The sequence below is a fragment of the Epinephelus fuscoguttatus genome, linkage group LG17, assembly GCF_011397635.1.
Source record: "Epinephelus fuscoguttatus linkage group LG17, E.fuscoguttatus.final_Chr_v1".
Taxonomy (NCBI): Eukaryota; Metazoa; Chordata; class Actinopteri; order Perciformes; family Serranidae; genus Epinephelus; species Epinephelus fuscoguttatus.
In genome coordinates, this window is record NC_064768.1 from 34,150,558 (window position 1) to 34,279,631 (window position 129,074).

Genomic DNA, 129,074 nt, shown 5'->3' on the forward strand with positions numbered 1-129,074 from the left:
CATACTGCAGAAGTCCCTCAGGTCAGCTGATCTGGGGCTCCTGGCTGTCCCACACTCCAGAGTTAAGCTCAGGGGAGATCATGTCTTTGCTGTGTCTGCCCCCAAACTGTGGAACTGCATCCCCCTCCCAATCAGATCTGCCCGGAGACTAGAAAACTTTTTTGGCATACGCACCTGGCGAGCAACTCCACTGGAATAACTAGGTGCCATCTTGGCATCCAGTATCTAGTTATAAAAATCTATGCTCCCACCCCCAAACCAGGACATTCTAATCCAGTGTGTGTCCCAGCTTGTTGCAATATGGTTAGTAACGCCATTACCAGACCAGAAATAGAGGATCCTCCAATAACCTACAGGGGTCCGTTTCACAAAGCAGGTTCAACAAACTCTGAGTCTAATACTGAACTCTGAGTTGATCTACTCTGAGATAGGAAACTCTGCGTTTCCGGTTCCAGAACAGCTGATTTGAATCAGTTTAATCAACTCGGAGTAGTTTCACCTGGAGTTAAGCGCGTGCACCACAACTATAAAAAGCCAGCATCAATGGAGCCCCTGTTCGACGAGTCACCATGGCAACGGGGAAGAGTAGGGCTGCGTTTTTTCACCCCACTAGAATTAGAAATCTTAATGCACTCATACGGCGAGTTTGCACACGTTTTCAAAAAGAAGTGCAACACCGCTGCAGCTGCAAAAGAGAGGGAGACGGCGTGGGAGAACATTGCTGCTCGGGTCAGTGATTAAGTTTAAATGTAGTCCTTTACAATCACAATAATATTACAGGGGAAAACTGCTTGAATGGTAGCCTATTAATTATTTCATTTAGGTGCAATCCCGCGGAGGAGAAACACACTTGGCAGCAGTTTAGGATGAAATATAAAAACATTGTTCAAACAGGTAAGACCTCGGCATAATCTCATGGGGGTACCTCATTTTGATCATGTTTTACATTGTAAAGTAAATATTGAGTGGCTGTTTGACTGTGCAGTTGTTTTATCACCAACATAATGCTGTTTTCACACACATAAATGTCTTCTCATCTATATCATGTTCTGTTAAATAATTAAGCCTATTTAAACTAACACAGACTTCTACTCAGCCAACAGAAAGAAGGCAGATGCCTGTAAAACGAGCACACTTTTCTGACCGCCCTGCATACAGTTGCCTTACTCAAGTGCTCAGTATCTCCGACATTGTACAAAAAACTTCCATTTGCAAAGAAACTCAGCGCAACACACAATATCTGCTGGGATGTGAGAGCATGACTACGATTGGTAATGTTGCAAATGTAAGGACGGATTAGGTTGTGTATGTAGATGATGGACTGTGACGTGAAACGGTACTGCTCAAAAAGATAATTGTGTGGAAATACTAAAACATCTATGAGCGGTCTGATAACCGTCTCCTGACCAATATTTAATTCTCTGCGCAGTAATGCTGCACCTTCATCCACGGGATCGTTATCAAAAGGTTAGGTCAATAGAGTCTGTTACTATGGTAACTGACCGAGAGCTTAAGTTACCTCTCTCTCTGAAACAGGCTAGAGTTACCCCTCTTTCTCTGGTTTGAGTTACCTCCCTTTTTGAAACGGAAAACTCAGAGTTTCCCTCATTTCAGGGTTAACAGACTCTGAGTTTTCACTAAACCTGCTTTGTGAAACGGACCCCAGGTCTGGTGTTTGGAGCCACTTTGGTTTGGCTGTGAGGTTGTTGAGAGAGTGGTGGATTAAAAAAAACAAATGGTGCACAAGAACAAGCCCTTGCACGGCTACAGACTCTCCATAGGAGCTAATCCAGCAGCACAGTGACATACACGACCCCCGAAGGAAGCACAAGCTGCTGCGCGGTTGCACAGCACAAACCAAGGAACGACAGCCGCTGCATGATTATAGTCTCAATTTTAGCAGCTCATAGCAGGTAACGTCAGCTCTAAGCACACACCCACAGCAGTGAGCAGTAATTTCCAGTGGGCCAGGTAGGCGATTGGGCCAAAAACACTGTAAGGTACGTTAGTGACGGCTGTTTAGCTTGTGTTTATGTGACTGTGGCATCTAGCAGAGATGTTTACTCGTGTATTTATTAGACTGAAAGATGTAAGAGAGCTTGTGGGACGTAGCAGACTCACTGACACACAGTAGGCCAAAAAACACCCACTGTGCTTTTATCTCAGTAGTGCCGCAGTTTGCAGCTGTGGAGGGGTTATGTTAAGGGTAGCTCCTAGACCTGATTCCTCCTTTACTTGTAAACAAAAACAAAAGTCCAAGTTATGTCACATTTTATGCATTTAAAATTCTAAAAATCAAGGACGTTTCTCTGGCATTTCTACTTTTCTGCTCTATCGAAAATGTACCGAACTGTGACACACGCTATGCTCAGTTGTTGCACCATGAGCACCAAATATATCTGTGTTGAAAACCTTTAAAAACTTACATTAAATAGACTACAAAAGCCCACACACTGAAGGTCCTCTGATGCATCCTTTAGACAGAAGAATACTGATTAATGGAAATGAGTTTGCTTATTATACACAGCCTAATCTGAAGGGTAATCATTTAAGCAGCTTCAATATGCTAATTATACCCTTAAAGCTACAGTCAGGAAATCTGTGTTGAGGGGAAGCTCTTATTAGTATTAACTCAGTACTTGGTGGGACTTCAGCAGGGGTCGTCAACTGTCACCTACTGATTAGTACTCCTTCAGGCAGAGGGCGGCGTCATCAGTGAAATTGCCTGCTCAGGTGATCAGTTGGAATGAAAACCAGCAGAGTGATGGCTCTTCACAGCCCTTTGAATACAATCAGCATGAAAGGGAACCTGTTTGTGCTTCATGCATTCATCAAAACACCAAGTGCACATTTCATCCAAGAGGCATTTGAGAGTGATTAAAATCCAGTTGCCATTTCTCAGGATGGTTTGCCCAAACCACTTTCACCCTAAACACATACACTCAGTGTTGGCGCTACAAAAGTGCCGGGTGCCTCCGATGAACTCCTCAGGGTCTGTTTGTGTTTCCAGAATCTAAATCATTTCAGTCAGCAGAGGGCTCAACTGCAAAATCAGATTTTTAGAAAATGTTTGATTCCATTTTTACTGTGTCAGTTTTATTCATATGTGTAAGCTGCTTACTGGCTCCCTCTGGACTGAAGGAGGACCGACCATGATATGTGTTACTGAAACCGTTATGGTTTGACATTATGCAGCTTTATTTCCCCCTATGGCACATTACAATGCTGCATTACACTGCTGTGGTACTTTAATGCTTCACTTGTGCTCTGTTATGTCACACAGTGTTGCAGAATATGTTTGTTGCTGCTAAAGGAACCTCTCCTTTGGTGCAGAGTGCTGTGTTGTTTCAGCTTCCTCTCTCCAGAGGAACCTTAAAGCCTCAGTCACAAGGCAGATATTGAATCAACAATATTTAGACATCTGTTTGCCCCTCAGTGAGTTTAGCGTATTTTTTGTTTGTTTCATGTGTGGTCCTTGCGGATTGAAAGCCCAGCAAAGCTTTGCTAATTAGTCTAGATTGCCAGGCATGCAATGGCATTCCTCTAATTACGCCACAGTTAGCATCACGCTTGTTGGAGCAGAGCTCAGCTCCTTCCTGCAGCTCCCCTGGTGTTTCAAAGTGGGGACAGGGGGACCCATCAACGACACTAAAATGCAGGCGGTTAATACACACAGAGGCTCGTGGGTAAAGACTGTTAGAAAAGAAAGGTAGTCAACAAAATATAAGCATAAAATTGAAGGCTGCATTGTAAAAAGCTTGGCTGGAATGACGCAGATGGAATGAATTGTTTTGTGCACTTCTGTGAAATGCATTCAATTTGTGCTTTGGGGCAACAAATTGTTCCTCGTCTAATAACAGAGCTGATAAGTTGTCATTGGAGATCCATTTTGTTTGGAAGCAGCACAGCCCTTATGGAAAGAGCGTATAAACACTCAGGCTTTCAGTGCTCCAGTCCACACTGCACCACTTCATTTCTGGCTTTCCCTTGCTATATCCCCTCTCTCTGACCCCCATTGCTTTCCTCTTTGTCCATGTAGCCTCCACTCCTTTTGCTAGCACAATCATTTTTCTCGAGGGCTTTTACTGCAAAGTGCCTGATGCAGGATGGAGGTACGTCTCAAGCAGCCAGATGAAAGCTGAGGCAAATGGAAGCCTCTCGGGAGACGCCATGCATGACAGGAGATATGGTTTCAGACTGGCTGCAGAGAAAATAAAAAGCTTCCAGCACTGCCAGGTCTGATTCTGAGCCTGGGGGTAATTTCATTTTTTATTAGAAGCAGAGGATATTTTTATTGATTGGCTTAATTCCCCCAATCATTTGAGTTTAATGTGTAATGTCCTATGTAACCGTGAGCAGAATTATAAAGATAATGAATCAAAGTCAATGACTGAGATAAAATTCTGTCATCCAAGGAGAGACCCTCCATATTCATGACACGTGGGCTCACTTACACTCTGTCACCACAGTTCAGTTAACTGATACAACGTTATATCTCATTTTTAATGACATTTAAAAAAGCTAGCATATCGTGAGGATCTAAGACTCAGGTTGCTTTACTGTTGGCCGTGTCAGTTGGTGGGTTACTTTGATCCCAACACTTACGACATTCCCATCAATTATCAAACAGGTAAACATTATACCTGCCTATCACTAGCAGATTGACAACACATTCTCACTCTGACGTCGTTACATATCAACATTTGGTCATGGACTTTCCACGTCCAGATACAACATGCAAGGTACCCTGGGTGCGTTGGTTGTTGACATTCTTGGACCCTGTGTCAAGTTCTGCCTGTCACGTGCACTGTCTTATTTCAAAATACACTTCTGTTTGCACATGAAATTTACAGTTTACATACAGTCTCTTTCAAAATAAATGCGCTACATCAGTACAATACTGCACGTGGTTGGGTTTAGGAAAAAAGAACAGGGTTTGGCTTTATAATCCTGTGGGATGCAAACACTGTTCTCTCAGGTGACAGTCAGTGTTTGTTAGACCTATCCGCTACCCCTCCCACCCTACTTGGACTTTCCCCACCTTAACTTTTGTTCTTGTCCCGCCACGTTTGCCCCCCAGTGGCGACCGGCCAGGTATCATGCCGATGTTAAAGGACGGCTTTTTCCGTCATCTCTGCTTTTTGAGAGGGGCCTCAGAAAGCCTCCACCATGTTTTTTTTATACAAGGTTCACTCTCTCAACCAATTTATCTAGCCGATTTTCATGTAGGTATGGCATTTAAACATGAAAAAAAGCAAATAAAAACCAACCTTTTCATTCTAGGTTTTTCGAGGGCAACCTTGGATTGTGCCCTGGGTAATCAGTCCCACTTTCCCCCACTATGACACCAATGCCCAGCAGTACATAAAATACTTTGCTCCACTTTAACTAGCTACAATATTAAAAAATGCTGCTGAGATGACACAACAATAAAATACAACAATATGACACTGACAGTTTACATTTACTTTTAAGTACATGGTGCTGATAATACTTTTGTATTCTAATTTTTTGGCCACTTGGGGGCGGGAGAAACATGTTGTGATCATGGATGTACAATGTGGATACAGCACTGGTGGCAGGCTTCGTTCATTCCTATAAAAGTTGCTCAGTGGCGCATGAAGTCAAAATGGTTCAATGGCTGCATATGAAATTACCTGGACTGACACTGCATCCGCATTGTGCAGCTCACTGAGCAGAAGAACTCAGACAAACTCCGGTTTAGCACTCCGCCATTCTCGGAACCCATCAGCTGTATTCGGCATCTGACTTCCGGCAGTCGGCGATACAGCCTCTGGGGGCAGACCCCCGATTTTTTGGCATTCCGGTTTGATTTGGGTGGAGGAGGCGAATTTCCATTTCCGACTTCCGTTTATATACAATATAAGTAAATATGCTGAACCATTGCGATGGATTCAGAGTTTGCAGTGACGCCAATTATTTTCCGCCTCGTTAGTTCACCGCACGATCTCCAGGGTTTGCCTACAGACTCTACATTCACTGAATGTAGAGTCTGTATATAGAGACTAGCACTCCGCTAAATTGAATGGGAATAAAATAATTCAATCCAGCCGTTTTTCTAGACTTTTGAGACCTTATTACAAAAACAAAGCAACATAATCTGAATACTTCTGGGCAACTTCAAAATCAAACATCAAAAATATTGCACCTTATAATAAAAGATAACAGATGCAGCCACAAAAATTTGTTAAAAAAATATATTTTTTTTCTTTTTAAATATCTTAACACTTTTTTTATTGCAAATAAAATGCATCTTGACTCAACAGCCTTTTTTTTTCTTGCCAGTTCCTCCACAAAGTCGAGCACTTGTCTAACCCATATAACAGATGTGCCTTTTAATGAGCCAATAGAGCACTGGTCATCATGAAAAAAGTTTCAGATGTAAGCTGGGCTGATTGTAGTTACTTGTTTTAATCTGGTTACATAATCATGATTAATTAGTAATTACATGTGATCCATTCGTACCCAACCCTGTAGGATTTAGTGACATGTCGCTGTGAGGTTGCAAATAGAAACCAACTAAAACTTTCCCCTGTGTGCCAAGCATGAAGAAGAGCAACAGAGGCTGATATGAAAAACGCAAATAGCTCTATCTAGAGCCAGTGTTTGGTTTGTCCATTCTGGGCTACTGTAGAAACAACATGGCGGACTCCATGAAAGAGGACCACCTACATATGTAGATATAAACGGCTTATTCTAAGGCAGATGTATTAGCACCTGTGGCTCTGGAGCCACATGGAGCCCTCAAGCCCCTCTCCAGCAGTTCTCTGTGGCTTGAAAAAAAACTATATGGAAATTAATAAGGCTTTTTTTAATGTTTTAATTCCATTTATCACTGTTGAATGCCTTAAGAAAGTCTACATTCTTCAACTTTAAACGTGTGTAGCCTATAAACTGGAAAAATGTTTAAAATTTTGTCTTGACTTAATGGGCTGTGATGCCATCATTATAAGACTCAAGTACGCTTTGCGGCTCCAAACAGATTTTTTTTCATTATTGTTTTTGGTCAAAAACGGCTCTTGTGGTAGTAAAGGCTGCTGACTGACCCCTGGTCTCAGGGGATGTCTCACTTTTGGAGCCAGCCTCAGGTTGCAATGCAAGGAGCTGCAGTTTTTGGCACACCTGCACTGGTTTCATTTTTCAGCCCCAAAGGTTGCCGCTTGGTGGATCGCAGTGAGATTTGGTTCACACATTAATGTCCCCGTCAAGATGATGTTGTCTCTCTTGTAAATATGCCAAAGTTCTTATGAAGCCGTATGAATTCATAAATAAGAAACATCGCTTTTGACAGTGAATATGATTTACATCCTGAATTTTACATCAGGGGGCTAAGTCAGCCTTACAACTCTATAAATTATTTTTGCAGAAACATCACGGCAATGTGACACAAAATAAAAGCTGAATAACTCCACTTCCATCTGCATCGGTGAAACACAATTTGTTACCCAGCAAGAAAAACACAATCAGAGAGTGCTAGTGTTCTCAGAAAGCATCAATGTATAATTAGCTATGAATTCCAAATGTTGACAGCCTCGGTGTTTATTGGTGAGTTATGATGTTCCTCCAGAAAAAGAAACAGAGAGCTGAACTCGACTTCATCTCGGATATGAGCGCTGAATATTTATGACGGCACTGGGGCAATGAAAGTTTTATGTCCTTCTGGGAACTAATCGATGCATTGAGTGTTGGTGGCAGGTAGCTACATTTAGATAACAAACCTCCATTAGACGCAAGTCATAATCTAACCACAGTACAACACCACACTGAAGCTTCACTCTCAAACAGTCAAGAATATTTTGTTTATTCTGCAATGCAAGATGTGGGATTTTAAACATGGAGTTTAACGGTTATAATAATGAAATCACAGGTTATTGTAGCTAAACCAAATGCTTCACCCTGACCACATGCTGTCGCTGCTGGCGAAGCACAAATGAAGACGTTGCTGTAAAGACAGCAGCCTGGAGGAAAGGATTGTAAAAGAAGCTGGGAGCGGGGTCATCATGGTATCATTAGAGAACCCTGGGAGTCTCCAAACAGCTGCTCGTCAGGGGAGTGCTGGAGGGAAGCAGGTTGCTGATGCAAGAATGTAATTACATTTTTGTGAGTATAACAAAGCCTGCTGCCACTCTCTGTCACCACGGTGGTGAGTCCGTCCGTAATGCACAAGGATGCAGATGCTTCACGGCCTTAGATCAGTGAAATGTGTTCTGCCAGATGATGAGGCGCTTTGTTACGAGAGTAGATGAAGGAAGACAGGTGAACACCGAGAGTGAACATCAAACCACAGCAATTTAAAACATGTCTTCCCCAGCAGGGGTTCACTGTTGGCTTTGCAGTTCTCCTCCGCAGCTCCCTGGGATGAAATTTGCAGGAAGGGCAGGATGAAAGAACTGCATTAACAACTTCCTCTGTGATCAAACTACACAGATTTTACTGCAGTGAATAATGACCCAAAGTGATCTGCAGCGTAGGGCAGGTTATCCACTTTCACCAGTAACATTAGACCTGTCAATTAGCTCAATGTGGTGCTGAGATGTTTGACTTTTAAAGCAAGCCAAGGAGAAAAGAGCAGGAAGTGATCAATTCTGGAGGGTAACATGATAGCTGATGTTATTGCTTTGCGTATCTGAAAGGTCAAATTACTTCATTACCCAGAAATCAGCAAAGTGCACACTGCTCTAACCTAATTGTCCTCAATGACAGTAAACTGTGTAGGCGTCCCGCTTTCTCTGGACCTATTGTACGTATACACTACTTCCTGGAGAGTTTTCTGATGTCTGCACAGGTGGATTATGAGACCCTGGGCACAGATATGCAAACAGTCCCACCACCTCTCCTACATATGGAGCATGATACAGCTGCATCTTTTTCAAGGCCCAGTTTGTAGGATTTAGGTGTATAAATGTGCAGAAATGGATTATTAGATTCATAACTGTGTTCTCTTTAGTGTATAATCACCCAAGAATAAGAAACATTGTGTTTCCATTACCTTAGGCCAGGGGTCGGCAACCTTTACCATCAAAGGAACCATTTATGACCAATAATAATAAAATAATATGCAGTAAAATGTAGCTGAGCATTATAATGAAGGCAGCACGGCCCATTAGGCCCAATCAACATTACTTATAGGTCTATATGCTGACGATAACTGCTTTAACATTTCACTCTGCAGAGGCAACTACAGTGCAGCGCCATCGTGTTCAGGTGGAGCGACCCTGCGGATTGTCTTGTCAAGGTCAGGATGTGTGGACAGTTGAATCATTCCACAACCAGAAACTATGGAGTACATTAATTATAAATCTGCAGCCGGCAATGTAAGAAAATAAAAATGTCAAAAATAAAACTCAAACTGTATCACAGTGTACATTTCACTTCAGATGTACCATGTATTATTTCCATGTGACAAATAAATGATTGCTTGAAATGATAATTTATCAACAGGCTTAATGTCTTAACACAAGGTGCCTACTCTGCAGGGTGCTGTTCATGATTATCCAGTATCTATCCGTTACTAACGCACCTTTCAGTCTACCAGTCAGTTGCCCCAGCCTGCCAACATTATGTTAGCTGCTGCTAGCTGCTCTTAAGGGGGTCATCCCTATGTTTCCTGGGTTCTATGTTTCCCTGGTCCTAAGGTGCGGACACACCAAACCGACATCAAAGAACTAGCGGTGACGAAAGCCAATTGTTGCGTCGTCTACATCGCCTCACGTCGCCCTGTGTCAGTTGCATTTGAACACACTACACGGACTACATCCGACGGCTAAGTGGCACGTACGTTCTGCGCCTGTGTGAGAGAGTGGAGTAAGAGAGTGGTACATCCTGTCAGCCGAGGGGTTTCCTATCTGTGCAGCCGAACACCGCAGCACCTCCACAGACTTACATCCAGACGGTCCCGGTGTTTCCTCCGCAGGCTCCACTTCACTCAGCTGCCCGACAAACCCGCTGCTTCTTCCCACTTTAACCTGAATAACAAACCAGGGCTCGGTGCTCCAGTTGGATCCAAATGGAGAGCCGGGGCTAGCTCAGAGGCTAGCGGAGGCTAACTGGCTGTGCTTCCCTCCGGTCATGCTGTGGCTAACACTCTGCTAGCCTCACAGTTAGCTCCGGTTTGTTATTCAGGTTAAAGTGTACAGCCGACCGTCGGCTTGGTGCGTCAGGGCCTTTAGCTGCTGAATGAAATGCTATCGCTATGCAGCAACTCTTGTTTCCTGGTTTGGAGGGTGTGCGTAGTGCAGCCATAGACTGAATGTACTCCAGGGTTAGCTGCTGGGAGACTGTCACCACAGAGCAGCTCATTCTTCAGGTTGGGGGGTACATGTGCTGTGTGCTACTGATATTGTAAACGAGAGTCTGATGCTGGACATTGAATCCATAGTTAGAGTCACCAGGGAGAACAAAGACGAGCCACTGCTATTGAGGTTGGGCAGAATTTAGACTCAGAGTCACCAGGCCGTAGACATTAGTAGACGTGTGCCGCACATTTCAGTTGACAAAATGTTAAACCTTTTTGTCAGTTTATAGGCTACACAGTTTTACAATTGGAGAATTGCAAGTATTTCATCAGGCCATTAACAATGATGAATGAAAATGAAAAGGTTTAATAAAATATGTTTTTGCCACAGAGAGCCACTGGAGAGGAGCTAAAGAGCTACACGTGGCTTCAGAGCCACAGGTTTCCTACCCCTGCACTTTGTGAAGACATGTCAGAGTCGACCTGCTGACAGAAGGTCACCAAAGTGTGGCTGAAAACACAATGATGTGTACAGCTGCTCTTCCTCTCTGGCTGCATTTAGGCGACCGGCCAACACGTCAGCAGCTCTTAATTAGCTCCACTGTGCAAACGATGTGATTGTGTGATGAGAAGCTAACCAAATTAGAGGAGAAATCTTCTGACAACCGGATGATAAGGGTCAACAGATGTTAAGAGTTAATATAATTAAAGGATACAATGCCCTCATAGGCCCAGCCTGTGAAGGGCCGGATACACCTCATCAAACCTACAGGTTGTACCTGGCGTGGTTTGCTTTACGTCAGGCACACAGAGCCGCCAAGTCACTGATGACTCCACGTGGTCCGAGATAATGTCTATCATTCAAGCCGCAGCCTTCAAAATGAAGTAAAATGCTTCAAGCCTCACTGATGGAAATGACGGCAGTTTAAGAGGAAGGAAATGGATTAAATGGGGCCTTATGGATTTGCATTCTATCATCACTGACATTATTACTAATGATTACCGACAGCCGGGATCCGATATGTGCTGCTAGATGACATGATTTATCAAGCCGGCACCTCCACTCTCAATCACTGAAGTGTTCCTTTCTCTGAGTCAAGCTGCCGATAGCTTGTAAAGAGAGTGATATCTGACTTTATGGCATTAGAGTTCAAGGTGGAAGTCACTGTAATTAAAGGTCCAGTGGGTAGGATTTAGAGGGGTATACTGGCAGAAATGGAATATAATGTAGTATCATGCTTTCTTTAATGTATAATCAACAACAGCTAATAAGTGTCTGTATCTTAGAATGAGCTGTGTGTATCTACACCGTGAGCAGGACCTCATCTACGAAGATAGCCACATTACATCGCCGTGTTTCAAGAGTTTTGCGCCGGCTGCCACAATAAGAAGCCCCTCCTGCTTTATTCAGTGTTTTCACCAGTTACAATCACTGGGTCCATTTGTTTTGGAGAGGAAAAGACTTCTGCGGATAAGTTAAAAACCTTAAGTTATCAAAGAAAAAAAGCACACATTAGAGGGTGCCTGGCTAACGGCCCATTTCTGACATATGAAACAGCATCGGAGAAACACTGATTTGTGACTTTATTCAGTCTTTGACTTTAAGTCCATTTGTTTTGTAGAGGAAGCAACGTCTGCGGATAATTAGACTGACGAAAGTTAAACCAGAAGTTTCAGCTGGTTGCAATCTGCAATCCTCACAGCTAGATACGACTAAATCTCCCTAAATCTTACTGTTCCTTTGAGTTTACTGGATAAAATCTGAAATTAAAATTCAAAGTTCATACTTCACAGGATCAAATTTGATAATGTTTGTTTGATGTGATCAGAATCTCTTGAACAGTCACCTTATGGACCTTAAGGTGAAAGTGTTTTATCACCTGCTGCTCCCGATGTCACAAAAGGACTCTGAAACTCAACTTTAAGCTGTAAAAGTCCACAATTAAAAGTGACATTCAGACCTCCATCCTAAGCGTGTCATTGTCAAGTGTCAGAAGTGTCTGTAGGCACTAACACAACCTGCTTCTGACTGCTTGTAGTGCTTGTGTAAATAAGATACTGCACAGATTATATCTTCTTCAGAGCTTCGACTTCATAGCTACGTGTGTTTTTTACATTTCTAGCCTCACGTTCCCATTTGATTCAATCAGGAGAGAGAACGTCACAAATTTATCTTCTGTTTGAGTGGCAAGACTGAGACACACGCTACTGACCAAACAATAAGCAGCCTGACAATAGTCATCCATCAGTGATGGCTGTAAGAATGTAGAGCGATTTAACACTTAGTATAACACGTACATCATCGTATCGCCTGAGTTAGCTGTTGACTGCTCCAGTGGAGGCATGTAGCAGTCTAAGGTCTCTCCAGGTCTGCAGCTGTGAATAGGAGGAGCCTCCTGCTGCAGCTGTTGTGCTTTTTGTGTGTACTTATGCGTTTTTATTGAATTATTTTCATTGAACTTCTTGGATGGTTGTTACTACAGACGACACGGAGTTAACAGCATCCATTATTTCCTTCCAAGCCTTTGATTCACCTGTCCCTGTCGCACCTGAAGAAAATAAAATGTTTTTCTCAACCCCACTTCACCTGATAAATAACTTCAATCTCAGTCTCTGTTCCTTTGTTTGCACCACGTTGGCAGGTTGGCAGGATGCAGCTGTCCAGAGTAATTATCACCTCCCTATATGGTGGTCATGGGCAGGATGTATGCTAAGTGCTGACTAGCAGGAGCGAGCTGTGAATTTACGATTGATTCGCATTCATGAATATACACACATGCCTGCGATCAAATCTTCCCGCAGCGTTCATGAATCTGTCGTAGGTTTTTAGTACCAAGGATTTTTATGTGCAAATCTACTCATAGATTTACCGTATTTCATAAATGAGACCCAATGTCTGCATTTGCAGTGCATTTAAGAGGTAGAAAATGTTCTCCAGAGGACAAGCCGATACTTATAACCATATTTATAGAGGCAGGAGCACTTTGTGATAGATATTTCCTGTTTGACAGAATGAGCGACTCCACTCAGTTCTCAGAAAAGGAGCGACTTCCTCTTTACGGACTCCTACCTTTATAAATGTTGCCCAGTTCTGGCCCCTGGGCCGTATGTGTGACACTGATTTAGAAGTGAAGTATGACAGTGCTGCCTCAGAGGACTTGAAACAATCGATTCCTGCACATGTTTTTGCGGTGACCAGAAGACAGTGACTGATTCTTTGCCGCTATGCAGACTAATTAGTCAATTTGTAATTTGTCCAAAGGTTATGCGTGTGTGTGTGTGTGTGTGCGAGAGAGAGGGGGCGTAAGAGAGGAAGCTAAGATAGACTAGGTTGAAAGATATGACTGTAAAATAAATGGGATTTATCAGTTATACGATGTCGTGAAAAGTAGACAATAAATGTCATTTTTATAGCTCAGATTGTGGCTCAGTGTGGGCTGCATGAGTAATAGGTCTTCATACAGCCGTTGCATTTCAGGGTTAAAGATGTCACATTAAATTGTGTTTGTCTCTCTGGAGTTCCCTCACATTGCTTTTCATATTCCTCTAAAAAGTATAGGTGGCCTCAGGTAAAAGCATATCTATTGTTTACTTGTCACGAAATCTGATTAACAGTGTACTTTCTATGCCTGAGAACGCGCTATTAAAGAGTTAGGGTTAAAGAGACAAACACTACTGTATTACCCTTTCTCCATTGTCACTTTTGCCAACGCCAAGTAAAGCCATGCTGGCCAATTTTTGTTTCCATTATCAGTTTAGACAGGCCGGAGATTCACCTTCTCAGAAGTAGGTCCAAAAGCCAGGCCGCCCACCCTCAAGTGGGTAGCAGTGACGCCTCGCGGACCGCAGCCAACCCCCGACGACCCTGCTTCTACTCACCAAACAAGCATGTGTTGCAAGAATTGACTCACCTCTGTCTGCAGGAGACCAGAGAGAAAGGCGTTTTTAAAGGTCTGTGTGTTCAGATCTCAGGACGTCTGTAGCTTTTAACTGAATCTCTGTGGTTTGGAGTTTAGTTTCTCTCCTGCTTCCTGTATTTACTTTAGATATCTGCTTTATTTTACTGCTTCATGTTCGCTACCAGCTGTATTAGAAGTTGTGTGAAGTTGCTGCTCGAAAACTCAACATGTCTTTATTTTGCTGCTTCACAATAAAAGTTTATACGGGAGACTTTTATTGTGAAGAATCTATAGGAAATTAAATGTGTTACCACTGAATTAGCAGCTTTTCTTTAATAAAGACAAGTCTAATAATACGGCAGGGAGGAAAGTGAAAGCAAGAAACAGCCACAGTGAGATGCTGATGAAGAGCAGCTGACAACAGGCTCTTCCTGCACCTCTGCTCACCTCCAACAGGTGAACTTCTTTTACCTGCCCTGCTGTGGAAAAACACATGCAGCAAAAATAACAGGGGACTCCAGCCGTGGATCAGCCTGCTGCTTTTAAATGTCATCACTCAAGACAAGCTGTCATCAGTTTAAGGTAGCCCTGTTGTAATGGAAATGCAAATCCCTGCTGTTCGAGGCTGACGGCCCAAACCAAACCAAACCAAGCTGATCCAGCCCATGCCTGTCAAAAAGAGGTACATGTCAGCTGCACTCATCACACAGATCCACAGCTCTACAGCTCTATGAGGGACGAACTGACTCTCATAAAAGGGGGTTTGTTTTAGCCTGGAGCACATCATTGGATTTTGGCACAGAGATTGTGATGACTGGTCTGTGAATCAATCTGCACATTTTATAAAACACTGCCCTCATCTGGTCACTTTAAGGGGCCATATACTTATCATTCACTTAGAGTATTTATTTACCTGGTGGATGGAAGGATTACAAGGATGAAGACGAAGATGAAATGAAAATCACAGGTTGTTTTAATTTCTGAGTGGATTGTTCATTTATACAGTGTGCTTTGCAAAAAACCTTTTAAAGTTCTCTGTATCAAAAAAAAGTACCATCACTACTTTGAAATAACATTTGGGAAATACTTTACAATTAAAACATGTCAGCATTACTGTGGATGTACAATATAAAGTCAATCACATAATTGATCTATACAGTTGCAGCCAGCTATGGACGTGCATATATAAAGTACCATAAAACAGCCAGGAAAATAAAAATATGTACATTTTCCAGCTTTAATAATTCATTTATAAACATAGAATTAGAGGCTCTGAACTTTGTAAATTTTCTACACACCCGATTAAGGAACATAAGGTGCCTTATTAGAAAATAATCTAGTGATATGTGCTCCATGAGAGTCATTTAATAATCAGCAAAATACAGTAAAATGCACACTTTCAGATATTAGGTTGGAATCAATGCTCTGAGGGTCGACACACAGAGCTCCAACTTGATTCAAACAGAGTTACGACTGAGTTTTAGATTCGAAACACGTTGCTGTACGAAGTCTTTCACATTTAGTCCGACAGTGTGAGATCATGTGAGGAGTAAGGCCTGTGTGTGGCACCTCTGGGTACACATTTGCAGAACCTAACACGTACACATTAACAAGTTTAAACAGGTCAGTTGGGTGTTAATGGAAACTACAGTGATCTCTTTATGTGCATAGTCTGCAGGGAAGGGAGATAATAGAAAGTGAAGGCAGGTAAAGGCATGGGGAGAGTGGTTTCCCCTGAGGGAGACAGTGTGGTAACACTCCGACAGTGATCCTTTCAGTTCAATCTGACTGTTTCTGAACCCCCAGCAGAGGGGGAAGGGGGGGACTCTCACTCGTTCAGTGTTGGCACCAGGTACCTCCATCATGGACGCACCAACAAACTCCTCTGCAGTCTTAGAACTGCAGTATGTCTGACAGTCAGCCGTGGGTTGAGCTGATTTGTGGCTTCTTTCGCTTTGGTTCCAGTTATCAGCAACAGTAGTGTCCTCAGCTGAAGCAGGTTAGCAGGCAGTCAGTAAAAATGGACCAAATGGGCCACGTGTTCAGTCCGCAGAGAGGAGACAGACTCCTCAATACCCCGAGTCTAAGTGCTTTTCTGGTCAGCATGCACAACTAAGGCCGATGGAACCTGGCAGACAGAGAGGGAAAAGGTTCAGAGGTTATTCTGGATCATTCATCGCTGCAAATGTCTTCAGAAAATCTTCAAAAGAGAAAAAACAGAACTAATAAAGTATTGATGACTCTGTTGGATGAACCTAGAGAACAGTGGATGTGAATTATTGATGGGAGCTGTATACGAGCCTCACCGGGTATAGATCCTGCTTTTTTCGTGGACCTCCATCTCCGAGCTCTTGAATTCATTGAGCTCCTTGCGGATTGCAGCCTGAGAAAAGACGTGACAGACACAGCAGGAAAGGTTTCCATTAATAGCAAGGCACAAGAGAAGAAGGGAAGTTTGTGATCAAAGCTACTTGGGTTATTTTCGACTGAGCCTTAAAAACCCCTATGTTCTCACTTTTAGTACAAATTAAACACTTAAAATATGACACTTCCAACATACGTATAATTCCTATTCCTACATATTTTCCGAGCTTCACTGGACCAGATAATTTACTCTGTAAAACTCAGCTTAGCCATTAAACAGCGGCTGTATTGCATTCCTGGGATTCCTCCTCGATACTGAATCTGCTTGGAATGCAAATCCTCTCCGAGTGGACCACAGTAAAATACATTGCTGTTAGAAAACGTAGAGGGCTTAAGCTCTCTCTTGCTAAGCCATAAGATCCCTGTTAGCATAAAGAGAAGTGTGGAGTGTGCGTTTGTGTTGAGTCTCACCTTGTCAGCAGGAGTGAGCTTGGTCCACGGCTTATCTGCTCGCCGGTCGTAGTCGTGCGCGTGGGTGCTCTCGACATACTCATGGAAGCGCAGGATCTTCCGGGCCTGGAGCTCAGCCACTGTGGGTCTCTGGGACAGCTGGTGGCAGAGTGAGATCAGGTTAGATCTGTTTCAGGTATCAGGGAGGTCAGTTTCTACTTTATAATAATAACTGGCGAGCATATGATACAGTTACTTCATTGCATACTGACCTTTCTCGTGAGCCTCCGTTTGATCTCGCATCTCTCTAATCGTCGATCTGTTTCGTTCTTGGCTGCGGGGAGAAAAGACATTCCATGAGCGAGGGAAATACTGCAGCCAGTCAGGTAGATTTCACCCGAGCTGCCTTCGGCATGCCCCGGTAACGGGAATCTTTAATCACCGCCGTGCTCTGCACAAGGCGCTGCATTGTTTCAGTGTGGCTGCGAAGCCTCGTCTTGGCCAAGTCATTTGAGGATAGGCGAGACACAGTGTGGTGGAATGAATCCTGGATCAAAACGTGTTGACAGACTCTGAGACGCATTATGTTAATACTTAGTTTTAGAATCCAACTTGGCATCAAAATGATGCTGCGCTGATGTTTCAACACGGTCTGCTGATTTTTCACCACACTCAGTCTGCTGATGCACCTCTGCTCATAATGTTCATGTTGTTTTAACAATACATCAGAGAGGGGGATTCAGAGTGTACACCTGGAGCCAGATGCTTAAAAACACTGTGTGGATTCAGCATAGAACTCACTCAGTGGGTTGAGTTTTAAAGCCAGAGTGAAGATGCTGCTCTCATATGAAAGCAGAACACTTGAGGAGCCTGTCCTAACCCTAACCCTGTGGTGGAAAAGCAGCATGGTCATTTTCATTTCATTTCAAGGGTCCCTTGAATTGTAATCTTGAGATGTCTAAACGAAAATGACCTCTATGGGTGCCCACGAGTCTCTCCTTTACAGACATGCCTGTTTTATGCACGCCCCATGCTGTTTTTTGCATGCAGTACAAATGTGTTATTTTCATCTATTCTAAAAATGCAGTATCTGAATATTTCTGCAAACTGGGGTCCTTAAATAAGTCTTGGAGTTTCATAAATTGAGTATGACTGGAAAGCTGATTCAATGAACCCAACTGTCTTGATGTGTGATGACGTTAGCCCCCATGAAACTTGACCTGTAGTCACCTATAGGATAATCACAGCCTCAGGAAACTTTACAACCCAAAACTAGAGACCTGGAGCATTCAGAGGATGTTTGGCCTTCATGGTACACTGACAATTAGGGGTTTTACCGGCAGTAATTCCAGAACAGAAGTGCTCGCCATCCAATCACCGAAAAATTCAATTCTTGCAAAAATCTCTCAAAGTTTTTTTTTTTTTTTTTAAATTTTTCTGTGGTTTTCTTCAAGATACTGGTGTCTCAACATGGACTGTTGGAGGGATTTTTGACTATTTTAATTAACTCTCCAGTGGTCCAATGCTCAAATTTAGCACTAAATACAGTACAGCTATTAAAATAATAATTCTTGGCAGAGTCATATATGTACACATCAGTTATTCATTAACAAAAGCCTATCATCAACTGTGTCTACTTTAGATTATTATTATTTTTTAGGGAAAAGGCCAGTTTATCTTTGTTAATAATACGTTGGATTCATGTTCATTTGTATTTTCAGGTTTATTCTAATTTTTGAGAAAGAAAAAAGTAAAAAAAAAAAAAAAAAATTAGTCAATTATTTGGCAGCCCCCTTGCAGTAACTCTGACGAACCCCTAGGGGTCATGGACCCCCTGTTGAAGACCCAGTTTTTGAGTTTGAATAGGTGCCTAACCAAAACACAATGTTTATTACTTTTTTTTTTTTTTGGACCCGAAAAATTTGACAAAACGTGCTAATCAGCATCTAAAAAGAATCTTCTGGGCCCAGTTGGTCTGGACTGGATGAAATCTTGTAAATGGGTCGTTAAAAAGGAAAAAAGATTCTGAAATTGGAGTAAATTACGTCATTCAGTTTTGGTTTTGACCTGGATCACACCTTCTGTGTGTATTATCCAAAACATTTTGTTAAGATTGGGATGTTATTGAGCCAAATAATTGGGATAATCCTGATCAAAGCAGAAGACTGGACTCAGAGCAGATTTCAGGAACAAAATACGATTTATTTATATTTTGCACTTAATTTGTTTAACCGTTTTAGTGTAAGTAGATGAAGTAGACATTAGGCTACCTTTTCAGGCTTTCACTAAGATAACAGGATATCGGTGCCATAAATAATCCTCCGATAGCTTTCAGTATCAAACAAAAACTACATAATTTAACTTGACTTTATACTGATTACAATAACACAGTCAAAAGTGCTGTTTTCCTGCCGGCTATTCTACCTGATGTTCTTTGCAAATCTAGTAGCTTACATTTGTTGTTCCATTTAGAGCACTGGTTATGTGGATTTGGTAACCTTGATATGTTTGAATCTGGATCAGTGCGATCCAATCTAATGTTGCTTTGATAAAACGGCGCAAAGGTAGAATGGATTAGCTGATCCTAAGTACTTTCGACTGGGCCTGGGTTGCCTGCTTTCAGATGTTGATTGCCAATTCTTTGTGGCGTATATTGTTGACCTGCTATCTCCTCCAGACAAAAATGGGTCTACTGTAGAGAGGGGTGGAGTGGACGAGGTTGACTCCATGTTTGACATAGTCAGAAGCAGGAACTCTACCAGCTATTTGCGAATCAATTAGGGGTGCACCACAGTGACCTTTCAAACCGCTTCACGTAGTATAAAATGAAAAGGTCACAGATGCTGGGTGATGAAGCGAAATGAGGGAAATACCAAATGCATAACGAATGATACAGTTGCAATCAAAATTATTCAACCCCCACTGCATATTAGGCTTATTGGCAAAATGTACAATTTTTCAGCTGTTTGCAATAAACAAAGTAGACAAGAACAGTTGAAATAGTTTAATAAAACTAATATTACCATGGTTTTTATCCAAATTCAACACAAAATGCTACTTTTAACCACTACTGCAGTCTCAAAATTATTCAACCCCCTGTTTCAAGCACACCTGGTGCAACTAATCAAGGGCTTCATTAGTTCAGGTGTGCTTGAGACAGAACACATAAATACCTGGACTGGCTAGGGGTTTGTTGAGAGTGACGTTTGATTGCATGTTAGAAATATGGCTAAGTCAAAAAAATTGTCCAGAAAGTTCAGAGAAGAAATCATTGCCTTGCACAAACAAGGAAAAGGATACAAAACAATAGCAAAAGCTCTGAATGTTCCTAGAGATACAGTTGGCAGCATAGTTCGCAAGTTCAAAGTTAAAGGAACAGTGGCTACACTACCTGGACGTGGCAGAAAGAGGAAACTGTCAGCGGCTGCCAGCAGATTCCTGAGAAGGCAAGTGGTCAAAAACCCTCGAGTGACTGCAAAACACCTGCGGCAAGACTTGGTGGCAGCAGGCACTGAGGTTTCAATTTGCACAATAAGGCGCATACTAAACACTGAAGGGCTCCATGCCCGGACTCCAAGACGTACACCACTACTGACCCAAAAGCACAAGAAATGTCGGCTCCATTATGCTCAAAACCATATAAATAAGCCACAGAAGTTTTGGCATTGTGTTCTGTGGAGCGATGGAACAAAACTGGAACTTTTCGGGCCTATGGAACAGCGGTATGTCTGGAGGAAGAAGAATGAAGCATATGCTGAAAAGAACACACTGCCTACAGTGAAGCATGGTGGTGGCTCAGTGATGCTCTGGGGCTGCTTTGCTGCCTCTGGCACTGGAAACCTGCAGCGTGTGGAGGGCACGATGGATTCAGTCAAGTATCAGGAAATCTTAGGTGAAAACGTCATGCTGTCTGTGAGGAAGCTGAAACTTGGGCGTCACTGGACCTTCCAACAGGATAATGATCCCAAGCATACCTCAAAGTCCACCAAGGCTTGGTTTCAGAAGAAGAAATGGAAGATTCTAGAGTGGCCGTCACAGTCGCCTGACTTGAACCCCATAGAAAATCTCTGGTGGGATTTGAAGAAGGCGGTTGCAAAACGCACACCCAAGAATATTACTGAACTGGAGGCCATTGCCCATGAGGAATGGGCTAAGATTCCTCAAGAACGCTGTCTGAAGCTGGTGTCTGGCTATGCATCACGTTTGCAGCAGGTCATAACAGCGAAAGGTGCTCTACTAAGTACTGAAGATGCTTGTCATGAAGGGGTTGAATAATTTTGAGACTGCAGAAGTCATTAAAAGTAGCATTTTGTGTTGAATTTGGATCAAAACCCTTGTAATATTAGTTTCATTGAACTACTTAAACAGTTCTTGTGTAATCTGTTTATTGCAAACAGCTGAGAAATTGTATATTTTACCAGTAGGCCTAAAATGCACTGGGGGTTGAATAATTTTGATTGCAACTGTACAAGAGTCATTACAATGTACAACCATAATATAAACTGATTGATGTGCATACTGCATACAAACAGCCAAAAGAAGATTAGATGAATATTTGATTCAGTCTCTCAGTTTACTTTTCCATCTTCCACATTACCATATCACATGAAGAAAAACATGTGCAAGTGTATGCACGACATTCTGACTGGACATACTGCTTTATAAATACAAGTTTACGTGTGGAAGGTTGAACGGTTTATACATCTGGTCCTTGGAACACTATCATTCAAATCCAGGACAACATCTCAATAAAGCAAAATCACTGCCAGTATTGTATAAACTGCTTTGTGTTTAGTGACTTTCAATATGCCTGAGGCAGGAACAAAAAAAAACAAACAAACACATGAGCCAGGGGCTGAATGACTAATACCAACAACTGATTTTGGTGGAGATGAGCAAAATGAAGCATTTGCTTTCTGACCTTGTGGTGCAGAGGAACTGAATGCAAATAAACACACCTGAATGAAGAGTTAAGGGTGGAGGGGGCGATGGATGGAGGTAGTCTTACCTTGAAGGATGTTCCTCTGCTCCAGCTCGTCTGCTGTTGGCCTCTGACTCAGCCGCCTGAAGACACAAAACACTGTTGACTACTCATTTTTAAAAGCTGATATGGATCATTTAAAAGGAACATATTTTGTCTTGAGGAGGGAGTGTAGAGAGCCTGTCAAACTATACGAATTACACCATAAATAATATATGGAATCTGTCAAACTGCATCAGCTGCTATATCAGTGATGGATGAAGTTAACTTGACGCATCCAATTTTACGATAAGGATGTACGTCATCCTTGTGTTTATCAGTTAACTGAATTGATGTGAGTTCTCTACCGTGTCAGTGCAGTGCTGATCTTGTTCCTCACTGCCACCCACTGCTCCCTGTTGTGCCAGCTCATGTTGTCTTGGTTCTCCTGGGCCTCCCTGTCCTCTCTCTCCTGTCTCTCCAGCTTCAGGGCTAATGTGTCCTTCCTCTTCACACGACTCGCCAGTCCACCTGTTACACATACAACACACATTTTTATTCATTTATACATACATACTAGTGCATATTTTGTAATTTAAACACATCACAGCATCACAGTGTTCAGGGAAAAGTGAAAATTGTTCTGGACCTTCAGAAGACGCTCTTTGCCTCCTTTTAATTGGGTAACAGGCCCTCGTAAATCTGCCATTATTTCTAAGAGTGTCTTTAGTTATGAAGCTTTTTGGAAACCACTCTTAGGGGTTAGGGTAGATTTAGTGGCGTCTTGTGGTAAGGATTACAGATAGCAACCAGCTAAAACTACTTTAGTGTTTATTGTTCAGGAAGTTTTAACCATGGGCCGAATTATCCGCAGAGATCTCTTCCTCTAAAATGTAAAGAAAAAGGACCCAGTAATTCAGCTTTCTCTGATAACTTACAATCCAGACGTTTAGGAGGTTTTTACCAGGAGCCAAATGAACCCCAGAGATCTCTTCCGCTCGAAAACAAACGGACGTGGTAATTTACATCTGTACAATTTTTTCCAGCGCTGTTGTTGCGGAGGGGCTGCTAACTGTGGTGGTCGACACGGAAATGTGTAAACGCGAAAATGTGAATAGCCCCATCTAGAGCCAGTGTTTGGTTTGTCTGTTCTGGGCCACTGTAGAAACATGGTGGCGCAACATTCAACATAGATGAGGACCCCCTCCCTATGTAGATATAAAATGCTGATTCTAAGGTTACGAAAACACGATTCTCATTTTCAGGCGATGATACACTAAAGAAAACATACTTACTGTATTATATTCAATCTCCGCTGATATAGTTCCCTAAATCCTACACACTGGACCTTTAAAGAAGGTTGGGAAACTGATTTTACAATCCTCTTAGCCTTAAGATGCCTTTGGGAAAACTTGGCCCAAAAATTAACAACAAATGCCCAGTCAAATTCTTAAATTGCTATTTTCTGTCTGACCAGAAGTTTAAAATCCAAAGATACCTAATTTGTTGTTGAAATGACAAAAAAAGCCGGGACGATTTTCATATTTTCCAGGCTGAAACAAGGAGGTGTACAGTGGTCATGGTTATTTATATGACCTTTATCAACTGGTTTATTTGATCATTGTTACCTGATATTGATCTATGTGTCCTGTGTTGACATCTGTCTCAGACATTTAACTGCCTCAGTGAGTCTTTTGAGTGTTTGAATGTTGTATGGATGATATGAGGTGGGTATAGCTGCAAATGAATTTCCCTTTTGAGATGAATAAAGTTGTCTGAACTGAAAGATTAACCGGCTGACGAAACAGCTGCATTCAAACTTTTTTGAAGGTTACACTTTAAGCTCTACACACACTGATTTTTTTTTTTTTTTTTTTTTACATAATCTGCATGTAGGAAACAAAAAGGTCTTCAGGCACTCTCAAGTATAACCAGAAATAAAAGATACAGGATGTTCAACTACTTGAACCACTTCAAAACTTCTAGTATTTTTCATGCTCTGAAAAGTTAAGTGGAATTTTTATCAGGGCACTTGTACCAGCGTTTCTCCGACATGACCTTCATGTAGCAGTGTAAGAGAGACCAACTTACTTGGAGGGCCTTCCTCATCGTCGTCATCTTCGTCGTCGTCTCTGTACAGGATGGGGCCATCAGAGTCACACTCCCCCTCGCTGTCTCCTCTGTCCTCGGGAATCACACTCACACTGAGGTCTCCAACCATGCCCCTCCTGCTGCGGGGCTCCAGCTCCGGCTGGCGAGGAGCCCTCTGAGGATGAAGCTTCCGCAGCTCCTCCTCCATATCAAAGTCATCGTCTTCTGGCCTGTAAACAAGTACAGCTGTGAGAGAGCTGAAGGAGCTCAGACGCTCAGGTTTAGTTTTTCCTCTTATGTCTTAGTGTGAGAATAAGCTGCATTACTAAATGTTCTGATCTGGTACAGTATGCAGTAGAGTGCCACCGGGTGCAGTCACAGCCCGGTGACAGGATAAAGCACTACTGTTTGCTGAACAGATTAACCAGGCACAGCTGTACATGATTCTTTTTTGGCTGACTAAAGAGTGTTGCTCTCCTGCTGGCAGCCTTAACAGATGACCATCAGGTCAACAGACAAGGAAACAAAGTGTGGGTCTTTTTAATTAGGAATATGTCCTTAAAATTAGGCACAGCAAACCTGACTTTACAATAACAACAAAACTCTATGTCAAATGTTAGCTTTAAGGTCCGTGTCTTGCAAATTTCAGTCAAATAACTTATAAAACATTTAAACCCTGCCTGAGTTGATTTCAGTTGGCTATTGTGTATTAATAAAATAAAATTGCAATTTTCTAAAACATAAGGGGACGTCATCAACTATCTTTTGTCAAATCCACACAGTAAACCCAATAATAATTAGTATACTGTTATGGAAGGCAAAGAAAACAGCCATTGTTCACATTAAGAGTAAATAAAAAGTGAATTGTTGCCATTTGTGTTAGAAAAAAAGCAGATTAATTGATTACCACAATGATTGAAGATCAACTGATCAGTTGCCTAATTAAGTTTCAGGGAACACAAGTACACGTTTTTTTCTCATATCCTCAAATAAATAACTCTTTACTTCACAGTATATCAGGATAGTGAAACTGCATCTGTCAACATCTTTCTAGTTATTCAGTCCATGTGACTACAAGTGAAAAGCCATCGTTTACTCTCAGCAAAGCCTTGACACTGCTGATGGGTGTCGCTCGCCTGAAAATACACATTCTCAAGAGAAATACGGTCAAACAACACGTTCCTTTCATGACACACAGCTGCGGAAATTCATATTACTGGCATCTTTATATTTTGTTGCGTAATGTCATTTGGTCGTGTTATAGTAGTTTTCAATCCACACTGACTTCTACATTCAGTGTCTCTGTCCGCAGAAGCAGCTGTCTGCCTGCTGCGTAGCTGAGAGGACAGCGGCCTGCCAAACTGCCTTAACCAGGCTGACTGACAGTAGATATATTTTTTTTTTGGTCAGCTCCACTGGAAGAAACAAACAGCGTCTGTTTCTGCTGCTTCATTGATTTATTTCCCAGCCTGCTGTAGCAAGTGAGGAAGAATTTGCTGCTCACAGACAGACTGAAAGCTCATCAATCAGTTATCACTTACTAAGTTAAAAATACACGTACAGTGGGATATTTGTGGGATTTAAAACAGCTGTCTGTGCAAATTGCACGGCAATAAATGTGACAGAAATAGACTCAGAGCGTAAAAAACCCCACAGTGGTTTGTTAAAGCATAAATTGAAAATGATGCCACCAAATCACGCTGTATGAATATAACTAAATCAAATATAAACTTTCCAACAATGATTTCAGCTAAAGAAGACTCATCCTCCTACACACAATGTAATGTACATTATGTGGGACACTTACAGCCTGAGAGGTTCGATGGTGATGGGAAGAGAGTGCCGTGGGTTACCCCCCACCTCCGCGAGGAACTCTGGAGGAGACTCAAACAGCAGTGAGTGGGCCCTCTGGGAGCTGCCTGGGTTGGGCTGAGCTGGGCCGGGGCTGGCCAGAGCTCTCTGGATGAGGATGTGTAGGGGGATGGCAGGAGGCTGGCTGGGAGGCTCTGTGGTTGGGCTGGGAGGATCAGTTTGCACAGTGGGCACAGGACCAGAGGAGGAGGTGCTGGGTGGCTGCAGTGACTGAACCCTAGGAGGAGATGGAGGGATGTGTGACGGTGGTGAAGGCATAGGCTCAGTTGGGGACTGAGGAGCTGCTGCGTTTGTCTTGTCCTCGTTGTTATCTCCTTTAAGGACAGCAGGGGGCATCAGTGCAGGGGCTGAGGCTGGCTCAGTGGTGGGAGACTCTGGGACCTGACTGGGAGGAGAGGGGTCCACTGAATGGCGCTTGGTGACAGGGGTCATCCTTTTTGGTGGTGTTGGCGGCGAGCGCTTAGCGGGTGCTGGCACGATGATGACACCGCTGCCAGGCTGTGAAAGCTCAGCTGTCAAACAGACAACAACAGTAATCAATACTTGTCACACAGAGTGATGCTCACAAACATAAGGTGCAGTCAGAACATGATGCACATTCATCTGAAGCAGGGTGAAGTTAGTTCTATTATGAAAGAAGCAAGTATGTCAATCACAACTTTAACTGGGGAGAAAAGGAGGCGTTCCTGTTACTGCCGAGCTGGTTTCTGAGTCAGTGAAGGGTCACACACAATTATTATAACAAAACTGTATCAACATCTGTTATCAACATCCATTTGGATCCACAAAGCACACACGAGATGTTCATCCAGTGCTCCATGCCATGCCACGTCTTGGCAGCATTTAGAGATTGGTTAGTTGAGCTGACAACAGCTCTGCTGGCTGCAATACACATGCACAATTCAGCACTGGTGTTAAAACAGAGGGGAGGTGTTCCCTGTGCTATGATGGGGTGAATTGATGCAGTCTGCAGGCTCTGTTAGGATGGATTAACATCTGGCGCCCCGCAGGGTACCTGAGCAGGTCTGGCCAGCTCTGTGTCGCAGGTACACAGGTAAAGAAAGGTAGAGGCCAAGCTCACTCTGGCGTGTCCAGCTGGTCCAGTGACAGGGCTGCCTGACCTTAGAGGCCCTGTTCAATGAGGAAGCTGGCAAAAATGAGTGGAGATGTCAGGGAGAGGGGATGGTTTACATTCCAGAGTGGGAGAGAAATACAGTACAAGAGGGTTGTTTCGGATAATGTGTCAAGATTTGACACAGTCCAGAAGCAGAGTATACATCCAGCCCTATATGTCTCACAATCTCTGTGGAGAAACAACAGCTTCATCTCAGAAATACTTTTCTTGGTTATCCTGGTTGAATTAAAGTACTGCTGCAGTGTGATTTTTCCCATTGACACATAGTTTTGTTATGCTAACATTTCCACTCTTTCATTACGGTTATACAGATCTCTCTCAGGGAATGAATCACAACAGAACTCCATTTTTCCTTGTGTCAGCTTTCTCACCTCTATTAAAAGCTAAACAGATATATTACCCAATACAGCTCACTGCAGATATTTTTATCAGTGTATATGTCAGCCAATAATGAGTTTACAGAGTTTCTACACCAGAGAGGACTGACAAGTTCATTTTGCAACTTTAAAATGTACACAAACAACAAATGAGGGATCCCAGTGTTTCCCGTGGGATTTTATTTCAGCAGTGGTGCTGAAGTGCAAGAGTTTTATTTTGTGCGTCTGCTGACATGAGAAGAGCTTTAGACACATTTTTATACACTGTTCTAGATGTCAAATTACGTTAATAAAATGCTTTCCCTCTCTTACACATGGGTGCAGACGTAACATCTGACATCTAGTGTTTCAATCGATGTTGTCACTCTAGCATTGCTTGTAAAAACAATTGATAACTGTTATAAACAGAACACAGGTGCAAGTCACCAATGTAAAAAATGTATGCAAATAGTTCAAGAGGTTTTGGAGTAATGACGTCAAAGGACTCTCACGGTCTCCCCTGAGAAACCCTGAGTGTCCAGTTGCCGAGACCAACGACTCAAATCCTGGTGAAATGCAGACGAGGAATAGCTGGTAAACAAAGTGTCGGTCATGTGGGCACAATACAGGATAAAACAATATTAAATAAAACCACTGACAGAAAACAGCACTGTATCGCAGCCTCTACAGATGTATTCAGTGCGGTGTGTGTGTGGCAAGTGAGAAGAGAGACTGTGTGTCTGCAGGGTGCATGCTGTGTGAGCTCTTGTGTGGGCTCTTCTGCTCGACCTTTAGACTACTTAGAACAAATATCTGCCAATAATCAGCGAACAATCGATCAGAGCAGCCTTATCTGGGGGTGTTTGATTTCTAATCCTTGCTAGTCTTTAAAGATAATGAGGTAACCACACATGGTGGGATATTTATATAGCAGTGGCACTAATCAGCGCTAATTGCAAATAGGGGAAACACTTGATCCTTATCATGATTGTTACTATAAGCTGATATATCATTATGAGTCATAAATGTCAATATCATTAAGGCCATGAGGGTTGAGTGTGCACAGATGAACAAAGACTCACACTGAAACACACACCCGAGTCCATTACCAATGTAATCTCAGCCAGCAAGTAAGGCTAGCTACATTGTGCAGACTGTGAGTGTGACACTGTGAAATGAAATGCAGTAACACATGTATAGAAACCTCGCCTAACAAATGGAGGTGGAATGTGTCACTGCTGCAGACACTGTTTCAAAGAGACAGTACTGGGATGGGCTATAAACAAGAGCAGCTGTGGCATGCTGTGCCGAAGGATATGAGACGCTAAAAGCCAATCAGTTTTTTTCATTTTTTTTTTCATCTAGTCTCCAGGGAAGTGCTGGCACTGCAGAAACCGTGCAAAGACAAGCCACTGCGTGTCCTCTCTGCAGAGAGTGGTGGCTGTGCGCACAGAAACTGCACGCTAGCAACACACTGGAAAACACCTACACGGCAACGAGCCACGGCCTCACTTTGAGACTATGCTTAAATCGAGGTAATTACGGTCAATACTTAGGAAACTCCAAGACATACAGCTGTCAATAACTTTCTTTGACTCAAAGATAACACTTTTCTACAACTTAATAACAAGAAGTTAAAACATTCTAAACTTTGAAAGAATATCCTGTTCCACCACCTACAATGTCTTCCTCCCTTCTTCAATTCGCACTAAGCACAGATGATTAAGTCTATCAAAAATCACAACAGCCACACCATGACACACAAAAAGTAACGTGCATCTTTGAGATAGGTGTGGGCACAAAGCTTACACACCCAACATGCCATCTAAATCCCAACTTTAACTGGCACCTCACAGCTGTTTGAAAAAGCCAACAAGAATATTTCAGGCTGAAAGACACTGACCTCCTCGATCAGAAATGCACTGCTGTAATGCACTTGCAAAAGTCTGATCTGAAGTTTAAGTAAAAGTCAACTGTCGGAGATTTTCTGTGTGCCAGTTTTGAAATCTAAAATGAAAATCTAAATGAAGGGATAACATTTCAGCTACAAAATAACCTGATAATATAACATATAATATTCTAAAATGATCCATTATGCATGATGAGCACTTTTCCTTTTGGTACTTTAAGTATACGTATGTTCTTTTACTTGAGTAACATTCTGAATTAAGTACTTGTAAGTTGCAGGCACATACATGGATGCAGCTGCATGTGTTTGGACTCAAGACTTCATTTGGGTCTTGAAAAGCTGCAGGGTTTATTCATGGACAAACTGAAACCTACTGCACATTCACTCCAACTTGACAACAGATAATCTCTCCCCTGCTCTGATCACCAGCAGCTGTCTGTACTGAGCGCATCCACTGTCACCGTCACCCTGTCTTGCTCGCTCAACCGGCACACGCTTGCTACGCCCTGAGCTATTCCTTCAGACAAAATTGGCACGTGAGGAAGTGAGGTTGATACAGTGACAGGTGTGTTTGTGTGTGCACATCTTTTCAGTGATGGTTACTGGTTCAAATACGGTGAACTTCAACTATCAATGAAAATGAATAAGGCTCTAAGGACAACAGTGTTGCTTTTATATAGCAGTTATGACGAGTCTTTCTTGTGCCTTTTCTCTGTTGTCGTGGTGGACAGCCTGAATGAATTTAAGATTCCAAAATTAATCAATAAATGAATTAAATTGTTGAGTCGTTTTTGTTAGTACAGGCCTTTGGATTAAATAGATAAAACAACAGATGTGTACTAATGAGCTGCAGTGTGAGCATTTAAATTGTAATCTACATATAATATAGCAAAACTGAAAAAATATGTCATTGCACAATACTAAATATTGTTTTTAAGAAAAAACATGAACCATTATTGCTTATTTCTCAAGCATTTGTTTGTATCACTGGTTTGTTTATCTTCACATGGGTGTACTTTTATGTTAGCGTGCATGTCTGTGTCATCGTGAATGTAAAGAGACAGTCTGTCGCAGGCATTGTGCTCCCAGTGTAAATATTGGAGAAAAACTTTGTCTGGCTCCGCTATAATTTGTCTCATACACTTGTCTAACTACGACAACGGTAAATAAGGAATGACATCACACCTGACCGGGGAAGGTGTGCATTTTAAGTTTTGTGTTGACAATATGTTGTCACTAACTTGTGTGGCGCAACCTGTTTTTACCAACTTAAAAGTTAACTCCTCCACTACATTTAAACTACAGTATGCTTGAATTTCTGGTGCAACAGGCTGCTAACTCTCAAGTCTCACACCACTAGTATATTTTTCAAGTTATGGCAAACACTTCAACAGAATTTTGGGGTGTTGCTAGAATGGCCAAGTGGTCTACAGCCCTCTGCGGAGGTGGTTGTTTATATAATGCATTTAACAAGCAATCAGATACCACTGTTTCTCAAAGATTGAATACACAGTTTCCCTGGGCCTTTATTAAAATCCTCCAAAGCTAACTGGAGCTTTGGTTGTTTGACTAAAAGTTCAACAAAGACAAACAAAGACCAGCTGTTTAAAGACAGAGGCTTATCTATAAAACTGCAGAAGCAGATGCCGATAAACTTACCAAGCAGTGCGGGGTTGCTGTTGCGGTTGGTGGGTTTAGGTGGAGGGATGGGAGGCTGCTTTGCATGGGGAGGGACAGGGGGCGGCGTGTCAGAGTCAGCTGGGGAAGGAGCAGCAGGTTGCAGTCGAGGTGGGTCTTCAACTAATAGGGAGACTGTCCTTGGTGGCTTGGCCACAGCTACAGGAGCAGAGGAGGAGGAAGAGGAGGAGGAGGAGGAAGAGGAGGAGGATGAAGAAGAGGAGGAGGGGGTCGGACTCCTGCCGGACTCAGCAGAGGGTGCAGTGAGAAACTTAGGGGGGAGCAGAGCCTGTTTGGGTGGGGGAGGTTCCTGCTGGGAGTCTGGTGCAGGACGAGGGTCAGGGGCGAAGCGGACAGCAGCGGACTCTACAGAGGGGGCACACACACACACACACACACACACACACACACACACACACACACACACACACACATTAAAGGAAAGAACGTAACAAGGTTTCTACTGTTGCTCGACTCGATGGAAAACACAGAAGGGTCATCACACACAATAAAACACAGGAGTAAAAGCTGAGGTGTTAGTGAACGTTGTACAATAAGCCCACGTTCCAGAGCTTACCCTGAGGGCAACTCTGATCAAGGTTCAACAGTTATTAGAGGATGAGAGGTATCTAAAGTTCACACACAGCAGAGATGGAGAGACATCAAAGACGCACATTGCTTTGTTCTTCCCTCTTCTCTTGTTCACCTAAATCCATGTATCAAAGCTTGATAGTTGCTCTTTCAATTTGTTGATGCTTTCAGCTTTCAGAATTACACTTCAATCATTTACCCAAACCGCCTTCACAGCAGCGTCAGGAGACTTTGGTTTACACACACGTGGGTATTTCATCATAGCAAAGCATTCATTGACTGAGTAATTACTAGGAAATGGAAAGACACAGGACATCTGCATGTTAGCTCACATGTCAACCTGACATAACGAAAGCATGAGTACTTGAGTACTCAAGAGTATTGCTGTGGGAGTGTGACAGCTGTGGGAGTGTGACAGCTGTGGGCGTGTGACATCCGCACCAGGGAAGAGTTAGTGCGAGTCCAGTTATTAACGGTTTAAACAATGAGTTGAGCTGTTTCATTGTCTGTGTGAGTTCGTTGAGTCCCTTTAAACTCCTTCATGCGGGATGTTAGCCGCTGCTGCTGTGCTAGCTCTTGCTATCGGGCAGACGTTGAACTGACTCTGGGAAAGCAGCTCAGAGACGGTCCTTAACCTGGTTGTTCATAAAGTAGTTTTCAATTGCACTTGTTTTCCGATTTCAGCCAATTTTCATTCCTATTCTAATGTTAGAATTTTTTTTGTGCGAGAACTCGAGTACTCACTGTAAATTACTTAAAATGCCCATCCCTAACACTTAGTTTTCACTTGAAACAGGTCATTGTCACAGTAAGACTAGTTTTCCCATTATGAATGCAAATCTGATTCACACTGAGAATCTGAGATTGCCTAAGCCCTTATCACTCTCATAAACGTTTGACTGGTTCATTATTAATCCATGTTGTGCATTAGTTATATGACTAAAGAGAGACTTAAAAGGAGTAGGTTAAGTTGATAATAATAACATCCTGTGATTTACACAACTACCATTCTCGGAACCCATCGGCTGTATTCGACATCTGACTTCCGGCAGACGGCGATACAGCCTCTGGGGGCAGACCACCATTTTTTTTTGGCATTCCGGTTTGATTTGGGCGGAGGAGGCGAACTTCCGTTTCTGACTTCCGTTTATATATAAGTAAATATGCTGAACCATTGCGATGGATTCAGAGTTTGCAGTGACGCCAATTATGTTCCGCCTTGTTAGTTCACCGCACGGAGCGTTTAACCTGGCAACAACTGCAGCCAGCTCAAACATGATTGGTCAACATCACGCGGACTACAAACAGCCTACAACCGGAAACCAGGGCTCTTCCGCTCTTCTTCCGGAGGCAAGATCTCCGGGGTTTGCCTACAGACTCTACATTCACTGAATGTAGAGTCTGTATATAGAGACAACACACCTACTAACTGGCTGGGTTTACATAATCTACCCTACTGTAGCCTATCTGCCACCCCAAAGTGGACAACCTCGGAAAAGCACTACATCCTTTCTCTTGTCTCCAGCAGAAATAACTGTACATGATGAAGGCTGGAAAACAATAGGGTCAAAGTTGCGTGCCTAAGGTACAATCAATTGCCAAACAAATAGTTAGTCCTTTATTTTTCTTGACTTCCTTTGGTAACACCGTGACTCAGGGGATTTGAGAAATGACAGCTTTCTCAGTCGTTTCCTAATTGCCATTGCACTGTTGAAGGTAAGCTGTATATAATTCATCACAACAGAGAGATCTTACCTGAGCGATCTCTGAACTCTGCAGCCGGGGTGTATCTGGGCAGGGTAGTCCTCTTGTCAGACTCTGAAGCTGGGCGAGTCCTCTTGTTGTCCTCTGAGGAGCTCTTCTGTAGAGGAGGCCGCAAATCCATCTCAGAGACAGGCCTGACTATAGGCCGCGGGTCCTTCTCCTCCCTCTTTTCCCGCTCATCTCGTCGCTCTCGTTCATTCTTCTTGGCCCAGTCGTCCCGTTTGTCCCTATCCTCTCTCCTCTCTCTGTCATCTCGCCTGTCTCGGTCATCTCTCCTATCCCTATCATCTCTTTCTCCTCGCATGTCTTTTCTCTCCCTGTCTTCTCGTTCTCTGTCATCTCTGTTTTCTCTCCTTTCCCTCTCAAGCCGCGGATCCCTTTCTTTGTCCCTGTCATCCCTTCTTTCTCTATCATCACGCTCCCTGTCTCTCCTTTCTCTCTCATCCCGATCTCTGCGTTCTCTCTCATCCCGATCTCTCCGCTCTCTCTCATCCCGATCTCTCCGCTCTCTCTCATCCCGATCTTTCCATTCTTTCTCATCCCGATCTCTCCGCTCTCTCCGCTCTCTCTCATCCCGATCTCTCCGTTCTCTCTCATCCCGCTCTCTCCGCTCTCTCTCATCCCGCTCTCTCCGCTCTCTCTCATCCCGATCTCTCCTTTCTCTCTCATCCCGATCTTTGCGTTCTCTCTCATCCCGATCCCTGCGTTCTCTCTCTTCATAATCTCTCCTTTCCTTATTGTCTCTCTCTGTTCTGTCGTCTCTCCTCTCTCTATCATCTCTCCTCTCTCTGTCATCCCTCCATTCTCGCCTTTCTCTCCGGTCGGCTCCCCCATCCCTCTCCTTTTCCTCTCGCCAGTCCCTTCTTCCTCTGTCCTCCCTGTCATCCTTGCCATCTCTCCTCTCTTCCCTGCGGTATCTATCATCTGGTGGAGGTCCTCGGGGTAATGATGCTCCTCTCTTATCAACATCTGATGGCAGACGGCTTCGTCTGTCTACGTCCACAGAAAGCCGTGCATGAGAGTCCACATCCAGAGGTGCCCGGTTACTTCTGGAGGCATCAGATGGTGCTCTGCTTCGACGTTCATCTACTTGGGGCGGCCTGAGGGCATTCCCCTTAATGTCAGATTCCCCTCGAGACACTCGCACCCCTGGTTCTGACATCCTGTCCACATCCATTGGCACAGGGTGCCCATTTTTCATTGGTGGAGCTTTGGAGTGGTTAACATCATTGCTCTCTGTCCCATGAAGACACAGGCAGTGAAATACAGTTAGTGTAATAAGGTATGAAGCCAATTCATCCATGGAATACTCTGACAAAAACAACTAAAGCCCAACTCACCATTCTCTGGGATATCCTTTAAAACCCCTCTGGCAATCAGCTCTTGGCGACTTTTTCTGACAGAAATCCTTCTTTCCAAGGCTGAAAAAGGAAACAGAATATATGAATAAAATCAAGCATGAAGTAAACCACAAAACAGGTGAGGATAATAAGGCTTTGCACCCAGCATACCTATTGACGTTTCAGTGAACTTCTCACTTGGCTTCTTCTTTCTCCATTTCCAGGGCTTGAAGATCCTTCCCATTTTGGAGAGCTTGCCTTTGCGTTTGGTTGGAGGTGTTCCTCCACCAGAGTTTCCCTCCTCACCCCCTGTTGTGCTCTGTTGCAGGTCAACCTCATCATCTGTGTGAACATGACAGTGGCAAACAACAGATGACTCAGAGGTTTGACTTCTGAACATTAATTCAAAGTTGGATTTCAATAGCCACTAATGAAAACAATGGCCGATATATGTGTATCTCCAGTTACAAACATCGGTATCGGCTGACATTTGCCTCCTTGACTGTCATCAACCTATCAGCAAATAAGATGGCATTCCCCAATGGCAGTGACAAATGTTTTAATGTTGTGTCAAATTAATTTTACAAAGGCTTAAAAACAGGGCTCTAGACTAACGTTGTCCCCTAGATACCAGTTTGGACCGAACTTTTGTTTCCCTGATAATGTTAAATTAAATTGTTTTCAGGAGAAATTTGTTAATGTTTTCACAGCAATAAAAAAAACCTATATTAGAGAAAGGCTTTTGCAGCAGTTTTTTAAACATGTTCAAGTTTTAAAGGTTATATTAAAGGTTGTTTCATAAATTTGGGTGCTTGAATTTGTGCTCTTTCAAAGATAGTATAATGCAGGGCGAATTACTTTTAAACAGTTGTGTTGTTATGATGAAGACTTTTTCAATTTCCCTGGCACAAAAGGGGGAATAAATAACTAAAACAAAAAAACAATGGTACCTGAAATGTTTTTTAAACATCAGTAGCAGTCCAGAATTTTACAATCGGTGCATCCTTTAATGTAACAAAGATCAGCGCACTCTTTGAACAGTCACAGGTCAGTTACATGTTTAAAAAGCTGAGGCGGAACAACAACAACCTTTCATTGTGATGACACTTCAGAATTTAATGCTGATCATACATCTGATATACACATATTTTCTCTAACAGAACAGAGCAGTTCATTGTAATCATGTGAATGTGTTGTATTGACAAACCCAGATATTATTTAGACTTATCACAGAATTCTTGGCCAGCCTCTATTGTAAATTGGGCCCACTGGAATTTTATCTTAAGTCTTTAAAACGCCCACATCCGGATGACAACTGCTAGTGGCCTGTGACAACAGCAAACACTAGAGTTCAGAAATCTTCTGTTTCAGTGCGGAGTTACTGGCAAAGTTTTGAACACTAATTGTCATGATGGCAAAAAAAGGTAAATAAGACCTATGTTCGAAGTTGACAACCATATTCTTTCAGGGATTTCTAAAGACTACAAACTGAGCATGTATTAATTAGGATATAACCAAATAGCATTATATCAAACACATCATTAAGATATGATGCCATCGTGAATGGCTGATATACAGGCCAACATCAAATAATAATTTGAGAATCCCCAGACAGTCAACAACAGCAACAGTCAACAAGCTTAGATTCCTGATCAGGTATGCAGGTCCAGACACAGGGCAAGGCTCCAGCTCTAAGCTCGAAGTTCAATTATCTGTCATGACAAATGACCAAACCTCAATACAAGGCTGGTCCAAATTTCGCTCTCACTGCCATCACTGTCCAAGCTGTTGTTTGAGAGCCAGACAGTGAAATATGGACCCTGCTTCTTATTGTGTTACTTTCAGAGTGGAGTGAATTTATGTGATTTTTGCCACAGCAGTGATGGATATAGGATCAAAGAACATCCCCTACATTTGTCAAGTTGACTGTCAAAACCAAAAGTTTCAATATTTTCGTTTTAGACAAGAGTAATTATGAAATGAAGTAAAAACTGAACAAATAAGCAAGGACGGCCCCCTGAACACAGAAGAAACGAATCATCAGTCGAACATCCCTCAGTCGACTGAGATTCTTCAAGCTGAGGAGACATTTGTAGTTCAGTGTGCAGCTACTTCTGGGGACGGAAAAGTCCCCAGAAGTAGCTGCAGCTTTCACACTGCTTCCAGGTAAAATTATTACAGTGTGGCAGGTCTTACTGTCCACTCAATGGAGATGCTTGAGACAGGTACAAGAAGCTGAGGACCTGGACCCAGGGTGAGTCTGAGTGAGACAGAGGCATCTCCGAGATAACGTTATCTTCTGCCATCTGCTTAGAAGTGGTGAATTAACAGCTCACAGCAACAGTCCCTGGCTTTTGTTTAATATCTAATGTCCACATAAAATGCTGTTGCACAATTCCGATCCCTCATTAGGGTAATTAGCAGGCATTAGCTTGGAGGGCTAACTGAATGTCTTGCCGAAACTTGTTCAAAAATCTCGCAGTTCGAAAAAGTGTGCTTGATAGTCTATATGGAAAAAAAGGGACCAATAATCAACAGCCAAATCCAATTCAACTGACAAAATTCTGAGTCAGGTACAGTCCTAAAATAAGCACCCAGCTGTGACTAAACCAGGACTCAAAATTGAACTGAAAATCCTAAGACAGCAATAACTGGGTGTGAATCCGCCATTATAATTCCTAGGTGATGAGTCGTATGGCAGTTACAAAACACTGTGCAGCATGGCAGAGCGCCACAGAAGGCCTATGGTTTAAGTGCAGGCAGGAGGACGTTTTCACCATCAGGAAGACAGGTGAGCTCATTTTCTCATTGAAATAGTTATAGTTGTATTATATTACAGTGTGACAGTGGCATGCGTAATGAGGAGACTCACATCCTGTTGTGAAAGAGGAATGTAAAAAATGCAAAAAATAATATGGTGGTCTGAAACATAGTATAAGCATACTCAAGGTTATATAACACAAATCTGTCCATTTTAGAAGGACAATCAAAGAGGTAAAAATGAAAATACTAGGGGTGGGAATCACTAGAGGATCCACGATGATATTATCACAATATTTAAGTCATGATACAATATTATTGCCGAGTATTGCGATAAAATTTATTGCAATATATTGTAATTTATTACTTTTTTTCAACTGTAAATCCTGTCCCTGAAGGAAAACTTTGTCAATATCAGTTTTAATTAATAAGGGTTAGGTTAATTAAGCAAGCATAAAGTAAAAAGACAGTGTTAGGTTCAGCGGCAGGCTCAAAGATTTGCACCACAAGAGATGTAAACTTTCACACAGAAAAGCTTGACTCATTTTGACATAAAGAAATAAAAAGACGGATAAATGAAATCCAATCAAATGTTCGTGGCAGTTGAGACCTCACAAATTCAAATGAAAGACTATTTAGTGACTTTTAAGATCTAATATTAATAAAACTAAAGGTGAGACATTTTAAGACTTTTTAAAGCCTCGCAGACACCCTGGGCAGTGTGTGTTTGGCAGCTCAAATACATTTCTATTTTAATTGTCTAATTGGCATAGTCATTTAAAAAAGACACAACAGAGCTTTTCATCTTAAAGTTGCTTCTTGGCAGATCTGCCAGTCACCTCACCTCACTGAAAGCACTACTGATGCTGTTGAAAGGTGTGCTGTTGTTACAAAGGCGTGACCAAATTACTTATTTTACAATACAACCAACATAATTAAAGTATTTAATATCAGCTATCTGATGCCGCATAATTAAAGTATCAAACCAGTTATCAGTCAGTTCATTACTCTCACATTGCGACACTGATCACTATCTGACAACATGTAAGTTTTGGTTGAAAGGATGTTTAAAAAATGGCAAATTTAAATCAATGGGGACAACCAACATAAACAGCTGTGGCAAACTGGACTTGGAGGCAAGACATGAGAAACAAGGCAAAATAATGGGTAAGAGTGGATCCCTGGTTTCCTTCCAGCAACAGAGGAGGGGGTCACCTGTCTTACCAAACACTGACTGATATTCTATGTTTCGGGTTTGTCACACACACGTTACACGGGGGGATTAAAAGTGGATCGTTAGCTTTTACAATCACAATAAAAGCCTGTACCCTGCGGATGACTTTTTCAGGGTCTGAGATAAATGTCGCCAGTATCATGAGCCAGAAAGGAAAGAACATCAGAAACCTTTGGGGAAATCATTCGTATTTTGTATCTTGAATAGAGGCGTTATTGATTAATGCATGATTTATTAATAACTTACTAGAATTCGATCAATCAGGGATACAACAGCTGACAGTGCTGATCTCCAGAGACTGGTTCTACCCATGTGGGTTTTTCAGTGGCGGAAAATTTCCATACAGTTCAGATAAACATGCCGAACGTTCAGTGGGTAACCACAATCGGATTGTATACTATGGACACAATGAGTAGATTTCCATATGTCAAATGGGATGGAGTGAGCTCACCCAGACTGCAGGAGGCCCCTGTCCCGCAGCTACCACTTCTTCATTCTCACAAAAATGAACTGCCAAATTTTAATCAAGTTACAAGGTGACCCTTTTCACCAAGATATGCTCAAGTTCTTAGATTAAAAAGATAATGGTAAGACTTAAGTCCATTGTTTAAAGATTAGTTTAACTTGACCAGATATTTATGGGCTACGGGCATTTTCATTGATAAATTATCAGGTTGTTTTGATGTTTAGTTTTTCATGTTTATAGACTGTACCCTTGGGCAGGATGTTAAAAGTGCTGGACAGGGTACTGTCTGAGTGTGTTTACATGGATATGAATAACCTGTTTAATATTGGGTTTTTGGAGTTTCCCATTGATGTATTTGAGCATGTAAACACCAGACCTTATCCCATTTATGAGAACCCTGTGTGTGCTAGGTGGAGCATTACAAAAGAAACAGGGATACTGTTGCATGTATACACCTTACCCCTTTTATTAAGGGCTGCTGACTACCTGAGAGCTGCTGAGTGACGAAACAGAAATACAAACAATGGCAGCAGCGACCGCGTCTCACTTTTGGAGGGATGAAGAAACAGAGTTTTGTTACTGAAGGAGGTGCATCTTCATTTAATGATCCCCTATCCTTGACACAGTGACAGTTACTCTATTCCTATCACACTGTCCTCCACACTTCAGCCAGCCAGTCACTGTTTTCAGGAGTAACATTTGTATGTAACTACGCAGTGTGTGTGTGCAGTTACAAGCGAAACAAAGAGTGGTCTGCGCTCAAAGCAGACAGCTGTTGACGATCAGAGCAGAGACAAAATTAACAGTTGTAAAGTGGTAGTAAATTGTACAGAGTAGCTTTTAATACTTCCTGTCACTCTCATCTCAAAATGCCAGTTTGTTTTTGTAAACATCCCAGCTCATGCAAATACACAGCTGTATTCAGTAACTGGGTTACTGGTATTTTTCATGAATACGGGTGATATGAGTAGCTGGATTTCTCTGTGCTTCCAAACACCATATACTGAATATGATAATATCAGGGAAAGGCCCCATGAATGGTTTATTCATGTCCATGTAAACACACTCTGTCTCCTGGAAGAAACTTTTCTTTCACAAGTTCATATGTTTCAGATTTTTATTAAGCAATGTATGTCATGACAGGACAGAATGATGTGTTCTTTTCAGCCTTGACCTCCTTTTTAATTTGTTCTTTGTCTGCACACTGCTGGGAGCTGATAAAAATGTCAAAGATTCAGAAAGGCAGGTCAGATCAGGCTGTGTGCTGACAGGATTTTGCTTTTTCCCCTTTCTCTGTGTATAATGTCTGTTTGGCATACATATATGTGTTAATGAGTTTGGACTGTTCAGCAAGGCATATTAAGTAGTTTAGCTGTTTCACTGAGTTTAATCACAGTTAAAACAAACATATCTAAGTACTGGGTAACTGGCGTGAAACCTTAGATAAACCTCTGTTGCAACAATGTTCATTCCTGAAAAGTCCTTCACCATAAAATATTAAAAAACTATTTTGTATCTACCCACTGTATAAAGTAAAGCAGGCTGCTGCATGAATGTGCAAAATCCCATGCTGAAATGCAGGCTTACAGAGGTCTGTGAACTTTGTGCAGTGCACTGGCCCTTACAGCTATTCCTGACACATGTGGGTGGGTGTTAAACTGGGAGGGTTCGGTGGCAGTGAACTGAGAGAACACTGATGTGCTCAAAAGCAGAGCATACTGTGGGGACCTTGTACAGTTGAGCATGACAATGTGAGATGGCTGTTTGTCACAAAGCCACCGGAGAATTAAAAGCACCGACCCCTGACAGAGGAGGTGAAAATAGAAGAAGAACAGAAAAATCTTACAATGCTCAGACTGAGCACTAACACCCAGGCCTCAGGTATGCATTTATAAAGTGACTCTACACAGGCGAGCTTGTTTCAACATAACCTGAGACAGTAGTAACAACACAGGCTTCTGTAAATATTCAACCAGTCAAACTCAAAGGACACCTAAAAGCATGAGACCTGCCTTAAACCCCCTGCACTCATACACGAAGCCCTACGGCGAAGCTGTCCATATGACTCATGCCAATCACATGACATTTTGACACCAACTACACAGAGTACCACACCAGAGGCAAAAATACATTTTGCACAGTGAGCGAATATGTGACGAAGAGGATGTTCTCAAGTTACTTGTTTCATTCAGAGTGTTTTAAATGTGTTAGAACAGAAGCCCTACAGTACAATGTAAAGCAAATATTGATCCAATAAATGACAAGTCAACAAGCCATAGGTTCCTTCTAATCAACAGCAGGCCATGACCGACACCTCAACGTTAGCAAATAAAGCAGCAGGAAACAGGTAACAGACAGGAGGTGGCCTGTGTTACGTAGATGCTGAATTCCAAATAGCTGCAAGCTGTATTATTAGGAGGAATCGTAAGTGTGCAAATAGAGCTTGGGACAGGATCCTCCTTTTGACAGCAAAACAGGTTCTGAAGGTTTGAACTGTTATTAGCTTAACCACAGAGAGACAGGGGCTTTAGGGTTCACTTTACATATGTGGAATACAAAATGAGCCTGGATACACCTGGTGTTAATATGTGTCCGTTCACATCTGACATTAGAAAGCATCTCCAGTTACCACTTGTGATCGGATCGCACTCCCACACTCTATATGGAAATAAACACGTACAGCATTTCTGTTTGCAAAGACCAAATGCGTTGTTGTTTTTAGACTCACACGCAACTAACATTACCAAACGGTTACTAACAAGTCGAGTCATTCTGGTGTTGGCATACGACTGTTGGGGCATTTAACAGCTGCTCCTGTGTTACCTCATGCTAACCAGGCAGACACTGAACAGATTTTTCGCCAGCCCGGGAGGAGAATGTCTCCAGAAACGGTCCTTCAGCACTGCATCTGACCTGTGGTACAGCAGCAACTGACCAAGTGAATGGGATAAGCAAGGACGTCAACTGAGTAGACAGCCCCTTAATGTTGCCCATGACACATTGGCATCCACACCTCCGAAAGAATGTGGCCACATGCAGTCCAGACCACCTCCGAATGTGGTCTGAGCAATCAGATCTCGATGCACTGGAGGCATTCACAGAGAGCTCTTCACTGGTGATCCAATCACCCAGGATGCATGTTAATACCAGGTGTAAACAGGGCCTCTGGCTTGAAAAACCAAGTTGTTGAAACAAAAAAAAAGCAGACAGATCCACATGAGGAGAGCTGGTGTCAGTTGGTGCCTTGTACCCCCAAATCTTGCTTCTCAGAAAAGCCTCCACAGGGAGATGTAGCTCTGAGTGTAGACAGAGAGAAGCTTGTGTGGTTTGTACATTTCACAATCACCACATTCCATCTGCATGCATTCTTCTACACCTGTCTGTGCCTGCCGCCTTCGAGATTCTCTCTGTTTTAAGAACACCTGCATACTGTATCCACTTGCTGGCTTTCCATTCTGCACAAATGCAAACATGCCAGCCAGGTTGTTTTCCTTTTAAAACCAGTCAACATGTTCACTGGAACCATTTAGTACTGAGCCTCTGGTCTTGGACTCACCCGTGTTGTATTCAGCAGGTTGCTGGGCCACTGTCTCACTGCTAGCAGTTTGTCCCATGGTACGGCTCCTGTTCCCGCTGGCCTGCCGGGCCCTGCCTCTCCTGAGGCCCGCTGCAGGAGAGGAAAACCTAAAGCCACCGCGCTCTTCTCCAACCAGACATAGAGCTCCTGTAACTCAAGACTGTCTTGACTGCTCACTTGCGTTGTTTAGTTTCTCGTCTCTACGGTCTTGCCCTCCCCCTCCCTTCAGCCTGTGTGATTTGGTCTCTCCCTCTCTTCTCCCTCCTTCTTTAGCTTTAAAACACAAACACGCTCACTGACTAAGTTTCTAGGTCCCTCCCTTCTTGGAGCTCTGACTTCATAAATAAGGTACGCCAATAAGGTAATCCAGCAGATGCCTTTCATTCCTTAGAGCACATTTTTCAGGGGCAAAGTTCACAGCAGGCGAGCTTTGAGGTTTGACCGGACCAGCCATCAAGCCTTGAGGGATTTGCGATGCAGTGGGCCCCCCTGCTAGCACCATTTCACAGACTGACAAAACACTACTCCCTGAAGGGCGAGGGGCGGGCTCTGCTGGGTGAGGTAATTCGAGAAGTGGAAGGTGAGCCAGGCCAAGGTGGAGCTCAAAGCCAGAGAAGAGGAAGTGACACGGTGACGGTGTCCAATGACTCTGCAGGGTTTGTCCCTTTAAACTATGAAATGCATGTGCTAATCACACTTTAGATATCAGCATCTCTGTTTTACACCTGACTCATTGACTATATGAGTATGAATGTTTTTACTATGACTTAATTGCCATTGGTTTTAGAAATATACACATTAAAACTGAGCAGACAGAAAAATAAAACTTGTCTTGAGGCCTTAATCTCAGATACATCCCCTATGTAGGACAGCACCAGGGCAGCCAGGCAGTCTATGTCATAACATTTCTATCGTGGGAACTGTATGATTAGGTTATGTGTAATCAGTGTGGGGGAGTTAGAGGAGGTCCTCTTTGCATTTTAGAGATAAAAATGGAGAGTAGGAATGAGGATTTTCGTCTTCTATTCCACTGCTAATCAGGCAGTATCTGGTTTATAGAAAGTGATCCAAGGACAAGACTGTGCAACATAATAACCTGTTGATGACTTTTTATCTCCTGGGGGGACAGGGTAATAGCATCAATATCTTCGCATAAAATGTAGTCTCATCAAAAAGTATGCCTCTGCCGCTCCATTAGGATTAGGCCTGAAATGTTTCATCAAGAAAACTGAGTAACTTGATTATTAAAACACTTCATTAATTTAATTCATGTAACTACATACAGAGAACTGTGTTTCGCACGGATGATTGTTACCTTCACGCAACACACTTACACAGTGGGCGGGTGATGTGATTTGATGGCGTGAAATTGCAAAATGGAAGAAGTTAGAGTAAAACAGTGAGGTGCAAAGAGAGGAGACAGGCCGGAGAAAATGACAGAAAGTGTCCAATGTTTGGGATCATTTCAAGCTAAAAAAGAATTAAAACTCGGCACAGTGAGTCTATTGTGAAACTGAATTAGCCTTCAACAATATGACAACGTCGCCAGTGCTTCAGCATCTGAACAGAAAGCATCCAGTCTAAGCATTCAGTCCAAGGAGTGTACCAGAAACATGGTTACATTAATGTTAGCATTTATTGTAAATCATTATGCTCGTTGAGATGAAGCCCCCTGATGCTGGGGTTTGCACTGGCTTCATCTGAGTTGTTACAGCTCCTGGCAAAGAAGTCTGTGCAGCCAGAAGTATTATGATAGCCTCATGCATGCACACACTTTCACTCACACACACACACACACACACACACACACACACACACGCAGGACACCTCTCATTTCCCCTTTAGTGTATTTACTATCCCTGTTTCATACAGCAAAAGTATTTCTTATCCGATTTCTCAAAATAATCGATAGCTGCAGCCCAAATTATGATGAAATAATTTGAATTTTTCTTGTTAAAGACAGACAAACTAAGAAGAGGTTTGGTAAGTAGCAAGAGAGTGAGCTATACCTATAATTTTAGGACATTCAAGCTAGCTTAAGAAGCCGACTTCATAACATACTACATCACTGTTACTCCCTCTGCAGCCTAATTAAAGCTACAGCATGAGAACAAAATGACACAGGAATGTGTGGAATGCAGGACCACAGGCCAGCCTTTTGCTAAAAGCATGTTAATTTAGGATAATAATCCAGGAAATCACTGGTAAACAGAGAGGGATCACATCCTACAATATCTAACTTGTTACTCATCATGACACTGAGATCCTTTTCGCTCTTTCCAAAGAACAGCAGCAGGTGGAGACAAACACATTTTTTCAGGCCCATAAACAACTCAGTCTAACCATGAGAACATGACACCCAGCTAAACAAAAACATGACTCACACAGATACTATCCCACTGTGTCATCATAACAACCCCAAAACATTCAAATACAAGTTAGACATAACACAAGTCAACATGCTAGATGACTTTGCCCATTCATATCAAAATACAGAGACATATAAAGCTCTCTAGTTGTCTACTGTCTCATCTTCTTGTCCAAAACACTTTGAGCAAATGTCCAAAGAGGAAGTCCAGTTTATTTTTACTGCTTGGTCACAGGAGCAGCCCGGAATGAGCAGATCAAGCTTGCTTAATTTGTTTCTGCCATGGTCATGTTGCCTATAAAGTGACCATGGACCCATGCGCTATCCTGTCTTACTTAAACTAATATTTTTAATAGAAGCTAGTTCAGAAAGAAATAAAGAAAACTATAGTTTCAAGGAGCTGAAATGGAAGTATTAAACATTGAGCATCCAATAACAGAAAGCAGGTTTACTCACGTATATACTCAGACTGAACAGCCATCCCAGGTATTTTCCCACAGATGTCGCAAATACACTAAAAAATTTTAGATCCTCTGAGCTATGGGAATGTACACGTGCGGCGTTGAGGTCTGTCAGTGATCGAGAACAGTGGTGAAATAGACACAAGGCCACGAGTGACAGTGAGAGAAACCGGCAGCTCTGCTAACCTACAGGTGTGTCCTCTGGGTGAGGGCCAATCAGATAGCTGCAGTGTCAACAGCACAGTGCGTCATGGGGCCAACCCCTTAATGGACTGCTTCATAACCTAACACTTTGTTTGTTGACTCACCACTTTCTGCCATCACGATACCACGGTTTAGATAACACCAGTCTCACTAGAGCTGACACACAGGCTAAATTAAAACATATAAATCAGATGGAATCTAGAATTATACAGACTTTTCTAAAAGTTTGTTTTAAACCTTTACCAGGTATATAAACAAAAAAACAAAACAACTGTTTTGGTTCTGGATTGGTTATATTTTGATGATTGTTTTAATCTGCTAAAATATTTGGGGTGGGGTTTTATGAGGTACTTATCCATAGTCGGTGTGTTACATACAGTAGATGTCAGTCTGTACCTCCCCAGAATATTAGAATATTTCCACTGCTCTACCTTAATGTCAGACAGCTGTTTATAAAGGGGGATGAAGCCATTAAATCCCTCTCTTCAAAGCCAGACTCCAATGAAAAAAAACAGTGATTTAACATTGTTAAACACAGGGCCTGCTAGTCTACCCCTGTGTGGAAGTGATTTTTTTATTGCTCAAATTTACCACAGTCATACAATAACACAAACTGACTGATCAAGGCATTGGCAAACCAGTAGCTCCTGTGTTCTGTAAGCCAAAATCACTGTTTTTGTCAATGGAGTCTGAGTGGCTTTGATGAGAGTGTAAATGAGGAACTGAAGAAGTCAACTGCTTCCCTGTCTGAACGGGCTGGCTGACAAAAATGTAGAACGGTAGAAATATTCTCAATATAGTGTACACTTAAACTGTTACAGCTTTTTTTAGGTGGGATTTCTTTTAGGTGGCTAAAGTTTGTTTTGCTGCTGTCAGCTGTTCACAGCAGTAGATTGCTCAGCTTCCATGTCAGCACTCCTGCTGCTTCTTCAAACTAAGGGTGTGCTGACTGACATCTACTGTAGGTAATATACCGTCTATGGATGAGCACTTCCACTTCAAACAAATCAGTTTTTCTTACCAGGTTTTTCCATCACAGTGTCCAAAACTCAGCAGTCAGCAGCTCCTGAAACAAATGAATAAATGGGATCATTATGAAATTTATAAGAATAATTTCAACAATATAAAACAACAATATAACAATTTTTTTGACACAGTATTAAAAAAAAGGTTTCATTTCATGAATTCCTCTCTCTTGTCATCACTCTGAAAACAATCTAACAGCTAATACAAAACAACACATCACTAGAAAAAAGATATTTTCAACAAAGCTAAAAGCTGAAGGGTTGGAGGACCGAGTCATCCCAGAACAGCCACTACCAAAGTTTAACTTTCCAGAAACTTACAAAAGTTATTCCAGTCACTAAAGACTCCCATTAATATTCAGTAAATCAATGAATGGTTCTCAGGGCACTTCAATAGATTGGATGTTCCCTGCAGCTAATGGAGGGCAGACTGAAGCTCAGCAAAGCTCTGTTGTGTTGGCCAAGACAAAACAGTGCATTAATTAGCTTGTACACCATCTGGAAATCCATCCTGATTCCTGCTAGACTAAAAGGCAAATCAACAAGTCTAATTCAAAAAGAACAACTGTGCAAATTAAGAAATTATCACCCAATTACACCATTGTATTTAAAAACACACATCTTATCAGTGTGAATAACAGAGTGGTGCTGCAGTGACGAGGAGAATGGGAATACATTCTATCCCAGAGAAGTTGTAAAAGCAAAATAAATATTTTGTCCTGTATTGCTGACAAGTCTTACTCCCTTTGGTTTAAACAAATCACAAACAAAATGTAGTGATACATGAGCATGCAATGATTGTGCTTTTCTTAGGTATATGTGTGATGTACTGTGAAGGGCATGTGAAGTGACAAAAAACATCAAATAACTGCTGAAATACACCAAAGTTCTGAATCTCACACATCGGTTTTCTGTCTGGATGCTTCGAACTCCATGTAAATAATGCAAAAGACCTCAAGAAGTCACACAGTCGCATCACACAGCAATAAAGGTACAATGGAGTTTAACAACTTCATTACAGATGCAGCAGAGCATTATGTAAACAACCCAAAAAGATTTGTTTGTGCTCAACACTGAGGGACTTTCAACTCTGCAGAGGAATGACACCGACTTCACATTAAACTGCAGCAAATCGATTCAACGCAACAATTCAATGAATGGCAGAACAGGCTCAGTATTTAAGGTGAGTGTGTGTCTGTGTTTGAAGCAGAGACAGGTGGGGAGAGCTGCTAATTTTATACAACAGGCTGAAGGAGGTATTAATAGGCCCTATTGTAATTTACCACTGAAACATATCAGTGCTTAATGTATTAAGTCTGAGTTTCAAAGTCAATAACGAGCACTTCACCGGACTTGACTAAGGCTGCATCCACACACACACATTTTTGTTAGGGTTAGTACTGCTTCATTTACACCTAGTGTCCACGCTACTTCAACAGCTTGGAACCCCAAAAATGGAGACCTTTAAAATTGCTGCAGACTCCATTTTAGTTTAAAGATGTCTGGTGTTGCGTTTTAGTCTGGATGGGTGAAAACAGAGACCTTTGGACACCCACGGCCGCTTCCTCACTGGGTCTTATCAGTCAAAACATGTCAAGACAAAACATTACAGCAAGGCCTACATATCTTTTGATATTTCACCCTTCTTGTGTGGGCACTTCGTTCCCATTGCCATGGCTTCCTCTGGCAATGGATAACGATCCAGTTACTGCTCTAATATGTTGCCATATTTATTTATATGTGCGTGTCAAACGTTGTAAACTTCACTACCCTCATACAGCCATGCAGCCTCTGTGTTAACATAAACTAGTCCATACCCACTGAGTGCACAGTTGCCCACGTACGGTTTCACATGTGTTTGGGATACAGGTCATAGGAAATCGCAGATTAAATAGTTAGCTGAACCCATTAAGAAGAGCAATGTATTCAGACAGAGTTTTTGTGAATTTGATAGCACGATTGCTTTATTGAAAGTACAGTAGTACCATTGCCACTAGTGTGATAGTTAGTGGGCTAAAACTGTACATTAGTAGTTGAGGGAGCACGTTGAAAGGCAGTTAAAGTGTTTATATGTTGTATTGACTTAAAAGTGGGGCACTCTGGTAGTTCACATGGGAAAGGTGCGGCTAGCCCTTGTTGCAGTGGTGGGAGTTGGAATCCGGCCTTCGTTCTTCGCTGAATGTCTTTCTTGCTCTCTCTCTCCCATCCTTCCTGTCATGTTTCACTGTCCTGTCAAATATAGGCAAAAAACCCTGAAACCCTTGAGATGTTATACACCTTTATGTGATGAGCCACGCCCTCCGCAATATTCATTGCCTTATAGAAGCTCAGTTTTAGTAAGTTTTCCAACTTTTGCCAAGAGGGAACTTTAGATATTGGTCCCTAGATTATGTTCACCCAGTTTCATGCAGATCGCTCAAACTTCCTAGGAAGAGATCCATTTTAAGTGTTTTTCAAATAATTAAAAATGGTGGAAAATCTATATAACCATAAGTTATGGGTTCTTAAGGCAAATTTGTTCCTCATGAGGAGAGGCATCTCTGTGCAAAGTTTCATGTCTCTACGACATACGGGGCATGAGATATGCCCATTCAAAGTTTGCAATTTCAATGGGTTGCTATAGCGCCCCCCTTTGGCCAATTGATGTAACATTGCTTCATTCGCATCCTCCCATGACCCTCTACCACTGTGCCAAATTTCACATGGATTGACCAAGTCAGTGAGGAGAAAAATGTGAAACACACACACACACACACACAGAGTTTTTGTCATTATATAGTAAGATACAGCCAACAGAGGACACTAGAAGGCCAAAGTCAAAAGTTTTACAAAACAAACACGACGACGGTGGAGGAAGCCGTAATACTGTACCTTTCAAGGGAGGTAGCGTTGACCATAAACGAGCCCTTATCCTCCAGTGTTACTTTCAGTAACAGTTTCACCTCGTCTTCAGTCGAAGCAAATAAATCTCTGGTCTTATTTTCTGCCATCTCCATGATAGCTTCTATAACTACGCAAACAATCACAGACTAGACAATCTGCTTCCTATTTAAATCTGCACCAGCATGCCCAGTGTACATGAATGGCCATGTGATATGTGTTTTCAGGTTTGTTGGTATAGATGGAGATCATTTCTGAGACAATAATAAAACGCTTGCGTGTATTAGGAATGTCTTTGTGTTTTAAAATGAAAACAGATTAATGTGGCTGTGACCTAAGTCTGACCTCATTAGCTCTGAGATGGCTTTATGAAACAGCTTAATCCTGGTTCAGTTTTATTTTTATTTCTGTTATGTAATTAATTTCTATTATAACATCATATAATTACAATAGTAATGTTTACCTCAAAAAATGAAAAGCAGCCAGGTTTCTCTTGTAATAGTCCTTGCATTGTTCAGTGATGTCACAACTTAACTAGCTGACCAATGACCTGTCAGTCCCACATCTGGGTTGGCACACACTGGAGAGCAGTAGACTCTGACGTCTGTGATGATATGTTTCACAACAGTTCCAGAAATAAAGACGATAAGCAGGTAGCAATTAAATTACTTTCAAGGAAGTGATTACAGCAACACCAACATTATTTAATTTTAAATTCACAATCCTGTCCTGTAGCTGTCAGATGGAGCAGTTTGGCAGGGGAAATGCTCTTAATGTCAAGATCAGGATCACAAGCACAGATAAGAAACTGATATTGAAAAAACCGTAACGACAATTTGTGGCGTCTCTTCCAGTCAGCTTCACAGTAACTTTCAAATGACAGCCCTGCCTGTAATTGGTTAAAATCAGTAGGTGGAGCTACATCGTGACGCTCGCAGGGGAGGGTCCTCCCAGCAGTATCAGGCTGCACTTTGGAATGTCAAAAGTCCCTTGACAACAAACTGGTAAAACCCAGCCTGTGTGACTGAATAGGTGACACAATGTGTACACTGCAGCATAAAGGGAAAGCGTAGCCCTGCAGCCAAGCATTTGACCTTCTTATCAGGTAGACTAGGCTAAGTTCTTATGTTTTGATAAAGCACAGGGGTTCTCAGGAGATTCAGCTTTAAAATGTAGTTGTGAGGAAGGAAAAGTGCAACAAGCCAACTGTAGTGACTTTATTTAGCAATAAGATGTCTCGTCACACAAACTTACTTCTACTGAAGATCATTGATCGTCTTCCCAAGAAACACTGTCCTTGCAGTTTGGCTGTGACGGATGGTTCCAGTGGGACAACTTAGCAGCAAAGTGATTTCAGAGCTCCTGTAAAAGACAGACAAGAGCATAAATCAGGAGGGCAAAGAGTCAACTTCCTTCTTGGTGCTCGGCTTTATTCATTTATTTATCTATTTAGTTTTAATGCTGAGTATGCTCAGATTATTGGATATATTGGATGGCGTTTTCTTGAAATGTAGCACAGAGTTAAAACTGTAAATCCTTTTGTCAGGAGACTGTCATCGCCATCGACAAAACCATCAAAATACAGGATGAGTTCATTTCCTCACATGCAAATTAAAGACGCAATTCTGCCTTGAACTTTGAAATCAGCTTGTTAAAACAGCAGACAACCATCTGCCTGGTCAGCTTTGGTTCAGTCCAACTGGTTTGACAAGTCCTGGGCTGCAATGTACACACAACACATGCTCGACAGCTGCAAGCAGCACAACATGCCTGTACACTTCACCACTTCAAATGATGCATTTAAAAGGCTTATGCCCACTACTATAGTGTGTGTGTCACTGCCACATGTCGCCCTTATGCTGTCCATAGAATGTCCAAAGGAACAATCATCTACAGTGCAGATGATTTAGAGCAGTGCCTACAACACTGACTTACTTTATAGTATGTAAATAATGTAACTGCTCACAGCAGGAAATGTTTTATAAAAATGCGCTTAAATCTGTAGTGTGTCATGTATGAGGGAACTGAGCTCCACCTGGTACATTAAAAAAAGTTAAATCAACCAATTATCATTCACTTAATGGTTTCAACTGGGACTGGAATTACTATTTTTTTTGCCCACTACACAGACAACAGAAAAGCTGATGGGACTACAGTTCGTGCGTGCTGAACACAACTAATGCTGTTCATATTATTTTGTATGGATTAACATGTATGACTCCAACACAAACAAACAGCACGCACTTGAGGGCAGATCTCCGCAGGGCAGCTGCTCGGACTAACCACAGCCACTTTCAACAATTTTTTTAACCCCAGCAGACACGTCACAGCATGTTTCAGAAGCGTCCCAGAAGCTAAGAAAAATGTACATCTCATTTTTTTCTGACAGATCCATGCCTTGGTCAAGTTTTCCTGCTCACAGGTACTGTATGTAAAATATAGATACAGCATAACTTTAAGGATGAGTGCGTTTTTAGTGACTAAAACAGCTAAAAATCTTTGATGCATGTCATTCATAACTGGACTTTTATTGGTTTTCACTTTGTCTGAAGACCACACCACAGAAAATTTAGAAAATAACAACAATAAACAAGTAAACTAGACAAAAAAAGAAACCATTTAACTACAAGTCTATAAAATCGGGCAAGCAAAACGCTTTGCTTCTGAAATAATCCCGGTGTGGTGCAACATCGTGCGGACAACGAAACAAAACCTTTGCTGTCCCTGGTCGTGTTGTCCCTCCCGGCTCCCTTACAGTCACGATAGCAGTGAAGATAACAAAAACGGGGAATATTACTCCTCGTATTGTGCCGAACTTTAGTGGATCATGACACATTGGGTACGGAATCAATCTTCAGATGCTTCAATTTAAAATAAGACCAAACTTTAATATGGATTACAGTTTTTGAGACATGACAAAGGCCAAACTGGCCTGCAACAGATAGAAAGGCTTGTTGTTTTTAGCCGAGCTGATTTACAGAAAACCTGCAGCCTCTACCAGCCAGTTACGAGGAGTGAGGAATCAGCAGTCAATGATGGTATAAAACATTTTTTTAAGTGTGAATCATCACAACCACAAGAGGTTTTTGACCATACAGCCAGAAATGTGCATGCAAAATATGAGGCTGATTGGTCCAGTAGTTTGCAAGATTGGACGCTGACAGACAGAACACACCCGCACACACACACTAATGATAGCCCTATTTTATTTTGTTTATTTTCTTACCATTTAAAAAAGCCTTAATCCATGTATGATTTATTGCTTCCAACCTGCCCACAGAGAGAGAAGCTGATACGCACTTAAACTCACAAATAATTTACTAGATAAAGTTCAGCACGGCTGCAACCCAATTCTGTTCTCAAATATCCTCCCGGTGCGTTGGGCCCAGGCGAACTCCAGCTCTAAAAAGGCAACAACTATCTGGTGAGGGCTGACAGCAAAGCAAACACAGAGGTGAGTTAATGTACACCGCTTTGTGAGCAAACAAGCTAGTAAACTAGAGCAGCTGAGCTGGGAGACTCAGTCCCCGCATTGTTATGCTGGAGCCCTCAGGACACCACGTGAACATGTACAAACACACACAGGTTCACACCCAGTCCTGTCGTTATTTCACCCAGCATCCAAAGGTTGAGGAGCCCGGCCTGTGAGTTACCTTACGTCCAGTTTCAAGTCACTGCTGTTGTCTCTTTGAAGCATGCCCACAGGAAATGTCTCAGCAGTAAACAACACTGAGTAGAATTTAAAGAACAGTAGGCAAAATGGCAGCCAGATTTTCTGGTTTGGTAACAGGATATAACAGCAGTATTTCAGTACTTTCACATGAGTGCAAGTGTACACCCTTTTGTATTTTTCATGGGGGTGAGCATTACACATTAAAGCTTTGAATCGTGCATATATGAACTATCAAGGACAGTTTTCAAGTTGTATGAGGCGTGAAAAAAATCTGCAAACATGTCAATACAAGGCAGTATGTCGAATGTACATGTATGACAGCACAACACACACAGACTACTACTAAATCAGGTTGATACTGAACAAGAGGCTAAGCATGTTCTGCATGCTTCTATTATAACACTAACACCGGCAATAAGAGCAGATGCTGTGCTTTTTCTATTTTGCCTCTTCAATATAAATTGTTTTCTGTAGTTAAGTAGGGTAACGGTACACAAAAATCACAGTTTGGTACGTACCTCGGTACACAAGTCACGGTTGGTTTTTTTCGGTACAGTAATGAAAAAACAGACAACTATTAAATATCTTTTACTTATTGGTAACCTTATTAAAACATACCACCACAGCAGTTAACTCTTTTTACACAATTTTTGAATGAAACAAATATATATAAAATCCTGCTTTTTCACATTGTTTGAATGAAAATAGAAATATAAAAGTGAAAAATAAAATCCTGCTGTTTTTTTAACACATTTTTTGAATGAAAAATATAAATATACATTTTGTGCTTTAACAGTTTTATTCAATTAAAATAAAAAGCATAGTGCAGCTGGTCAGCTTTAAAGCCTGCTCAGATTCAGTTTTACTAGGAAGTTTCCCACTTTGTTAAAGTGCAGTAAACAAAACATGCTTATATCTAAAGTGCAGCTTAAACAATTTTACTCAGCTCCAATGGCGTTGGTTATTTCTTTAGCGCGATGGTCAGGGAAACACTCTTTCTTTTTTAAACGACGACGATATCGTAGTTTGCACCAGATTGCTTTTTCTAGTCGTGCCTGTTAACATTCAAACTCGGGTGGTGTCGCTTTAGATGTGTTAGCATGTTAGACGTGTTTCCAAGTACATACCCGACCGCTGTTCTGCAGTGTCAGCACACTGCTTTTGTCTTGTCCACTTGTTTATTTCCATCTTCGTATTTTACCCTGAAACCAAAGTGTTCCCGAACGGAGGACTTAAGGTTTGCGGGTGGGTCTTCAGGTTCGTCAGGCTCACTTGCCATGGGGTCCATGTCACTGGTTCGACAGCCCATTAGTCCGACTGTCCGCGGTGCTGAACAGCTCGCGGCGGGCGTGTGATGCGCCGCGACCGGCTTGAGGCGGAGCAGGCTCACGGCTTATGTGTTTGTCACTTTCTTTTTCATTTTAACCCACACCATGCACAAAGCGGAGATTTACCAGACTCGGTCCGTCACTCAATTATGTCCGTTGGGGAACTAGATATTTTAAATGGTTCGGCTGGCAAAAACGGAATTAAAATAAAACAAAATAAAATAAAATAATATCCTGCGCCCAATAATTCGGTACAGGGTCGTGCCAAACCGAGAGTCGTGTACTGAACGGTTCGACACAAATACATGTACCGTTACGGCCCTATAATTAAGTCTTGGCCCAGCTTAAAACAAAATTCCTATTCACACATTTTTTTTGACAATCATTATAAATCTGATTCAGTTCCAGTTCTTGATCAAGGTTGGCTGAGCTGCATTCCAAGCACTAGTAAAACACTATGAACACACAGGTGTGATCGCATTACTATTTCAGTATCACTGCACCAGTTAGTCACCTATTGCCATATGGGGCACAGAGCTCAAGAGGGCAACTGCCAACGGATGCCCAAATTATTTATCATCTGCCAAAGGTGAGAAGAGACAGAAGTACGCACAACACTGGCATGCAATGGATGCCCAAAAAAACCCCCACAAAGATGGTGCAAAAGAAACAATGAAAGCACACAGGGATTTATGTTTGATTTCATTTCGATTGCACACATGTGTAAAGCACGCCCTCTCCATGTTGTCAGATGGGCCAAATTAAAAGTTTAAAGTACAATTTAAAAGAAAAAAAAAAAAATTGCAAACATGGTTTTAATTTCTAGATAATTCCAGTGATAGTTTTTCTTATAAGTTTGTTTTAATTAGTTGTTTGATGCTATAAAAAAGGAAGTCTGATGTCATGACTCGCAGCTATTTGTGCCAATCATTGTGCTAGCAATTATTCAATTCAATTCAATTCAATTCAATTCACTTTATTTATCCCTAAGGGCCAATTTAAAAGGGCATGACATTACTGGCACTGCTTGCAATCTGTTGGGCAGCTGTATGGGTGGAAACTTGATACCGCGGCAATAGCTACTACGCAGACTGGCTCCAAATGACATCATCAGAACAAGAGGATGGCGGCCGAATCTGGGATATTTTGGCTTCATTTTTGTACAGAGTAAGTGTAAATGCATTGTCCATCCTTATCATCCCAGAGTCTACGGTCTTGTTGCTTCGCTCCGCGACGTCCCCAACAACACCCCTTACTGTGCGTTCACACCAAACGCGATGGACGCGATGAACGCCACAAGTTTCCATTCAAAGTCAATGTAAATGACGTGATGACACGCGATGTCGCTTCGGGCGACGCGTTTCAGGCGATAAGAGCGATGCGATGAAGCGATGACGCGTCCATCGCCTCATCGCGTGTATCGCTTGAAGTTGAAAAGTTTGAACTTTTCAAGCGACATCGCGTCACGCTGTGCCACAACATCCAATCAGCGTTGATATCCAACCATTCATAAAGAAATTATAAGCTACTAACCAGAGACAGATGGACAAGCGCTCCGCAGCTGGGATGGAGCGCCTGTAGTTGGTGTCCAGGCGGGAGATCCTTGCACCGATACAGGCCAACAGGTCCTCAAACTGGGCCAGCGTCAGCCTGAAATACCGCTGGAAACGACCGTCATCCAGACGCAGCTCTTGCAGGAGGTGATGATATTCACCCAGCTGTGTGCGTTTCTGGAGGATATTGTGAACCCAGACACGGCAGCGTTTGGGTCTCCGATCCAAATCAGATGTCCACAACAGATAAAGAGCAGCTACGGTAGTTAACTCAGCCATGGTTGACTAGAAAATAGCGGGAGGTGAAGAAAATTGCGAGAGGAGGGTTGCGTCATCGCGATTGAAGCAACGAAGCGATGATCAAAAAGGTGACATTTGCGATCAAGTGACGCGATAATCGCGTTACGGGCGATGACATCGCGTCCATCGCGTTTGGTGTGAACGCACGGTTAGCCTAATCCAAAATCACTGTAAACCACTGCCTCTCAGGCATATTGCTTGATTTTATTTTTTAAATAAAATTATAATTTTTCTGCATTTGAATTCAGCTTAACCACTTACTTTCCACAATAGTGACTGATTTTTCACTCAGCAATAATCCGATGCTTCTTGTCTTTATAATTTTTCACAGAAACAGCATATTTCTTCAAATGATGCTTTGGAAAAACAACTCATTAGGAACTAAAGCATTGGTAACAGGGGTGTAATTCACTCCCATGAATAAAAGAATAAACATGTGCTCAGGGAAGCCACAGAGAGGTTTGCAAACCACCAATGTCAACTGGCATCATACGAACTGCTTAAGCTCACTGCTACGCTTGCTGCTTGTCATCTCAATAAAACACAAATAATGCACCTCATCTATGACTGCAACCGCTCATCAAAGCCTCTCAGTTCACAGTGTTTATTCACATGAATTCAGAGCCAAGTCCAAGACACTTTCCTCTGTAATAATATAAGCAAACCAAACTGTAAACAAACCTTGTTTATGTAGATTTTACTCAGCTGCAATGGAACCAAAGTCCTGTTTTATTATAACCAATTTGTGTTGCCAATGCCGAAGCAAAGCAATAATAACTCCTCCTGAGACTGCTAAATGATGAATGAAACACTTTAGGAGATGTCAGAGATATTTCATACTCTCGCTGACATTATTCCTTTGAAAAGTCAATGTTTAAAATCAGCTTTGCTCTGTTTGGACTGCACTGGCAGTTCATAAATTTTACACAATCCTGTTTGTTCACTGTAAGCTCCCAATTAGCTCACTGAGAACTCCCTGTTCATTGGATAATAGGGCAGAACTCTGCAGAGCTGAGAGGAGTACAAACCGCCATTGGGCCAAGTTCATTCTGCAGACTTGGCAATCGCTGAATGAAGAATCAAGCTGGACTTTGTTTGGGAGCGAGCAGCAGGGATCTCAATAAGCCACTGTCAACAGCTCGCTGATAATGGCGCACACATCTGATTATATAAGTCCCACACAGACCCACGATGTTCATATGCTTGAACAACTTCATCTGAACTCTGTTTTATAGCAGCTTGTTTTAACAAATTCAGCCACTTTAACTGTTTGTTTCCAATCTGTAATTATTCAGAAATCAGACTATACCTTTAAAAATCCTGAACAATGCTGTAAGTTATCGTTTAAGGAGGAGTATCTAGGATCATATGTGCCGGACATTTTTTTTGCGATGTGCAGCAGTACAAGGTAAAACAGGCACAAAGATTCCAATCTTACAATTTTAAGAAATCATTCCTGGATATACACCAAAACTTGTCTCTGGGCAAAATGCCTACCTTTCCCACAAATTTAATTTAAAAAGTTTTCATACTCATAGGATACTGCTCACTTTCAGACCAACTGAGCCAAAAGCATTACCTCTGCAGCTCAGGAAAACAGTTGGAAAGCTGCCACAGAAGGTGTTACTGTGAACAAGATTACAGTTACGAGCCACAGTCGCCTTCTAATACCCACCATTTGAATCCAAATCAACGCCATTCCTCTGCACCATATCCGCATCAATTTATCAGCCTCATTCCAAAATGCTACCCACCTTTGTGTCTAGTCTGAGATGAAATTTACCAACACCTCTTCTGCTGATGAAGCGAGGTGTAATCCCCGTCAGATGAAACAATCCACTATGTGTATACAGAGCACAATAACATGACTGACCTGATTACAATGCTGTCTATCTAGAACAAATACAATAAAGCTGCAGCTCCCTTTGTCTTGCCTCTTTTTGAGAGACTGTGTGATGTCCTGTTGGGCGTATTGCTGCTTTCAGGCTGCGGTAAAAGCACTGGGTGCTTGTCAGAACAAGTAGACGGGCCTGTGAATGGAATGCAGAGGGAATGCTTCACACAGAGGCAGGTTTCTACCCTGGAAGTCAAACTGTTGACACCTGAAGCCTCCCTTCAATCATTATACTGATCTTAAAATAATGTAAAGTTAATGCAGGAGCAGCCATGGGGCTCAGTGACACCTAAAATTAGTTAAAAGACTTTACTTACATAAGAATACAAATGTAAAGAATCTAGATTTTAACATTTACAGTGTTTAAGTGTCTTGAAAACAACAGGCAGCCAGCTAAAGGCCACAATAAGTCAGTAAGTAAGCATCGCCCTAGCTAGTGTTACATGTACACACTTAAGCTAACAGACAGGTACAGGTGGCTCATAACAGATGCTGATTGGGTAAAGGTAAGATACACTGCAACACAGTCTTTTCCACTGTTTTCCGGCCTCCTTGTGTATTTCCCTTTCTTATTTCACCAACTGAGACTAGAGCTAAAGATAGAAACGCATTACAAAGAGCACTGCCATAATGCTAATCCTTGGCTGCTGCTAGCTACACTGAGTCAGAGCCAGCAACAGGTAGCTCCTGCCCCTTTAGCATTAGCATTGTTAGCTCACGAAAATTAGCTCGTTCTTGTCACTTTAGCTCATAAAGACCCGTGTATTGTGGTACATAGAGGCTGCTCACCTTTCCTTGTAACCGCTTAACTTGAGTGGAAGTGTATCCAAAAGGCAGGAGACGTGTTTTGTCCTGTGTGTCGTTGTTAACTCCCTGATTACTTTTGACACTTGTCGCTGCTGTCCATCACAGAGTGCACCCAAGGCGGAACTAGCTTCAATAACTACCTTCTGATCCAAACAAAGTCACAAAAGTAACTTTCAGGAGCGGGCGGAAAAAAGTAAAACATCCAAACATCGCCTGGGTATGAAACAAAAGTGCCAAGGAGCAGTTAAATGCTGTAGCTAAATGTTTAACACTCTGCTGTCAAAAGGTGTTGCACGTTAACTCGGTGGGAAGATTAGAAACTGTTGCGCATGCGCACTCCGTAGCAGAGTGGCTGCCGCTCCCCCACCTAGAGAGTAAAATCTGAACCACACGCCACAGTCAAACCGCAGCGACCACGTGACCAACTGAGATCTCTCAATGCCCCAACAGATGACTTCTCTTTGGTAAGGGTTGGTAAAGACTGTGGCTTTGGCATAAAGAAAAAAAAAAAAGTTAAGGTATTATTTAAGTTTGGCAACCACAGCCCTTGGTTAGAGGTAGAGACAGGTTCCATAAGCCATGTCCCCTCTCACCTGGGGTCATCATGCTCTTTAAATAGAGATTTGAAACACTAAATAATCATTATAAAGTTAAGTTGCCTTATTTAATTGAATACAGTTAAAGTAAACATGATATAGATCAGACTCTAAATTGCTCGTAGGTGTGAAAGTGAGCGTGAAAGGATGTTTGTCTCATGCGTCAGCGCTGTGATAAGCTGGTTATCAGTCCAGGTTGTACCCCACCTTTCACCTAATGTTAGCTGGGATAGGCTCCAGCCCTCTGCAATGCTTAAGAGGATAGGCTGTTACAAATAATAAATGAATAAATGAATAATATAAGATATTTTTTTTTCTGAAGATTTGTCACGTCTGCCATAATACACATAATTGATGACACATAATATGTGACAAATAATAATAATACTAATAGTAATTACTATTATTATGCATTTTTTAAAGGCACCTTTCAGAGCATTCAGAGACACCTTACAAGACACAATTAAAAAAATAAGCAGCAATGCGTCCATAGATCATAAAATCAAACAATTCTGTACTATACAATAAAAGTTAATAAAATAAAATGACTAAACAGAAATCACAATTACAAATATTAGGTATAAAATCAAATAAAATGCTTGAATCCTTGCACATCAATATTCATACAGAATGTCACTATTATTAAAATCACATAAAATGTCTCTTTCTAAAATTTCTGAAAACAATCTTGGTTTCAGTTTAAGTGCATTTGATCGCAAAACATTTGGGAATGTTAGTAACAATAATAACTTTATTTATACAGCACATTTCATGCAAAGATGCAGCCCAAGGTGTTTAACAAGACAAGGTAAGATGAAAATAAACAATGACAATAAAAAAGAAATAATATAGCAACAAGAAAACAAGCAAAAACAGTGTTGTCACAATAAAAAAAACCACTTTAACAATGATACCAGTAATATCAATCCAAATTAAAAGCCAAATGAAAAAGATAGATCCACAATTTCTGTCTTAGCAATTCAGAGAGAGATTGCTGCTCTAAGATCTAAGAGGAGGGAGTTCCTCAATTTAGGGCCATAAAAACAGAAAGCAGCCGCACCAGAGTTCTCGTGGGATACTTAATTGGGAATCGTGGGAATAGTAGTGGAGGATCTGAGAGGTCTTGTCGGGACATAAAATGAAAGGCAGCTGCTGTTATATGAGGGTGCTAGATTTTGCAAGGCTTTGTAGAAAGGTAGAAATAGTTTAAAATCAATGATTAAAGGCACAGGTAGCCAGCAGCGGTTGTGGGTGGATTAATGGAGGAGCCTAACACTCACGGACCAAGGGGGACAAAGTCAGAGCTCCCCTGGCCTTCACCTCCAAAATGTGCACTCAAGTTAACACGTGCTACAAGGAAGAGACCCAAAATGACCACAAAGAGACAAAACATAACTACAAATAGATGCAAAACAGCTGTGAAAGGGTCACAAAAAGACCCAGAAAGGGGCAAAGCAACCGCAAAGAGATGCAAAGCAGCTGCAAAGAGACACAAAGAGACTTACAACAGCTACAAAAAGGAGCAAAACAACCACAAGGTGACACAAAATGACCACACAAAAAAAAATGAAACTGACTACAAAAAGATGCAAAGCAACCAGGAAGTGGCAGAAGATTACCCCAAAGAGGCACGTAACGGGATGCAAAGCAGCTGCACAGAGACTTACAACTATGAAAAGGAGCAAAACAACCACAAACAGGCACAAAAAACTACAGAGATGCAAGGCAGCTGCATAAAGACAGAAAGGGACTTACAACTAAAAGGCGCAAATCAACCACAAAGAGACACAAATTAACGACAAAGACATGCAAACAGCTGCAAAGAGACTTACTACAACTACAAAAAGGGGCAAAACAACCACAAAAGGAACAAAATTACCCCAAGATATTCAAAATGACCACAAAAAGACACAACAAAAGATGGGATGCAGCTGCGAAGAGACACAAAGAGACTTACAACAACTACGAAAAGTAGCAACACAACCACAAAGAGACACAAAAAAACTACAAAGAGATGCAAGGCAGCTGCAAAGAGGCACAAAGAGACTTACAACCGCTACAAAAAGGAGTAACACAACCACAAAGAGACACAAAATGACCACAAAATAAATTGAAAATAACTACAAAAAGATGCAAAGCAACCATGAAGTGGCAGAGGATTACGCCAAAGAGACACAAAACGAGATGCAAGGCAGCTGCATAGAGACTTACAGCAATTTCAAGGGGCAAAACAACCACAAAGAGACACAAAACAACCACAAAGCAATGCAAAACAGCTGCAGAGACTTATTACAACTACAAAAAGGAGCAAACAACCACAGAGGCACAAAATTACCACAAGATATTGAAAATGACCACAAAAAGACACAGCACCACTACAGAGATGCAATGCAGCTGCAGAGAGACACAAAGACTTACAAGAACTACGAAATGTAGCAAAGCAACCATGAAGAGACACAAAATGACCACAAAAAATGAGTATGACTACCAAAAGATGCAAAGCAACCACAAAGAGACACAAGATTACCACAAAGCGAGACAAAAACTACAAAGAGATGCAAGGCAGCTGCAAAGAGACACAAAGAGACTTACAACAGCTACAAAAAGGAGCAAAACAACCACAAAGTGACACAAAATGACCACACAAAAAATGAAACTGACTACAAAAAGATGCAAAGCAACCAGGAAGTGGCAGAGGATTATCCCAAAGAGGCACATAACGGGATGCAAAGCAGCTGCACAGAGACTTACAACTACGAAAAGGAGCAAAACAACCACAAACAGGCACAAAAAACTACAGAGATGCAAGGCAGCTACATAGAGACAGGAAAAAAGGAAACACTTCGCACATCTATTAAACAAGACAGGTGTGTTAGAGAGAGAAGACCACAAAGTTGCAAAAGGACTCCCACACACTGTCTAACTTGCAATATATAATTTATTTGCAAAGCTTTGGTAGACCTTCATCAGATGAAGGTCTAGTACCGAAATATATAATACATAATTTATTTTTGCCGAAACGTTGTAAATAAATTATATATTGCAAGTTAGACAGTGTGCGGGTGTCCTTTTGCAGCTACATAGAGACAGAAAGAGACTTACAGCAACTACAAAAATGGGCAAAACAACCAGTTAGAGGCACAAAACAACTACAAAGAGATGCAAAGCAGCTGCAAAGAGACTTAATACAACTGCAAAAAGATGCAAAGCAACCACAAAGAGGCACAAAATGACCACAAGATATTGAAAATGACCACAAAAAGACACAACAAAATTACAAAGAGATGCAAAGCAGCTGCAAAGAGACTTAATACAACTACAAAAAGGAGCAAAACAGCCACAAAGAGGCACAAAATGACCACAAGATATTGAAAATGACCACAAAAAGACACAACAAAACTACAGAGATGCAATGCAGCTGCAAAGAGACTTACAACTACGAAATGTAGCAAAACAACTACAAAGAGACACAAAATGACCACAAAAAATGAGTATGACTACCAAAAGATGCAAAACAACCACAAAGAGATGCAAAACAACAACAACAAAAGGCTCAACAACTATAAAGTTTGTGTGTCTAACTCCCGTGTAGGAGGTGGTGGGGCTATCTTCATGTCTGTGACCAGGGGCCCACTGTCTCACAATCCACCCATGAGTGCAGGGGTGCACTCAATGCGATCTCTTTTTTGTACTGATCAAAATTCTGGCTGCAGCTTTCTGACTTAGCTGTAACTTTTTAGAGAGAGGCCAGGAAAAAGGAGAATTGCAGTAATCTAAACATCTTGTGAAAAAACAGGCATCAGCATTTCAGCATCATTATGAGTTTAAAATGGTCTATTTTTGGCAATGTTCCTCAGATGAAAAAGTTATGTGATGGTGTCAGATGTGTTAGAACTATCAATGTAGCTGAGATTTTGGCTGAAAGGTGAGAAATACTAATTCATGTGGGTGAAGATTTTGTCTTTTCGATTGTTATGTTTGCTGTTTAAATGCACTGCTCTGTATATATTTTGAGTCTAAAACAACTCTGAAGCTTGAGTCATGCATCGTCCTGTCTGGACAAGGCACAGCAATCAAAAGTTTGAATACTGTGATCTCTCCTGGTCATTTGATGAACTACATGCTGTGAGCACAGTGGCTGTTTGTAGACCGCACACTATAGATCAGAGACAGAGATTTGCCTGCCATCTGCTGGGCTGGTAAAGACCCTGTCACTGAGTGTAGACAAGTTTCTGAACAAGTCTGGAAACAAAAACTCAATCCAAGAATCATCTGAATATTGTCGCTCACATTATCCCAGGACTAATTACAGCCAAAGTTATTGTTTTTTTTGTCCAACTATTTCCTGTGACATTCAAATGTATTAATCAAACAAAGAACAAAACAATAACAAAAAACTTTTACAGACACTTCTCTACTGTTTGCAGTAATCCAAGAACAAGGCGTTGATGCCAGAGCTGATACTGCAGCAGCTCAATTCATGTTAGCCAGCTAAAATTTATGTGCCCTTTGTTTGCCTGGTATAAGGAAGTAAACACACCATACATACAGCGCTGCCTGCTGTGAGAATAGCTGCCACAGCCATTCCCAGTCTGAAGTTGTTTTTCTGCTGAATACTCTGCTGAACAGCTCTCTGAGAGAGGAATGTGGTCTGTGAAGGAAAAGTCATACAAAAGCAAGCCTGCCATTGACCTTTAGGTGGACCCAGTTTAGTCTAACTGCCCCAGACAGGGTTTGGCCCCTTGCACTGTGTTTAATTATAGTAACCCTTTCATGATTTGATCCCAAAGTGTTATTGCTGGGTCACTGGTCAAGGCTGGTGGAGGTTTATGACACTGGGAGGGATCTCTTATTATTAAAGTGTTGAGATATTAAAGTATGGACCCATTGTTCCCGTGTTTTTGTGTCTAAGTGACCAATTGATGCAACAGTTTTTGGAACTGGTCCAGTATTGAATGAGAGCGTTGCAGCAAGCAGCGTCAATACAGGCTGCAATGTAACGTTAATGGGCAATTGTGCACCGTCAATTTACATCCAGTAAAAGTGCTTGTCTTTGCCACTAACAGGCTCAGATTATTATTTTAAGTGTTTGACGACATTATGTAAAGGATCCTAAAGAGACAGACCTTTGTGTTAAATGGTAAGATCCTTTGTTTAACCAGAAACAGCCCTGAAATGTTTTTCATCAAACTGACCAGACTCCATTTACAAAAACAGTAATTGTATCATTGTAGAACGCACTGCATTTAAGGTCGACAGAAACAATATAATACCCACAAAAGCAATTCCTGGTTCATCTTTCCACTGTTTCCACAAGCACCAACTTGAACTTGAACTTGAACTTAATTCACAAAATGAAATTTAAAAATGTGCTCCCTCTATACAAGCTTAAATTTGCATTAACTAGTCCATACCCACTGAGTGCACAGTTGCCCACGTAGAGTTTCACATGGTGTGTGAGGCAGATTTATTCTTCATGAGGAGAGGCATCTCTGTGCAAAGTTTCATGTCTCTACGACATATGTGGCATGAGATATGCCCATTCAAAGTTTGCAATTTCAATCGGTTACTATAGCGCCCCCCTTTGGCCAATTGATGTAATATTGCTTCATTTGCATCCTCCCATGGATTGACCAAGTCAGTGAGGAGAAAATCGTGGAACAGACACACACCCACACACACCCACAGACAGACAGAGTTTTTGTCATTATATAGTAAGATTTAAATGGAGTCTGGTGGGTTTGACAATGGCAATTTTGTGGCAATTTCAAAGTTAAACAAAAAGAATCTTTAACAAGAAGGTCTGTCTCTGTAGGGGTAGGGATTCCACAATGTTGTGGGACACTTAAGATAATAAACTGACGGTGCAGCTTGCTTTGCTCGCTGCCATCTGCAGCAGTCTCACACAATACTGGACCAGTTTAAAAGATTGTTGTCTCTGTTAGCCACTTGGTGTCAAAAACATGGAAGAATAGGGTCCAGGTTGAAAAATAAGTTACCCTTTAAGATTCAGGGAAAAGAAGAGATGATATACTGTAGCTGTGACAGCAACATACTGAACATACACAGGCCTACATTGTTAAAATTTTGCATTTAATTGGCAAATGTTGATCACATCTAATGAGCGTATCATGCCCCAGCAATGCACTTCAAACAATACATAACCTCTATCACATACTCTGTTTCACAAAAGAATTCAGAGCTGATTTTAACACTCTACTCATCACTTAAAAAGCATTCAGTGTTGGTTTTTTATATGCCAGAGTGCACCCTAATCACCCATTAAATATTCTTGTTTGGTTCCACTTGTTTAAAAGGGAGACAAAGCTCGGCAAAGGACCCACTCATTATACTTGCCAATTCTGTTTCTATGTCTAAATGTCACACAAGATCCAGTCCTATGTGTATTTATTTATTTATTTTGCGTTGTTGCATCATTTCCTAAATGTTTTATGATACTATCGCTATTTTCATGTAGCGTTTTTGTGGTTTTATGACTCTGTAATGTGGTGGAGATATAGACAGTGCAGGCAGGGCAGTTGCACTGGGGCTCAGGGGTGAGGGGGCCCACAGAGAGTGGACCCTCCAACTGGTGGTCCCTTTTGATTCATTCAAATTGCCACCTTGGAAATATGCGTTCAAAGAAAAATTCACATTTAATTAAAAATGGTGCCATGTGCTGTATATGCCTCTGGAAAGGCAAACCCATCTCCATCATGGTTTTTCTTTTTTTTTTTTAAATAGTCTAGCGACCTATAACAAAATATGTAATAAAATATAATGCTTATTCTACATAAACTATAGATAAGGTTTAACAAACTGTTCAATTAAAGAACAGTATTTTTGTCCTATACACATACGCAATGATGCCTTCTAGGTGATATGTATGTCAGTTTTTATTGTCAAGTCTCTGTATGATCATGTGACGATAAGATTATACAGTAGCTAGCTTAGGTGCATATGGTCATAATTGTGATCGGTGGGATAATTTGTTGTATCTACCATTTATTGACTGAATTAACATTGTCTTTTGATGACTGCATCTCCTATGTAGTCATCAAAATTCGTTAGATGATGGAAGAGAAGGGGTGGTGAGGGGGCAACACATTCTCATCCCTAGCTGTCACATACTGCTGCTATGTCAGTGGCTTTTGACATTCACATATTATGTGCTAGGTATCCTTCTGCATTTGCTGTTGATGTTCCAGGACACGCTACCAGCGCCAGGATGTCAACAAAAGCAAATGGTTGAGTTTAGGCAACAATACCACGTGGTTAGGTTTGGAAAAAACACATCTTGTTTTGGCATTTGGGAAGACTTGACTCCCAGGTGAAAGTCCCGGCTTTGTTGGACCCAACCATCGCCCCACTCACCCACCCTTTACAGACTTTCCTGCTCCTTATTGCATCGTTACCAGCAAACCACAGAGTGACGGTATTCTACGACTTCAGAATAAGAACACCCTGAAGGGGGAGGTCATAATCACTGATAAAGCTGTTCCTATCATGATCTATTTGCATAAGTTCAGCATATGTATTAGAAAGCCTGCCTGGCAAATGGCCTGTCTATCCCTCATAGCCTATATCTCACCCATTGCTATCACAATCGCTGAAGACAGAATCTTTTTTTATTTTTTTTTTATTTTGACGGACAACTGTATGGCTGTATGCATTGCCTGGGCTGTCACCTAGAGCCCACATATCCAAAACTTCACTTAACATGAACCTAAACAAATTAACAGTAGAGTAGAAAGTTAGGTAGAATAACAACAATGTTTGTATTACTGTTGTTGCCGTCAATATGTTCACTAATTCTGTGACCACACTGAATGACGTTGAGTATTTGCAAATGCACATATCAATACTAGACACCTTAAAGATAATGTGTACCAAAATCACTGTCCTGACCCAGATTATTTTCAGTAATTGTAGAGTTTACGTAATTTCGATTTGCCCTTGAATGCATCCTGAGCCAGTTTCAGGTAGACACCCTAAGTGGCTGCGCAAAATGGCGGCGGCGGAACATACAGCGGAGCAGGTGTCTAAGTAAAACGTAATTAGACCCGGAGAGGTAAGATAACTAAACGAAAATTGAAGTGAGTTTGAGAAGAGTCAGCAGAGTTGCTAGTGACAGCGCTACTGAGTGCTGTTACCCTTTGGAGGAGGTTTTCACGGTGAGAAGCTGCGTTGGGTGTGGTCTCCAATTAACGTGGATATCCTGGTGAGTTAGCTCATTAACCCGGGAAAGAATCCTTTGTTGAACATGTCAGTGATATGCCATTTTTTTCAGTATGTATAGAGTAAAAAACAGTGAGGATATTATGCGTGAAATGAAGTTATGTGTACACTGTGGCCGATATAACCGAGCTGTTTAGCTGCCCACATTGTTGGCTGAATTGCGGCCTAGATGCTGGAAGCTAAGCTAAATGCTACATCCATAGCCGCTGCTCACAAGGTAATTACCGTATTTTTTCAAATAGTAGCCCAGGCGTTTATTTCACAAAATCGATTTGACCTTTGGCCGTTATTTGGTTACAGTTCCTGTCCAGTATGGTTTTTAGTGCAAAAATACTGTATAATGTAGGGGTGAGTTCATGTACAAAAATCTCTTAACATTTAGAGTGGGTCATTTTTTTCGTGTACACGGGTTTCACCGCTGGGTGGTGCTATTGCATTATGCCAGTAAAGCCCCAGTTATCCGAATACCAACCGAATGGGCCATTTAACCAACAGTTACAAGCCGCCACATCAAAATATCTGATGGTCCACCATCCCGAATCCTGGTCCCTGAGTCCTGACAGTGAGCTATGGCGAGCCTGTAGAAGCTGTTTTCCCAATGCATGGCAGTGATTTTCACCGGGGATGCACATGAGTAATTCAGGCTGACATTACCTGTTTTTCAGCGAACTCTTCTGGTAATTTTATTAAAAGGAATGGCATATAGGTCCACAGTAACTTATCATTATTATTATTATTATTATTATTATTGGGTCTTATAAGAGTGGGCTACAGTGAGTACCGGGCCATCAAATCACAGCATCCGTGGTGAGAGGACACAGAATTGTGTGCGCTTTTACGCACACGGGTCAAGGCGATCACGGATATTTGATGTGGGAAAGATGTAGCCAGATGTATTACCTGTTTTAGATACATGGCTGTCTGTCCGTCCGTAGCACGAGTCATGTGCACCACTTCACCACCGACCTGTGCTTAGAAGCGCAAACAGTCCCTCAAGGAGGGACAGCCATGAGGCAATGAATGGGGAAATAATCGCCCGGGCGTTTAATCGGACCGGTGTTTAATACGCAAAATGGGGTCAAACCCTGGCGGCTATTTGCCACCAGGCGACTATTTGGAAATATACGGTATGTGTAGTTGTAATATATTAAGTTAATATGTGTGCGCAGTTCAAACTGAACGCAGTGTGTGAAATGTGGAGGTTTTTTTTGTAATTGTGTCATTTTTTAAATACCTTAAACAGTATTTAATGAACTTTGGAGGTAGGTCAGTTATAAATGTTTCTTATTGCAATAATTATAGGGTTTCATAATGCGTGGCAGGAATTCACTGCCACCAGGTCAGCAGCCGTCAAATAACGACAGGATGCCGTTTTTACAAAATACAATGGGTCTCATTCATGAAAAGTGAGTAAATCTCTGTGTAGATTTGCACATAAAAGCCTATGCTACTAAAAACCTACTCTGGATTCAGGAACGCCGCGGGAAACTCAGATTTGATCGTAAACACGTGTGTATGATCATGAATGCTAATCCATCGTGCTCCTGGTAATCAGCAATTAGCATAAATCCCCGCCTATGAATAGCCAATGACCACAATATAAGGAGGTGTAGGTGCATCCCGTCGACCTGTCAGTCATGGCGCAAAGAAAGAAAGAGAGGGAAAGAAGAAAGAATTTTTCCAAAGTGGAGATTGAAATAATTTTGGGTGAAGTGGACTTAAGACAAAACATTTTATTTTCTTCAGTTAGTAGTGGTGTGACAGGGACAGGCAAAGCGAAGGCCTGGAGGGAGGTAACAGATGCTGTTAATGTTGTCTCCGTAGTACAAAGAACCATGTCAGAGGTGAAGCGTAAATGGTTTGATATGAAACTGGAGGCAAAGAAACGCGTAAGCACACACACAAAAAATACAGCAGCCACCAAACAAACAGAAGATTCATTTGTGGGGTTTTGAATGAAGTGGGAACGGGAAACCAGAGATGTTTAGTGCGTAATGGATAAACCCTAAATCAGTGATGGCTGTTGGAATGTAGAGCTATTTAACATTTATTTTAACAGATGGGACAACGTATAGCCTACAGCAGTTTGTATGCATCGTCTTCAAATTATTTGAATCTTAATAGCCTAAAGCTGTTTTATACAATGTAAATTAAAAAATTTTCAAATCAGATTTATTAATTCAAATGATCAAAAAGCCACCAAAAAAAGAAAAAAAAAAAACCGTGTTGTCTCAAATAATTGGCGTGTGCTCCTTCGTGGCTCCACCACCTGCTGCTCCTGCTGAACCCAGGCACCGAGGCCGAAGAGGCTGTGATCCGGCTGTCCTTACAGATATTTTTATTATCATCATTCAACATGTAGAAAGAATTAATTCACAATCATGAACCTAATCTGGATCTTAAACCTGCTAATTGCCAACTAATTTAACTAAATGTGTTATATTTTTAACATTTTGTCATGTTTAGATTATGTGTTTCAAAGGCATCTGTGTATTGTGTACATAACAGAGCGCTATACGAATTAAAATTGTAATTTCCAATAGTGATAAGCAATATTTATGTGCTTTACTAAATTTACACAAGCACTACAAGTGGTCAGGAGCAGGAGTAGATTTTGTTAGTAGCTACGAAAAGATCGGAGCTACTAAAATATTGATGACTGCGGACATGCACGTAAATTTCCATCTGCAAACAGTTTACACACAAATTCCTTCTGCTCACGTTTCATGAATGAGACCCAATGAGTTATTAGCAAAATTGAAAATGACACAATTCATAAAATTGGGCAAAAGACTGCAACAGGGAACCCCTACCACCCACCAATGCACCCAACAAAAGGCTTCCACAATTATCCACCGCAAACAGTTCAAAACTAAAGGCACGCCAATGAACATGGTAGCTGTCACCCTCTACTGGAGGCACTGCAATTTACACACTCAGTTTTTCCAACTGCAAACACACATAAGGTAAATACATAAAAAATATTGAAGGTACATAACTCGCCCGGTTAGCGAAACACCCACTGTCTTTTGTCTCTGAAACCCTGACTCCCTCCTGCCTGCTATCAGGCACGCCTGTTGCCGGATAAGTCAATCAGTCGCAGCGCTCAGGGTGTTTCTCAAAGTCAAGGATCGTTTGGTAGGATCCTGCAGAGGCAAGGCAAGAGTCCTCCCTAGCATTCAGTTGACACACATTGGAACAGGAGAAACGAGTGTCCCCACGTGATCATCATTAACCCTCAGCAGACTGAGGGGGTTTCAGTTACCGTGATAATTTTGACACTCTAATGTTGTTGTACATTTTTAAGCAAATGTATCAGTATTGTCAGAATCACGTGACTTTCTGGGTCATAATTAAGAGTAAGTCGAGTAATCTAAAGTAAAGACAACAGCTGTAAAGGTTCTAAATTATCATTTATTAAACAGACTCACAGAATCACTCTGTCATTTCAAAGTGATCCATATTTTCTGTGTCTGTCACCACACACTGCTACAATAACATGAATAGCAGATCTGATCTGATGAGCTGTGCTGCTCTGAAAGAGCTGGCCGCATAATCCTCTGAAATATGTTCACCTCAAAACAAATGAGTGATGCTTTGACCTGCAGGATATTCTAATGTGTCTACTCTGGCTGTTCTCCCCGCAGTTCCCCCCAAAAATACTCCTATTGAAGCTGACAGAATGAGAGCAATTATCATGTGGTTATCATGTGAATGGTGGGGGTAGGGGACACTAAGTGCACCTTTTCTGCTGTGAATGATTAATTTAAATCTTATGTTTTATCTAAATCATGTTATTTCAAAAAATCTCATGTGGCAGTGGACACATTGGAAAGTGTAAATTATGAAGTTTCTGTCAATATTTTTTTCACTCTTGTATGATAAAAACTCAGATGGAGACATTACTCCAAATAAATTACCTATTAATTTAAATCATGCCGAGGACCGACCGTCCGACCGTCCGTCCGGTCACTGTTGTGACCAATGGGATTAAATAGGTCAAAGACTGCAAATCAATCAGTGTGCTCCAGTCCCATTTTTCTCTTGGAATGTCTTATCACTTCTCAACAACATTTAACTTTGTCTTTGGATAAACACTCGTAGTCATCTAAGGTTCAAGGAATCCACCCAAGCACCTTTAAAATAGGCTGAGCTGGACCCAGACTGTGAAAACAGATTTACAGTGTTAATTAAGAAGTCCCAACACATCCTTCTGACTGGCCTTCAGGAATAATCCCCAGTAGATATACTAGTAGTCACAGAAACATGTTGTTCTTGACCATGTTGTGTACGTGTCCCCTTATTCTAGTATATTTCCACAAGGCAGATTTCATCTCATCATGTTTCTTCTTAAATGAATAATTTGCCAGTCAGTGTTGTGATCTTGCACGCAACACCCTTCTATTAAACTTAGAAACAGTGAACAAACAGAGGAAACCAGCGTCACTGAACCCTGAAAAGGCTAACTATAAATATGCTAGATAGTCTGGACCTTTCACGGTGAATAGAATCTGCACAATGCATGTGCTGTTTGATTAGCTACACCCACGTCTTCAAATCTATAATTAGTCAGCAGAATTATATAAAGTTTTTGTTGTGTTTCTTTTTAGCGCTTATTTCCTGTGTTAAATTTGATCTGACTCTAAAATCTATGGAAGAGAAGAAAAAAGTGCTAATTTTTTATCTGCTCAGCGATCTCAGAACATTACTGATTAATAGATATCTGATAGGTTTATGCTGCTCTCCACACAAAGCTATGATTCAGATGAAGCATATCTGATTTTACTGTAAACGATAAAAGTTTGCACGTTGTCTCCCATGTCTGAATGCGTTTCTACAGTCCACAGACACAGGCAAGCAAAGCGTTAATGTGCTTAAATGTGTTAGGCTTTTCATCAGTATGTTTCCAGGCCTTTTGCCCCTGTCTATGCTCACATCCCTACTTACAGCAGGTCTGGGAAAATAGCTGCACATACTATTTGGAAACCCAAGTAGACGTGAAGTTTTTGGCTGCTGTCTGATGAGGATGAGCTCCTAAATGACAGGATCCACATCCTGCTTGATTTCTGCCCCAACCAGGACTCCACAAAGACAGCACGCAGGTGCAAGGTATGTAACTCCATCTTGCACTGTATTAAGCAGAGCAGATGTGTGTCATAGATTTAGCCACAGCTGCTTGATTGAAAAGCATCTTCAGTGTATTCATTACTGTTTTAGATGACTGATCAGTACAAGGCTGTGACTGCATTCCCATCCCAAAAACATAGAGGCAGCTCTACCCAGGCTGTGCTCATGCACTGTTCAAACATTCTCCTGCAAAGAGTAATGCGCTGAAATGTATCCCAAATAATCATGTGCAGGGAATTTGTGTACAACCCCATGTATTTGGGAAGGCTGCAATCATGTGCAATGTGCTGACAGGAGGAAAGAAGGAAGCTGTAACATGAGGAGGGACTTTGGGGTGGTGGATGGGTCATAAAACACAAGACTGTCCCCTGGGACTTTCCCCAGGAAACTGGTGTTTGTAACTGTGAAATCTTTGAGTGAACTTTGAGTCATTTTGAGGTCACCTCCGTAACTTATCGTTAAGTACTTAACTTAAAGTTAAGTATGTAACGTCATTCGTGGGGTGCTAATTCATAGGATGATGTGCTAACTGTTGTATGAGGATACATTGCTCAACCAAGTTTGTCCATCTGGATATCCTGGTGATGATAGGTCATCCAGATGGACAAACTTGTTTCACAAGTAAAGAATTACCCAGTACCAGTACTATGGTGTATTAATCTGAACACTGCTTGGTAGGGGTGTAATGGTACACAAAAATCACGGTTCGGTACGTACCTCAGTACACAAGTCACGGTTCGTTTTTTTTTTCGGTACAGTAATGAAAAAAATAAACAACTATTAAATATCTTTTACTTATTGGTAACCTTATTAAAACATACCACCACAGCAGTTAACTCTTTTTACCCATTTTTTGAATGAAACAAATATATATAAAATCCTGCTTTTTCACATTGTTTGAATGAAAATAGAAATATAAAAGTGAAAAATAAAATCCTGCTGGTTTTTTTAACACATTTTTTGAATGAAAAATATAAATATACATTTCTGCTTAAAAAAGTTTAAAATAAAAAGCATAGTGCAGCTGGTCAGCTTTAAAACCTGCTCAGATTCAGTTTTACTAGGAACTTACTTAGCTTTCCCACTTTGTAAGTGCAGTAAACAAAACATGCTTATATCTAAAGTGCAGCTTAAACAATTTTACTCAGCTCCAATGGCGTTGGTTATTTCTTTAGCGCGATGGTCAGGGAAACGCTCTTTCTTTTTAAACGACGACGATATCGTAGTTTGCACCAGATTGCTTTTTCTAGTCGTGCCGGTTAACGTTCAAACTCGGGTGGTGTTGCTTTAGATGCGTTAGCATGTTAGACGTGTTTCCAAGTACATACCCAACTGCTGTTCTGCAGTGCCGGCACACTGCTTTTGTCTTGTCCACTTGTTTATTTCCATCTTCGTATTTTATCCTGAAACCAAAGTGTTCCCAAACGGAGGACTTAAGGTTTGCGGGTGGGTCTTCAGGTTCGTCAGGCTCACTTGCCATGTTGTCAAAATGCGAGAATGCGCTGCACAAAGTGAAAGCGGAGATTTACGGTCGGACTCGGTCCGTCACTCAATTATGTCCGTCGGGGAACTAGATATTTTAAATGGTTCGGCTTGCAAAAACGGAATTAAAATAAAACAAAATAAAATAATATCCTGTGCCCAATAATTCGGTACAGGGTCGTGCCGAACCGAAAGTTGCGTACCAAACGGTTTGACACAAATACAGGGCTTTTCTTGCTTTCAATGATAAGATGGTATGTAGCGTGAAGGGGGGAGCGAAAGATAGGGAGCGACATGCAGGAAAGGGCCACAGGCCGGAACAGCAAGGACTGAGCCCCTGTACATGGTAACAACAACGTTTAACAACGTTTAAGGACAGAGTGAGCTTTGTCAGCCTCCTGCTTGAGATGCTGCATGCCCAGCGAAGCTTTACTTCACCCAGTTAAAACCCTGAGCAAACCAGATGATGATAAAGAATCTCCGGTGGTGGAAACAGCAGGCAGTCAATACATCTGTGATGTGCAGCCGCATTGATAGAGAGCCCAAAGATGATGTTGATTCACCTCCAGTAGACACAGTTGACAGAGCTTCAGCCCTCATGGGCTCACCAGATGTAGCCTCAGCTACCAGTGACACAGATACAGCCGCCAGTTGCGTCAGTCTTGACAGCTTACCTGCTGGTGTAGACCGAGATGGCGGTGGTTCAGAGGCTGACAATGATGAAGCTGCACTCACCCCCACCTATATTGAAGCTTCAACCGCCTCTGCAACGACTGACCTGTTTAATGCCATTTCAGCTGACAATGGTACAGCAACAGCTGAGGAAGATACAACTGCACCAAACATGACTGAATCAGTTGAAGATGTAGTCAATAGTTTCTCTGATAGTAAAGCTCCTTATGCGCCTTTTTTAGCTGACTACACTGATGCTCACATGTACACTAGAGAAATAGATTTAAAGGAGAAGTCCGGTATTTTGCACTTTGAGCCCCATTTCTGGGTTTTTATGATGAAATAGGGTGGTTAAGACCAAAATTGTGACCATTGCTTTTCTGAGAATTTGGCTTTCCCCTGCCTGGCTTAACACTGCTGCCTATGGCAGGGGTGTCCAAAGTCCCTTCAACCGATTTTAAACAGCCCGCGGCTTGTCGCTTAAAAAAAAAAAAAAAATACTATTTGTGGCCCGCCACGTGGTATTGGTTAATCAAACACGTTCAGTTTGTAATTTTTCTGTTCACCTCACAATGGCAGCACTGTCACACAGTTTGTGGTTGGTAGACATGCAAAGTAGGACATCAGGAAGGAACCATGCAGGCGGAACTAATGTTTTCCTATGTAAACAGACGATAATCAGGGTCAGAGCATCTTTGGTAGCAGACCTAGCAGACATGGCCACTGCAAATAAGCGAAAAGTTGATAGCGAGGGTCGCCGCTTTAACGAGCGGTGGAAACTGGAATACTTCACTGAAAGCCAAAACAGTTGTGTTTGTCTCATCTGCCAAGAGACCGTCACTGTTACGAAGGAGTTCAATGTGAAGAGACATTTCGGGACTAAGGATAATTCATACCGGCAGCTGTCCAGCAGTGAACGGGAGGACAAAGTGAAGCAACTAGAAGCTAGCCTAGCCTCCCAGCAGCGGCTTTTTACTCAGGCCAAGGAGTCAACGGAAAACACCACCACACCACTGAAGGTGATTTTATGAAAGATTGTGTGCTGAAGATGGTGGATAACATTTGCCCTGAAAAGAAGCAGGAGTTTAAAAATGTGTGCCTTGCTCACAACACGATGTCCTCAGACATCAAGAGACAAGTCAGCAGCAGAGGGGCGAATTTTGACTTTTTCTTGCCTGCGATGAAAGCACCGACATCACTGACACGACTCAGTTGCTTATTTTTTTTGCGAGGAATTGATGATAATATGAACATTACTAAAGAACTGCTTGATCTCCAGAGTCTTAAAGGCCAGACCAGAGGAGTGGATTTATTTCAGTCCCTTTTTTCAGTTGCTGATGACATGAAATTCCATAGAGAAAACTGAGTGGGATAGCAACGGATGGCGCTCCCGCAATGGTGGGTGAACGACGTGGATTAGCCTTGCTGATATGCAACAAAGTCGGTGAGCACAGGGGCAATGCCATTAAACTCCACTGTATAATTCACCAGCAGGTCCTGTGTGCTAAATGTCTTAACTTTGAACATGTTGTGAAACCGGTAGTGAAAACTATAAACTTCATTCGTGCTAAAGCGCTGAACCACCACCACTTTCAGAAGTTTCTCCTGGACACGGAGGCAGAGTATGGAGATGTGATTTACCACAACGATGTGAGGTGGCTTAGTCGGGGGTCTGCGCTGCAACGGTTCTTCTCTCTCAGGAGGGAGATTGAACAGTTTTTGGCTGAAAAGGGGCAGCCAATAGGAGAACTATCGGATCCTGTCTGGCTGGCAGATTTGGCGTTTCTGACTGACATCTCGAAGCATTTGAATGCGCTTAACATCAGCCGGCAAGGGAAAGATGGCGTGATCAGCCAACTATACGCACACATCAAGGCTTTTATGACCAAACTCCAGCTGTTCAAAAAACACATGTTAAAGGAGGCTACTGCATACACTTCTAATTTAAATTGTAAATATTCTTATTATTGTATTGTTATAATTGATTTTATTGTGACACAATAACGTTAATAACAATAATAATAAAAATAATAATAATAGTAGAATATTCACAATTTATTTTTCGCTGATAAGTTGCTTATTTCATGTTGTTTCATAATTCATGTCAGAGTGCTGTGCCTTTGCAGATGTGCAAGAAAGGCTTTTTTGTTATTAATTATCGATAGCCTATTGAACTATTGATTTAAGGACTAACGTGGCACATAACTGACATAATTCCCTGTCAAATCACCCAGGAAAAGTGTAGCAACAACAATGTTTCAGTAGCCTTATTCAATGTTCAATCGGCACTGTCATTGTCATTTGATTTATGAACTCTAGATTTAGCAACATTGCATTACCAAACTCCAGCTGTTCAAAAAACACCTGTCACAAAGAGAGCCCAACACCGCACACTTCCCCACACTGCGAGAGGTAATGGACAGTTTTCCACGGGAAAACTTCGGTGCGCAAGTGGGAAAATATGCAACAGAGATTGCATCTCTCTCTGCACAGTTTAATGGATGCTTTCAGGATTTTGCTGTCATTGAAAAGGACATACTCCTTTTCTCGTCTCCCTTCTCTGTGGATCCCGATGATGCCCCACACAGACCTGCCAACCTGTACGCATTTTGCGTACCAGGCACGCATTTTGACATCAAAGTACGCTGGTACGATTTGATGCTCTAAAAGTACGCATATCACTCAATCGCGCATTTCGCCGGTTTCAGTGTATTTGTCTATGCAAGATGTTACTCAAGTTGATACCCGGTGAATATAGGCGCATAGGCGGAACGAAAAGATTTTGGCCAATCGGATTGCTGCATATTGCCGCAACAGCTTCTATCTTAGCAGTTAGCTTCTGTCTGTAAACAGTTAACTACAGTCTCATAGCAGTTAGCTTCTGTCTGTTAGCAGTTAGCTCTTATTAGCTCCTCACCGTCAGCTCAGACCGGAGCACCTTCTCACGCCCGTTTAAGAAATCTCACTCCACCGCTGAGTCCTTTTTTATTTATTTTTTTACGCTCTCTAGTGTGTTCACGTGTGTGTGTGTGTGTGTGTGTGTGTGTGTGTGTGTGTGTGCGCGCGCGTGCACGTGTGTGTGCGCGTCCAACGGGGCCAAACTCCGCCGTGCGCGATACAGAGAGCAGGGGAGGATTGTAAACGCGCAACCATGTAGAGACAGAAATGACACGCGGTCTGTAAATAAGATAAATAACGTGAGGCTATTTAGTTTGTTTAATAAAAGGACGAGGTATAGACCTGTTCTATAGGAAAGGTTACCTTAAGTGACTTCTTTGTGATCTGGCACTTTATAGAAAATAAAACTAAATAAAATTAACTTGACCTTCAAGGGGGGCGGGGTGGGGTGTCCCCCTAATAAAATGGTAGGGCAAACACTGAAGTAAATAGTGTCAGAGTCGCCTGTTGTCGATACATTGCTGGTGAGAATTGTACCAAGGTAAGCAAATTGCAGACAAATTTACATTCAACTGTGTAATGAAACCATGTGCCCTGCCTGAATAACTATAACATACTTATGATAAAAAGACTTTTTGTTTGATGAGTCTGCTGAATTTCTATAAGAAAAAAACAAGGCAATAAGAAGAGAGTAGTTCTAATAGGTGTCGTACTACACAAGAACATGATGAGGAATGCTAATGTAATGCTCTTGTCTATGATCTATTATCTATTTCTGTATGAAATTGCATGAAAATAGGATTTCGCCATGTGATCTTTCAAAATTTTCTCGGGGGAGAACCCCCCCGAATCCCACTTGAAATCTTTCTTTTTGTCACAACAGGACATATTACTGTATTTTTTAAGCAGATGATCAATACTATCATCAGATTGATGAAATTGACCTTGATCTGCGCCATAAAACAAATATTGGGCATCTACGGACGTATGTGGGGCTTAGGCCTATAGATATGAATATGTAAACGTACGCTTGTTTCTTCTGTTTGCCACATGTGCATATTGACTTTTATGGTAAAAAAAAAAAAAAGTGCCGCCGTGTCCACATATGTTCATGACCACGCACGAGTGTCTGGTAAGGTGGTACTCATAACCTTTCTTCAAGGTTGGCAGGTCTGCCCACATCACCTGCAACTGGAGCTCATTGAGCTGCAGTGTCATGATGAGCTGCGCAGCCGACACCAGCAGCTCTCGCTTGTGAACTTTTATCAGCAGCTGGATAAGGACAGGTTCCCTGAAATATGGATATTTGCCAAGAAAATGCTGAGCTTGTTTGGGTCAACGTACATGTGTGAACAGGCCTTCTCTGTTGTGAACCTGAACAAGAACCGCTTGAGGTCCAGATTAACTGATTCCCACCTATGTGATTTTTTACGCACCACAACCACCGCTCTCAAACCAGACCTGACATGTTTGCTGCAGTCGAGATCCCAGTTTCACCCAACTCATTAGTCCCGGTGAGTTGCCTGTCTTGTTGAGAAATATTTGCTGTGTTATTGATGAGCCGCTATGAGACGTGAGATCAAGTGACATGTGTTGTATTGTTTTTGTTGATAACTGAAGGTTTTATATTTCATGTTGATATTTCAGTTAACAGTTCAGTGCGCTTGAGCTTTTGGCACTTCTAAAATTGAACTTTGAACAACTGTTTATTGAAGATCTGTGTAAGTTATGGGGTAGTTATGTTAAAGGAGGCTACTGCATACACTTCTAATTTAAATTGTAAATATTCTTATTATTGTATTGTTATAATTGATCTTATTGTGACACAATAACGTTAATAACAATAATAATAAAAATAATAATAGTAGAATATTCACAATTTATTTTTCGCTGATAAGTTGCTTATTTCATGTTGTTTCATAATTCATGTCAGAGTGCTGTGCCTTTGCAGATGTGCAAGAAAGGCTTTTTTGTTATTAATTATCGATAGCCTATTGAACTATTGATTTAAGGACTAACGTGGCACATAACTGACATAATTCTCTGTCAAATCACCCAGGAAAAGTGTAACAACAACAATGTTTCAGTAGCCTTATTCAATGTTCAATCGGCACTGTCATTGTCATTTGATTTATGAACTCTAGATTTAGCAACATTGCACATAGACTTTCATTACCACCAAAATAACAACACCAGTTGATTAATGATATTGATGAGATATTAAAGTTTTGTGACTTAATTGTGTTACAGGCTGTTGGCGGGGCAGAACCTTCTATTTTCAAAGCTCCAGTCAACTTCTGTCAAGGACAGGCCTTCCTCCTCCAGTGATGTCAGTACGCCTTTGCATATCAAACAAATTGCTACTTCTACTAGTAGTAGTGGTACTGCTTCTACTATTTATCCTGTACATTTTTTGATTACTTACGACTTCTATACGCGTTTTGCTACATAAACCATTCAAATGTCAAAACATTTAGCTCTGTAAGGATTTACAGAGGTTTCTGTCAATATGTTGGATGTTTTTGTATTTTCAGCATTTTCTTTCATTTCAGCATCCACACGCATTTTCCACAGGAAATGCATTTTCTAGTTAATGTTGTTGTTACATTCAAATGTTCCTTTGCTTCACTTTTCAACAGCCAGACAGTTATCCAACTGAGATGTCTGAAATGGATGCCAGCATGTCTTCAGTCATGGAGGACCCAAAAGACATGAGCTTGAGCCTCAGTCAGCAGTCAACGTCAAGTACCACCTGCAGTTCAATGTCAAGTCCCTCAGAAACTCCAGGGGAGCGGGATGAAAGAAAATGGATTGTGAACGAGTCCAGCCTCATGAGACTATTCAGAACCTGTCGTGCAGTGTACCCATCTCTGACAAAAGAGTCATAACATCTGGGAGCCGAATAAAGGTGGAATGGACATGTATGAACAGTCATCATGACAAGTGGGCATTATGTCCTGATGCAAGAGGAATGGGATAGAATAACCTGCTCGTATCTGCTGCAACTCTTTTCACTGAAACTACATTTACAGAAGTACATGAGTGGGCCAGACTGCTAAACCTACAACTCATCAAGAGATCGCAATACTATTCCGTTCAGTCAGTCTACCTCATTCCTGTAATACACTTTGCATTCAAGGACCATCAATAAAACCTCATGAGGTAGCATTTGAAAGAAAAGGCTGAAGACAAGTCAATTAAGCTATGTGGGGATGCCAGGTCTGACTCACCAGGTGAGTGTTTTTGTGTTTCATGGTAATTTTTTTTTTTCTTGTAATACAATGACATGAGAGCATGGATTATTAGAATGTATGTTAGAAGTGTATTCCTGTGTAGTAAAGAGGAATGTCACACTAACATGTTGCCCTATTACATTTTCCAGGCTACAGCTGCAAGTATTCAACATATTCATTTCAGCTTGACTCTACTGAAGAGGTCATTCATTTTGAATTGTTACGGATAGGCCTAAAATATTTTTGTTCTAGTTATAAAACCATACTGGTCGACTGAAGTAGATGGAAAAACATAATCCAGAATTTGTTTTCACGTACCTTGTAGGATCAAAGAGGATTGGGTTGAACATCAAGCGATGTAGAAATCTATTGCTCGTTCCTTATTCTTCTCTCTTTTCAATGTGTAGGTCACTGAAGCTAGCAGTTCAGTCATCATGGAGTCCCAAGGTTTTAGGAAGGGTCTAAACAAGCTCGTCTTTACTGAAAGACTGGACATAGACCTCATCACCACAGATTGGGCCCCATCAGTAAGAAAAATCAGGGAGGAATTCCAAAATATCCACCACGAATCAGATCCGTGGCATGTTTCAAAAGGTAATTTGTTTTATCAAACCAATTTGTATTGTGGCTGACACAATTACCATTGTCAAATCAAGATTATAAACATCACTTTTCTGTAAATCTTTTGCTGACCTGTGCTATAACTTCCGTACATTAGGACAGCAGGTTGCACTGGGAAGGAGAGCCTTTATATTTGCTACACATGCACTTGCATTTCTTCAACCTATTTCTGTGTTTCGTTGTGATTGTACACAGGCCTTAAAAAGAAACTTGTAACACTCGCCAACAAAAGGGACAAAAGGGACCTGCAGGGCTGGCTTCAATCGATCCTCAATCATTTTAGTAGTAGTAGTAGTCTTTATTTGTCCCTGTAGGGAAATTGGGTTGCAGCAGGTCACACAAGGCTTTGGTTCGCTTGCTCATCTTGCAATGGGAGTGCAGAGGTAATTTCCCTAATTGACGGCATGGAAGATATGCATAGATAACATAAAAACACCAAAATGCAGTCACAAGACAATCCGATAGTCTTACAAGTAATCTTAAAATATAATCTTTTCTGTAGGAACTGAAACGACGGTGGACCTCACTCCTACACCATATATGTGGGGAGCATACATGGAAGCAAGACAGCAAAATGTGGGCATGCCCTCACCTTGCCCTAAGCCCAGATAAGGAAAGGAATAAGCAATGGCTCCACCTTGATTCCCAAGCGGACAAAAGGCTACTGTCAGTTGTCAAAGATAAAAGACTTCTGAAAGACCTTGAGCAGATGACTCACTTTAAACCTACTGGTACATAGCCTTATGAAGCATGTCTATGCAAAATCACTCAAGCATGTTAGAAATTCTATTGTTACAGGGCTTTGTTCACCTAGATAGCTCTCACTATCTAATAAATGACGTTCATTTGCAGGTTCTGTGGAGGTGTACCACAATGTTATGCTGAAGTATTTGCCTAAACAACTGCATTTCGGTTAGGATACTATGGTAGCCTGAACACAACTAGCCATCCTGGACAACAATTACTATGTACGCAGAGAGCAGGCAGTGACTTCACAAGGTATTGTGAGAGATTGTAAAAGTGGGCCTTTAATACTTTTTCCAATTCTGTTTATGTAATAATAAATAACTAATGTACTCTGTTTACAGGGACTCCAAGATTCAGTCTGTCATTCACTAAACAGAGCAAGGAATGGGTGGCAAAGAAAATCTACGAGCTTACAAGTCAGTACTTCACCAACCACCTGGTGGAATGTGTGTTGGAGAGAAGGGAGGAAAATACCAGAGAAGACATACCGCAAGTTCAGCAGCCTACAAACATTGCCACCAAGCAAAGACCCCCAAGGAAGAAGTAATAGGAAAGCATCAAACAAGATTCCTCAGCCACACGGATACTTGAAAACCTAAGCATCCGTACAATTACAAACTCTTTCAGTCACTTCCCACTTTATTTTTTACAGTGTGAAAATAGATTTATACAGTGTGATGTGCATTTTATTTACAAAAAAAAGGAAAAAATAACAAATAACAGCTTTTGTTGAAGTGAAGTTTATTGTTCAGTTCAGAGGTCAGAATAAATCCTCTATCTCCCCCGCTGTGAATCCTGCATACTGTCCCGTGGGGGATGGGAACGGGTCTCTGATGGCCCACACCACACAACTGGGCAGTGCAACTTGATTTTGACGTCCAAGTTGTTGACCCTTGAGGGCCCACTCCAGAATGGCTCTCTGTGCCACCAGTCGGTATTGTCTGAAAGTAACATGGATATTGCACAGATTCTGCATCAGTAAACCGTGATGCCAAGGTAGCAGGGAATAACAGAATGTTTGTTTTCAAGGGGCTGCTGCTATAGCCTAGCCTACATAGCCCATGTGTATTTAGCCCAAATATATGCTGTGACTTGGACGGACTTCTGAAATTGAAAAGGTTACATAGCCTACCTCTCCGATAGCTGCCCATTCAGTCCCTCGGGTGTGGGACGCTTTTTCCAGTTTATTTTACGGACTTAAAAATTCTCAGAAGAGGAGCAATGGTCACAATTTTGGTCTTAACCACTCTGTTTCATCATAAACAACCCAGAAATGGGGCTCAAAGTGCAAAATACCGGACTTCTGCTTTAAAAGGTTATTGGGCAGGATGTTTAGGGCCCTGTGCTGCAGTGCTTTGCAGGTGTTGAGGAATTTAAAAATATAAACTGAATCAAAGTCAGAGTTGACTATAAGCAAAAAGTAGTGGTAATTGTGTGTTTGTGTAGGCAAGGCAAAATTAATACAATTTAATATCAACTGAACTATTAATTCCAGTTTAATTAAAATAATATAATCATATAATTATAAAACTATAAAAACAAAACTGATGTGTGAGACATCAGTTTGTCTGTTGGCAGGCATAGTGATATCACAACAGAGCCTGGCTGTTCTCATGCACTCTTTGTACATTTCCCTATGAAAATAAAATCATATTTAAACGTGTGATAGTATGTCGGACTGCAGGATGTTTCCACAGCTCCACTCCCTCTGCCCCTCTCCTTTATATCCGCATACACACAGGTGACGGTCAGACTTTTCACATTTAAAATGCGCGACTAATGGAGGTTCTTTAACTATTTCGCTAACAAGTGGGTGAAATATGGAAAGAATACAATAAAGATGTGTAGAACGAGAGAGGATTAAAAGATTCGACTTCAAGAGGGGGACGATTCAAAGGTAGTCCGCAGAGCTGTTACACGTCATTACAAGTCTATCTCAGGTTTGCACTAATTTCTACATAGCACTCTCCTCAGTATGTGAATCACTAATTCATCTGTACAGTCTTCTGTTCAGCTGCTCATCTTTACAGATATGTTTGCTTGAAAGCATTTACTTAACATTAGAACTTAGCATTTTTATACCATCTTGTGTATGTTAATGCTAAGTTCTAATGTTAAGCATTTACTTAACATTAGAACTTAGCATTTTTATACCATCTTGTGTATGTTCATGTATTTGAGAGTTTTCTAATGGTTGTGTTGACATTACATTTTCCTCCGTGTGCCTTGACTGATGACTGTGATTGAAATCAGAAGAAAGCTATTGAGTTTAAAATAAATGTGTTAAAATGTATTTATTTTTTCCTGGTCCTTATTTTAAAAGATAATTATCGTTATCGATCAATATGAACCAGCTATGTCGTGATATACTTTTCAGCCATATCGCCAACCCTTACGTTCCCCAGGACTTTCTCCCAGAACCTTGTGAACTTTGAGTCATTTTAAAGTATGTCGTCACTATGTAACTTCTAACTTTATGTTGGGTACGTAACATCATTTGTGGGATGCTAATTTGTAAGTCAAACAAACGGTTCCGTGTACATTTGCGTATGATGTCATATGGACTGTTGTATGAGGATAAGTTGACAGAGCATTTGCGAATTTTCATGGTTCTGTCTTGTTCCTGACTGGTGCGTTTTGAGATGTTGTAATTGCCCCCCGTCACCCCTTCTTAAAGTTAGTATAATTAAAGTACTAATTATGCAGAACAGACTATAATATAAATATAAAGTTGTACTAAAGCACAGAACTTGAGTTAATGTCCTTGTAAATGTAGTGAAGCTGTATTTATTGTTTCTAAACTAATATTGTTTTGTGGTTTTATTTAATGATGCTCAGCTGTAGAATGTTTTCATAATCTTACAATACTTTTTCTATGTGGTACAGTAGTACTATAGTAGTATGCTTACACGTTAGGTCAGGTAGATGCTAAAATACTCTGTTGAAAGACTTTGCACCCCCTGCTGGTAAAGTTTAGAACTGTCTCAGAATTAATTCACATTAAAAGTTTTACTTTTCGGACCAGTCATGGGAAGATTTCCATAATCCTGCAGAATGATAATAGATGCATTCTTGTACTTGCAGCTTATTTTCATAATGTAATATAAAAACTGGCCACCAGTAATACAGTACATATTATAATAAATTAGGTTGGTGTTATTTATAGCCAAAATGATGGTGATGTAGATTAGATTCTTGCTAGACATCCTTTCATCCTTCCTCTCAAGAAAAACAACAAACCATACATAACATGAAGGTGGAAAAAGTGAAACAGTAAAAAACAAAAACTGGGGGATATTTTTGGTAGCAAGGGGGAAACCACTGTCCTGATAGTAGAACCGCCTACATTTTCCTTTTGTCACCCTGCAGGAAACAGACAGGAAAACAGTAAGCTCATCACTGCGGACACAGAGGCTGATTATACTCCGCCGTATCATGGTTTCACTCAAACAGTAGATAAGCCCATTGCCAAGCAATCCTGAAAAACAGATTGTGGGTGACTCATGATTATAACCCTCATTACTGACCTTTAGAAACCAGCACGGCAACATCAATCCATGACAGCTTTCAGCAACATTTAAAAACCACTTGCCTATCCATCTCCACACAGGCTCATTACAAGTTGTCCCAAACAAACTAATTATGCTGTTATCCAGTATAGCAAACTGCAAATTTGTTGATCATTTCAATGCAAATTTGGCCTGAAAATGTTCTCTAAAGGTTACTGCTTGAATGGGATGTTATATCAGATACCTATAAAGCCGTAACACCAGCAAGTGTTGTGGAAATTAAGAAGATTAGAGAAAGCTTGATACAGCATACTTTGGTTGTTGCAGCAGCAATACACATTGTATGATGATCGAGCCAGTCACTAAAAGAAAAAGTGTTGTTGTACATTTCTGCAAACCATGGATAGACTACATTTATACTATTTATATCACATCAGGGTAACCCTCTTTGGTCAGAGAATTGAATTTTGTTACAAGTCGTTGGTTCAAAGTGCCTGTTGTGAGGACCAAGCGATATTATAATATCTTGATGCCATCTACATGTTAAACTGTAGTTAGTGTTTAACTGTTACCTGCAGATTTCTAATCTGCACATATTGTTCACATTGTTTCCTTGTATTTTTGTCGCAAGCGCTGTTGAAACCCCCATTGAACTACTGTGTAAACTATATCCTGTTGGTGCTGGTGTCCAACAGTATTGATGTGTTTTGTATTAATCCTGGCTGAAAACCAATTTCCCTACAAGGGACAATAAAGATATTGAACTTTGAGACGCTGACTTTGTCATCAGGAGGTGGAGGGGATGACTGGTGGTATGTCACCTAGGCCTGCCAAGCTACAGAAACAAAACCAGCTGTGTTTTAGTGAGTCATCGCTGTGTTTCAATGTCTTTTTAGCCACAAACTGTGGGTGTTTTTAGAGTCTTGTTGCTGTGTTTCCCCAGTGGATTGTGCCCCAAAAAGCGGCTGTTTTTTACTAAGACATCACTGCATTTCCTGCTGGGATATCCATTGATCTATTTTCACACGCATAGCCGAGGCAGGGTTGTGGGGGCAGCAGGCCAAGCAAAGCACCCCAGAAGTCTCTCCCCAGCAACACTTTCCAGCCCCTCCTGGGGGACCCAAAGGCGTTCCCAGGCCATACAAGACATATAGTTCCTCCAGCGTGTTATGGATCTACTCAGGGCCTCCTACCAGTGGGACGTGCCCAGAACACCTCCAACAGGAGGCGCCCAGGGCACATCCTGATCAGATGCCTGAACTACCTCAACTGACCCCATTTGAAATGAAGGAGCAGCAGCTCTACTCCAAGTTCCTTACCGTATCTCTAAGGCTGAGCCCAGCCACCCCCCGGAGGAAACTCATTTTGGGGGGGGGGGGGTTGGGGGGGGCGTAGATGGACCTGTAAATTGAAGGCTTTGCCTACCAGCTCAGCTCCCTCTTCACCACGATGGTCCAGCACAGCACCTGTATCACGGCAGATGCTGCACTGAACCACCGCTCCTCTCGTGCTCCATTCTACCTTCACTCATGAGCAAGACCTCAAGTTACTTGGACTCTCTCGCTTGAGGTAGTGACTCACTCCCAACCCAGAGAGGGCAATCCACTGTTTTCGGGCAGAGAACCATGGCCTCAGACTTGGAGGTACTGCGATGGGGTTGGATTATCTGGTAAAATATGATGCACGTCTATAGTGTTGACTGTATATAAATCAATTACAGCCAAGCTCCACCTTGATCAACTACAACAGTAAAATGTCTCTGTAGGTTTATCACTGTGAGTGACGCATCTCACATAGACATTTGGTCATTTGATCAACTGTTGAAATATTATTGTTGATTATGACAGCTTTTAGTTATACTTTAAATGTAAGACCTAATTAAGTGTTATTGGAGTATGACATTCTACTAACCTAAAGGATTTGAATACCTCCTCCACCTCTACATCAATGTAATGTAATATAATAAGGCGTTCAGGCCTGTATTTCAAATCAAAGACACGGGTGACTTGTGAAGGTGTGCACAACAACAGTGTGCTAAGAAAAATGACTACAAAGGAAAATGTGCAATACGAAAATATAACAAAAGAGATAAAAATAAGCTGCAACAAATATACTGTTGAATATAAAGTATAAAGAACACCTTCAAATGAAAAGAGAAGGGATATGTGACAACGAGGGGGTTGTAGATGTTTTTCAGTGAAAATATAAGTCTGTGACACCTAATCTCAGATTCAGTTTAACAAAAACAAAGTATTATATCTGGTTTCAACACGTCATTTGCAAATCCTGATCATGTTCCCTTGTTTGTGGCATAAACACATCATTTGGCTTTGTCACAGAATAAAGCACAGAGGTGCTAGCTGTTGTCTGGGGGATTAAACATTCCTTCATACAAGTGGAAATCATGTGGATGCTATTGTTGGATAAGGTCACTGCAGTTGTCTTCGCATCCTTATGCTGAACCTTTCTTGGAACCAGACTCTCCGGTGGTTAGTTCAAGTGATAATACCAAACTTTTCCAAAGAAGTGAGGAATGAGCTCAGTTAAGATGTAGCTCACAAAGGGATATTTGAAATGACAGGGAGACGGAGACAATCTGTGATCGTGTGTAAGCTTGGAGGCTGATATTACAGTCTTTAAGGGATAAAAAGAATGATGCAAACCTCACATGATGCAATTTCATCCAAATGGTTACTTTACTTGTCAGTTTTATGGATGGTCTTGATTTTTGCTGTTGCAGAAGCTAGGTGCTGCTGCTTTTTTATTGTTGCTTTACAGCGACTGATAATGTGGTGGCTGACAGGATCATTTGGAAACAAAAGCAATGTTTGATACAAAGATAGGACCATGGTGAATTGCATCAAAAGTTAAATTCTGGAACAGTCACTTCCTGTCAGTTGAAATTGTATTGCTTATATTAAAACAGTCCAATTACAGCAACTGCAAAAACTTGGTTTCAAGGTTTTGCAGTAAAAAAAAAACAAAAAACAACAACCTTGAAACCAAGTTTTTCAGGCTTTTTATGACCTGACAGCTCAAACAGAAGACAATAAGTAAAGTTACAAAGTGAGTGAGAACAAAGTTTTCAGAAAAGTTTCCACTACTTGTAAAAAGAGTTTTGGAAAAGTACAACAGCGTTATCTGAGCAAATTTAACAGAAAGGTCACATCTCACAGACAGGGTTTTCTGCCAGGACTCAACAAAGTCTGTCTCAGTGATGACACATCGTCTGCTCATGGACTTACAGACACGCAAGGCAGCAATGTGACTGTACAGAACAAACACTTTCATGATGGGTAGACAGGTGGAAAAAGGTGTATGCATTCCAACATCGGCCACAGGGAGCATTATAGTGGCACACTGTCTCGTCATAATATTCAAGTAATAGTGTTTGCGATTGTGATGCCAGATAGAACATTCACTTTAATTTAACAGTCCTCTGAGTATTAACTGCTCCACAAAAGAGGTATGCTATGCATAGTTATGAGACAGAAGTTGGCAGTATAATGCCTCTATTGAATTGTGTGAACTTGCTGTGCCAGCTCCAAAAGCTTATTTTTCCCTCTTCAATAACTTTTTATTTAACAAAAATAGTGCATAATGGTGAACAAAATGCCAGGGGAGAGTTAACAAACAATAGACACATCTACTAATGATTAAATGGACAGAATCTGCAAGGATTCCCAAGGAAAAGCTACCAGCTTCATTTGAAGCATACAACATTATAAACGGGCCATTATTTATTATTCCCTCTGTACTTTTATAGTTTTTACTTTTGATCGCTTCAGTTTGCCTTGATAAAGTTAAGGCATCACGCCGTCATTTCAAACTCTGTATCTGTTTCAAATTAAAAGCCCCTTATAACATCAGTTTAGAGAATCCCTTCATTTTCTAAATAGGCTATTATTGTGAAAGATCTGCAGGGACTTGTTGTGGAGGATTCAGTGACTTGCATGTTTGCGCACGGTACTTCAAATGTAGCTCCTGTGATCTGCTGGCGCTTTTTTTACATTACTTAAACAATATTTCGGCTGGCCTATGAACAGACACATTGACTGAAATAATAGTAAAAGTAATAAAAATAGGACAAGAATAACCCAATGACATCACGCACGTCGTGAAAGACGACCAGGGTTGATTGGTGTGGACCACCGTGTAGTGTGTCATGTAGCGTTAGCGCACTAGCTCGCCAACTCTATGCTTAATTTTTTTCCAGGATTGTGCCCAGTGACAGAAAGTGCTGTATAATGAAAGTGATTCTTTATGGGGAACCAATCTAAAGCGCATGATAAACTAAGAACACCTATTTATGTGTTGGCCTTTTTAAATGAGCAGTTGGGGAAGTTATTTACTAAAATGATCAAGCAATTGACAAGTAGAAAGCATCAACAAAAAATATAGCTAGCTGCAATATTGTGTTATCAATGCATAACATCCATATGATGGTCTGAAGATAGCATCACATAACAGTATAAAGCAATGATGACTTGAGGTCAACGTTGATTTGATAGTCTGAAGACAACATCAAATAACAGATAGCTAGCGTGCCAGCTCATACCTATCAAGTTTTGGATTTGAAAATAAGGGAAATTTTCCGGTGCCCGCCGCAAGCCGTCCCACCACCCCAACCAAGCATCAGTATACCTTACATTTTAAGACAGGTGTACAGGAAATCTAAAATAACCACTTGTCAACCAGACCCGCTGTCGACACTAACCTCGTGACAACTGCCACCCAGGCTACTGCAGGTGGCATTTCTCGCGAGGCTAGTGACAGAGTTCAGTTTGGAGAGGCAGAGGAATGTTGTTGGTTTTTTTAATTATAATACGGGAGATTTACGGGAAAATACTAATACGGGAGGACGGCGGGAAAGAGGGGTAAAATACAGTAGTTTCCTGGCCAAAACGGGAGACTTGACAGCTATGTGCCAGCTTGGTAGCTAGCTCAACATCAGAAATGTTCTCAGGAACAACCACTTGGCAAAATCAGGATGTGCTTTGTCCTTATCCGCATGCAGAAAACTCCGCCAGATCACTCGATAAAGTTTAACAGAATACTTTAACAGTTCTAAACTCAAAGTTGGTACAGAGACAGTTGTCCATTTTTTTAAATCTAAAAAAAGAGGTAAAGAAAAAGGTCAAAGATATAAGAGAGAGGTCAAAAAATTGTTACAAATGTAAGAACTGCATTTAGGCTCCTACACTTAATGTGATTGTAACTGTTTTCCACTATTCTATCAACACGATGCTGGTCAATCACAGTCAGTGGTTTGTTAGTCACTGTTATTGTCGATGCAGGTGTGCAGAGGATGCTGACTGCAGTTAATGTAACGGCCTCAGAGAGAGGTGTCACTAGTAGAGATGCGTGGATGGCATTTGAGCACACCCAAATCCTCATGCACTCATCAATCATCCACCCGCCACCCACCTGACGTAATTATGTTCTAAAATTTAGAGACCCGCACCCAACCCACTTATGTCCAGCCATTAGTGCTCATTGGCTTTTCATATAGGCGCATTTTTTTGACTTAAACAATTAAAAGATTGAATGTGGTTACATTTCAAATTATTACAAAATTTTTTTTATTTAAATGTGAATATAACTGACAAATCCACCCGAAATAAATTACAGCGTTAATTTTTATTGGCCCACCCACCGGTGGATTGCGGATATGATGCAGTGATAAAAGATGGTAGTCATATCAGTCATTTGGAGTCACTGCATCCCCACGACTCTAGAACCAAATATTTTGCACATTACTTTTGTTGTACCATTTTCTGCTGCCTTAACACCTAACATATTATGTGGCACAGTGATTGTCATCCACTGCCAACCTCTCTCCTGTCAACAGGAATAATCATCCTGGGCGTCCCTGCACGATAAAGCTGAGGATGGGAGTTTACCCAGAGGAGCTTGAGCATCACGGAAACTTGATAAAAAAGTTGCTTGAGGAAAGAGTCTTTGTTTTGAAGGGAGATTCCTCAGACTATAATTAGTTACCCAAAGATCTGCAGAGTGTCAGATATATTTAGGCTAGAAAATAAAACAAAGGTGTCTGAAGTTATGGAATTTGTGAACGCATAGATTGATAAGATCGAGGTTCGAGCCAGTGTCTGTAATGTTTATAAGAGGATAAACATTCCCAGCAGGGTATTAGATCCGTTTTCCCCCCACATGTACAATGATGGCATGTTAGTATCTCAGACTGAGATGGAATTTACCCATTGGAATTTACATTCCTTTGCGAACAAGGTCGTTGTAATGGTTTTACCTCCCACCCTTTTGGATCAACAAGTTAAAACTGAAAAAGAAAAAAAATTTCCAACAAGGAGGGAAGCTGAGTACACATTAAAGTATTAGATAATAATGTGCTGATGATCATAGCCCATATGCTACCTGAAGGCATTGTTAATGTTTAAAGATTGTTTGTGTAATTGTCTTTACTGTGGTTTGAGTGGGCAGTACAAATAAAGTGTGTCATTGCCATGCAGTTGCACCCATTGTCTGATCATCAATGGGCATTAGCATGGTGAAGACAAGCAGAGGGCCTTAGGCTGGGGTAATAGCTTTGATTGGATGAGTTGTGTTGTGGGTCAAGGTGTTGTGTTCCCCAAAAAAGAATGCGGGTGTGGTGCCCACTGGTTTAGGAAGAAACAGGCCTTACATTAAAGATTTTGCGAGACAAGACGACTTCAGATTTCAGTCCTCTGCTTAGTGATTGTGCAGCTTAGTGGACCATAGAGGGGTGTTCAGTGCTTTGCTCGAATAAAGATTGATATCATGTCTTTGTGTAAGGAGCTAAAGTCAGGATTTGGTTAGCCTATCCACCACCAAAAAGCCTGGAAGCAGGGGGGAACAGCTAAATTATTAACATGTATGTACTTTTCTTTAACCTTTTTCTTAAAAAAAAATAATTTGTGTATTTTCCGGCAACCCATGCTGTAGTCTGCAACGCTGCATAGAAATATTGTAATAAACCGTAGCTCCAAAGCAAAAGTCCCTCTAAAATTGCAACAACCTGTTGAAGCAAACAAGATACCAACCTGGTCTCATTCCGAAGTCGTCGAAATCGGGCACTAGAATAGTGACTTGCGGCATCAGAGACTGATGGAAAGAAGCCGTCCGTTAACATTGGCATGATACGTGGCCGGTCGCTGTTATAGTTTAAAGGCACTCAGCGGTGTCGGGGAAACAAGGCGGACAAGAGCAAAACTTAAGGCAGCGAAAGTCTGAGTAGGGCAGGAGGGAGGGGTGGTGGATGGATCCAACACATACCGACCATTTTGAAAGAGACGGTATGTAAAAGTTAAATTTCCTGTGAAAACAGAAGTGTATTTTGAAAGAAGACAATGCATGTAACAGGCAGAACTTGACACTGCGTCCCAGAACGTCAACAACCAACACCAAGGGTACTTTTCACGTTGTGTCTGGAGGTGGAAAGTCCATGACCAAACATTGATATGTGACAAGGTTGGAGTGAGAATGTGTTGGAGATACTGAGTCAGGTTCTAGCTGACTCACAGGACTAACGACTGACTTACAAGGGACTCATGACTTACGTGTCAATTTAACTTAATGTTGACTTTTATTTTCAGACGGGACGCAAAAACAGATCTCATAGGTAAAAAGTCCTGTGCTTGTTGGACCCATCCACCAGTCTGAATGTCTAATAAATATGCGGATGGGTTTACAAGCCTGGTGCGTCTCATACAGGCACTAAAGTATGCCCTCAGCATCACTGCCCACCCAGCTATTTTTGACATCCTGGAAGTGAGACCAGACTGGAGTTACAGTAAATCTTTTTTCTTTTTTTTTTTTTTAAGTTTGGCAGTTGCCTTGACTGGTTTGCAACTAAGACTGAAAACGAAAACATAAATTATGACATGCCTTCATGTTTTGTCTCAACACGTGTCGCTCTCCCAGAAATGTAAATATGAAACAGTGGCAGGAAGTTAATTGTTTGTTTTACCCGATACAGTGATGGTAGTGTTCTGATGCAGTTGCACAGAATGCACTTTAATCCTTGTTCAACAGTTAGATATTGTTATAACAAACAGAATGTGATAACACATTAACTTTTTAAATCATTACACAATAAGTTAATTTTTAAAATGCTTAAGTGTTCTAATGGGTCATAAACAAATACAAAATATGGATAAAGAGAAAAGAAAAACTCATAACACTGGAATTTTCTTTGAGTGACTATAAAAGACCTTTTTCACTGCAGACATGTTGAGATGTCAAAGCAGGGAACGCACAGGTGTAACTGATAACACTGATGATGGCTGCATTCCATTCAGGTAAGCAAGCTCCAAGACACTACTTCATGCTGGGGGACATGCTGAAACATAGCCATAACCATATCAATTACAAGTCAAAATATGTGCTGGGAAAAAGGTCTACAATCCTCATTAAAATACGTGTTCATTGTAATTATTAGTCATAAATAAAATCTGAGCTATACTGTTTCTCTGGGTGACATGTTCCTTTAACATGAACACTGTAGTATATATTTGACTCAGTCCCACAAACACCATCCTGCTGACATGAATACTCACTAGAACACCAAATGTGTATTAATACGCCACTGAAAAGAGTCCCAAACAAATGCACGAGCCACTTACACCTGTTTGTTCCAAGCAGTTTTTGGAAATAACTGAACCTTTATTAAAAATGAAAGAATATATTTGTAAGCCATGTTTAAAGGTTCATGTTGTCAGTAGAAACCAGAGGGCATGAGACGGACTGACAGGGTAGAGAAGTGGGAAAGTTTTGAGAGAGACTATAATGCATAATAGCGATAATAAGAATAACGCTGCTTGTGTTACAGTTTTAATTTAGCCTTTGGAAAACTGGACTTTTAGACTATGTTGAAATCAAATGGGAAAAACAACTTCATAGAGCGTGCTTTGACCTACTTTTACATATCCTAACCCAGCTAATCTTTCTTCATATTATTAGCTCATTAGTATATCTCTATCATGGATTTGTCAGCAATGATGTCACTCCGATATCCAGGTTCATACCTTTAAAAACACCACCCTCGCAGATTGAGCTGATAAGTTGATCAAAAGCAGGAATGGCAACCATAGAAAATAAAGGCCTTTGCACATCAAGTCTGTATTTTTAGTCCGGAAATGACATAAGTCTAAAGATAAATATAACCTCTCATTGCATCAATGCTTTTGACTCCCCAACTTTTGTTTGTCATTTAAGTTTTCGTAACCGATTCTATTTTCTACAGCCTAGAGATTTGTTTGACTACAAACCTGTTTAGAAATGTGGTGTAACCTGAGGGACACATACATCTGCAATAAAAGAGAAGAAAATGGCGCATAGCATGTCTGTGGAGACAGAGAGGGATGACAGCTCAGCCCCTTCAGGTAGCTGTGGTGTCCAATGCATGATGTGGGCAGAGAGTGGTGACAGCCAGTGAAGTACCTTCAGTGAATAGAAGCAAGAGAGCAAGCATGTCTTTCTATTTTGTCTCGTATTCAAATTCTCACCATCTATAAAACAGCCCCCTGGCGACCCTTAACAGGATAAGTGGTTATGGAAAATGAATGAATAAGGAAATACGCACTTGGTGTGCAAAGGCATTTACTACACTTAAAAAGCATACAGTCAATTTTCCTAAATAACAATGTATAGATGAAAGTAATTCATCTTAATCACCACTTAAGTGGCAGTGTGTTTTTCTACCCTCTGCCTGTATTTTTTGATTTCCTTCTTATTTTGCTGTGTTCAGATATTCCTGGGTCATTCATAAAAAGGTAGTGACCAAGGACTGCAAGCAGTATGCATCCAAGAGGAAGCTATGGAAATTGTGAATAGAGCAATGTCAAGCCCCAAAACAAGAGTGACGCCTGAGTCAAGCAGGAGTCCATTCATTTCTGTAAGAACCTCTGTGATTTCGAATGTGTTTGCAAATGTCCTCCTTCAGTTTGTTTTTTTACAGTCCAGGATATGTCTCAACGACCTAGAGAAAATTAAACTCTTGTTGGTGGTTAGCTTAGCTTGTTAGAGCTTCGGTTTTTCTATCTTACAACAAATTTAATGTTCCCAAATAGTACAGCAGGTTGTGTGTATGTACCATAGATGTGTTAAGAGACGTGGACACAGCGTTAAAGGCAGGACCCCATTCATCTCTATGAAAGTTGCACATGAAGCAAAAAAAAAAAGCTCTATTTCTGTGGTAAGTTATGACTGCAGTGCTGCTTCTGCATTATTGTGCCTATAGAGCAACCGCACTAAGGACTTATGCAGGCTGACACACCTACTTACAGTTAGTGCTCCACTAATTTGAATGGGAATAAAATATTTTAATCTTGTGGCCCTTCTAGACAAACATTATCAGAAGTCATTTCACGGGGGTTGTGAGGCTCAAAAAACGTATCCTGATTTACATCTCTTTCCCAATGTAAGTCTATGAGAAAAAGTCTTTTTGAGCCCAGTGGCATAATGTGGCAGGTACAGGAGTTGTAATTCCACTGTATGGCCACTATGAAAATTGGCTTCAGAGTCCAGCACACTTCTTGAGGACCTGGTACACACCAGTAGTGTAGGCAGGAGGGGCCAAGTTTGAATGTTGTGTTTACAACCAGTGACTGACAATCCTGCATACTGTACCTTTAAGAGGCTCTGCTGGGATGATATGAATCAATATGCAAAACAGTTCACTTAAAGCAAAAACTATTTCCGTCAAACGATCTATGACCATCACTTCTATTTTTGACAGTCACTTCTGTTTGACCTTTTTAGGACTGATGACGCTCTGTACTTTAGTATCAGATGACAAAGAGCTTATCTTCTGAAGAATGGTAAGAAGGTTAATCTCCTCCAACGGGCAAGCAAATGCTGCTTTTTTAGATGAGGTGTGAGGCTAGGTCTGTGGAGGTTTAGGTCTGCAGGAGTGTGAGCTTCTCCAGCAAATCAAGAAGCACTGCATGCCTGTTGCCCCATTTCAGAATGATTAATGGGCAGATACGCTGCGTTATATTGATCCTGTGCTCACTCGATGTCCCTGTCGCTGGAAGTGGTGGGAGGGTGCAAAAGATTTATGGCCCACATAATGGTTAAAATGAGTGAGGAAGCACTTAATAAACAACCAAGTGGATACCCCACGTGGAGAAGAATGAGGATAGAAATTCTTCTTGCATGACTTCCGCGTGTATGTCTGCCTGTGCAGGTGGATATGCAAAACAGTTCCATTTTTGGAGATTGTCTGTGCAGATGACATAATTATGAGTCAATTCAACAACAACAACAGCAACAACTCTGAATGCAGGACAGTCCCTTTTTTTTAGTCCCAACTTTTAATCAGACAGCTGTCATCCTGACTAATAGCGAAGAGTTTTCTTTGAGTGAATTTCAATGTTCTCTGAAGTCTTTCTTAGAAAGCAGTTGCTGTTTCACATATTTTTCCTGACTGACTTTTTCATAAAGACTGGGGAAGCTGCAAATCAGTGTGAGCTGTCACGACATTCCAGAACTCACATGCATTCAGTCAGGGGCGGAATGGGTGTTCAACTTCGGCCGTTGATAGTCATAACACTGTGTGAGTTTAGTGTGCTGTTATTTCACCATGACTGATGTTTCCACTCTATTTTCAATATTGCCTCCTATCACCTTTTTAAAAGTTTTAAACATTTTTTACAGACCTGACTATGATTTACCTCCATTATACAGTCTGGGCAGTGTCTGTCTAGATCATACTCAAAAATTGCGTAATTTAACAATGCAAGTTGGCATTTAATTAATTTCATGTCTCCACTACGAAAGTATTAGGCCAATGGGTTTCAAACTTTTAATACCCAAGGCACACAAAAGGGCAAGCTGAAATCTGAAGGCACAACTGTATTTACATCCATGCACAACAGCTTCCATAACGTGTGTTATCACTTTCATCATGACATAAGACAATAGAAATAAGAATAAGATCCGCTAGCTACATGTCCTGAATATGCTGTGAAAAAGTCTGGTCTCTGTAGGGTGCCCAAGCTTCGCAAATGGCAACAAAAACATTTTGGTCAAGGCTGCACCAACCAGCCAGCGCAAGACCAGCGAAAGCAAGCACACACACGTGAACGCTGTGCACAGAGAGGCAGTTAGAGCAGCAGGCTACAATGAGGCTAAAAACAGCGTTCAAATGACGTTTTTCCAAACAACTTTTTATGTCGGGGCTTCAGGACACTTGGATCACTACGGACGAGCAGTATGGAGATATTTTGTGGTTTCAATTATGTGTTTTTGGACGTTTGAATCTGGGGCACTGTAAGCCTCCATTAGGTGGAGTTGTGTTGCTACCCACTCTCCCCTTGGATCTCCGCAAGTGTTGTGAGGACTCTAAAACTTCACCTGATCCTCTGTCAGCATGAGTGTAAGTAGATATTGGGTGAATTTTCATGTTGGGTACATTATCCCTTGAACCAGGTGTGTACGTCCAGGGTAACTAGCAGCTATCACTCATTCATGACAGAGTCATGGAGGACGAGGGGTGTTGGGGGGAGCTAGCTCCATTGTGTTTGATAACATTGTTAAACGTAAACAGAAGTGATGTCACCCAACGGTGCTTAGCGTGCCTTCAAAGAGAAGAACTATCAATTATTCTGCTTTTAAAAGCAATAAGTTGTCCAAACATTATAGAAATATATTTAAAGAAATCTCTGACAACAAATGAATTACCTTTTTTTGTATGCAAACTTTTTTATTTATCTATTTTTTTATTGATTTACTTATTAAATTCTGTTTAAGATTTCCTTTCATTTTATTAACTAATCTTAACCACTCTTGTATTTAATTATACAAATACCTTGATAATCTAATGCTGAATATGTTATCAGCACTGTTTCTTGGAGCCCTTATGTGTGGAGTTTGCATGTTCTCCCCTTGTCAGCGTGGGTTTCCTCCAGGTACTCCAGCTTCCTCCCACAGTCCAAAGACATGCAGATTAATTGGTGACTCTAAATTGCCCATAGCTGTGAATGTCAGTGTGAATGGTTGTTTGTCTATATGTGTCAGCCCTGTGATAGTCTGGTGACCTCTCCAGGGTGTACCCCTTAACTCCTAACAGGATTAGCAGTTATGGAAAATGAATGAATGAATAAATGAATGAACTGTATCTTGTTTGGGTCCTGATGTATTGATGTTTGCACATGGCTACTGTGTGCTTGCTCACTACAGTCATGTTAAGTTCATGCAAACGAGTACACACAGCCTTTGTCTGTAGTGTCCCAGTGGATGTGCATATTAACACTGCCCCTCTGCCCTCGCTGACACCAATCTGCCACAATCCATCACGTATTCCCCTGCTGCATTTTGCCTGTCTGATTGCAGATGGACATCGTCAGGTGCCTGAATGGACAATTAAGATTTGAATCAGCAGTGTCGCACAGACGTCTGGCTGTTTACAGAGATGCGTAGCTTGTTTGCTGTTGCAATGTGATCAGCTATCACTGTATCTGGTGTACGTGTGCCCGCACACAGAAGAAGATGCGATGACAATCTAGAGTATAATGTGAAGAATGTCGTCCAGTACAGGCATGCCGATGAGCTGTATTAAGAAGAAGATGTCTGGAGAAAGTATGTCTGGTGGTCTGGGGCCATTTCTGCCAGAAAAATGACAGACAGGTCATTTCCCTGCAGAAACACTGACCACACAGACTGTTACGTATACATAGTGTACACTGAGTGATTAGATGGCTGCGGCTTAATGAGGCTCACCTTTCAGCTTGGTGAGGAAGCATCCAGGAATGCCTGCTATTCAAAACAGCTATGTCACTGTTTATTCACTGGACTGTGAGCCAGTTCTTTGAAGTCATGACACTAAAGAATGAGTTACCCATTTATGCAGTGAAACAGCATCTCCTTCTCTCCCTGACCAAGCCTGCTTCCTTCCTGCAGGACTTGGCTGTTTGATTATGACTAGACTTCATGTTTTGGTATCAGCAGGCATGTTCGGACCGGCGGTGCTGATAGGCCAGTCTGTCCCCAGTCTGTCCCCGAGCTGCTCTGGTCCCAGCAAACAAAACCAGGAAGATGAGGAATGTACCGACGCCGGCTTTTACTGTAATCACAGCGAGTTGGGACAGGAACAGTACAGCAGCAAGTGAAAAACAAAAACAGTTTATGTGTTGCAATGTTTTATAGTGTACAAGTAATGTCATTACACAAATCGTCAAATGCTTTTGGTTTTATTTGTAGTGGAAGTTCTAACATCATATCCAAATCCAACAAAAAATGATGATGCCAGTGATCCGAGCCCCCCCAACCCTGTTTTCTGAGGGAAGGGGACTCTGTTTTTGGGAGAGCCACGAGGGCGCCCCCTCCCCTCGTGGCCCAATTGTTGAAAAACGTGTGCTAAAGTGCCCTCCTGGGAGCCAAAACGCACGCTAAAGTGCCCTCTTGGCAGCCAAAGTGCCCTCCTGGGAGCCAAAACGTGCACTAAAGTGCCCTCTTGGGAGCCAAAATGTCCTCCTGGAAGACAAAACACACACTAAAGTGCCCTCTTTGGAGCCAAAAAAAACACACTAAACTGCCCTCTTGGCTAGTTAAAACATGATAAACTGCCCTCTTGGGTGGTAAAAATGCATGCTAAAGTGCCCTCCTGGTTGGCAAAACACACTAAACTGCCTTTTCGGGTGGAAAAAACACACTAAACTGCCTTTTCGGGTGGAAAAAACACACTAAACTGCCCGCTTGGGTGGTAAAAACATTACTGTTGCAATGACTTTTATGTTGGGCCCTTTTTTGATCTATATTGAGCCAGAACTATATCTCACAGAACCAGTTTGGATTATCTGGTGCTAATATGGTGTTAAAATGCACTAGAATACAGGAAATGGCATCTATTTAATTGAAAATTTTCTGGGGGAGGACCCCCTGACCCCCCCAGGGAGTTATTTCTTTCATACATCCATGTCTCTGTGTGTTCTTCACAGTCCAACTACAAACTAACTTGAGTAGTCTGTCTAGTTAGTCTGTTTTATGGCTATATAATGTGCCATTTGTATAACATATAAACATGTCTAAAGTACCCTCGAAAACATGCGGAACTTAGTGCCCTCTTCAGTGGCGAGAACGCGCTGTATGTGCCCTTTTTTTTTCTTTTCACCCCTACCCTTCAAAAAGTCTGTGCACGCCACTGTATAGTCTACATCTGAAGACATTCTGAATGGACCACAAGTGACTTGTCAAGCATGTCAAGTTTGTAAAAAAAAAAAGCACTTTATTTTTAAGTACAGTAAATGTCAAGCGCAGAGCTTTCATTTTTAAATGTTGTTTCCTGCTGTAGAGTGCGTGACTGATGGACTGCTACTTGACAGAGACAGCAGACTAGCTCGACGACATGTCCAAACACAAGTATGACGCTGAATGTATTAAACTGTGGACCTCGAACCATAATACTGACATTATATAGCCATCTTTTCACTTTTTAATACATTTGAAAGTAATAAAATGGAGAGACAGGACAGTATTTGATTTTACCTACTCACAACAGTTGAGCAATGGCTTTTGCCGGGGTATGGTAACACAAGTTGGACAAACCACAATCAGAACTGCAGTTTAGCTATGGGTGTATTACCAAACAGGCCACCCAGGCCCAGGGGCCCAAATGCTCAGGGGACCCCTAAGCCAGAGTCTCTGTGAAGCTGCTGTTACTAACTTTGCATTTCTTATCAGAGGGCTCAGTCATCATGTCAATAACAGAGGCCACAGAGTTCTATTCCCACAGTTTATCAACAGGACTTTAGAGGGGCTGAGTTCTCTCTGGGCCCTTCAACTCCATCTGGACGAACAACAGCATGTTTTACCTGCCCTAGGGGGATAGGGGGGCCTGTTACGTGTCACAGGGACTCATTGTGTCATAATCTGTGTATGAGTACATTGTTATACTAGAACAACTAGTACTAGTAGCCTACATAATGGCACTTTGCTAAGTCTATTTATGATTCTGATTCCATTTGCTAATGATTATTTTGGACTGCAATGTGCAGCTGCCTGCTGTCCTGTGAAAATGCAGCAGAAGTTCAATGGACTTCTTTACCTTCTTGACTGATGAGGAAAATCTGATCTAATATCATCTCATATGTATTTTTAACGTCAAAGCTGTCAAACTACCTCACATCTTTTCTTCTATAAAACCTTGTAACTATAGCACATGATCCAATAACAGACTGTCCTGCAGCGACATTCATTTCTCTTGGTGTTTTTAAAGCTTTATTATCTGATGTTTTCTTTGTGGTTGTCTGGACGTGGGGCTGTCTGATTATGATGGTTTCTTGTTCTCAGGTCTTTCTTAAAAGAGAGATTTCATTGTCAGTGAGACAAAGTTTTCAAAACAAAAGACTTACAACCCCTCATTATCCCAGTAACTTTCATACAACCCCTATAAGACATTTTATCTCTAAATGCACAGCGAGCACAATGCCCTAACCTAAATGTATAAGCGTATAAACAACAGGCAGGAGCCCAGTGAGACTTACACAAACATTATAATCACATAATCATGATTTACCATCGCCCAGCATGTCGGGGAGGAGAAAAATGAGGGCAATAACGTGGAATAAGGACTAAAACAAAGCACAACAATGGAGCTAGTGCTATGACAACAGGGTGATTAAGGTTGCAATCTCAATTCCACATTCAGCTCATATCAGTTCCCTGAGCAAACAGCAGTCATGCTCCTGTTTTTCCTTTTGTTTCTTTTCCTCTCCCGGTTCTCTCCTGTGCTTAAGGAATTCGGGAGGAATGCAGAAAAAGCATCCTGTTTTCATTCCACACTCTTAGTCAGCTATTCACACTCCGTGGCATATGCTGGGGGGGTCCGTGAGTTCTTAACTGACGTCAGGGTAAATAACCAGGATGTCACTGCACAGGGTAATGAGACACAGGTGCACATCATTACCATATGGCCTAGTTTGCTTTTGCATCCTGCAATACTTCCTCTCCTACACAAACACAAGCCAATTTCATTGCACAAAAAACAAACAAAAAACATACTAACCTGTGATTGACTCTGAATGGTGCTAATGCATGACTATCTGCCATTCCTTTAACACTTGACCTACAACCTGGGATGTCCTGTAGATAATTGAAAGTCTCCAACATCCTCTATAATAAACACTCTGAGCTCACTCTTACAGAACAGCCAATCTAAAGTAAACATCTTTGTATGGAGCGACAAGAGCACAGACTCAACATGATAATCACCTCACGTTCCATTATGGACAAAGATATGCTATGTGTAGTGACTACATACTTCATCAGCTTTACTGTGTGTCACAGACACACCTGATTTTTCTTCTGCACAATTGGGCTAAAGTGAACGCTTTAAAGAATTCAAGTCATTTACTGACAGCAACATGCATCAGGAGGCTGTGACCATTTCAATCTTCTTTAATTTGATTTTGATATAGAGAGAGTTATACCGTCAATCCACTGATTTAATTCTATATAGTACCTTCGTTCATAATAAAGGTACACTTATGGCGGTTTTGCAGGATGCTTTTTATATTCTCGAGTTCAGCTATGCCTAAATGCATAGATGGGTTTCTCTTTGAACCCGTTTTATATCCCTGTTGTCTTTTCCAGCAGCATCATGCAACTGTCCACAGAAACCTAGCTCCGGGACATCATGTAACGCAAGTCCTTGGAAATCAAGGAAGAAGAGAAGCTGCACCCCTGGGACTTGTTGATACACTGGGTGAATTTACCAAGAGCAGTTTCACACCTGTAGGTTGGTTCACAGTGACTTTTTGCAAAGAACTAGTTGTCAACATGAAGTCGCACGGAGTGAAATGTAACTAAGGCTACTGTCGTGCTGCATGATCAAAAGATCAGGATCACTGTGGGGACGTCAGATTCTGGTGACAGGCAACATGTCATGCAGCACAGGTGTGTTCAGGCAGATACTGTAGCAAAGCACATTTTCAATTCTGGTAATTTGGGAGAATTTGACTGCTGCACTGTTTGTCTTTATCCACCCCAAACTACCAATGTACAGCAGCATTGCAGAGGGTTATTACTGTACAGGTTGTTGTCATGCAGTGTTCGTACATAAGCCTACAAAAAGTAATGCACCAGAATTTGCATGTTACCCATGTAATCAGGAAAGCTGTAGTATAAAGTGCAAAAGTTCATGTTAGGAAGCAACACAGGACCTTCGCCAGGAGATCAGTGTTTGTGTCTCATGTGAAAGCAAGTGAAGTTATTTTACGGTACGTCATCACGTTATGTTAAATGCATTACATTACGTACATAACATGACAATGCCCAACCATGTCTCTTTTTCTAAACCTTAACAAACGGAATTTTACTTGCCCGATCCTAACCTTTGTAACTTTGCTTAAACGCCAACCACGTTTCTTTTCCTAAACCTAACTTGTGGAACTTTACTTTCCTAAACCTAACCTATGTAACCTTTATGTTAAGTTTGTAATGTGACAACCCCAACCTCATTTCTTTTCCCTAAACCTAACCCATGTAACTTTACATTAAGTATGCAACATGACAATCTCCGAACCACATTTTTTTTCCTGAACCTAACCCGTGTCCTTTATGTTAAATACATAACGTGACAACACCTAAACACCTAAAGCTAACCTATGTAAGTTTACTTTCCTAAATCTAAGCCATGTATCTTTACATTAAGTACGTAACGTGACAATGCCAGCCACATTTCTTTTCCTAATCCTAACTACATTGTTTTACTTTCGTAAAACTAACTTGCGTAACTTTACGTTAAGTACGTAACTGATGACGCCTAACCATGTTTCTTTTTCTAACCCTAATCTACATAATTTAAAGTTAAATTCATAATTTACTAATTTGTGGGGGCTAATTTGTAAAATATCACACAAAACATTTTATAAGGATTTGTTATACCATGGGGTTGGTGTATCATGCTCTTTTTAATGGACTTAATTATCTGTCAAAGTACACAGAGTAGGACACAAGTCCAACACACTGCAGTTTAAAGTGTCCTTCACTTTTCACTTTCATGATCTGCATGACTATAGGTTAAATGGTTTGTACGCATTGCTTATATGAGATCATTTCCTGAAGAGTTCAGAAAGTAGATTTTATAATAGTTCAGCTCTTGAAATAATCTCAAAATCAAATTTAAACTGTCACAAAATCCTGTGGGTGGGCTGTTTGTTTTAAGACCACAAACAAACCAAGACCAGTCTTTTCAAGAGCTCTTGGTGCTGTTGTTTGATCTGCTCCAGAGTTTGTTTTACTCAAACCAGACAGATTTGTTGTCAGTCTACCATAATGTGAGGCTTTTTGGTGAGCATCAGGAGACCCGTTCATAAATAATTCCATAATTTATATATACTTGCAAGAATAATCTCAAGGAAAGTGAATGAAAACTCAACCAACATTACATAAAGGTAGACAACTATTAACCAGCTCTTGAAAACTGGAAAATAGCTTTTTTTCCCAAATGATTTACTGGCTTTGCTGAAAGATCTCTGATTTCACTGTCAGATTTTCAGCACTGGTCATGTTGATAGGTCGTCAATAGACAGTTTGAAAAGCAATTTTCTTCATTTTCAATTTCCTACCAGATAAAACAAGAAGAGAAGTCTTGGATATAATTTATAGACTGAAATCCTCCACTGCAGATCAATATTGGGCCTTTTTCACAATCCAATCAGTTTCCTCTTGTATTGTGGTGTCACACCCAGATACTTATCGAAGTTATTCTTTTGTTTAAGTCTGGCAAGCCTTAAGTTCCTAACAAACAGGGCCATCAAACAAAAGAACGTAGACAGATGTTGATTGTGACTCCAGTGAGTGACAGCAATTAGTTTTAACTCAAATAATGACATCATCATTTTCTTACATAATATTTTCTTGCATTTTTATTTTCTCATAGAAAATTCAGTGCATCAAACAAATATAAATACATCTCTGAATAAGTTAGAGAATAAATAAATTGTTCTATTTACAATTCAGCATTTAACAGTAAACTTCTAAGCCAGTAAACTATCCATCGTTTACAGCACTGAGATATTTGAGGTTGAATATTTTCTGAAACATGGCAGATGGAGTGAAAGGAAGAAGAAAAAAGTGCAGGCCACAGATAAATAGATTGCAAATAGCTGCATAACACAAGTCGAGGGTCGTCGTGTCCTAGTGGCTAATTACAGAAGAATTAAGAGAACATTAGTCAGGGGAGAAAAACAATTATTTGGCACGCTGGACATCATTGAAACCTTCTGGCTTATCTTCAATCAAAACATTAAACAGGAGCTATGCAATAAACACTCCTGCCAACACAATAGACCTACTGTTGTTGTTATGCATGGAGCGAGTTGACTGTATGTGTGTGTGTGTGTGCAATGGACCTTGTATAAAGCTAATTGTTTGTAGGATGAATCCCTAAGAGATGACCTTCATTACACTAAGGCTGTGTGGGCCAAGCGTGATTGAGCTGCCATTTTCAAGTACTGCCTGATCATTAAAAAGCAATTTGCTTCTTTGTCCTAAACACTAGGCAGGACAGCAGATTCTAGCTCTGATACAGAGGAATATTAAACTGAACCAAAAGTCTACAATGACACAATAGTTTCAAGGACATATGAGTAAACATTGACAAAGAATTTCCAACTAAATACAGAATTGATGTGACTGTGGAATATATGATGATCCTATAATCCTCAGTAAAGGTGAGTTGTGGGTTTAAAACTGTCCTTTCAGACGAGTCATAAGAGTTACGTCCACAGAAACCAAGACTGGCAGATCAGAGACCGGTCATTGTAAACTTTCTTGATTTTGGTCCACAAAAGGATGGATAAAAGTTTCCATGTTCTTGGTTACAGTTGATCCTTCCTTGGTATCTGTTTAGTTCAAAGAGAGTTCAAGAAATGACTTTAAATGTTTCTACCCAACCTTGTTCCTGCTTTAGGGCTTCTGGCTTGGTGAGCTGCCGGTCCTCTGATGCTTTGTTGATCAAATGCTTGACCGACTGCCTCTTTTGCCTTCCAGCCTTTCACCTCTGCAACCCTAGAGTTGTTAAGACTTTTGACACAATTCGCAACCTTGGTTGGCATTGAATGTAGCTGGAGGAGTCAGCGACTCATGGAGGCTGAATCCATTGAGGTTGAACCACTTCTGGCATTCACTTAGTCCTCTACCTCCTTGTTAAGCTCCTCAGCCTGTTTACTCCACTCAGTTTCTCATGTGTTGACAGAATCTCCTGCGCGATCGCAGTGTTGGACTTGACCACAGATCTGCAGAGAGAACAAAAGAAAACGTGTAAGAGATGCTTCATGTCTGAGAAATGACCGTCAACCTGCACAATATACATTTGAAGGTTAAATTAATCTCCGTGTACCTGAGAGAGGCCAGCAATTTATTGCTGTTTGTGCTTGCAGATTCTACTGATGTGCCCACAGTAGTTGAACTTGGAATCTCTGAACTGTGGAGTGAAACAACAACAGCATTAAAACAAGGACATAACCCTTTCAGTGCCTGAGGAGTCAAACCTCTACAAATGGAGGATATTGTCTGGCATTATTATGTCTATTGAAGCAAAAGTAGTTCAGGGTCAACTAACCAATTTCCTTGGAATTCCAAACTAATATATCTTTAGATGCCTGATGGGCAGAAATGTAGGGCGTGCCTTTTCTAAACACCACCAAGGATAACATCTAGAGATGGTGACTAATCCATACAGGTGTTTTCATGACCGCAGTAAGTCAAAGACGCAACAAAAGTTCCCTCGAGCAAAAGCAGAAATTTAAACTTTCCAAAATTAGCTGCACTGCCAATAAATTGTTGTGATTTCTCTTAAGGCCGACAGGGAAATGCGGGCCATTCCTTGCACTTTGACTACTACCCCTATACTGTTGTAACATTATCGCACACAATCATTTCGCCTCCTCCCTGACTCAGCATCACCCGACTGTTGAGGCTCGTCACACATGGCTGACAGTGGAAGAAGACACAGAAAATTCTTTGATACTATCTGGCAAAGTAGGGCACGTGATGGGACAGCCTTGCTTTGCTGTAGATCAAGGTAGAAGGAAGGTAGGGGCACTCACCTTTTGTGGCAGAAGCCGGAGCAGGTTTTATCGGCTGGGTTGAGGCATTCACACCGTTCAGCGGAACGGCGGCGGCGAGACAGGGGACTTCCAAGGCCGTAAGGAAGGAGTTTACTGTAAATGAAAAACGAAACATTTTAGGACAGTCATAATGGAGTTAGTTAGGATCAGGTGGTTAGGGGTTAGGTTTTACTCAGTCTCGTGGTCTAATAGCAAATGCAGTTCTCTAAGTGTGTCCAAAGTGCTCTGCAGCCTCACCTTGGTGTGTTGACCCAGATAATATCCAGGTGGCAGAAGTAGATGCACTCTTTATCATCCCAGTTGTTACAGGAGCAGCGTTTGGTCCTGACTCTGTGTGGATGTGGAGCCTGAGCTGGCAGCTCAGCCTGCTCTGATAAGGGGAGTCCACAACCTAGAAAAACACAAAGGATCCCGAGATTAAAAAGCGCCAACTAATGCTTTGCAGTATGACTGTGCAGTTCATGACTATCACATGTAAACACATAGAGATCTAGTTGGCGGGTTAACACCTACTTGTGCGGTTAGAAAAATAAGATTGTGATTAATGTTGGACAATATTCATTATATTATACATCTAGGGACTCAATCCAAGTCAAACAGTCATGCTGTAAGTGTTTGTATCAATAATGCTGTGATATCAATGTGATTACTTTTCCAATTAAGTTGGGTGACTTATCAAAGGGAAATATTCTCTGGAAGGGTGAACCCAGCTCTTGTATTGTTCTTTCTGTGGTGACTGGCAGAAAGTCAAAGGCTGCTGCTGGCTTCATACCAGCATCTTCCTCTTTTCCTCAACTAATTTGTGCTGTTTTACTATATTGTGTCATTGCTTATTTTGGTAAACCTTTATCCCTTATCCAAAAACCTTTATCTAAACCAGCCAGATTGTCAACATTGGCAGGGAGAACACACATCAAACAGGGGGTTTGGGGGTCCTCCACCAGTAAATTTTGAGCATCAAAGAATTTCTTGCACTGTGGTGAATTTTTTTGCTGCAATTTGTCCCTTTTCTGCATCAATTGATGATGTAATTGTCATCAATCCTGCCAAAATAAAACTCCTCTGCTACTTTAATGTTTTTATCAGGGGAGACAATGTACATGTTCTAAATGTTTAAAATCTACACCTATGAAACCAGCCAAGAAGAAACTCGTAATTCATTACATGCAGAGCCAAAAGGAATATATTATGAAATCAAATTAATACATTTTTACAAGCTCTCGCCCACAAAAATCTGCACAAGTATTTAAATTAAATAATAAAATTCCAAGAAACCCAAAAATTCTTACTCACCCTCTTGCAGAGTCATGCAGATGACAAAAAAAGCCAGTGTCTTGCACATGAAGGAAGCCATCATCATGTAGCGCCTGATGTCCTGATGTGTAAAAGTAGCAGCAGTCAGTTGACACACTTCAAGAGGTGCAGCCGAGTCTTTACAGATGTGTGAGTTGAGGCTGGAGAGCAGCAACAGGTGCTTTGTGTTCACGTTCCTGCCAGGACATCTACTTATACCCCCCCTGTGAGTGATATCATGATGGCCCCTCCTACCTCTGTGTACTCGTCACAGCAGTGTTGTTACACAATACGCACATACTCCACCTGCCCTCCTCACATTCCAGAAGTGACCTTTACATGTAGTGCTGTCAGCGCCCCCAGCAGGCCAAGAAATGCAGGGAGAACATGTCAGGGATCAAATGCTGAGAGTTTTACAGGTTGTGGATTTTCCCCTAAAGGACTTTGTATTTTGCTGGCATTCAGTATATTTCAGTGGAAGTTTCATACCTAAAACAATAGTATTTAGTGTTTTTCCTTTAGAGGTTCATTTGCCAGACGTCCCTAAAAAGCACAGGGATCATCACTGGACATTAAACCTAAACTAAGAATGTACTGTACTAAGACTGACACTGACATATCAAACTAGAAGTAGTATGTGGTTTAAATTCAATGTCCTGAAAGTAAGTCCTGAAAGAAGTACAAGGATCTCTTACTTGTAACAGAGATTTTTTATATCAGTGGAAATTTCTGGGGAAATAAAGGTAAAATTAAAAAGGAAATAAAATGAAAAAAACAGCAACATCACAAGGTAAAAATCAACAGTACAGTGTAAAATCCTGCATTTACAATTGTACTTACAAATATACATTAAGTAACAAAAGTAAAAGTAATTATAGAATGTCGTCATGGAAAGACATCATAGTATAGTATGTCATCCAAAATCATGGAAAAAAGTCATAGTATATAGCATGTTGTATGAAATCATGAAAAATATATATTAACTAACAAAAGTAAAAGTAATTACAGAATGTCGTCATGGAAAGACATCAACTACTATGACTTTTTTTTCATGATTTTTGACGACATACTGTACTATGATATTTTTCATGATTTTCGACGACATACAATACTATGATCAAACTGGAATCAATGAAATCTCCTTGCACAGCCACAGATCGTCAGGTGCTGGTAGGCAGCAGGAACGTGAGTCATAAGATATGCAAAAAAAATCCTCCGCACACTGACATGGACTTTACTATCGAAATTTAATGAGGGGAACAACGCGTTTCGCATTTAGCGTCATCAGGTTCACCTCATCAGGTCTGACCTAAGCATTCTCAGGTGTGTTTAAATGCTTGCTGGTCACATGAGTAATTTCGTTTTTTCTTTTTTTCTTTTTTTCTCTGTTTGTCTAAGCAAGACTCAAAAAAATATATAAAAACAGTACAATTACATACATCATGAAGTTGAAAAAGTATGCATCAACCATGGTATAAGTTAAAAACATAAGAATTTCAATGCATGAATATCAAAGTCTACTTACACAATCAATATTACACAAAGCGAGGATAAGAGGTAGAATTACTACAAATTACTCAATCCTAGCTTGAGACCACCAGCACCTATATACAAATACCTTTATGCAGAGGAACCATATAACAAGACATGAATAATATACATTGATAATATATATCCTGCAAGTCTATCCTTTACTCACTACTCCGCAGATAGTGCAGGCTCGACTTTCCCTATGTAGGACAGTACAGCTTTCCTAAGTTTTCTTTTATGTATCCTACGGGGCAAAAAAGAAACAAAAACAGGTTAAAGAAAACAACTCAAATCCTGTGAATCATTCATTCCAAAAGGTTCAACAGTAGACAGTTCATTAATCCAAAATCCAGCTCCCTTCTCAGGAGCTGCAGCTCCTGACGCTTCCCTTCTCCTCCCTTCTCAGGAGCTGCAGGCAGCTCCTGAGAAGGGAGCTGGATTTTGGATTAATGAACTGTCTACTGTTGAACCTTTTGGAATGAATGATTCACAGGATTTGAGTTGTTTTCTTTAACCTGTTTTTGTTTCTTTTTTGCCCCGTAGGATACGGGGGCTAAACAAGTCCCTGCCTCGGAGTAGGTACTCAGAAAGGCCCTGAAAGACTCCTGGCTGGGGCTTGGGGTTTACTTGGTGCTGATTGGATATACTCAAGGAGGGATGTGACGACAACAGAAAGCAACAAAATAGAACTCAATTTAAAACTCGACGAGACGAGGCTTAGCTCTTTCATATAGCTTCCGCCGCCACATAAAAAAAAAACTCACTAAATGGCCCGTGAAATTTTTTTTTTTCCAGCGGATATCTTAGTTACAACATGATTGAGCTAGCAAAGCAGTTTTGTGTTGATATGTGTGGTATTTATTCTGTTATGGGAAATCACAATGTCTAGAAAGCATCAGCTAACAGCAGCAGCAAAGCTAACATCAGGACGTCATCTGTTAAAAGCCTCCCGTTGTCGGATACGACATGAAACTACTCCATTTAGCTCAATCATGTTGTAACTAAGACATCCGCGGGAAAAAATATTTTCTTCACGGGCCATTTAGTGAGTTATTACAGACACCGCTATCGGCTAACGGCATCCCTACATCGCCCCGGCCAAAATGGTCGCACAACGATTATGTCACATCCAGAGCCCGTAACTTTACAGGAACCTTCCTCGTACTCCTCTCTCTCAGTGGAGACACGGTGGTTGAGAGGGCCAAGCAAGAGGACATTCCTGTAGTAGTTCCTGACCCCCAAATAGTACCAGGAACTTCTTCAGTGGAAACGGGCCTCATGATGCCCTGTGGTTAAGGTCTGGCTAGGTTTAGGCACAAAAACCACTTGGTTAGGGTCAGGAAAAGATCATGGTGTGGGTTAAAATGAAAAAGAAAGTGGCAAACACATAAGCCGTGAGCCTGCTCCACCTCAAGCTGGTCGCAGCGCACCATATGCCCGCTGCGAGCCATTCAACACCGCGGACAGTCAGACTAATGGGATGTCGAACCAATGGGCTGTCAAACCAGTGACATGGACCCGATTTTGGCATCATACTATACTATGACTTTTTTTTCTTGATTTTGAACGGTATACTATACTATGACTTCTTTTCATGATTTTGGATGACATACTATGACGTTTTTTCATGGTTTTGAACGACATACGTACTATACTATGACGTTTTTTCTTGATTTTGAAGGACATACTATGACTTCTTTTCATGATTTTGTACGACATACTATACTATGACTTTTTTTCATCATTTTGAACGACATAATATACTATGACTTTTTTCATCATTGTGAACGACATACTATACTATGACGTTTTTTCATGATTTTCAACGACATACTGTACTATGACTTTTTTTGTTGAATGACACTATACTATGACCTCTTTTCATGATTTTGAACAACATACTAAACTATGACTTTTTTTTCATGATTTTCAACAACGTACTATACTATGACATTTTTTCTTGATTTTGAAGGATATACTATGACATTTTTTCATGATTTTGGACAACATACTGTTTATTTTTTATAATTCAGGACGACATACTATACTATGACTTTTTTTTTCATATTTTTGGATGATATAATGAGGCTCGGCATGAGTTTAATCAAGAAGACTTTCTTTGTGCTCATTCATTCACAACTCTCCATCCCACTCCCACTCCCACTGCTTCCTTTTCCTTTCCAGATTCAGCTATGGATTCGTCACCCTTCATAAATCATACCATCTCTACGGGGTCTAATCACCAAAGACATTTTACAGTTTGCATTTTGATGTGCACGTTAATAAATATTCTGTTTACTATAAAAACATGTCTCTCCTGATTTAACTGCAATAGGACGTTTTTCATGGTTTTGGACGACATACCATACAATGACTTTTTTTCATGATTTTGAATGACATCCTGTACTATGACTTTTTTTCAGAAATTTGGATGACATGCTATACTGTGACGTTTATTCATGATTTTGAACGACATTCTATACTATGACTTTTTTTTACATGATTTTGAACAACATACTATACTATGAATTTTTTCATGATTTTTGAGGATGGACTATCCTATGACATTTTTTCATGATTTTAGAAGACAGGATACTATAACTTTTCTTCATGATTATGACCCACATACGATGCTATAACTTTTTTTTTTTTTTTTCAGAATTTTGGATGACATACTATACTTTGATGTTTTTTCATGATTTTGGAAGACATACTATGCTATGACTTTTGTTGTCCAAAATCGTGAAAAAACATCATAGTATAGTACGTCGTCCAAAATCGTGAAAAAACATCATAGTATGTCGTCTAAAATCGTGAAAAAACGTCACAGTATAGTATGTCGTCCAAAATCATGAAAAAAGTCACAGTATAGTATGTCGTCCAACATCGTGAAAAAACGTCATAGTATAGTATGTCATTCAAAATCATGAAACAAAGTCATAGTATAGTATGTCGTCCAAAATCATGAAACAAAGTCATAGTATAGTATGTCGTCCAAAATCATGAAAAAAGTCACAGTATAGTATGTCGTCCAACATCGTGAAAAAACGTCATAGTATAGTATGTCATTCAAAATCATGAAACAAAGTCATAGTATAGTATGTCGTCCAAAATCATGAAACAAAGTCATAGTATAGTATGTCGTCCAAAATCATGAAAAAAACGTCATAATATAGTATGTCGTCCAGAATCGTGAAAAAAAGTCATAGTATAGTACGTCGTCCAAAATCATGAAAAACAGTCATAGTATAGTATGTCCTTCAAAATCATGGAAAAACGCTCATCATGTCTTAATGGTTCTCTCTCCTGTGACTCGGAAGACAGCTGAGTAAAATATCACTGTTTCCAGCAGCTCTTCAGCCACCAAACATGGTTGCTTTCAGTGACCTGTTGCTGCATTTCCAGCGGGGATACGGTCACAAAAAACGGTTGAAGTCTCCTGCCAGGATTGTGGCCCTGAAACCAGATATTTTAAGCTACAACATGATCTTCAAGTGGTTTATTTGCCTCCACCTCGCTGCACATTGACCACAACAATGTCGAAACATAAAGAAATGTCAAGTTTCAGCATATCTGTTACATAATTATGTACATATGTAAGGTATTCAGGGTTTCCAGAAACATAAAATGCCAGTATTTATTCTGCAACAAATCTGCGATTTAAAGTATTCATGAAATGTGAAGGATACGTATTTAAAATGATGACATTCCTCCTTCCTTTATTCACCAGCAGGAGCTTCAAGAAATTATAACTACTGACAAATACATTAAAGAACACTTATCTTTATCTGCTTGCAGCTACATCCTACTGTATTTATTATTCATTCACTGTCTTTATCTCATACATTTTAAATAGGAAATCAAAACAATCAGTTTTCATTTATCCTGACTGATGAAAAGGTGGCCTGTCGTGCAGAGTAATAAGTACAGAGTGGCAGCAGATGATTGTCACAGAGACAAGAGGTTATGTGAGGCCATGACATGCCTTCTTTTCTTTTCCAGCAGCGGATGAGGCTGGAGGCGGCAGAGGAAGAGATGAGCAGTGGCAGTAGAAACAGACGGAGGGCTTGCATGTGCCGCACGGCTGATATGGGGATGATGAAGTCAAGGAGAGCTGTCAGCACCCCACGCAGGAAAAGTGAGGTCATGGCACAATCGTCGCTCACGCCCCTATACTGTCACACAAACAATATCCCAGCACGTAATGTGTTTTGACCTTCGTAAAGTGATACTCAGCCGCCTGCCACATCAGCTTTCTGTAAGCTACACACATAAACCACCATGCGCATAGTGTGATGACACACACAGTCACACTGTATCTGTCAGTTTACGCTGCCTATCTCTTACCAGAGACAAAAACAGACAGCATGGATTTGACCACAGCATGACTGCATAAACGGGTACAGTGTGTCATGCAAACACCCTCAGGTATTCTCTGCTATCAGCTATAGAATAGGTTATATAATCCAAATCCACAGGTATGCACAATCATAAGGAGCTAATGAAGTATGTGAATCTGATAACTGGATACCACGGGGAAGAATGGATGGATTAGGATGAACTTGGAATGAGACTCAGACAAAGACACGGTCGATGCAAAGAGCAAACCTGACAGTCACATATTATGTCACAATACAGGCAAGCCAGCAGACATGTTTAAAGACTTCATATCAGGGCAATCAGTCAGGAGACAAAACAAAAGTGAATCTGTTTCAAAGATGTTTGTTTCTGTTTCATACTCTATGATGCAGGTGCAACTTCCTTTTTATGGAATTTCCCACTGTTCTCTTGAAAATTTAACAGTGACATCTAAATATACCCCGTCATTCCTTATCAGTTATTTATGTTGATTATAAAGAGCCCCTTTTTCAAATTTTCACTTTAGTATTACTTGTATTACAGGTCCAGTGTGTGAGATTTAGGGAAGTTTATTGTATCTAGCAGTGATGACTGCAGATTGCAACCAGCTGCAACCAGTGTTCTTTGTTTAGGAGGTTTTTACCAGGAGCCTGGAGTGATTCTTACATTCTCCAAAAAGGGATAGCCTATTCACAGTTTATTAATTAAAAAAAAACAACAAAAAAAAAAACATTTTTACATTTCATGTCATACGGCCTATCACCTTTTGCTTTAAATTTTGCTGAACCTCAGTACCTCAGTAGCAGTGGCTTGTCTTGGAGCTAAGCTGACTATGGATTCCAGATCAAGAAAAAAGTATTTGACTATTTGACTAAGACTATTACCGGATCCAACTATGCCGCATCTTATGAGCAAATTTCCTTTAGTATTAAAGACAGAACAGAGAAATATATGGCAAAGTGGGGGGATTATCTTGAATATATCGGAAACATGAATGGACCCTGAAATAATATATGTATATGCTATATGCACATGATGAATTCTCCTGACCTGAACTGAAGACAGAGGTGGTGTACTATAAAAATGTGAATGGACTATAGTGCCGAATTTCTTACTTTTTTTTTTTTTTTCTGTTTGTTTATTCGTGGGTGGTTTTGTTTTTGACATTTTTAGTAATATTTTATATATATATATATATATATATATATATATATATATATATAATTTTTTTTTATATATATATGTATATATATATTATTTTTTTTTATATATATATGTTAGTATTATTGGTCTGCCAATTTTGAAGTTATGTATGTTTAAAAGTGCAAAACTCAATAAAATACTAATTACAAAAAAAAGAAAAAAGTATTTGGAGGACAATAAAAAAATTTAACAGTGCATGGATATATTTATTTCCATTTACCACCAACTCTTCAAAGTTACAGCACCAAACAATCATAAGTAGCCCACTGCAGTAGCCACATTGTGGTAAAACACATCAATAAAAGCTCGTTTAGACCTTATATTATAAGGCTCAGGTGTGTTATGTGGCTCCAGGCAGATTATTTAAGAGCTTTATTGGCCAAAAAATGGTTCTATTGATAGTAAAGGTTGCTGAGCCCTACACTAAATTCTACATACTGGACCTTTAAGCACCGCTAGAATCTAAACCCTTTAAAATTCTATGAGTAAAGTTACTGTTTTCTCATCTGGTAAAATGAGCCATGACATTGATGAGGAAAACTTTCCTTATCGTTTTCCCTGTAGTGTACAACAATCAGTATTCAGAGTAAAAAACATTGTGCTCCATAGAAAAGTCAGTTCAATTGAAAAAATAAAATCCTCTGGAAATTCAGGAGTTTCTATGAATTTTCTATGGGTCAGTTTTTAGTATAATGAAATGGATTAGTGTGACACACTCCCTACCATAAATGGTTTTAAATCCAACCAATAACAGAAACCAGACCAAAAAAGGCGCTAAAAAACAGGAAGGAGTTTTAAAGGCCATTCAACTGAAGAATGGAAACAAATATTAAGGAATTCTACATCAGAGCTTCAGCAGGAACTCAGAGGACAGAGAAAATCACCGCCACAGACAGGAAAACAACACTGCTGACACATACGTGTGTATGGTCATGGATTATAGGGGTCAAGTGGTCGGGGGAAATGCCAAAAGGATGTCACAATGCAGAAAGCCTGGCATCTGACCAACTATTTGTTACAGTGATGAAGAAAAAAACTCATCTAGAGCAAATATTTGTGCAGCGGTGCAGACTGGAGGAATGGGCTCCATCTAAAGGAACCCCTTCCCCTGCTGCTCTCTGCAGACAAGGCAGCAGACGAACACAGTGCCTCTGCAGTCACAGTGTAAAAAATGTGCCCTTATCTATTTCTCACCTCCGGCTGCTGCTGAGGGCGACGGAGGAATGTGCGGCGACGCGATGATAAACAAATAGTGGAACCACGATTGCAGAATCCTTTGAAATTCCTCTAGGATGAGATTAAATGCACGAGCTGTGACACAATAACACACAAACACATTCAGGACACAGTGGACAGGTTAAAAATGTGCATGCTAAGGCCATTGTGAGGTTAGAAATGCAGAAATGATGTCATAAAACGGCAAAATATCTGGTGACAGTACAGCAAAGATCAGTTTATCTTTGCTAATGTTAGCCACATAGCATGTCTGGCTAACTAGCTTACTACATTCGAAAGTAACCAAACTCAGAATGACTTTAAAAGCTAATACTTAACATATCATTAGTTATTTACATTCTTTGGGTAAGTTTACATTTAGAAAAAAAAAAATCCCTGAGCAGCAGGGATACTCAGAAATACTTATTCTGAGTGTCAGAGTGCACTCTCACTGGACAGTTTGGAAATTCAGAGCACTGTCTGAATGTACCATTCGTTATTCAGAGCACTGCACTCTCAGAGTGGCAGAGCGCACTCTGGGCACTCTGTCTGTGAAGACGGAGCAGCAGAACGCAGAGCAGAGTGAATGTTTGATTAATTTAATCGTTGGTTCATTCGTGTAGAAATATAACGCTCCGTTTCTTCGACCAACAGGGCTCTCATTTTAGTGTAGCATGTCAGACTGAATTTACAAACGCACCATGTCAGGTCACTCACTCTCCGGGACCAAGAGTATTATTTGAAAAAGTGAACACTGACCAACTGGACCAGACTGGCTGACCTGTATGCTCCCACTCAGTGGATGGATGATGTTACAGGAAGTCAGTCTTACGGCCAATTTTCACCAGATGCGTGTTGGTTGCGTCTGCGCTCCGGCATGGCAGTGGAGCCGATAGGATTCCATTCTAGTCAATGTGTGTGTTTTCACCAGCTGCGGCTGTGCTGCGTTCCGGCTCCGTCTCAACTCCGGCACTCCGGAGCCCTCCGGAACAGATACGCAGGACTTCTATTTTTGCCGGACGCAGGAGCACAACGCAGCAATTCAGCACAGAGCAGATTGTGCAGGGCAGGAAGTCGTGCACAGAAACACAATAAAACATCCGGTTAATTTTCAAAATAAAATACAGAGTGTTCACGGCGGATCATATTTCCCTGCGCTACACCTTAAAAACTACATAATGGGCAGAGGCAGGCCTGAAGTCAACAGGTCAGAGGTTTTCAGACATCATTTCACCCCGTGAACACCATGGACGAGAAGATATTAATCATGGCAGTGCCCTGAGATGTCTTCCGGCGGAGCTGCACCGCACTGCACAGCAAACGCAGCCGGTGGATATTGACGGACGGCGGAGCACGCAGCGGATAACCAGCGCTGCCGTTCCGCAACGGACACGCATCCAGTGGAAATCCAGCGTTACATGGGGGACGATACTTGTATGGTTTCCTCCAGTTTGTTTTGCAATCAAAGCTAACGTTAGCTAATGTGCTAAAAAGTTAGCGTTACAGAGAAATCCAATATTCCTCTTAATCCCTCCCCATTTTCTGAGGTGGACATGATAACCCTTAATATACATAACGTTATTCATCCCTACAACAGGAAATACTTTTCCCCTAACCTGATATGAAGTGTGCGCTGCACATGTGAGCATTTTTGATGATGGCCTCCGTCCAGTCCTTTCATCTTATCACATTTAACCATAGTTTTTGTTGACGGGCAGTGGCGGCTGGTTTTGAGCCATGACTCCTTCTATTCTAGCTCCCAATAACACAACAAGAACAAATCTTAAGACTCCTTATGTAGCCTACGGCCCTGTGGGGGAGAGTTGTGTTTTGCCTCCAGCTAACAAACTGATGTCATTGTGGCGTTGGCTCTAAAAAGGTCTATTGAGGTTTGGGCAAAATAAAAAGGAAAAGGCGGCTGGCTGTATGATGCACATTTGGACACAGGGAGCCACTGGAGATGGGCGAAAGAGCAGCATGTGGCTCTGGAGAAACAGGTTGCCTACCCCACCGTAGCCTATGTGGGTTAACAAATTAGCTGAGCATCCAAACAGGTTTGTGTTTGTTTTTCTACGGAGGGAAATATAACAACACATTTTCTACAGTATATGAGATCAGCGGGATTCATTCATCTTGGCTTTCCTTTAATCATTACCAACGTCAGGAATGTGACACCACATCAGACAAAAATGCAAACATGTCATCCTTCTTCCTTATGGGTAAAGAAAAAATGTGTGGAAGACAGGAGGCAAAGTTAGCAACTGCTGGTGGAGTGTGAGGTAAGAGAAAGGCAGGGAACAGTGACTGTCTCACACATACATGACCCCTATATGAGTGAGGCGGATAATATGTGCCAAACCCCTGATGGAGGCTTTGATAGCAGCATCAGACAGAAACTACCAAACTAAATACACTGAGACAGTTTCAGTGTAATTGACATGAGTGATGAGGGCGTCTGCAACGAGCGGTCACCGTCTGATACCAGTCAGACCAATTAAATAAGAACATAGCTGATGGAAACTCTGAGTCATGTGATGAGTTTGTTCAATGATATGATGATTAAGAAAAGTGTTGAACTGAAACATCCCTGTTCTATATTAATCCAACCAACACTAGAAGAAGGAGAAGAAGATCAAATTTTTTCACTGTGTTGTCATGTACACACAGGCCCCAAATACACACACAAGTACCCAACCCTCAAGGGTTTATAAGACACCATTACAATGACGTTGCAGTATCGATGAGAAGTACATGCTATTTTACAACTAAGTCCAGAAACAAAATACTTCAGCTACAAAAAAGGTCCCTTTCTGAAACAAAACTCAAATTCTTCATGATCATCCAACCAAAATAAATCAACATAGATAGAGATCATTTTACTGGAAAGTACATCCCTTAAGTCGTCATATACGGGACAGTACAACAGGAAGTGAACCTCATTCTCAGCTTCACCTAAATTACACAACAAACAAGTTCTGTCTTCCTCTGGGGCGGCGTTACACCCTCCAGTCTCTGAGGCTAATGGTGACGTTTCTGAGTGCAGCTGTGCACACAGGTTCCACACTGCAGCTCTTCTTTATGAGACAATAAGTCAGTAGCAAACATGCAAAACATTTCACTCCTGGTGTTTGGAGGTTCCCATCCCGTATCTCCACTAATGGCCAGAAGTATAGTAAATGTATGGACGCCCAGGAAGGATCAAATCTTTTTATAATGCATTGTGTTATAACTTGGATGTTCTTGGACACCCCAAACACCAGAGGCATCGTCACACACAGGACACACACACACATGAATGACAGAGTTGTGTGTAAGTATGAAATCCTAAATTGCCTTACAGTTTAACTTTCAACACTGACAGTCTCGTTAAATGACGTGCTCGTCCGGCGTCATACAGCGTATATTTGTCATTTGAGGAAAAGGACAACCAGCACATTTGAAGAACGATGTATCACCTAACATGTTTAACCATAACACATGAAAACAAGATTGGAACTCAAAATCTTAAACATACCGGTGTTACTTTGTGCACATCAGATAATTGATAAAATCAGAAACAAAACTATATCAATGCACATTCCTTCACACTCATATTGACATACTTTGAATCTAGCATATATACTTAAACAGCGTGATCAAATTCCTGAAATTCAGTGATGGCTTTTGGTTTTGGTGCCACCTCAAGATGTTCAGTGGCCCCACCTGTCTCAAAACAATCTGTGCATCGTGTTTAATAAAGCAACATGAGATATTACTAACTCTTACTTCACAATACAACCAGGGATGTTAAAAACATTTCAATATTAGGACAATATATTGCTATATAGCGTTTGAGCTGGGAGTGGGTGGGGTTTTAATAGAAAGTGGGTGGGGCCTGATTGGAAGTTGTTATTTTAAAGGAAATGGCCACTTTAGAATGAAAATACAGACAGTACTTACTGACCCTCATGCTGACAAGAAGTCCAGTGTAGTTTTTAATCCACAAAACTAACGGAGGATAACAGCTACACTTGAAGTGCATGGAACCCACATTTTGAAAATGTAATAAAACTCCGCTAATGCATTTCAAAAATGTCAGAACGGCTCGTCCGTCGTAATCCAAGTGCTCTGAAGCCGCGGCATGCAAAATTGACTTGAAAAGACGGAATTTACTCCACTTCTATAGCATCATTTCTCACCGTGGTCAGTTAGCCTGCCCTGCAGTGGTGTGCACAGGGGCAGGGGGGGCGGTTGCCCCCCCGTGGCCCAATTGTTGAAAAACGTGCACTAAAGTGCCCTCTTGGGAGGCAAAAAACACACTAAACTGTCCTCTTTGGAGCCAAACGTGCGCTAAAGTGCCCTCCTGGGAGCCAAAACGTGTGCTAAAGTGCCCTCTTGGGAGCCAAAAAACACACTAAACTGCCCTCTTGGGAGACAAAACACACACTAAACTGCCCTCTTGGGAGCCAAACGTGCGCTAAAGTGCCCTCTTGGGAGCCAAAAAACACACTAAACTGCCCTCTTGGGAGACAAAACACACACTAAACTGCCCTCTTGGGAACCAAAACACACGCTAAAGTGCCCTCTTGGGAGCCAAAAAACACACTAAACTGCCCTGTTGGGAGACAAAAGACACGCTAAAGTGCCCTCCTGGGAGCCAAAACGCGCGCTAAAGTGCCCTCTTGGCAGCCAAAATGCCCTCTTGGCAGCCAAAGTGCCCTCTTGGGAGCCAAAACACATGCTAAAGTGCCCTCTTGGGAGCCAGAAAACACACTAAACTGCCCTCTTGGCTGGTTAAAACATGATAAACTGCCCTCTTGGGTGGTAAAAACACACTAAACTGCCCTCTTGGCTGGTTAAAACATGATAAACTGCCCTCTTGGGTGGTAAAAACACACTAAACTGCCCTCTTGGCTGGTTAAAACATGATAAACTGCCCTCTTGGGAGCCAAAACGTGCGCTAAAATGCCCTCTTGGGTGGTAAAAACATTACTGTTGCAATGACTTTTATGTTGGGCCCTTTTTTGATCTATATTGAGCCAGAACTATATCTCACAGAACCAGTTTGGATTATCTGGTGCTAATATGGTGTTAAAATGCACTAGAATACAGGAAATGGCATCTACTTAATTGAAAATTTTCTGGGGGAGGACCCCCTGACCCCCCCAGGGATTTATTTCTTTCATACATCCATGTCTCTGTGTGTTCTTCACAGTCCAATGTTGAATCTACACAGTTCTCGTGGATGCAGATCCTAACTACAAACTAACTTGAGTAGTCTGTCTAGTTAGTCTGTTTTAAGGCTATATAATGTGCCATTTGTATAACATATAAACATGTCTAAAGTACCCTCGAAAACACGCAGAACTTAGTGCCCTCTTCAGTGGCGAGAACGCGCTGTATGTGCCCTTTTTTTTCTTTCCGCCCCTGCCCTTCAAAAAGTCTGTGCACGCCACTGCTGCCCTGCAAGCATGCTGTGTTTACATGGCAACTCGCGCGAGACTCGAGAACTAGCACCACCACTAGCCATCAGCTAGTCTCGCGCAAGTTGAGAAATGATGCTATAAAAGTGGAATAAATTACATTATCCTGTTATCCTCCGATACCCCGAACAAGTTTTGTGGATTAAAAAACTACACTGGACGTCTTGTCGGCATGAGGGTGAGTAAGTACTGTCTGTATTTTCATTCTAAAGTGGCCATTTCCTTTAAGCCTGAAATTGATAGGAGTTGATCAGAATTTGCTATATTTATTATTTATTAGAAAACTATTTACATACAACAATCTCAGAATTGAGCTTCAGGTCATTTTTGATCGAGACCAGTGTTTATTAGCATTTTTGCAAGAGGAAACGTTGGAGCAAAATGCCGTAACATTTCATATCTTTCCAGATATTTCCAGTGTTTTATTTGTTTTGTAGCTGACATTTTAACAGACATCTGACTCTGGATCATAACAGAGGACACACGTGTGACAAAGGAAGTCTAAAACTGTGTATCAGAATGCATTACTGCAAAAACAAAACATTTGTACAAAACTTCCAGCCTACATCTGCACCCTCCTGTGTCTCAGTTCTGCTAGTTATTGGCTACACTCCTCCAGGTGGTTGCTTTTAATGTACCCCGGGTTTTAACAGATCTGGGGAAAACTGCATTCTCCTACTGTGCACCTTGGACAATCTCCAAAAAGATCTTAAACACTTTTATCCATTGATGAATTTTAAGGGCATCGTAAAGAACGTGGTGACAGAGACACGCTTGTTTTTTTGTACTATATGTATCTAGATATTTTCAATCTTAATGGGTCTTCCTGGTTTAATAAAGGTTAAATAAATAAATAATGTGATCATGGAGAAATTTGTTTGTAAAATATAAAAACAGGACCCCATGCATAAATAAAGCAGACACTCATTTTTGGTTTACCCCCATCGACAAAGCTTTAATATGCCCCTGAACTTCTGCTGACTCACATCGTGTTGAAATTGCCACTGTGGTTTTAATATAAATGGAGGAACATGCTGCAGAAAAAGAAAGTGATGCATAATTTAGTTGTGCATTCTTAAGAATATTTCAGGAACAAGAACAGAAACTGAAAGTGATCCATTGCTTTTTCAAATTTAACCAACTTGTGGCGACAGAAATCATGTTTATGTTCATCAGCGTTATTTTTTCTGCTTCTCACTAACAACATCAAATTTTGTTCAGATACTGTTGTTATCAGTGACCTGTTCAAGTGTTACCATGGCACTGTCGGGTCATCCTGCTTTTCCAAATCCCGTCTGTCCCACAGGTGACAGGAATCCCCTATTCATTGAAGTTTGTTTCGTTTTACGCCAAGAGGATGAAATTTCCCCAAGATCTTCTCTTCTAGTGAACCTTATCACAGCCTTTCTTCTGTGGAAATACGTCATAACATTTAGTTAATAATTGGCAGTAATCACATTGCTGTGGGAGTCTTTGGCTGTTATTCGTGTTGCTGTGGAGCCTGATCCAACACACAGATAGACAATGGTCTGCAGAGTGTTGTAAAGAGGAGGAGTACTCATACAACAATAAGTGAATCATAGGTGTAGCTTTATAAAACAATCTCTCTCTCTCTATCTGTGGGCTTTGAAACTATGTGAAAGTTCCCTTTATCTGATTATCCCTGCTGTATGTGTGTCATGTCCTCCTGGATGAGTTATTCCAGTAGAGGTTTCAGTGCATGCTCCAATACCTTCAGTGTGTGACGTCATCCCTTTCAGTAAACAGGCAGCGAGAGCCAATGTGGACATTAAGCTGCTTCGTGCTGCCACCCAGTGGTCACATGTGACACCTTCAGGTCTGGGAAACAAAGACAAGCTGCCTGTGCACCAAACCAGCACTGGGAGAGGGGGAAGAGAAATGTCATGCACAACATGATGAAAATAAATAGATAAATAAATAAAGGCTATGAAACAGATTTTTAAAATAAAATTCCATTCTGGGAAGTGGAATTTCAACATGAAGTCGTCTTACTACAGCCACAGGGTGGTGCCATTCATCACCACAGTGTCTGGAAGTTCTCTTTCTGTATTCTTTTATCTGCCTGAAATTAAATTGTAAAGAGCAGAAAAAAAAGACAAAAATACAATTCTGTAAACAACCCTGGAAGAAATAATGTTAATCCTGTAGGTGCAGTGAATATGTCAAACTAAACAGGGAGCTCTTACTAAATGCTAAAAATGCATTTTTCTCTTTAAAGTGTCAAATCTATGGAAAAATTATTTTTTTTTAGCATGTTGGAAGTTTTATTCACCAACTTGTAGAACAGATTTCCACACTTACATCTATGCAGTGTTTTACTTTATTCTGGAGCCACATGTGTCCTCAAGGGTTTGTCAATAAAAAGAAAATAAATGTTACTTTTTAACATCTTGATTTTTCATACATCATTGTTCTAGGCCTAAAGTCATTTTACATTCTCCAACTGTAAAAGTATATATATTAATTAAAAAAACACATTAGCATTTCTTCAAATAAAATGTGCATCATATGTCTATGACCTGGTGCCTTTTCCTCTAAATTTTGCTGAACCCTACTGGCGATGGCTCGTCTTGAGTCTCCTTAGCGAGGCTAACCATGGATTACGGATCCATGAAAGGAAGACAGAGAATTTGTGTGCTTTCCCCGCCCAACACTGCAAAGTTAAAGTAGCAAATAATCATGAATAGCCCACTGCAGAGGAGCCATCTTGTGGTAAAAGATATTAGGGAATGCTCATTTGGAGCCACTGGTAATGTTGATACCTTCATTATAAGGCAAAATATGCTTTGCAGCTCGACACAGATATTTTTTTCCTTTTTTTGGTCAAAAATAGCTCTTAATTGTAAAGGTTGCCGACCCCTGTATTAGACCTTCATCAGGGCGTGCCCAAGTACTAACATTTTGTGTTGCTCAAAGCATTGAAAATTACATTTAAAAGAAATTCAACAGCAACATCTCTTTGTTTTTAATTCACACAGCACACTGTGAAAAGTTTTTATAGACTTTTTCTTTGGTAGAAATTAGTTTCAGTGTCTTCTGTCAGTTATTGAAGTGACCAAAGACTAAAGCAGCAACTTATGGGCGACTGTCTTCCTGTCACTGGTGTGTACAGATCAGGGATCAGCAACTTTTATTATTAAAAGAGCCATTTTTGTCCAAAAAAAGCAAGACAACAGAACAACAACAAAAACTGTGGAGCTGCAGAGCATATTTGAGCCTTCTAATGAAAGTATCTAAATGAGCCTATCAACATTACCAATGGCTCCACTGAGCATTCATTAATATCTTTTACCACAAGGTGGCTCCTCTGCAGTGGGCGATCACGATTATTTGCTACTTTAACTTTGCAGTGTTGGGCGGGGAAAGCAAACAAATCTGTCAGCACACTATTTTTTTGAATTTGGAATCGATAGTTAGCCTCGCTAGGGAGACTCCAGATGAGCAGCGGCCATTAAGTTTTGGCAAAATTTAGAGGAAAAGGCGCCGGGGTGTTGACAAATGACACACATTTTAGTTTAAGAAATGTTAAAACATTTTTTCAGTTGAAAGCTTTTACAATTTTTAGAATGTAAAATCACTTTAGGCGTAGAACAATGATGTATGAAAATACAAACTTCTTTTTTTTTCCTTTTTGTTTTGTTTAAGAGATAAAGATCCACATGTGGGTCCGGAGCCATAGGTTGCATTCCACTGGTACAGATGTAACTGTATAAGATCCAACATGCAAACAACTTTTACATATCAAAATATATAAATTCATTCAAAATCAGTTGGTTTATGATACTTAGCTTAATTTGTAGTGAATAACTGCCTACACACACACACACACACACACACACACACATATATATATGTATGTATATGTATATATAAATACTGTTGAATACCTTCAGAATGTCTCACTCTCACTTTCTGTATTTTTAGTAAGTGGATTTCTGGGTGTATGGCTCTTTAACCCTTTAAAACCTGGAGCAACATCACTTTTCTTGCGCTGCTTTCAGACGCCTTTCTCAAGTATTTAAACTTTTGAACCTTGAACACATAGGTGCGATTTCTTTCAAAAAATATGCGAAAAAAGGCAATGAGTAACTTGGTAGCATATGTCCCACAAATTGCAAAAAAAATATATAATTTAATTCGAAAATTATTTTAAAAAATAGGGAAAAAAGGAAACAAAAGTCAGGAGAAAACTATATTTATAATTATTTTTTATCACATTTTGAAATTATGTTAGAGCATTACTGTAATTTTTAAGCACCCTTTCCATGTCATTTTGTTATTTATTTAAAAAAAAAGTTTTTTACTTCACTTAACTTTGCTTTTTTTTGCCTTTTTTGAAACTAATTTTCCTGTTTTTAATCATTTGGGTAATTTCTTCTTTCTATGTTTGTTGCCTTCTTGCCATGTTTTTAAAAGAAATCAAGCTACTTTGCTCAGGTTTCAAAGGGTTAACCCTGTAAGGCCCACAGCTGCAAAATTATATACATTACTTTTTCTTAATTTTATTATTATTATTGTTTTACCACATTGACACAGACAGTGGGTCCTATTGTTTATCCTTACGGCGCCACTAAAGAGAGATGTCTTTGTTGGTCTGGCCCTTTGGCCATGAACTCACACAACCTGCAAACTTTCCTTCATGTTCATTCTTCTGTTTAACTGAACTGGATTTGTCGAGATTATTATTTTATTTCATTTTTGTGTGATCATAACAATGCCTAAAACATGACAGAGTTTAGTTGTGGAACACATTTATCGAATTTGTCTGTTGTAATTCTACATACCTGAGTCAGAGTCAAAACAGCATGTGCACCTCACACATTACACGGGGATATTGCACCTCTCACATGTTCACGTATGGACAAATACACTAATACAAATATCCTTCTGAGACCCTGTGTCCATATGAGCACATCACATTTTGGGTTTGCTGCACCTGATTGTCCATGCTGCTTAACTTACACCTGTTGTCCTCGTTCATGGACGCTTTCTTGTGCCATCTAGTGGTTATGAGAGCACAATACACTAATCCATGTAAAAAAAAACAACAACTGCCAAGTCGGTCTGCAGCCAACCCCAACAAAAGTGGACAATGTCCAAAACCTGATCACATTTAATGGGTGAAACTTTTTTATTTATGATTATCAATGTTTGTAGTTTGATATGGCAACAAATTTTAGCAACAATAACAAGTTAAGACCTGTTAATTAGGAAGTACTTCACGGACACTGGGATTTTATTGTCACATTTGAGGATGTGGAGACTTTATTATCATTGACAATATTTCGTTTTTTTACTTACTGAGTCCTACTGATCCCAAATAGCTCAGAGAAATTAAAAATGTTTACCAAAAAGAAGCTCAGGTCTCAGGAGGATATACTTTCTTTGATGATACACTATAACTAAGTTGTTTCTCTGTTAAAATTTTGAGTTTAGACCAGAATTGAATAATTAAATAAGTTATCTCTGGTTGCAGCATTTGAAACAAAATAAATGTGTGAAAGGCAGAAACAGGTTCTGGATGTTCTGGATTTTTTGGGGGATGCTTGTTGCATTGCTCAGGGACAGGTGAGAATGCTCCTGAGCGTGGGGATGCTGTACT

At 41.0% G+C, this 129,074-nt stretch overlaps 2 protein-coding genes and 2 long non-coding RNA genes across 13 annotated transcripts; 2 read left to right on the top strand and 2 right to left on the bottom strand.

Moving 5' to 3' along the window:
• Nucleotides 1-15,104: 15,104 nt before the first annotated feature.
• Nucleotides 15,105-59,521, bottom strand: phactr4a (phosphatase and actin regulator 4a). 9 transcript variants are annotated; one of them, XM_049601419.1, is made up of 16 exons: nt 59,176-59,521; nt 50,893-51,000; nt 46,755-46,799; nt 34,835-35,005; nt 34,664-34,744; nt 33,315-34,559; nt 30,951-31,334; nt 26,907-27,038; nt 25,827-26,403; nt 24,020-24,249; nt 22,297-22,459; nt 21,977-22,032; nt 17,241-17,302; nt 16,990-17,127; nt 16,461-16,537; nt 15,105-16,282 (listed from the first exon to the last, which is right to left on the bottom strand). In XM_049601419.1, exons 3-16 carry the CDS (start codon nt 46,765-46,767, stop codon nt 16,267-16,269), a joined length of 3,345 nt encoding a protein of 1,114 aa, XP_049457376.1. In that variant the 5' UTR covers nt 46,768-46,799; nt 50,893-51,000; nt 59,176-59,521; the 3' UTR covers nt 15,105-16,266. The 9 variants fall into 9 exon arrangements, with proteins under 9 accessions (XP_049457376.1, XP_049457377.1, XP_049457375.1 ...); XM_049601420.1 differs by lacking the exon at nt 59,176-59,521 and adding an exon at nt 52,865-53,014; XM_049601418.1 differs by lacking the exons at nt 46,755-46,799; nt 50,893-51,000; nt 59,176-59,521 and adding an exon at nt 45,525-45,669.
• An 8,358-nt stretch (nt 59,522-67,879) lies between these two features.
• LOC125904760 (uncharacterized) lies at nt 67,880-86,957 on the top strand. Of its 2 annotated transcripts, none has more exons than XR_007451523.1 (3): nt 67,880-68,010; nt 72,980-73,136; nt 86,177-86,957. It is a non-coding gene; the product is annotated as an uncharacterized LOC125904760 (long non-coding RNA). The 2 variants fall into 2 exon arrangements; XR_007451522.1 differs by having other exon boundaries at nt 67,886-68,010; nt 72,977-73,136.
• On the top strand, nt 81,841-83,378 carry LOC125904759 (uncharacterized). Its single transcript, XR_007451521.1, has 3 exons — nt 81,841-82,791; nt 82,913-83,059; nt 83,149-83,378. It is a non-coding gene; the product is annotated as an uncharacterized LOC125904759 (long non-coding RNA).
• A 19,199-nt stretch (nt 86,958-106,156) lies between the features above and the next one.
• Nucleotides 106,157-109,864, bottom strand: edn2 (endothelin 2). Its single transcript, XM_049603185.1, has 5 exons — nt 109,683-109,864; nt 108,627-108,780; nt 108,369-108,482; nt 107,660-107,743; nt 106,157-107,555 (listed from the first exon to the last, which is right to left on the bottom strand). Exons 1-5 carry the CDS (start codon nt 109,747-109,749, stop codon nt 107,456-107,458), a joined length of 519 nt encoding a protein of 172 aa, XP_049459142.1. The 5' UTR covers nt 109,750-109,864; the 3' UTR covers nt 106,157-107,455.
• Nucleotides 109,865-129,074: the final 19,210 nt, after the last annotated feature.

Coding starts and splice junctions, on each gene's coding strand:
- phactr4a (XM_049601417.1), bottom strand. CDS start 42,737: ATGGGACAAACTGCTAGCAGTGAGACAGTGGCCCAGCAACCTGCTGAA. Junction 27,039..30,950: donor CAGCAACCCCGCACTGCTTG/GTAAGTTTATCG, acceptor CATTTTTGCCAG/CTTCCTCATTGAACAGGGCC. Junction 24,250..25,826: donor ACCATCGAACCTCTCAGGCT/GTAAGTGTCCCA, acceptor ACTTGTTTACAG/GCCAGAAGACGATGACTTTG.
- edn2 (XM_049603185.1), bottom strand. CDS start 109,749: ATGATGATGGCTTCCTTCATGTGCAAGACACTGGCTTTTTTTGTCATC. Junction 107,744..108,368: donor TCCGGCTTCTGCCACAAAAG/GTGAGTGCCCCT, acceptor TTCACTCCACAG/TTCAGAGATTCCAAGTTCAA. Junction 107,556..107,659: donor AAATTGCTGGCCTCTCTCAG/GTACACGGAGAT, acceptor TTCTCTCTGCAG/ATCTGTGGTCAAGTCCAACA.